This window comes from Aythya marila (genome assembly GCF_965140915.1).
Source record: "Aythya marila genome assembly, chromosome: 25".
Classification (NCBI taxonomy): Eukaryota; Metazoa; Chordata; class Aves; order Anseriformes; family Anatidae; genus Aythya; species Aythya marila.
The window spans coordinates 2,641,832-2,784,961 of NC_139066.1; the positions used below are offsets into that span (position 1 = coordinate 2,641,832).

The 143,130-nt window shown below is 46.7% G+C and overlaps 6 protein-coding genes and 1 pseudogene across 8 annotated transcripts in view; 2 read left to right on the top strand and 5 right to left on the bottom strand.

The window, feature by feature from the left end:
- SDR39U1 (short chain dehydrogenase/reductase family 39U member 1) overlaps positions 1-1,462 on the bottom strand; it is a 3,914-nt gene extending 2,452 nt beyond the window's left edge. The window contains exons 1-3 of one of the 2 annotated variants that reach the window (XM_082779115.1): positions 1,443-1,462; positions 460-566; positions 40-122 (exon numbers count right to left, since the gene is read on the bottom strand). In XM_082779115.1, the coding sequence (XP_082635241.1) occupies positions 40-122; positions 460-566; positions 1,443-1,458 (206 nt within the window). In that variant the 5' untranslated portion in view covers positions 1,459-1,462. Of the gene's footprint in view, positions 1-39; positions 123-459; positions 567-1,078; positions 1,139-1,442 lie in introns of those variants that run through there. The other variant, XM_082779114.1, reaches the window with a different exon arrangement.
- Positions 1,463-7,939: 6,477 nt separating this feature from the next.
- Positions 7,940-8,896, bottom strand: LOC309887353 (olfactory receptor 6A2-like; the record flags this gene model as incomplete). The annotated part of the gene is made up of 1 exon (XM_082778976.1): positions 7,940-8,896. The coding sequence occupies one exon, from the start codon at positions 8,894-8,896 to the stop codon at positions 7,940-7,942; it is 957 nt and encodes a 318-aa protein (XP_082635102.1).
- Positions 8,897-17,137: 8,241 nt separating this feature from the next.
- On the bottom strand, positions 17,138-18,073 carry LOC309887354 (olfactory receptor 6B1-like; the record flags this gene model as incomplete). The annotated part of the gene is made up of 1 exon (XM_082778977.1): positions 17,138-18,073. The coding sequence occupies one exon, from the start codon at positions 18,071-18,073 to the stop codon at positions 17,138-17,140; it is 936 nt and encodes a 311-aa protein (XP_082635103.1).
- Positions 18,074-26,429: 8,356 nt separating this feature from the next.
- Positions 26,430-36,282, bottom strand: LOC309887355 (uncharacterized protein; the record flags this gene model as incomplete). The annotated part of the gene is made up of 2 exons (XM_082778978.1): positions 35,335-36,282; positions 26,430-27,365 (listed from the first exon to the last, which is right to left on the bottom strand). Exons 1-2 carry the CDS (start codon positions 36,271-36,273, stop codon positions 26,430-26,432), a joined length of 1,875 nt encoding a protein of 624 aa, XP_082635104.1. The 5' UTR covers positions 36,274-36,282.
- Positions 36,283-46,069: 9,787 nt separating this feature from the next.
- On the bottom strand, positions 46,070-46,996 carry LOC309887357 (olfactory receptor 14C36-like; the record flags this gene model as incomplete). The annotated part of the gene is made up of 1 exon (XM_082778980.1): positions 46,070-46,996. The coding sequence occupies one exon, from the start codon at positions 46,994-46,996 to the stop codon at positions 46,070-46,072; it is 927 nt and encodes a 308-aa protein (XP_082635106.1).
- Positions 46,997-53,554: 6,558 nt separating this feature from the next.
- On the top strand, positions 53,555-110,931 carry LOC309887358 (olfactory receptor 14C36-like; annotated as a pseudogene). The gene is made up of 5 exons: positions 53,555-54,484; positions 100,547-100,611; positions 109,010-109,129; positions 110,617-110,702; positions 110,896-110,931. The product of its transcript is annotated as an olfactory receptor 14C36-like (transcript).
- An 882-nt stretch (positions 110,932-111,813) lies between these two features.
- On the top strand, positions 111,814-119,329 carry LOC309887459 (corticotropin-releasing factor receptor 1). Its single transcript, XM_082779179.1, has 9 exons — positions 111,814-111,915; positions 112,180-112,300; positions 112,657-112,810; positions 113,030-113,090; positions 113,961-114,033; positions 115,101-115,186; positions 116,939-117,074; positions 117,259-117,300; positions 119,106-119,329. The coding sequence occupies exons 1-9, from the start codon at positions 111,905-111,907 to the stop codon at positions 119,244-119,246; spliced, it is 825 nt and encodes a 274-aa protein (XP_082635305.1). The 5' UTR covers positions 111,814-111,904; the 3' UTR covers positions 119,247-119,329.
- The last annotated feature ends 23,801 nt before the right edge of the window (positions 119,330-143,130 follow it).

Sequence of the window (143,130 nt, forward strand, 5' to 3'; positions counted from 1 at the left end):
CACAACACTATGGAACACTAAGTTACAACACTACATTACCTGCGGAAAGGGTTGAGGACATTCTCACCAGCCAAGTTCACCACTGCATCGCACTGGGGCAGTCCAACGCGGGACAACTCTTCCTAGGCAGCAGTAACAGAGACATCACACACCCAGCCTTCCCTCTTCTCAAGCCTTCCCAACAACCAAGCAGGATGAGCTCCCAAGACATCCAGCCAGTTACTTCCTGACCTTTGTAAAACACTGCCTGTCGCACAAGCATGAATGGAGAACATTTTGCTCCTTGGAGCTGCAGCAGTACCCACCCCAACTGACCACAACCAGTACAGCACCTAGGAGATGCAGGGTACATCAGTGGGAAACAGTTTCCCCACTGCAAATTCCCTGCATGCCATGCCAGGTAGGCTAGCTCCTCAGCCTTGACATGGTCTCCCTTCTGTAATCACTCTTATTTCGTACCCAGCTGATGCGATTCTTGCCCCCTTGTCGAGAGACATGGGTCACCTCATGACCATGGCTCTGAAGCAAATGGGTCAGGGCTCTGCCCACAAATCCAGTCCCACCACCTGTGAAAAAGACAGGATATTACAGACCAGAAGCAGCTTGCAAAGCTACCGCAGGAGTTCCTGTTACCATGGCCATCCTCCTAGGGTACACCACTGGGCCCTGATCACCCTCTCCCCAGCCCTCCCACTGCAGGCCTCCACCACTCCCTATACCCTGGCTCCACGCACTGCATCCTACCCCTCAGGGTGCCTGGATCCCAACTGCTACCCACATTATGCTGAATCACACAGGACATTGAGATGCTCGAGCGTGTCCAGAAAAAGCCATTGAAGCTGGTGAGGGGTCTGGAGGGCAAGTCTTATGAGGAGCGGCTGAGGGAGCTGGGCTTGTTCAGCCTGGAGAAGAGGAGGCTCAGGGGTGACCTTATCGCTCTCTACAGATACCTTAAAGGAGGCTGTAGTGAGGTGGGGGTTGGTCTGTTCTCCCACGTGCCTGGTGACAGGACGAGGGGGAATGGGCTTAAGTTGAGCCAGGGGAGTTTTAGGTTGGGTAGTAGGAAAAACTTGTTTACCGACACGGTTGTTAGGCATTGGAACGGGCTGCCCAGGGAAGTGGTGGAGTCACCATTTCCTGGAGGTCTTTAAAAGACATTTAAATGTAGAGCTTAGTGATATGGTTTAGTGGAGGACTGTTAGTGTTAGGTCAGAAGTCGGACTGGGTGATCTTGGAGATCTCTTCCAACCTAAACGATTCTGTGATTCCGTGAATCCAGGCCCAGCCCCTCCCCCCCCCAATTCCCAAACCACATCTCCCTCAGAGCTCCTAGAGCCCCCCCTGCGCCCTACGGCTCCCCGGGGAACCCCACTCCGCAGCAGCCGCCCCCCCCCCTCACAGATCCCCTCACAGCTCCCCGCGCAGCCGCGCCCCGCACTCACCCACCAGCACCCGCATTGCTGCCGGCTGCGCATGCGCAACCGCTCCCGCCCGCCGAGCGCAGTCGGTCTCCCTCCCGCCCTTGGTGTCCCGGCGCGTGCAGTTCCCCACCCCCCTGGGGGATCCTTAAAGGGCCCGCGTGCTGCGGGCGCTGACGGGAGGGGCTGAGGCAGGAACGCCAAGGGCGGCAGGCGGCCGCCATGGGTGACGGGTCCCGTGGTGGGAAGGTGGCGACGGAGAAACGGCTGCCGTGAGCCCGGCAGGCGCTGGGGAACGTGCGGCTCCCCAGGTCAAAGCGAGGGGAACGGGGGTGTAGCGTGACACAGGTGACGCCTATTGGAAGAATGTGATGAAATGGGAGTGTGGCCATCTATTAATTTAAACAGTGAGTGAGGCAGGAATTATGGCTGTTGCATGGAGAGGTAAGAAAGGAACCTGGGTAACAACAGCGAATCGGCTTTGGAGATGGAGAAACTCTGAATTTGGCTTTGGGGTGATGTGACCTGTGAAACAGTTGGGAGCTCATGTTGAATGTCTACGTTAGAACGCAGTACATAGTGAAAGCAGTAACCCGGGGGAGAAATTCACCCACCAACTGCCTGCACTGTCAACAGGACTGTCATAGAATCATAGAAACACAAGATTGGAAAGGACCTACAAAATCACCTAGTCCAAACATCCTATCATCAATACTACCCACTAAGCTACTCATATCTCAACATCATGTCCTGAAGGTGGAACTGCTGTATTGAAATTGCTGCTTGCCAGCCACGTCTTGTCACCTCAAACAGCTGCAGTGTGTGTCTCGCTCTCCTGAGGAGGGATCTCGGACCTTGACTCATGTCAGAGCTCTGCCCAGATTTATGTGTTTGTGAATAGAAGTTGCCATCTACTGCCATAGACATCAACTTGGTAAATGGAACCTACAGTGTATGCCACTGAGTAGTGGTGTTCTGTGCCTGCAATTGCCCAGTCCCCAGCTTCCCTGGGACAGCTGTTACAGACGGAGTCTCTTGGGCTGGAAACAAGCCCATTTCCAAAGCCTTTATGAGCCAGGCATGAAACTGGATTTACCCAACAAGAAACAGGTACCTGCTGCAAGTACTTTGCCTGGCATTGTGACTTGCTAAGTATTACCTCACCTTGATCACTTAAGTATGTGGCCTAAATTTCAGCATGCTTCACTACAATGTATTTGTCTAGCTGAGTTGCTGTATCATAGCCTTGCTTTGTATAAGCAATACATATGCATACAGTAGCTGGAAGTGGTGAGCCATGACAAACAGGACAATGTGAACAGGATGTGAACAACCTTGGATTAGTGTGTGACAGGAGAACATCTGAAACTGCTGCAATGACATCATCATGAACTGATCTGATTTGTGGCCTGGACAGACATCTGGAAATAAAATAAAATGAAATAAAATAAAATAAAATGAAATAAAATAAAATAAAATGAAATAAAATAAAATTAAAATAAAATAAAATAAAATAAAAATGGGAGGGTAACATTTCTACTTGGATGACTGACAGTGCTCTAGTTCTCCCTGTGTCCCCTGTGTCTGTGAGGGCACCATGTCACAACTCAGAGCTGAAGTCAGGCTCTTTCTGCTCTACACTTCCTCTTGCTATTCAGTCTCATTCCAGAAGTCCTGCACTGTAGCCCCTGGCCATTTCTCTTTTTGTCTTGAGGAACTCAGTGTGCCCAACCATTTGGATACTTCATTTCTTCATTTGTATACTTCATTTTCCAAGCTCATTACCAACCCATCAGAAAGCTGAAGTTCTTTGTTCTCTTCACTGTGTGAATATGGTTCTGTATTGGAAGGAAGGCCTTGCAAAAGCAAAGAGTGAAAACAAATATTCAACTGGTACCACAGACTTGTCAAGAAAACTCAAGGAAATAGTGGATAGCTACTGACCAGAGATTTCATAGGGTTGGGAAATTATGTTTCTCTATGCCAAAAAATCTTTTATTTAATCAACACTTTATCTACAATGTCTGATTTTTTTTCCCTCATTACATGAAAAATAAACAAGAAAAGAATAAGAATAAGAATAAGGATAAGAATGAGAGTGAGAAAAAGGAGAGTAAATCCAAATCCTTTATGCTTTAGCAGCAGCTTAAAAAATAACGAGTAACAATGTTATGTTTTAATTTGTTCAATTTTTTAGGCAACCAAAACTTTAAAAGTTTTTGGATTCAAGAACCATGAAACTTAAATGTAAAATATTCCCAGATTCCATCAAAGGTATATATAATCCTTTACTGAAAAATGACGTAAAACTAATGAAAAATAATAATATTTTTGAAGGAAAGTTAGCTGAAAAATGATACTGCCCAAGCATGATTCTGTAACCCAAATTCGAATATATCAATCTGGAAAAACAACAACAACAACAACAAAAACAAAAACACCTACCAAGAGCTAGAAAGAAAACAATTAACAATCTAACCATTTTCTTTTACCTTTTCTACTTCCTTTTGTTGTGAAAAAATAATAATAATAATAATAAAAATAATGAATAAGAAGACCTCATGAAGCCCATATGTTGGGTTGTGTCTCTACTTATCTAGCAGGGGAGACACCATGATCAGGCAGGTGGTTTTCCCAGGGCAAGACTCATCCCCTGCACTCCGGGTGTGCTGACTCCTGCAATTTCCCCAAATGCAGGAAACTCGACTGCATAATTTGTGGTAGAGGGGGGCTGCATTCATGTATTTTTCCTACACCTGGGATGGGGCAACCCTGGCTATATGTGCAGACTGTGCGATGAGACACTGTAAGGCAGCCCCACAGAGAGGGATCTGGGGGTTGTGGTTGATAGCAAGTTGAATATGAGCCAGCAGTGTGCCCCAGCAGACATGAAGGCCAACCGTATCCTGGGGTGCATCAAGCACAGCATTGCTAGTCGGTCGAGGGAGGTGATTGTCCCGCTCTACTCTGCGCTGGTGTGGCCTCACCTCGAGTACTGTGTGCAGTTCTGGGCACCACAGAACAAGAAGGACATTAAACTGTTGGAGATTGTCCAGAGGAGGGCAATGAAGATGGTGAAGGGCCTAGAGGGGAAGACGTATGAGGAGCGGCTGAGGGCACTGGGCCTGTTCTGCCTGGAGAAGAGGAGGCTGAGGGGACATCATCGTGGTCTACAGCTTCCTCTCGAAGGGGAGTGGAGAGGCAGGTGACCTATTCTCTGTAAACACCAGTGATAGGACCTGCAGGAATGGTGTTAAGCTGAGGCAGGGGAAGTTTAGGCTTGACGTCAGGAGGGGGTTCTTCACCGAGAGGGTGGTTGCACACTGGAACAGGCTCCCCAGGGACGTAGTCACTGCACCAAGCCTGTCTGAATTTAAAAAGCGATTGGACTGTGCACTTAGTCACATGGTCTAAACTTTTGGGCAGACCTGTGCGGTGCCAGGAGTTGGACTTAATGATCCTTATGGGTCCCTTCCACCTTGGGATATTCTGTGATTCTATGAAAAAAAAAAAAAAAAAAAAAAAGAATAAGAAAACCTCATGAAGCCCCTATGTTGGGTTGTGTCTCATATTTTTCAGAAATAAGATATATTTATTGAAAAACAAAATTTCAGTGGCTAAGTTTTTAAAGGAAATTTTCAATCAGTTGTTGATGTAATTTCAGATTTTAAACTTGTTATCAAACAAGCAGAGATGCATTTAAAGTGTGTTCAGTAAACATTTAATAAAAAATAGCTAATACTGCCATCATCTGTTCTAAAGAGTTACTGGCTCAGAATTAGATATACGTACTGTAGAAACTACGTTTGGGTGATAAATCTTACCATTTTTGTCTACAAGAAGTTTAGGATTACATTCGGGTGTCTTGACATTACACATTTACAATATAGTTGTTACAAACTGAGCTAGCTGCCTAGAAAAGCTTTACAGGCAAAGGAGAGAAGGTGCATCAGCAGAAAACTTTTTTTTTTCTTTTTTTTTTTTAACCTTAAATGTGTGCCTCTGGCAGGGATGCTACGCACTAGATCAGGTTCCCAAGGGCCTCATCCAGCCTGGTCTTGAACACCTCCAGGGACAGGGAATCCACAACCTCTCTGGGCAACCTGTTCCAATGCCTCACTACCCTCTGCGTAAAGAATTTCCTCCTAACATCTAATCTAAATCTCCCTTCTTTTATCATAGAATCACAGAATGGCCTGGGTTGAAAAGGACCTTAAAGATCACCTAGTTTCAACCCCCCTGCTCTGGGCAGGGTTGCCAACTACTAGAGCAGGCTGCCTAGAGCCGCATCAGGACCCCCAAGTCCTTCTCTGCATGGCTACTCTCACATTCTTCGCCCAGTCTATGTAAATACCTGGGATTGCCCCAGCCCAAGTGCAACACCTTGCATTAGGTGATGCATTAGGTGATGCCTCTGGATGGCATCCCTTCCCTATATTGCATCGACTGCACTGCTCAGCTTGGTGTCATCTGCAAACTTGCTAAGGGTACACTTGATTCCGTCATCTATGTCATTGATAAAGATGTTGAAGAGCACTGGTCCTAAGACCAACCCCTGAGGGACACCATTTGTGACTGGTCTCCACAGAGACATAGAACCATTGACCACAACCTTTTGGCTTTATGGTGCAAGCTACCACCAGAAGGTTTGAAACACACTCAGTGCTTCATGCCACTATCGGAAACACCGTCCTGGGCCTTGAAAAGAAAGATTTATGGCAAGGTGACACTCCAGAAAGAACTGAATCGGAAAACAGGACTCATTTCTGAAACAACCTCATAGACACCTGAAACAAAGAATATGGCTTTGAGTAGGTGTATAAGATTCCCTGTCATGCACCAGCCCCTGGGAAGACAATAATATGGTGGACTTTTAAAAACTGAGAGCAATGGATGATGGAACATTCAAGCACGGAGATACAGATTTAGCAAAAGCCACTTGGTTAGTTAATACTCAATTATTTGCTAATTGATATGGTCCTCCCAATTGAAACCTGCATGTGCTTTAAAAGGGGATAAAGTCCCTGAAGAGCACGTACAAAAAACATGCTGGGGAAGACAGTCTGGGTTATTGCTGCCTCAGGCAAAGGCAAACACATCTGTGGGATTACTTTTGCTGAAGATCTGGGACTACTTGTTGAAAAATGCATAGGGTTTGGCAAGTCTGATATGTATCTTGAGGGGATTTGATTTTATCAAAGAATAGCCAATGATTTTAATTGTAAGATGTTAGTTGCTATATGATGCCATCATTGCTATGGTTGCTATATGTCATGTCAATGTTATTACAGTAAGAATCATCCAAACTAATGAAGAAAAGATTTTGGTGGAACCAAGCGAAGTGAAGCGGAGATGGAATCAGAGCTGACCTCATCATGCAACTATCCAACACCATACACCATCTCTCTTGCCCTCAGAAATGCCCCATTAAGACAGGTGGAGCCCAAAATTATAAACTAAATGAACTCAATGGACATTTTAGTGGGAAGGCTTATAGACTAAGGGTATGATATCTGTGTTTATATGTCAAAAGACAAGAAGTGTGGTGGTGATTAACTGGCATGTATTGGAAAGTGTGGGACGTGAGCATGATGCACATAGACTAAGAGGTAGATATTGTCCTCGTTTTGGCTGGGATAGGATTAATTTTCTTCCTTGTAGCTGTTATGGTACTGTGTTTTGGATTTAGCAGAAAAATAATGCTGATAACACACTGATATTTTAGTTGTAGAACATTGCTTACACCAAGTCAAGGAATTTTCAGCTTCTCATCCTGGCCAGGTAGAGAGGAGCTGGGGGACTGGAGATGCACCAGAAGTTGTGGGGGACACAACCAGCACAGCAGACCCAAACTGGCCAAAGTGGTATTCCATACAATATGACATCATGCTGAACAATAAAACTTGGGGAAGGTGGCCAGTGAGGAGCTCCCATTACTTGGGGGTTGGTTGGGCATCAATTAGTTGGTGGCGAGTAATTGTGTTGTGCAGCACTTGTTTTGTTTACTCTTTTCTCTGTATTGTTTTTTGTTTGTTTGTTTGTTTGCTTTTATTTTTATTTTTTTTATTCTTTTCTTATTAAACTGTTCTTATTTCAACCCATGAGTTCTGACACTTTTACATTTTCTTATTCTTTCCCCTGTCCCAGTACAGGGGAGTAAGTGAATGGATGTGTGGTACTTAGCTGCATGACAGGTTAAATCACAAGAATTGATTATACAGGAGAATGAACTGCAAAAGCGGGAGTTTTCCCCTGACCTTAACACCACATTTACCTTTGACTGTTACTATTATTTCTCCTTAAAAGGACCTACGGGGACGTTCATAGTGACATAAGACCATGAGTATGACTGTGTATCATTCAGTTCCCTGCAATTCCAAAATTTAAAGAAAAAAAAAAAAAATTTTTTTTTTGGACCAGCTTGCTTCAGCTTCTGAAGTACAAACCAGAGATTTTCATAACTTGATTTAATTATAAAATCCTATGTTTTTATATGGTTTTCTTATCTTTCCAATCTCTCATTAAACCTGCTGATGCTTCTGCAAGGAAACTGTTTTGTTGAAGAAAACCTTTTTGACAGCATCCTTGATTTCCTGGTTCCTTAGGCTGTAAATTATGGGGTTGAAGAGAGGAACAACAATAGAATAGAAAGCAGACACAATTTTGTGTGAGTCATGAACTGCAAGTGTTTTGGGCCTCACATAGATGAAAATGCTTGTTGCATAGAAGACAATAACCACTATAAGGTGGGAGGCACAGGTGGAAAAGGCTTTTTGGCAACCTTGTACAGATGAAATGTGAAGAACAGTGAAGATAATATAGGCATAGGATAGCATTACTATGGAGAGAGGCATCAGGAGAATAAATAAGGCAGCCACAAAATCCATAAGAACAGCTCTTTCCATATCTGTGCAGGCTAAGTTCAAGAGAGGCGAAACATCACAGAAGAAATGGTTAATTATATTGGGTCCACAGTAAGTTAACTGAGAGATAAAAAATACTTTACATCCAGAAATTAAGAAACCAGTCAACCAGGATCCCATAGTAAGGTAGACACAGACAATATGTCTCATAATGGTGGAGTAATGGAAAGGCTTACAGATGGCGACATAGCGGTCATATGCCATGACTGCTAGGAGGAGGCACTCAGTGTTTCCCAGGCTGAGGAAGAAGTACAGCTGTGTCATGCATCCCATGAAGGAGATTTCCTTTGCCTCTGATACAAAGCTCAGCATTGTCTTGGGAAGTGTGACTGTCACATACCAGATTTCCAGGAAGGACAAGTTAATTAGAAAGAAATACATGGGGCAGTGGAGGTTATAGTTTGTCCAGACAGCCAGAATGATGATTACATTTTCTGCTAAAACTAAGATATATGCTATGAGAAATATTGCAAAGAAGAGAATCTGCAAGTGAGGAGCAATGGGAAATCCAAGAAGGATGAACTCTTTGACTGTGGTGTGATTGCCAACTTCCATGTCTCCCATCTACCTCTGTAAAGACAATGACATCAATGACTTACTATTAGTGAATATAATTCACTTGTCTCTCTGTATCTCTCTCACATTTTACAGTTGTTTTACATTTCTTTCACACTACGTTAGAGTTGATAGTGCTATACTTACTAGTACCGTTAATCATTAAGATAGTCAAAGACATGCTAGTTAGAAGAAAATTACCGTAACTCAAGAGGATTATGAATTCTCTGAGCTACATAATGCCTAACTCCTATTTGACCTTCTACAGAGAATAATCTGTTACTCTGTCTTGTCCTTTTCTAAATTTTACAGTGCACTAATCTGTGGGTTTGTGAACAGAGTTGCCAGAAAATCAATCCCCATAGATACTTGTGAAAATCACAGTTATCAACATCATTAGCAGCATCTACGTAGTCACTACCAATGCATTATTACTTTGTAAAGCGGAAATTTTTATAAAAGTCAGAACTTAAGCTGCAACTATAATGAAATTAAAATAGCTATCATAAATAAAGTTTTTCTGCTCTGTAGACCACACATCCAGAAATTGTGGTCTTAATCCACAACCCAATTTGAAAATTTTCTATATTGTGTCACATTTTCAAAGAATTTTGAAAAATTTGTGTGTTCCCATTTTGCATAATATGGTCCAGTTCTTGTATAGAAAGGGTACAAACTTGAATAACTACTGAGTTTTGGGATCCTCTTTCCTCAAGGACAAATTCAGTTGGATACATATAGCTATGTAGTACTACTTAAGAAACTTCAAGATATCTGAGATTTCCAAATGTGTGTATCAGCTGAGATACAATGAGGTACTGTAATTATCAATTACTTTTAGCTAGATATAACACAGGACCTAAAAAGGACCTCTGACCTGGTGAAATGGCAGCTGGGAGCTGAGCAGAACATTTCTGAGCACCTCAATGGTGGACAATTTATTCAAATCTTTTTTGTTAAGTTAAATTGGTATCTTGACTTTCTTGTCTTTACTGATGTAAGTCTGTTAGCTAACATGCAACCATAGAATATCCTCAGTTGGAAGGGACTCAAAAGGGTCATCTAGTCCAACTCCTGATTCCACACAGGACAACCTAAGAGTTAAACCATATGCCTAAGTGTATTGTCCAAACACTTTTTGAACACTGACATGCTACTACAAGAGAAGTTTTGACACATACAGACTGATTAAGTTATCTAAATAGTTACTTACTATTATTCAAGATAGCCTAAGCTATCCAATATACACCCATGAGTTGTTACATGCCCATCATTAATTGGAGGTTATCATCTAGTATATCTCAAGGGGTATTAGACAGCTTTAGACACTTTGACAATTGAATCTTAACTCTTATCTCACATGAGGACACCTACATATAGACCCCAAAATTAAGAATTCTTATTCTGAGAGCTGAATCACATCACTGCTGTCCAATTATTGGGGAGAAAAAGAAACAATAAAATTGAAATCCAGATAACATATGTATCTGAATGAAAAACATTGAGTTTTTTTCTCATTTTTCTTTGTTAAGAGAGCCAATGTTGGCTTTCACAAACTTATATGTCTAAATTCAAAAGGCTTCAAAGTACATATTTTTGTTATTAAAAGCAAATCATATGGATTATACCTTGAAGAACTTCTTGAAAAAGGTTTCAAAACTCTTGCAATCTATTACATTAACATTCATAATGTGCTTAGTTCTTAAGTGCTTAAATATAGAGGTCTTCATAGTGTCTTTTTGTAACAATAGTCCTTTTTCTCAAAGTTATTTGAATGAATCGGGAAGGGAAGGGAAGGGAAGGGAAGGGAAGGGAAGGGAAGGGAAGGGAAGGGAAGGGAAGGGAAGGGAAGGGAAGGGAAGGGAAGGGAAGGGAAGGGAAGGGAAGGGAAGGGAAGGGAAGGGAAGGGAAGGGAAGGGAAGGGAAGGGAAGGGAAAAGATTGACAAAAGGTATCTTCGATTGAAAGATATCGTGTGTGTTATTTTTCTTCTTTGCATGAAAATTCATGTTGTATGAGAAATAAGATTTATTTTGTGGTTTCTCACTAAAAATATTTAGTTAAAAATGTATACATTTTGTCATATTTTTACCATCTTCCTTAACCAATATAATACATGAAAGACACAAAGTGTTATTTTTATTTACAGTAAGAAATATTTAAATAGCAAATACTACAATTTCATTTACAAATTTGAATCCTTCTCCCAATGTTGAATGGATTGCTTGATGTTCAAAGAGAAGGTGAGAAGTTCGGAGAGAATGTGCTCTGATATCCATTTATGATTTCTTTACTTTCCTGAAGACTTCATTTGTGCATTTGGTTAGTTCTTCCAAAGGGACCAATCAAAGAAACAAATAATTGCTTCTCTTCCCCAGCCTGGCAGTAGTATTTGTCATTGAACTTAAAGACATGTATCTGTTGTAGTTTAAACCAGCAGGCAGCTAGACAACATACAGCCTTTTGTTCATTTCCCCTACTCTACAGTGGGATGGGGAAGAAAATTGGAAAGAAAAGTGGAAGAAGTCATGGGATAAGATAAGGAAAGTTTTATGTTAAAGAAAAAAAAAAAAAAAAAAAGCAACTAAAAGAATAACAAAAGAAGTGATGCAGAACACAATTGCTCACCATCACCCAAACAATGCCCAGCCAGTTCCCAAACAAAGGCATCCCCCTTGCCAATACCCCTCTCCCCTTCAGCCCCCCCTTACACACACACACAGTTTTATGTTTTAACACAGTTACGTTTTTTAACACAGTACTCGAGGTGTGGCCTCACCAGAGCTGAGTACAGGGGGACAATCACTTCCCTAGACCTGCTGGCCACGCTGTTTCTCATACAAGCCAGGATGCTGTTAGCCTTCTTGGCCACCTGAGGACACTGCTGGCTCATATTCAGCCCACTATCAACCAATACTCCCAGGTCCTTCTCTCCCAGGCAGCTTTCCAGCCACTCATCTCCCAGCCTGTAGCGTTCCTTGGGCTTGTTGTGACCCAAGTGCAGGACCCGGCACTTGGCCTTGTTGAACTTCATACGGTTGGCCTCAGCCTATCAGTCCAGCCTATCCAGATCCTCCTGCAGAGACTTCCTACCCTCAAGCAGATTGACACACGCACCTAATTTGGTGTCATCTGCAAATTTACTGGGAGGACACTCGATGCCCTCTTCCAGATCATCGATAAAGATATTAAAGAGAACTGGCCCTAGTACTGAGCCCTGGGGAACACCACTAGTGACTAGCCTCCAGCTGGATTTGACTCCATTCACCACAACTCTTTGGGCCCGGCTACCCAACCAGTTTTTAACCCAATGAAGTGTACGCCAGTCCAAGCCATGAACAGCCAGTTTCTTGAGGAGAATGCTGTAGGAAACGGTGTCAAAAACCTTATTGAAGTCAAGATAGAGCACATACACTGCCTTTCCCTCATTCACTACGTGTGTCACTTTGTCATAGAAGGAGATCAGGTTCATCAAGCAAGACCTGCCTTTCATAAACCCATGTTGACTGGATCTGATCGCCTGGTTGCCCTGTAAGTGCCGCATGATGACACGTAAGATAATCTGTTCCATGAGCTTCCCCAGCACCGAAGTCAGACTGACAGGCCTATAGTTTCCCAGGTCCACGCTCTGCCTCCTTTTGCAGATGCACATCACATTTGCAACTGGGACCTCCCCTGATAGCCAAGCTGCTGATAAATGATGGAAAATGGCTTGGTCAGCTCTTCCACCAGTTCTCTCAGTACCCTTGGGTGGATCCCATCCAACCCCATCGACTTGCATACATTTAAGTGCTGTAGCAGGTTGCCAACCATTTCCTCATAGAGTATGAGGGCCACATTTTGCTCCCTGTCCCCTTCCACCAGCTCAGGGGACTGGGTATCCAGACAGCAACTGGTCTCACTGCTAAAGACAGAAGCAAAGAAGGCATTAAGCACCTCAGCCTCATTTTGTCACGAAGTTTCCCCCCGCATTCAGAAGAGGATGGAGATTCTCCTTAGCCCTGCTTTTTGTGTTGATGTATTTATAATTTTTTTTTTTTTTGTCATCTTTAACATCAGTAGCCAGATTGAGCTCCAGATGAGCTTTGCCCTTTCTAATTTTGTCCCTGCACAGCCTCGGAGCATCCTTGTAGTCCTCCTGAGTGGTCTGCCTTCTTTTCCAAAGGTCATAAACCCTCTTTTTCTTCCTGAGCTCTAGCCACAACTCTCTGTTCAGCCAGGCTGGTCTTCTTCCACACCGGCTTTTCTTTGGGTATGTGGGGACAGACTGCTCCTGAGCCTTTAAGAGTTCCTTCTTGAAGAGTGCTCAGCCTTCCTGGACTTCTCTGCCCTTCAGAGCTGCCTCCCAATGGACTCTGCCAACCAGTGTCCTGAACAGCTCAAAGTCTGCCCTCCAGAAGTCTAAGACAGCAGTTTTACTGGTCCCCTTCCTCACTTCACCAAGAATAGAGAACTCTACCATTTCATGGTCACTCTGCCCAAGACAGCTCCCACCAGTCCTGGATAGTCTCTGTTTGTGAACAGCAGGTCTAGCGGGGCACCTCCCCTGGTAGGCTCACTAACCAGTTGAGTCAGGAAGCTATTTTCCACACACTCCAGGAACCTCCTAGACTGCTTTCTCTGGGCTGTGTTGTGCTTCCAGGATATGTCTGGGAAGTTGTAGTCTCCCCCCTTGTCACTTTGTATGTGTTGAGGAGGTCCAAGTTGATGAATGAGTTGCTCCAATGCTTCAATTATGCTATGTTGATTAGCATGTTTGGTGGGTTTAGTAAACAGTAATCCTGACACTGTATCAACAGTAGTGAATACATATTGCCACACCCTCAGTGGAGGCAGGGGGTCAATGTAATCAACCTGACAGGTATTTAAAGACTACTGACACCATTTTATTTTCCCCTGGGGTCTATATCATGCTCTTAAAGGTAGCTGTCTACAAATAGCACAATTATGTGCACATGCCTTTTACATATGTAATTGTAAAGGGGGTTGATTGTGAGCAATGCACAGGCAGTATGAGATGATCAATGTCCGCAAGCTATATGTGCAATTTATAGCTTGACCATATACCTTGGCAGAGGTTGTATCATCTACTTCCCTGTTGTTTTGCGACTCAGACAAATTGTCTTTTTGGTGGGGTGAGACACACTTTACTTTTAAGAGATACTTAAAGGATATTTTGCCAAATTTGTTGCCATATGTCTGCCCTCATACAGGGTATTTCTGTATATGCCAATTTTCTTGGTCCCATCACAGTAACCGCATTGTGAGGCTTTTGTATACAACCCAGCTGTCAGTGTACAAATAATGTGCCTTTCCTTCAAGGATAGCCAAGGATGCTGCAATCAATTCAGCCTACTGACTGGATGCCTGTACACCTGTTTGCTGCAATATAATCCCTGAAACTGGAACATATGCAACTGCTCTCCATTGTCTTCATCCAGCTGAAGTGTATGTTGCACTCCCATCGGTGAACCAGGCATCTTTTTTGTGCTCTTCTGTTAACTCATTGTAAGGGTGTGCTTCACCCACAAGAGATTTGGGGAGGTACGTGGGGTGGGAGGTATGGGGCATGGAGCTTCCCATAGTGCGGGCCCACAGTTAAAGGATACACTTCCTACAAGCGTGGTTTCTGGAGTGATTACATGTGGTTTTCCTGGCAGGAATCATTGCTGTAAATGTGTGGCTGCCCGGCCTATCCCTGTGTGGGCCCTAAAACAATTACCTGTAACCCACCTATGAATAGTAAAGGGTGGATGTACAGTTACATTGTCTTGGTCTGCAATTCTTTCAGTTTCTTTCACTACCCAAACTACCTCTAAGATTTGTTTCTCCATCAGGGTATGACAGAGAAACATATGCATGGCAGATCTTTGGACCCAAATACTATAGGTTCTTTCTGACTTTTCAGCCCAGTCATTTGCCATAATCCCCATGAAACTATATCATTTAGAATTGTTATTTCTAATTAAAAAGTGTATCACTGCCTTGGAGTATATAATTGTATGTGCTCAGAGCATTTTTGTAGGCATCATAGTCTTCTTGTTGTTGTTTGGTCCATTGCCAAACAGCTTTTTTTTTCTAGTCATTTTTTGCAGAGGGTGCATTAATACTGCCAGATGTGGAATAAAGGTTCTCCAATACCCTAAAAGTCCCAGGAAAGTCTGCAGTTGTTTCACTGTGGTTGGTACAGGGAATTGCTGGACTGTTTGCTGTATCTTTTCTGGTATTTCTTTAGTCTGTCCATACCAGACTGTTTCTAGAAATTGCACAGTAGTACTAGGGTCTTGTATTTTCTTTGGACTAATTGCCCAGCCTTGGTCTTGTAGGTGTGGTTTCAGTGATTTGATAGCTACTTCGATTTTTTGTTTTGACTCTGCCATAATCAGTAGATCATCAATATAATGATAAATGGTGATGGTACCTGACCATACTGCTAGTCAGCTGCTATCATTTGGTGGCTAACAGAGGGACCGTGTACATCCCTGAGGCAGAACATGAAATGTATATAGCTTTTATTGCCAGGTAAAGGCAAATTGGTCCTGGCTTTCTAAAGGAACATCTATCAAAAAGAAAGCATTAGCAAGATGCATCATTCCTAGTATAAAGCTCTCCATACTAGGTGTTTTATACCAGAAAGTGCTGGGTCCTTATGATCCTCACGAAAAAAGCACTCAGTCTATAACATATTCCTTCAAATGTCATTTATTGGAGCTAGCACTGTAAAGAAATGGATAGCATAGATAATCAAGTCACTTCAGATGCTTGGAACACCTGCCATTTTTACTTTTTTGTGTGCGTATTATTCTCAGTGACACTGAAGACCTAAATCTATGACTGTACCCTGGGTCTCATGCTAGTTCTGGCCCTTATGAGTTAAATGGCCTTCCTAGCAGTGGTAAGAATGGAATTGCCTCAAGCCCTGTGTTTTGCAGCAGGAGTTGATGGCTTATTATGAAACCAGTAAGAAAGGAACTCAGATTTTGTAAAGTATTGCTCAAAATGTAATTTATAGGTGCTACCAGTATAAAGAAAAGAAAAGGGTACTAATAACCATAGAATGGCTTGGGTTGTGGGTTGTAAGGGATCATAAAGGTCATCTAGTTCCAACCCACCTGTCATGGGCAGGGATGCCACCCACTAGATCGGGTTGGCCAAGGCCCCATCCAACGTGGCCTTGAATACCTCCATGGATGGGGCATCCACAACTTCTCCGGGAAATCTGTTCCAGTGCCTCACTACCCTTACAGTGAAGCATTTCTTCCTAATAATCTTACATCCTTTTTCAGGTGCTGGCAATCCTGAATTGTATAGCATCAAACAGACCTCAAATCAGGTTATAGCATGCTGTGCATACCCCTTCTGCCAAAATGTTATCTTTTTGGCCAGTTGAACCAGTATAGTATTTTCTTGGATAGAATTGTTTTCTTCTACTGTTTCAACCAAACAGAACACATGTTCACATGTGAAGTTCTTGCTGCACTTTTAGATAAAGGCAAGGATACAAGTGGCATGATCACAAATACTGAAGGCTCTACTGTTAAAAATCAAATGGCAAAGTTTACCCTGTTGCCAATGGATGCACACATCACAATACAGGCCTGAACACTGAGCTGTATGTGCAGCATGGCACAAACTTATGCCAGCTCAGGTTAAAAATTACATTAATTAGGATTACTAACTCGTCCATGTACAATTGCCTTTCAGTCAGGATTACTATAAGCCAAACATGAAGTCATGTGAAGGTATGGCTAACACAAATAGTATACATACAGCAAGAGTGACATTTCCTGTATACAGCAAGATTGTGATAGTATAAGAAAATCAGACAATTTCTTTGACATGTACTTAGCTCTCTGTATCTCTGTCCATAGGGATTTGGCTAACTGATTTTCATTGATATCCATCTTCCTACATGGTTTTGAAAACAATAGATCTTATTATTAGGTTTTCTAAAAGAATTTTTTCTATTACCGAGAACGTGGTAGGAATTATTACATTATTATTGTAGCAGAATAATTTACAGCCAGGTGAGTTTAGTCATATAAGCATCCTCACAAATAGGAAGGAGATATTTCCACATAGAAAAATGATACAAGTTCTTCCTTACCAGACTTCAGTGCAACAAGTCATTGATGACTGAAGCAACCATGAAGGAGTAAGTAGTAGAGGTCTACTCATATGCATTTCAAGAGGGAAGCTTCTCAGTAGTGTCCTTGCTCATCAGTATCCTCATCCTAGGCACTTAGCAATGTGCAGAGCAGCTTGTGACTATGATCTTTCTCAGAACCTCTTTCACTTCCTTGTTCCTGAGACAGTAGATTAGAGGGTTTAGCGCTGGAGTGAATACAGCATAAAAGATGGACACTATCTTGTTGAGGTTGAATGGATGGATCCTTCTGGGCCTGGCATACATAAAGAGAGTGGCTGAAAAGAAGATGATGACAACAGTGAAATGGGATGTGCAAGTGGAAAAAGCTTTTCTCCTTCCCTGGGTTGAAGGCATACTCAAGATGGTTGACAAGATGCAGCAATAGGAGAAAATAATGATCAGGAGAGGTACCAGAAGGATCACCAAAGCCAGTGCAAAGTCCACTGTTTCTGCAAGGGACATGTCAGTGCACGAAAGGTTCAAGACTGGAGAAATGTCACAAAAGAAGTGGTTTATGACTTGTGGGCCACAGAATGTGAGGCGTGAAATAAAAGATACCTTGACCAAGGAAATAGAAAAGCCTCCTGTCCATGAAAGAATTGACAGCTGAAAGCACAACTTGTGGGTCATGATGGCTGGGTAGCGCAGGGGATGACAGACAGCCAAGTAGCGGTCATAGGCCATTACAGCCAGGAGGACGCATTCAGTGCACATGAGGGAGATAAAGAAGTATAACTGGGTCATGCAGCTGGAGAATGAGATGGTCTTGTTCTGTGACCAGAACCCAAACAAAAGCTTGGGCAATGTTACTGACACATACCAAATCTCCAGGAAGGACAAGTTTCCCAAGAAATAATACATGGGCTTCTGTAGATGATGGTTCCTTTTCACCACAAAGATAATGATTGCATTCTCAGTGATTGTCACCATGTAGGTGACAAGAAAGACCAGATAAAGTAAGGTCTGGATCTGCATCCCATAGGAAAATCCCAGAAGAATGAACTCATCGATAGTGGTTTGGTTCTTCATAACATATTGGGTGCACACAGCTATCCCTGCAGATGTCAAAGCAGAAGAAATAGAAAAATGTTAAGAGTTCCACAAAAGGAAGACTGTGTGAAGAATTAGGTCACTTAGTAAACTGTTTCCCATGGAAACTGTTTTTCACTAAGTAGAACCAAAATTTATGACCAGAATGAAGTGAGAGGTCCACCCATCATTGTTTCCCTTGATTTGTTATCTCGCTTTTAATAGCAACACTGGAAAAAGCAAAACAAACCAAAAATGAACGAAAAAGCACCAGAAGACCTTCTTAAAGTTATCTGTTTTCTTGTAGTATAGAGAAGAAAAAAAAAAAAAGAAAACAGAAAGAAAAAAAAAAGACTAACATTCACACTGCTGAAAACAGCACCACAAAAGCTCAGAGAGTATGTAGACAAAAATGTTTAAGAAAAATAATATAAATTGAACAGATAATTTTCAAAATATTACAGATTTTAGTAGTTTATGTTTAAGCAAGTCAAATGAGATTTTCAGTGAGTGGCAAGACTGGCTCCTTCAGCCCACAATTCATCTAACTGAAACACATCTTAGAAAGAGAAGAGTAATTCTCTCTTCCACTTTGATATCTTCATCTTAGCTCTAGACATCTATCTAGTGGATGTTTTAATTTCAATAACTTAAAGTAGACATTACATGTTTCTGTTAACTGTTGTGCTCTAGATTCCTTTTCAGATATTCCATCAATGGATACCTGGACAATAGGCATTAATTGAGCATTCATAACCTAGAGTATAACAGAGTCTTCAGATGTAACATGCTAAAATATATAATGTATTTGCACTCTAGAAATGCCTATTTCTAGAGATTTCGGTGACCCTTGATTAACCTTTAAGTAGATGCCATTGTTTATAGTAGAACTGTAGATGATTTAAAATAGAGGATTTAAAATAAGGTTTGTTCTTACTGCTTTTAAGGGAAACGAACATATAATTAACACACAAACATACCTCATCCCAATCTACTTGCTTGTAGATTTTACAGCTCATTAATACAAGCAAGTTTGTGGAAAGCTAAGAAAGAAAGATGTCAACACAAGAGATGTACTTATTTACTGAGAACAGAAACATACTCTTTAGCTATTTTCTTTCATTACCTACCTGAATAAGTATGGTCCTTTGATTAAGGGATGACAAAAGAACTGGAGACAAGGAGTTCTAGCATTCAGCAGTTTCAAACTCTTGCACTTTCAATTAAGAGGGAAAATCTGATGAAAAGACTTAATACATTTTGCTATTACTCTTAATTTACAGCTATTTTCCCATATCATACAACTGTCAGTTTACATGAAGTACATGGCATAACAAAGAATAAATTGTTTTTGAAGCATTCAGATCAATAACTTACACCAGAATGGATCTGTGATTTCTTGTGTCATCTGTTACTACAAGAAAACATTAAGACTTGCTTACCAATTCAGGATTCCCAAGTATGCATTTGGCCATTAAACTCTTGCAACAAGCAGAGGTATCAGATAGAGTTTTTCTGAACTATCTGAAGGGTTGTCCTTTAAAGGAGTCCGTGATTTTTTTTTTATTTTTTTTTTTTGGTTGGTTGGTTGTTTTTCTTCTCTTTCTCTTTGTCTATTTTTTTCCCCTTCTTTTATGGGAAAGCTTCCCTTGCAGCAAAAAGGTCTGAGCTAGTAAAGTCTTTTACCAATTAAAGTAATGGAGGGTGTAGAAGCTTATTATCTCTAATTATCTCCAATAATTATCTCCAGAATACTCTGCTTTGCTGTGGCACACCATGGGCTGCAGGGAGATAACCTGCTCTACCATGGGCCTCTCCACAGGCCACAGGGGAACTTCTGCTCCAGTGTCCAATCACCTTCTCCTCCTTTTTCACTGCTCTTAGTGTCTGCATGGTGGGTTCTCACTTCTCTCTCCTCTAGCTGCTATTGCACAGTGGGGTTTTTTATGTTTCTTAAAATGCTCTCAGAGGTGCAACCAATGTCACTCATTGGCTCAGCTCTGGCCAGTGGTGGGCCCCTTTTGGAGCTGTCTGGAGCTGGCTTTTAACTATCATGGGGGAATTCTGGACTCTTCTGACAGAGGCCACCACTGCAGCGTCCCTGCTAATTAACTTTTGCCATGTAAACTCAATACAAAATTGCACGTCCTGGGGGTCTGCGTGAAGGCATATAAGTATGTTTAATGGACCAAACAAACAGCCTTGAATTGATTCAAGAAATCTATGTGTTGAAATATTTCAGTTAAGCTAAGAATTTTTATCTCTAAAAGAACTTGTTTATGGTAACTTTGAACTTTAGCTGTTATTCAAAACAAAACAAAACTCCAGCTTACCTAGGCTTTGCAGTCTGATTCCTAGCAGACACAAACTCCCAGAGATGAAAATTTGACAACCTTATCTTCAGTGTTTTCCAGATGCATACAACTGAAGTGAATGTGTACACAAACATGGATGGCTGTAACTAATTTGCTTTACTGTAGCCATTGAAAAATTAGGTGATTCAGTTTGAAGATAAAAACAACAATATTTAATATTTAAGAGTATCATTCATTCAGGCACCTAAAAATGTTTGTAGGCACTGACCACCCAAACTTTCTATATGGCAAAGATGAATTGGACAAAAATGTGTGTAGAATCTAGACATCAATTCAGTTAATCAAACGCAGGGCCAACAATCAAATGTAACTCTGTCCAACAACCTGAAGTAGCAAGAACACCTACCTGGGACTGGCTGACAGTGCATCATCTGAAGGCTGAAAAGAAAGCTATTTATCAGGGCCAGCCCAGGAAAAAAAGATGAAAATACAGAAAGCTTGATGGAGCTGAGCTTTTGTACTGGGTCTGGATGGAATGGAGTTAACTTTCCCTGCAGCAGCCCTTATAGTGTTGTGCTCTGCACTTGTAGCTAGAACAGCATTGGTGTCACACCAGTGTTGTGACTATTGCCAAGCAATACTGGCACAGCATCAGGACTTGCTCCAACCCCCACCTCCCCCAAGAGCCAGCAGGCTGGAAGTGGGCAAGAGGTGAGCAGGGGACATCCCCAGGGCAGCTGACATAAACCAACCAAACAAATGACCATATGATGTCACACTCTGCAATGAAAGATGGGAAAGGGGAAGGAGGGATGAGGAGGGGTCCTCATTATGAAAATGTCTGTCCTTCCAAACAACGGCTACATGTACTGAGGCCTGACTTCAGGAACATTGTCAAGTACAGCTTATTGATGGGAAGTAGAGAATCATTTCTTTCCTCTTTGTACTTCCACATGGCTTTTGCTTGTTTTCTTTGCTCCCCAGGGAAGTGGTTACTGCACCGAGCCTGTCTGAATTTAAGAAGAGATTGGACTGTGAACTTAGGCACATGGTCTGAACTTTTGGGTAGACCTGTGCGGTGTCAAGAGTTGGACTTGATGATCCTTAAGGGTCCCTTCCAACTCAGGATATTCTATGATTCTATTCTATATTCTATGATTCTGTTTGTTTGCTTTTCCCCTCTTCCTTTTCCCTTTAAGGAAATTATCCTTATCTCAATTCCTGAGTTGTTGTTTTTGTTGTGTGTTTTTTGTTTGTTTGTTTGTTTGTTTTCCTTTCCAGCATACTATCTTCTTCCCCTCTTCTTGTAAGGAAGGGGAGTGAGAGAGCAGTTGTGGTGGATTTCAGATGAGTAGCAAGGTAAAGCCACCACAGCTTTATTTCCTGAGCAGTTTCATTACTTCTCCCAACAACGGCAACTATGTCTGGTGAAAACATAATATTTACAGAATATTTTCTCCTTTGGTAGTATAAAACTAACAGGATTCCACATCAAGTCATCCAATGAGTGTCCTCACACCCTGCAGTTGCCCTGGTTTAGGAGGATAAAAGGCATGAAAAGCCCAAGCCTCAGCCAGAGCATGGACTTCTGCCACAGGCTCCATGAGTAACTGTCCAATTGTTGTGTTTTATCCCAGCAGACAGCTAAATGCCGTGTAGCCATTCACTCACTCCTCCACCCCCTCAGTGGAATGGGGGAGAAAATCGAAAAGAAGTGTGAAAGAAGGCATGGGTTGAGATGTGGGAAGTTTAATTAAAGAAGAAAAAAAAAAAAAGAACAAAAAAAAAAAAAGAATGGAACAGAAAGGAAAGAAAAGAATCACACAGAATCATTTAGGTTGGAAGAGACCTCCAAGATCAACTAGTCCAAACCTCTGACCTAACACTAACAAGTCCTCCACTAAACCATATCACTAGCCTCTACATCTAAATGTCTTTTAAAGACCTCCAGGGATGGTGACTCCACCACTTCCCGGGGCAGCCCATTCCAATGCCTAACAACCCTTTCGGTAAAGAAGTTCTTCCTAATATCCAGCCTAAAACACCCCTGGCACAACTTTAGCCCATTATCCCTCGTCCTGTCACCAGGCATATGGGAGAACAGACCAACCCCCACCTCGCTACAGCCTCCTTTAAGGTACCTATAGAGTGCGATAAGGTCACCCCTGAGCCTCCTTTTCTCCAGGCTGAACAAACCCAGCTCCCTCATCTGCTCCTCGTAAGACTTGTCCTCCAGACCCCTCACCTATTCGTTGCCCTTCTCTGGACTCTCTTGAGCACCTCCATGTCCTTCTTGCACATGTTTTTCATTCATGGATCACCTGTACAATAGTGTCCAAGATCAAGTCCACCTCTTGATCACAAGTCCATTTATATGTTGCATCTCTTCCTTGATATTCTCAGGTGTCATGGACCCACTGAGCTATAAATAACTTCCCCTTAAATTGCCAGTCCAGATCCACCTGAGCTTCTTCAATCTTAGCAGCCTGATTCACCTGCTGGTTGTTTTGGTGTTCTTCAGTGGCACTACTCTTGGGTATATTAGCATTTAGAAGGCATACTTCTACAACCAGCTTTTCTACCTGGGCAGCAATATCTTGCCACAATGTGGCAGCCCAGATGGGTTTGCCTTAGCACTGACAGTTACTCTACTTCCATTGCTGTAACCATTCCCAAAGGGCATTTGCCACCATACATGAGTATTGCAGAATTAAATTTATGCAACTCTAATGCAGCAGCAAGTAAGGATTTATTCTATATCTTTATAGCAGATAACAAAATTATATGATTTTAACAGCACTTAATCAGTATCTATTAGTCAATTAACAGAATGATCTAAAGAAAATTGCTACAATAGAAACAACAATTTATTTAAAGACTCATGAATGACAAGGTTCACCTGAGACCAGGGGTAAGGGGAATGGAAGTCACGTGCTTCCAAAATACCTGCTAGTGTGAATTACTCACACTACTCCTTTGTTGGTAGATGAGCTTGTTCCTCAGTTAGCCGTGAGATGTACATCCCCTGACAAGCAGCCCAGCTCAGGGGGAGATCAAGGGTGCAGCCCGCTGCAGACCCTGGAGAGCTCAAAGAGTTCTTGTTTGGGATCACTGTTTATAGGATTGCGTGACCACTGTCTTTTGGTCTCTAATTTTCCAGGATTTAGATCTTTGCCAATATAAAAAGGAATCAGGTTGCGCAGTCTTCCTCCCCTTAGCACTTGTGTTAAATAGTCACACCATAGGGCACAGATACAACCAAAGGGCAGATTGATCAATCTGGATAGGCTGGACTGATGGGCTGAGGTCAACTGCATGAAGTTCAATAAGGCCAAGTGCCAGGTCCTGCACTTGGGGCGCAATAACCCCAAGCAGAGCTACAGACTGGGAGATGAGTAGTTGGAAAGCTGCCTGGCAGAGAAGGACCTGGGAGTATTGTTTCACAGTTGGCTGAATATGAGCCAGCAGTGTGCTCAGGTGGCCAAGAAGGCCAACAGCATCCTGGCTTGTATAAGAAGCAGTGTAGCCAGCAGGTCTAGGGAAGTGATTGTCTCCCTGTACTCGGTTCTGGTGAGGCTGCACCTCCAGTACTGTGTTCAGTTTTGGACCCCTTGCTACAAGAAGGACATGGAGTGAGTCCAGGGAAGGGTGACAAAGTTGGTGGGAGGTCTGGAGAACAAGTCCTATGAGGAGCAGATGAGGGAGCTGGGTTTGTTCAGCCTGGAGAAAAGGAGTGTCAGGGGTGACCTTATTGCTCTTTATATGTACATTAAAGGAGGTAGTGAGGTAGGGGTCAGTCTATTCTCCCATGTGCCTGGCAACAGGATGAGGGGTAATGGGCTAAAGTTGTGCCAGGGGTGTTTTAGGCTGGATATTAGGAAGAACTTCTTTACCGAAAGGGTTGTTAGGCATTGGAATGGGCTGCCCCGGGAAGTGGTGGAGTCACCATCCCTGGAGGTCTTTAAAAGACATTTAGATGTAGAGGCTAGTGATATGGTTTAGTGGAGGACTTGTTAGTGTTAGGTCAGAGGTTTGGACTAGTTGATCTTGGAGGTCTCTTCCAACCTAGACAATTCTGTGATTCTGTGATTGTACGGGACTTTGAGCAACCTGGTCTAGTGGAATGTGTCTCTGCCTGTTGCAGGGGGTTGGAATTAGATGATCTTTATGGTCCCTTCTAACCCAAACCATTCTATGATGCTGTGATTCTATGTTTCTTTTTGACTACAGGGACAACTGAGCATCAATGGCTGGCTCTCTGATTTAGCCACAATGTCTGTATCCAGAGTTGGATTATCAACAGAACATGTTTTGGAGGTGGGATGAGATCCAGAGACCTTCTCTTCCCATTAAGGGTGCTGAATAGTGTTGACTAGTGTTGGGGTGGTTCCTTCTGACTGGAAGATAGTCAATGTTACACCCATTTTCAAAAAGAGCATGAGAGAAGACCTAGAAAACTACAGACGTGTCAGTCCAACCTCAGTACCTAGCAGATAAATTGAGAAGATTCTAATGGGGTATACAGAAAGGCAGTTAATGAACAAAGCAATTACCAGGCATAGTCAACGTGGATTTATGAAAGGAAAGTCCTGCCTTAATAACTTGATCTCCTTGTATGATAAGGTCACTTTCTTTGTGAGTGGAGTGAAGGGAAGACAATGGATATAATATTTCTGGGTTTTAGTAAGGCCTTAAATACCATCCCTCACAGGATCCTTGTCGTGGTTTAACCCGGCTGGCAGCTAAACACCACGCAGCCGTTCGCTCACCCTCCCCCCTCCCTCTCTGGGACGGGGGAGAGAAATGGAAAGTGAAGCCCGTGAGTTGAGATAAAGACAGTTTAATAAGACAGGAAAATAATAATAATAATAATAATAATAATAATAATAATAATATAATAATAATAATACAATGATGATAATAGTACTACTAATAATAATATGTACAAACAAGTGATGCACAATGCAATTGCTCACCACCCGCTGACCGATGCCCAGCTTAACCCTGAGCAGTCCGGCCCCCTCCCCCCGGCTAGCCACCCCTATATATTGTTTAGCATGACGTCAGATGGTATGGAATACCCCTTTGGCTAGTTCGGGTCACCTGTCCTGGGTCTGTCCCCTCCCAGCTCTTACTGCACCCCCAGCCTGCCTGTTGGCAGGACAGAGCAAAAGTCTGAGGTGTCCTTGGCTTGGTATAAGCACTGCTCTGCAACAATTAAAACATCGGGGTGTTATCAGCACTCTTCTCATCCTAAGCCAAAACACAGCATTCCACCAGCTACTAGGAAGAAAATTAATTCTGTTCTAACTGAAACCAGGACAATCCTTCTGGACAAATTGTCCAAATGTGTGTTGAAGAGGTTCAGTCTACACTGGATAATGAACTGGCTCATCAGTAGATGACCATTCACTATGACCTCAAAGGGTCATAGTGAATGGGGGCTACATCTGGCTGGTGGGCAGTCATTAACAGTGTTCCTCAGGGCTCAGTTCTAGGGCCTGTCCTGTTCAACATTGTTATCAATGATCAGGATGCAGGAGTTGAATTTATCCTTAGCAAGTTTGCTGAGAAATCTATTCTACTATCTTTGTCTTCCAAATGGGGGTGGGGGATGGGGTGCAGAGAATAAAAATGCCTATGAATATACCCAGTAGACCTGTCTTACACTGTCTATAGTTGCAGAGGTCACAACATGAGATCAGATGTAAGGCACTACTATGTTACAGAGCCTATTGCTATTGAAATAGTGACTGTCACCATCTGAAAAGTTAGTTCCTTCAGACTACTCAGTGACACATCCCTCAGGGAGGGGGAGGGAGGGGGGGTTAGGAGGGTGTAAATAAGAAGCCCTGCAATGGCAAAGGGGGGCTGCCTACTCTCTCACATCATGCAGGTATGGCAAAAAAATGTCTAAGGTACTATTCCCGTTTCCTTTCTCTTTGTCAGACAGGAACCAAACTATTGCATATTTAATTATTCTGTTTTGACAGTTCTCAGGTTCTCTCACTCCCACTTGGACTCCTGAATCTCTGTAGTACTCACAGAGAGCAATATAGACTTGTTACTGTTCTTCGAAGGGCTTCTTTGACCTCCTTGTTCCTCAAGCTGTAAATTACAGGGTTCAGCATGGGTATTGCCAGGGTATAAAACACAGAGATGATCTTGTCATACTCCATAGAGTATTTTGAACTGGGCCGTAAGTACATGAAGGAGCCTGTCCCATAGAAGATGGCAACAACAGTCAGATGGGAAGCACACGTGGAGAAGGCTTTGCATCTGCCTTTGGCAGATTTCAACTTGTAGATTGTAATCCCAATGCAGATATAGGAGATGAGAATAAGAAGGATGGTTGAGATGATAAGCACGGTAGCACAGGTGAAATGTACCAAGTCAGTGATGTAAGTATCAGAGCAGGAGAGCTTCAGGATGGGGGGCACATCACAGAAGAAATGATCGATGATGGAATTGCAGAAGGACAGGTGGAATATAAATAAAGTCTGAATGGTTGCATTCACACAACTCATGAAGTAGGACATGCACACGAGGAGGATGCAGAACCTCCTAGACATAATGACAGGGTAGAGCAAGGGGTTGCAGATGGCTATAAATCGGTCATATGCCATCACCGCCAGGAGGTAGCACTCGCCTGTCACTGCGATGCAGAACAGGAAGAGCTGAGCTGTGCATGTTGTGTATGATATGACTTTTGTCTCAGCCACAAGGGTCATGAGTGTACTGGGTATAATGATGGTGGAGTAGCTGACATCTAAGAAAGAAAGGTTGCTGATGAAGAAGTACATGGGGGTGTGGAGCTTGGAGTTGATTTGGATGAGCACAATCAGCCCCAGATTTCCCACTACGGTCAACAGATAGATAAGTAGAAACACTGTGAAGAGAAGAACCTGTAACTTCAGGTTGTCGGTGAATCCCAATAAGATGAACTTAGTCACCACGGTGTGATTCCCTTCTGCCATCTATCATTGATAGGAAAAGACAGAGTTATGCTGAAAAAAAAAAAAAAAAGGTAAATGCCCATCAATACATCAAACTGGCTGGAGTCAGGCGCTGATGTAAGGTAAAGATATAACTTTGCCAGTCTTCCTATTTACATTTTTTAAGTTCTGAACTCAAATTATCTCATTTTCATTTCCTGCATTTCAAAGCCTTGTATTATTTCAGTGTACTCTGAATGAGCACAGGTTAACAAATCACACTTACTACTGCAGATCTCACTACCTCTTCCTCCACAAATGCTTAATTTAATGTGTAAATGAGTAATCTGCACAGCTAACATTAACCCCATAGTATATGTTTCACCTCACATAATTTAGATGTTTACTCAAACATGATTTGCAGGATGCTCTTTAAATACTCATTTTTCCCATATGGATAATTAACTTTGTACATAACAATGTACAAAGTTATATATAAATAACTTTTATAACATGATATATAATATATAAAAGTCAAACACATGCTAAACTAGGAAAATCTATCAAAAGAAATGGGGTCAGACATATACACCTTATAATTATGTCAAAATTTCAGGTCAATTATGGTAAGCAGAAAGCCAAAGCTAAGGGTTTGGAATAGCTCACCTATAAATATTAATGGCATTTCAGCTTGAAAGGGAGCAGAACTTCTGCTCTGCTATTATTTTCAAAAACTCAAGAATAACATGAGAATTATAATCATTTGACTTCTTGAGCACATTCGCTTTCTGAAGGCTAGAAATAAGCCCAGGAATAAAAAATTAAGTAGAGACCTTGGAAGAACTGATCTTGTCCATTTCACTTTTCCAAGGAAGAATGAACTCTGTTGATGTAACTTATGAAAATATTTGTCTGATTTGTTCTTTAAACTCTCCAATAGATTGCCCATGATCCCTACTAATTTTGCTTCTTTATAGAATGTTATCATAGAACGGCTTGACTTGGAAGAGATCTTAAAGATCATCCAGTTCCCATCCCCTTGCCATGGCAGGGATGCCACCCACTAGATCAGGTTGCCCAGAGTTGCCATCCGACCTGGTCTTGAACACCTCCATCCACAACCTCTTTGGTAACCTGTTCTAGTGTCTCATCACCCTCTGAGTGGAGCTATTCCACCTAACATCTAATATAAATCTCCCCTCTTCTTGTTCAAAACCATTTCCCTTTGTCCTCTTATTGTCTGCCTGAGCAAAAAGTTCTCTCCACCTTTTTATAAACCCTATTGAAGTATTGAAAAGCTGCAATAAGGTCACCCCACAGTCTTCTCTTTTTCAGGCTGAACATCCTCTGCTCTCTCGGCCTTTCTTCTCAAAAACATAAGCATGATCTCATAAACATGATAGTTAGTATTCTCCGTGAGATTAACCTAAATTTTCCCATTGCAATTAAAATGAAAATGACTTGCTCTGTCTTACCCCCTGCCCCCAAATTGTTGTCTTGAATTAAAGAGTGTGTTCTCATGTCAAAGAGAAACTCATCAAAATGAGAAAGCTAGTAAACTCAGCTCCCACAATTTGAAAAAATAAATAAATTTAAAATATATATATAGTTTTTTTCAAGAATACTCATATTGCTATACTGTAAGGAATGGATATGGGGGAATCAACCCACAAAAAAAATAATAATAATAATAAAAAAGTATAAAATATGTTTAGGCATTTGTGTTCATCACAAAACTCTTATTTCCAAGCCTGTTCTTACCTTGCTACAAACACTGTAGCATGCTTGGGTGTACTGGTGTTTCTTCTCATGTCAGTGGACTGTCCTGTAAAAGAAAAAGGAAATTCAGCTAATGCAGATTTGAATGCAAGATGCATAGTCTTTATTGACTCCTGACACTATGGGATTTACATTCTCTCAAACTAGAATGAAAAATATACTGTATCTGTATAGATACAAAGAGAAAGTGTACCTGCAGGAGAAGAAAATCTCTTGTTCCTTATCAAAAAGGAGGTATTTTAGCAGCTTACATGCACATTCATATACTTGTGCTCTGTTTGGTTGTTGAATTTCTGGTTGGCCACAGAGTCTCTGAATCCAAGACACAGTAGACTAGGCACAACGGGACCATTAAAATGTTCTGTGGGCTCCCCGTGGAGCCACCTTTCCTGCAATTAGACATATGCACTTTATTCGCATAAGTTTTAAGGAGAATAATTTTCTTTTTCCTTTTTTTTTTTTTCAGAATCACAGAATGTTAGGGATTGGAAGTGACCTTGAAAGATCATCTAGTCCAACCCGCCTACTAGAGCAGGAACACCTAGATCAAGTCACAGAAGAACACATCCAGGCAGGTTTTGAATGTCTCTAGAGGAGATTCCACAACCCACGCTGGGCAGCCTGTTCCAGTGGTCTGTCACCCTCACCATCAAAAAGTTTCTTCTCATATTTTAAGCTTCCTATATTCCAGCTTGCATCCATTGCTCCTTGTTATATCGTTAGGTGTTACTGAGAAGAGCCTTGCTCTATCCTCCTGACACTCATCCATTACTTATTTATAAACATTAATAAGGTCACCCCTCAGTCTTCTCTTCTCCAAGCTAAAGAGACCCAGCTCCCTCAGCCTTTCCTCATAAGGGAGATGCTCCACTCCCTTAATCATCCTTGTGGCTCTGTGCTGGACTCTCAAGCAGTTCTCTTGTCCTTCCCTGTCCTACTTGAGTTCCTTTCCTATATGATTCCTTACTGGGTCTGGCTGAGATGGAGTTAACTCTCCCTGCAGCGGCCCATATAGTGCTGTGCTCTGCACTTGGAGCTAGAACAGCCCTCTTATCACACCAATGTTTTGTCTGTTGTGGAGCAATGTTGGCACATCAGCAAGACTCCCTCTGACTCCCCCAGAAGCCAGTAGGCTAGGGGTGGGCAAAGGTGAAGAGGGGACATCGCCAGGGCAACTGACCTAAACCGACCAAAGAGATATTACTATATCTGTACTGTACTGTACTCTACTCTACTCTACTCCACATGATATATATACTACATACTGTACATACTATACATACTATATACCATATACCATACATGATATACATACTATATTATGACACACTCAGCAATAAAAGGTGGAAAAAGGGAAAGAGGAAAGGCAGGGGGAAAAGGGGAAGTCAGTTTGTAAATGATATCAGGAATGGTATATCCTTCTTTCCCTTTGGGGTAATTAAAGCACCTTTTGAGTTTTTCTAGCATCTATGGGTAACCAAAATACTCCTATTGCTAGGTTTCAGGAATGCGTTTCTCTCTTTTTTTTCTTTTCTTTTTTTTGTTTTTTTTTCCTAAGATTAAACAATCACTTAAGAATGCCATGCTGGAATCTGCCCCAAAAAAAGTGTGGTGGTGGGCAGCAAGGTGTGTGGGAGGATATGGGCAAGTACCTGTCATGGTTGTCTCTTCTGATGATTTTGAACTTTACCCCTGAACAAGTGCGAAATCCTGAAAAACTGACAGAATGCTTGAAAGATGTGTCCTGATCCTGGCAATGCCAGAGAACTCCAGCTTGCTGCACTGTGCTGGGGCCTAGCCTATACCTGTCAAAGAGTAATAGGACAATAGGTAAGAGGAAAGTGACAACTAGATTTACTGGACTGAGTGGATCTGAACACAGCACTTCAGATGGGATCTCAAGAGAACAGAGTAGAGGCAGAGAATTGCCTACCACCCACCTTCTGGCCATGCTTCTTTTGATGCAGCCCAGGATATGGTTGGCTTTTTGTGCTACAAGTGTGCATTGCCAGCTCATGTAAAGCTTCCTGTCAGCCAGTACCCACACGTCCTTCTCATCAGGGCTGCCTTCAGTCCATTTTCCACCCATCCTGTATTTGTGCTTGGGATTGCTCTGGCCAAGATGTAGGACCTTGCATTTGGCCTTGTTGAACCTCACAAGAGCATCAGAATAACAGACAGGTGGACCGAGCTTTGACAATTGAATTGCCTCAGGTGGACCTGGACTGCGGACATAAGGGTGAGCTGTTTGTAGCTTGATGGGCCTATGAAATATCAGGACATCTGGGGAGGGAAGCCACATACAGATGGGCTTGTGATTGAGGGGTGGACCTGACCATTGAGGCCATCACACAGGTCACCCATAAATGTGAAACCTGTGCTGTGATCAAGAGAGCCATGTCTCCCTGGAATAGGGGGCGGTGGCTAGGAGTTCGATATGGTGATGCCTGGTAAACTCTCACCATGGTAGAAGCAACTACTGGAGCAAGTCCAGAGGAGGACTACAAAGATGATTAGAGGACTGGAGCACCTGTTGTACAAGGACAGGCAGAGAGAACTGGACCTGTTTAGCCTGGAAAAGAGAAGACTGAGGGGAGATCTCATTGATGCATATAAATATGTGAAAGGAGGGTGTCAAGACAATGGAACCAGGCTCTTTTCAGTTGTGACCAGCAACAGGACGAGAGGCAATGGGCACAAACTGAAGCACAGGAAGTTTCAGCTGAATATGAGAGGGCACTTTACTGTGAGGATGACAGAGCACTGGAACAGGTTGCCCAGAGAGGTTGTGGAGTCTCCCTCTCAGGGGATATACAAAACTCACCTGGATGCCATTCTGTGCAACATCCTCTAGGTGATGCTGTACAGCAGAGGGGTGGATGATCTTCAGTGGTCCCTTCCAACCTTGGCCATTTTGGGGTTCTGTCATTTCATAACTACTGGGTGGCTGGAAACAAACCCAGTAGACCATGCCACTGTCTGAAACACTATCTTTGACCTGGAAAGGAAAGTTCTGTGGCATCATGGTACACAAGAGAGAATTGAATCAGACAGTGGGAGTCACTTCCAAAACAATCTTGTCACCTCCTGGGCCAAGAGGCATAGCACTGAGTGGGTGTATCACATCCCCTATCACCCACAAGCCTCTGGAAAGGTTGAGACATACAATGGGCCGTTAAAGATCATGTAATAAGCATTAGGAGCTGAGACATGGAAACACTGAAACATTAATTTACCAGAAGCCACTGGGCTAGTGAACACCAGGGGATCTGACAACCATCCTGGTCCTGCTGAAACAAAACCCCTACATGCTGTGGGAGGAGCTAAAGTAGTGCACATAGTGCATGTAGGGAAGTGACTGGGGACGTCAGTGTGGGTTGCTCCCAAGGGAAGAGGCAAATCCACTTGTGGGATTGTCTTCACCCCAAAAATGGACTACTTGTGGTGGGTGATGCAAAAGGATGGGAGTATCAAGTGTGTGACTCAAGGAGATTTAAGCTTGGGAAAAAAAAAATAATAAAAAAAAATAATAATCTGTAATCTAAATTACGTGTTGTAGGAAGACACTGCAGAACCAATGACAGGTCAACTTCACGAGGAACTGGGCAAGTGCAGCGACTGAAGCTAAGCTGCTGCTGGTGTCCAGAAATCCTACTCTGCCTGTCTTGAGTGACCACTTTCACAGATGAAACCTAAATCATCAACAGTTCTTATGAACATTTTGGGAGAGGCCTATCAAATGAAAAGAAGTACCTGTATATATATCTGTTAAAGGACAGGGAACGGTGGTGATGAGAATACTGAAATACATGGAACCTGAGTGTGACACAAATGCTATGGAATAAGGGTTTGTACAGGGTCTGGCTGGGATGGAATTAACTTTCCCTGCAGCAGCCCATATAGTGTTGTGCTCTGCACTTATAGCTAGAACAGCATTGGTATCACGCCAGTGTTTTGTTTGTTGCTGAGCAAGGCTGGCACAGCATCAGGACTCCCTCCAAAACCCCCCGAGAGCCAGCAGACTGGGGATGGGCAAGAGGTGAGGAGGGGACATAGGGAGGGCAGGTGACTTCAACCAACCAAAGGGATATTCCATACCATGTGAGGTCACACTCAGCAAAAAAAAAGTGGGAAAGGGTAAGGTGGGTGGGAGGGGGGAGGAGGGGCTCTGAAGATGTTGTAGTGGTTTTACTCAGCTGGGCAACCAAGCCCCACCACAACTACTTTCTCACTCCCCTTTCTCAAAGGGAAAGGGGGAAAAAATACAATGAAAAGGGCTCAAGGGTTGAGGACAGGAAGATCACTTAATAATTTCCATGACGGGTAAAACAGGTTCAACATAGGGAAATTAAGGAAATTTATTACCTATTACTAACTAGCTAGAGAAGTGAGAAATAAATAAATAAATAAATTTAATTAATTAATTAATTAATTAAAAAAACCTACACACATTCAACCCCCCCATCCACCTTCTTCCACCTCCTCCCCCTGAGTGGCACAAGGGAACAGGGGAATGGGGTTTGTGGTCAGTCTATAGAACCTGGTCTCCGCTGCTCCTTCTCAGTCCCTCTCTTCCCCTGCTCCAACATGGGGTCCCTCCCACAGGATGCCGTCCTTCCCGAACTGATCCTGCACGGCCTTCCCACAGGCAGCAGGTCTTAAACAACCACTCCAAATATGGGTCCGTACCACAGGGTCCATCCGTCAGGAACACACTGCTCCAGCCTGGGTCCACCACAGGCAGCAGCTTCTGACAGATCACCTGCTCCTGCATGGACTCCTCTCCATGGGCCACAGGTCTGGTCCAGAACCTGCTCGAGCAGGGGTTCTCCACAGGCCGCAGCCTCCTTCAGATCAGAGTCACCTGCTCCAGAAAGGGCTCCTCCACAGGCTGCAGAGTGGAAACCTGCTCCACTGTGATACGCTATGGGCTGCAGGGGGACAGCCTGCTCCACCATCGTCCTTTCCACAAGCTACAGGGGAACTTCAGCTGCAGTGCCTAGAGCACCTCCTGCCCCTCCTTCTTCACTGACCTTGGTGCCTGCAGGGCTGTTTCTCACTCCTCACTCTCCCGGCTGCTGTTGCACAGCAGGTTTTTCCCTTTCTTGCTATCACAGAGACACAATCAACATCACTTACTGGTTCAGCTCTGGGCAGTGGCAGGTCCCTTTGGAGCTTGTTGAAACCGGCCCTTATCTAACATGTGGCAGGTTCTGGATTCTTCTCACAGAAGCCACCCCTGCAGCCCTTTGCTACCAAAACCTTGCCACGTAAACCCACTACAGACATGTGTCCTCCCAGATTACCTCTACGTATATTGTGGCCTTGCTTTATGGGTCATGGGCAAACATTGCTAATTGATGGGAAATAGAGAGCGATATTTTTAAAAAATATATTAAAAAAAAAAAAAAAAATCAGCATGGCCTGTGCTTGCTTTTTTCCTCTTCCTTTTTCCTTTAATTAAATTATCCTTACCTCAACCTATGAGCCTAGCCTTTTTTTTTTTTTCTTTTTTTTTTCTTTCCAGCATAATTTCTTCTTCCCCTCTTCTTCTGAGGAGAGGGAGTGAGAAAGCGGTTTGCTTTTCAGCTGCCCTCTCAAGGTAAAACCACCACAGGATAGTGTCAATGACACCTGAAATACTGCAAGAAGGACTTGATGCCTTTGAATTGGAAGGGAGAAGATTCTCCTCCTGTTACCTGCATCAGAAAATAACATAACTAGCACCTAATATCAGGTTTTTAATTGCTAATATATGGATTCAAAATAACAGAATGTTGTTCTCAGGAAAAGGAATTTACAGCTAGCAGAAAGGGGCCTACTTTGATGTGATTGCTACCAGCAGCAGGTTAGGGTAGTCTTCTCTTCCCAGGGTTACAGAGCAGATGAAGTTTATCTGAAAGTTTATATATGGGAGAATTCCAAGTAATGGTCTAGATGACATTTTTGATACTTTTGATAGTATTTATTTATTTGCTAGTGTTTCGGTAGTGCTCAGGAACGCTAGGCCTGGGTCTGTGACAGTATAAGAGAACAGAAAAGGGATCCTTTCTTGTTACAGTTTATATTGTTCTTCAAATCAGAAGATACACCTTCAGATCTTCCTAATTACAATAGGAGCTAAAATACAGCTTGTCTTTCAGAGGGAGTTCTTGGGAAATTTTCAGAAGAGGAACTATCGTGAGTGATACTTGATCTCTGACACTTTTGAAAAGTTACTGTTGTTCTACACCTCTCCCTTTTCATGTCCTGCTTCTTTACTCCACAGTTTTTTTATGGCACTCTTCACTTCCTCATTTCTCAATGTATAGATGAGTGGGTTCAGCATGGGTGTGATGACAGTGTAAAACACTGCCACACTCTTGTCCTCTGACAGATTGCTGGAAGGGCGTATGTAGGAGAATGTGCATGGCCCGAAGAACAGAATCACTACAGTGATGTGGGACCCACAAGTAGAGAGGGCCTTGTGTCGCCCTTCGGATGTTTGTCTTCTCAAGGAAACCAGGATGACAATGTAGGACACGACCAGGATGAAGAAACAGCTCAGAGCTATCATTCCGCTGTTGGCAACAACAAGGATGCCCACAGCATAGGTGTCAGTACAAGCCAGTTGTAGTAGGGGGTGGACATCACAGAAGAAGTGGTCAATTTTGTTGGGGCCACAAAAGGGGAGAAAAGAGGTTAGGAGCGTTTGCACCATGGAATGCACAAAACCTGCCACCCATGAGCAGATCAACATCCGGTCACAAGTACGCCTGGTCATGAGAGTGGTGTAGTGGAGAGGTCTGCAGATGGCAGTGTAACGATCATAGGCCATCACTGTGAGGATGAAGATCTCGGTGCAGCCAAAGAAATGTACCCCGAACAGCTGCATTATGCAACCCACGAAGGAGATGGTTTTATTTTCAATGAGGAAGTCAGCAATCATTTTGGGAGCTGTGACAGAAGAGTAACAGATATCTACAAAGGATAGGTAGGAAAGGAAGAAATACATGGGCGATTTCAGATGTTGACTGCTCATTACAGTGACAACAATGAGCAGATTTCCTGACATGATAATCATATAGAAGAACAAAAACATAACAAAGCATATTTTCTGAATTACTTGATTTTCTGAAAGTCCAAGAAGAATGAATTCCTTCACACTGCTTGCATTCTCCATGTTAATCATTTGGTTGGCAATATACAATATACAGTCTATACACCTGGAAAGAAAAGGACATTATTCTTCACTTTTTTCATTATTAATAATGAATTAGTATCAGAAGTATATACAGACTAAAAATATACAGGATTAATATTAAGTTTACAAGTTGGTTTAAATTATCTGGTCACAATTTAAAACTACTTGAAATTTTCTGGTCACAATTTAAACTTACATCACAAACTCTGCTGCAAGCAAAAGCTGATCAATCATACAACAGAAACAGAAATGGAGAAATCCCATGATTAATCTCAAACCCACAAAGTAAAGTCTAGAGAAGAAGTGGAGATAGTTAGTGACTTTTCCTGTGTTTGCATTATGTGAAAGATATTCTTCTTCTGATATCTCTCCAAGAAAATAAAATAAAATAAAATAAAATAAAATAAAATAAAATAAAATAAAATAAAATAAAATAAAATAAAATAAAATAAAATAAAATAAAATAAAATAAAAATAAGGATCAATAAGAACAACAGGATATCAATTTCTACCTGTTAAAACAAAGCTTTGCTCCTTTCCATCCCTCCTTTCATTTAGCAATAGCGCAAATTTCTCCAGAAAATAGCATAAAATATTACATAATCACACCTTTATGGCAGTACAGTTACCTAGGGGAAAATAAATATCTGGGCTCAAACCAGGCAATAGCAGAACTGGAAGCAAACAGCACTAGTCCTTGTATCATGTTTAGGTAATCAGCTGTTCAGAAAAGAATGATCAAGAGATAAGTGATCAAGGAAAACTGAATTCTGGAACAATGGCAGATAGGAAATTCCTAAGCTAAAAAATAAAGGTGTATGTTTTTTTGAAAGGATTGTGAAGATACAACCTGTTAACAATACAGCTTTACTGCATATCCCTCTTGGTAAGGTCCCTGCCACAACCACCAAATTCCTTTTACAAAATATATATCTGACTGATGGAAGGGAAGGGAAGGGAAGGGAAGGGAAGGGAAGGGAAGGGAAGGGAAGGGAAGGGAAGGGAAGGGAAGGGAAGGGAAGGGAAGGGAAGGGAAGGGAAGGGAAGGGAAGGGAAGGGAAGGGAAGGGAAAAAAAAAAAAAAAAAAGGAAAAAAAAAAAAACAGACAAACTGGAAAACTTACCTTTTCTGTATTTAGAGATCTAAGTTTTTCTGAAAGTGCTATACAATTTTATCTCCTCGGTGTCTGCCGTCCCTGGTATGAATGTGTCAGAACACAGACTCTTTAAAGAACATAGAATTGAATCTTAAAAGCTTCCAAAAATTGCTTAGAATGTGTCTTTTATTGCATAATACCATCTAGTTTATTTTCTTGCTTTCCTGTATCACAAGTGTTTCTTGACATTTCCTGCTTTTGTGACAACAGTGTTCATGGTCTGTCTCAATTATGTTGCCTGTGTGCACTGAATGATGTTTTTATAACCCAGCAACAGCAAGTAGGGTGGAGAACAAAACCGATGAAGTACCACTCTTTAAAACCTCTCCCAGGGAATCCACCACATGAAGATCTCTTGAGGATTTAGCTGGGAGTCATGGAGATGTAGTGAAGGAAAGGCCTGAAAGGAAGGGGCAAAGGAGGAGGAATGAATTCTGTTTTAACTGAAAAGTTTAAGCAAATGTATTTTAAATTAGTAGTCATTGAGCCGTAGCTTTATACTATGATCCACCATAAGCAAATGGAGAAATTTCAGGATTTTTGGAAATTTTGTTTAGAAACTTTGTATGTGTAAATGATGAACCAGGCCTGGAGGATGTGTCTGAAAAGATTAGTAGAGGAATTCATGGTCTTTCTGGCCCAAACCATGGTCCTCGTGGTCCAAGCTCATATGTCCTTGGACGTGTAAATGACTTAGCTTAGTATGCATGCCTAAGTTGACTATGGAAGAACATTGGAAGAACCCGAAAACCAACCAGCATTAAAAAAAAAAAAAAAAAAAAAAAGATTCTGTGGAGGTGGGATACCAATTTCCTGGGGCCTATTTCCTTATGTCAGGGATATTTACATACTTTAATGAGTTCTGGGAAAAAGTGTGGATATGTTAGCTATTTCTTTGAAATCAAATGAATATGTATGTTTTAATTGTATATAACCCCTGTACCTTGAACAATTCAGCACCAACACTAGGTAAAGTACTTTCCACTGCAATTGTGTTCATTTTTTTTTTGCTGTGCTTGATCCAGTGTTGGATCCTCAGATCAAATGTTTAAATAACAACAAGGTGAAAGAGGGTTGAGGAACAAGCTGTTTTGTATACTGTTAGGTCAGTCGGTAGGTTGAGGAGATGCAGGTTAGAGTGTAATGGGGAAAAACACACTTCCTCCTGGCAGTATAGATGAGTAAGACCACTAAGACAGTTTTGTTTGCTGGCTCAGTCATCACCTGACTGCTCATGGTCTGCCAGTTTATTGTTTTTCAAGGAATAATCTACTACAGGGTTGCTTTTGTGTGTGAATGGATCCTTCCTATACATGGGAGCGCTTTGATGACTAAACCCAACACATCAGAAAACTATTCTGCTCTGATACAAGGATCTTGGTGGAGGAATACATATTTTTGTTTAAATCAAAATAATGTGGTTTTGTGATTTGTTTGTGTGTATGTGTGGTGTTTGTTTTTTTGTGTGTGTGTGTGTGTGTTTTTTTGTTTTTTTGGTTTTTTTTCAAAATAATATTAGAATATTGGCTATTACTAAAAAAGAGTCATCCAAACCTTTACAGAACCAATTATTCATAAGTTCAACAAGGCCAAGTGCCGGGTCCTGCACCTGGGGCGCAATAACCCCAAGCAGAGCTACAGGCTGGGAGAGGAATGGTTGGAGATCTGCCAGGCAGAGAAGGACCTGGGAGTGATGGTGGATAGTCGGCTGAATATGAGCCAGCAGTGTGCTCAGGTGGCCAAGAAGGCCAACGGCATCCTGGCTTGTATCAGGAACGGTGTGACCAGCAGGGCTAGGGAGGTGATCGTCCCCCTGTACTCAGCTCTGGTGAGGCCGCACCTCGAGTACTGTGTTCAGTTTTGGGCCCCTCGCTACAAGAAGGACATCGAGGTGCTTGAGCGGGTGCAGAGAAGGGCGACAAAGCTGGTGAGGGGCCTGGAGAACAAGTCCTACGAGGAGCGGCTGAGGGAGCTGGGCTTGTTCAGCCTGGAGAAGAGGAGGCTCAGGGGCGACCTTATCGCTCTCTATAGGTACCTCAAGGGAGGCTGTAGCGAGGTGGGGGTTGGCCTGTTCTCCCACGTGCCTGGTGACAGGACGAGGGGGAATGGGCTTAAGTTGAGCCAGGGGAGTTTTAGGTTAGATGTTAGGAAGAACTTCTTCACTGAAAGGGTTGTGAGGCACTGGAACAGGCTGCCCAGGGAAGTGGTGGAGTCACCATCCCTGGAAGTCTTCAAAAGACGTTTAGATGTAGAGCTTAGGGAAATGGTTTAGTGGGGACTGTTAGCGTTAGGTCAGAGGTTAGACTCAATGACCTTGAGGTCTCTTCCAACCTAGAAAAATTCTGTGATTCTGTGATAACTGACTGAAGTTGTATGTGAAAGAACTGCAACTTCCAACAATACTTGCTGTAACAATACTGTGTCTGTTAGCCCTACATTGACATAATCTTATGTTTCATATAACAGGGTTGAAAACAAGTAAGACAAGTAACTTTAAATTCTCTAAAGTTATATGGAAGTACAAAACATCTGTTCCTTTAACAGTATGTGGTCAAGGGCCTTTTCAATGAAAACAAAATGAATGATGAGAAAAGGAGGAAGCAATAAACACAACCATAGAGAGATATACCTGATCAACAAATGACAAGGGCAGTTGCAAGAGATTGAAAAGCCAAAAAAAAAAAAAAACAAAAACAAACCTCAAACACTTGTCAACTTGTCAGAGCAAAGGTGTTATAAGGCTAACAAAGGGTAAGATACTGTCAGAAAAGAGGATCCTGTGGCGGCGGGATACCACTTTCCTGGGGCCTATTTCCTTTTCTAGGATAAGCATCAGAGATACCTTGGCATGAGTGGTCTGTAGCTGGGGGAGAAAGGCATTAGCAATGCCCTACCACCACACCAACACCCTCTCAAGAAGGTCTTGGGACACAGTCTTGGAATAATTAGCATACAAAGCAAGAGCTGGAGGTGGGGACTAATTCATAAATAGCACAACTCAGAGGGGCTACATGTGCCCCCACCATCATCACAGACACAATGACTGGAGCAGAGATGTTGCTGGAACCCGGGCTGGTTATCTGGACCTTTCCTCTACTTCTGCCTTTTTAACTCTCTTTCTCTCTCTCAATGTTATGGGCTGTTCAGGTGTTTGTTTGTTTGTTTTTTCTTGTTGTTTTTGTTTGTTTGTTTGGTTGGTTAGTTTGGTTTGTTTTGTTTTTTAAATAACAAGGTTTAAATAGCTCCTGTTAAATACAAGATTTAATCAGTTTCTGCCAGAATAGTTTCTGTCATCAATAAAGTTTTTCAATAGATTGTTTGGTGTTATGTCACCTTAATGCAGCCCAAGGGTACTTTGAACATCAACCTCTAAGTGGGTCATCCAGGACTGTCCTCTCTGGGCCCTCACAGCAGTAACAAGAAACAAGCCGGTCAGCAATCCTAATTGATAAGTGGGGATGGAATATCAGAATGGAATGTCAGAATGTTTATTTCAGTAAGATTATCCCCACCAACCATCCTGAGATGGGAATGGTGTGAGTCCCAAAAAACAGATACTAGGGTGAGTGTTGGTATGTGTGTGCGAGATGGCTGCAATGTCTAGAGGCTAGTGATACTGAATCAGGACATACGTTTCTCTCCATGATAGAATAATAGAGCCAAATCCAAAGTGTTTCATGAACAGATAGGCCAAACCTTTACTATGTTTAGTTAGATAGGAGGAAGTTTAGAAACTTTGTATCTCTGGTGATACCTTACTCACTAATTAGTCATCCCTACCCATAAGACTGTACAGAATTGTATCCCAGGACAGGTCAGGGGGGCAACATAACCTAGGCCTGGAGGATGTGCCTGAAAAGAATAGGTTAGGAACTCAAAGTATGCCCGTGTCTTTGGATGTGTAAATGACTTAGCTTAGTATGCATGCCTAAGTTAAAACAAGAAGATAAAAAAAGAAAGTTATGGTCTGAGCATGCACAAGAACTGGTTTCAAGCAGCAAACATAGTGAGGAAAACTATTGACAGCCACCAGAGACCCCCGAAAAACCAGTAGAAACAATTGCGCATATATCAGGGACATTTGAATATTTTAATGAGATATGGGAAATAGTATGAGTATGTTGATTATTTCTAGGAAATCTAATGACTATGTATGTTTTGACTGTATGCAACTCCTGTAGCTTGAACAATTCAGCACGCACAGTAGGTGGATTGATGCCCTGTGTGTTTGGCACACAATCAAAGAATGCCCACTTTCTAAATCTCCAAATTGAGTCTTAGAGAGTTTCTTTGACCAGTTTTTATGCTAATAGTAGCTACTGCTTCACCAGTGTGAATGGATTAGGGAACAGACTGGGGGTTTAAATTCCCCTGGCCTGTAGTGGCAGGTACTAGAGCAAATGGGAGTGTCATACAGCTACCAGATATTGGGCAGGAAATGGTGTGTGTTCCCAGAACCAGTGTATTGCAGGCCTTACCAAATGCCATACAAAGGAGAAGATCTAACACAAGTAGGATTCCAGTATTTATGACAACATATTATAGTTTTGGGCAAGCAACTAGAACAAATCAATAAGAACGTTTTAGGCACTAGATCTTTTATTAGCCTCCCAAGGGGGAGTATGCACATTAATAAATATTAGTTGCTGTATGCATATAAATAAGGCAGGGCGAGTTGAGACTGATCTCAAAAATATTTGGGAAAAGACCAAGATCTTACAAAAGGTAGTTCAAGATGACACCTTGTGGGGCTTTTGAGAATTACAGAACAAATTGAAGGTTATCCAACTTTTCTTGGCTTAAGCAATTGGTTATAGGAATATGGATCTTGCTTTTACTAGTATTCTTAACCTGTGTTTTAGTACAGTGTGCATTTTGGTGCTGTATAAAAGCACTAGATGAATATGAAACCTGGAAGCGTAACCAAATCAAGCACCAAATAAAAACTGGTAAGAATTGTATGAAAACTTTGAATGAAGAAGGAGTGTTGTATGCAAAGAATTTGCTTAGAATAAAGAAAAGAAAACATCAGACAGGGAACAAGGGAAAGCATGTTGATTTTGCAGGTTTTAGCTAACACACAGAGTATGTTGTAAATCAACCACAAGGACAGGACTGAGGCAGGTGCCCCTCCTTACCAGGGGCCAACTGTAACACTGCACTTGTGATGCTTACCTCTCACCTGGCCCAGGGCAAAGGCTGAGGTCATGGGTTTGAGCCCAGACCCAGGACGCTAAGCCAGTGTCCTTTTTTCCACCCACCCAACTGAGATGCCTGACCCCTTGACCCCCTTTTTTGCACCCACCTGAACCTGACATGCCCAACATGCCTTGCATACCTCCCACACACCCCACACCATACCAACTCTTTTTTTTTTTTTTCTTCACTGCCACCAACACCACCATGCTTTCACACACGCTCTGCACCTCACAATGCTACACTCACTAACCCCCTACACCCACCCATGCCCACACCACTGCAGGGGGGAGGCCAGCGCCCAGCACAACCACCCCAGTATGCCTGCCCCACTGCGCTGCTTTCACCTACCACACACTTCCCCTTCACTGCTAACATGACCTGATGGCCATCGCTCAGCTGTTGGCAAGCAACTGCCTTGTGTGTCGCTTGCTAGGCAGATTCTACTAACAGGTGTGCTACTTTCGCCTACCGTATGCTTCCCCTTCACCGTCCCTGGGGTGTTAAAGGAAAGTTTGGTTGTGGTATGTGAGAACATGATCTAGTATATAATATTGGTGGCAGGGGGGCAGTTGAAGCAGATGATCTTCGAGGTCTTTTCAAACCTTAATGATTATACGATTATTTAATTATAAACCACACTTCTAAAATCTGTCTTTCCTGCTCAGAGAGGAGCAGTTGGTGAAGATTTCAGTCTGCTTTCAAAAACCAGACCCCAGGAGAGTCTGTCAGCCCTGAGGCCTTGGGGACACTTCAAGGGAGCCCAATGGGACAGAGCAAGTGATATTATAGAATTACAACAAGATTAGTTCCAGCAAAGTCCTGTGATGCATTTAACCATAGGATCAAAAAGCTCCCACTGACTCCAAGTGTGAGAGATCAGAGACTGATTATGGTCAGGTGCTGTGCTGCTAAGTGGGGCCAGGCTCCTGGGACAGATAAAGCTCCTGGGAAGAGGGCCATTGAGCAGAGAGACAGCTAGAGACAGGAGAGTCAATCAGGATGAAGTTATTTTTCACCTTGGCTATGGGTGATGTCTCTGCCACTGAGGCCTATGAGAAGACACATTGTCCTCATGACATTGAGGCCTTGCTGCCTCTTGCCACCCCGCAGACAGGTCCTGTGGTGTCATACCTTTGTCCTGCACTCAGCATCACACAGCCCACATCCCACTTCCGCATAGATGAGGGACAGGATCTCTCTTTCCAGGGCTGGGCTCAGGGCTTGGCCTTTCTGCTTCATAAAAGCTAAGGCTTTTCTCAGCATCAGAGCCATCTGCACAATTCTCTTAGCCAATCTAAAATCATGGTCTCCAATTATCTGGTCAGATATGTCCATTCGGAAACTTTGTCAATTTTGACCCTAAGTGGGGCCAGTGTGTTTCTCCAAGAATCTTTGTTATTTGCTCTGTCTTTAGCTTCTGGAGAGGGTTCTTCAGTCTCCTCACAGTACCTGAGCACCAAATACACCATAGGGGTCATTAAAATGCCGAACACCCTAACAAGCCATGTCTGTTCTGGCAACTTCCTTAAGTCTTCAAGACTTGCAAAACTGATCAGTGAAGTTTCAGAAATGTAGTTAAAGAGGAAGACTGCAATGAGCACTTGATAAAGAATGATTTTTTTCATGTTTACGGATATTTTTCATTGCTCTTGAGATTAGGCAAAAAGTGATAGCAACATTCCCCCACTGATGTTGATCCATAGTGTCTTCTTAGGAGGTCTGGGCAAGTAGGAAAAGCAATATACTGAAGCAGGACACTGTCTGGACAAACCTCTTCACCTGCCCAGCTCAGCCAATTCTCTCTGACTACCTGGGACTTGTACTGCTTTTCCTTACACCAGACTTCCCCACTGAAATCATCAGATGAATGTCACTTCACCTTTGCCCCAACTCCTACCTGCTTTCCTTAGAGGTCCGGCTGCACATAAGCACAGAAGGGTTTTTCTTATTTTGACCCAAACAAAAGTAAACCATAATACAATTTACCAAAACAGGGAACAAGTTCCTCAGCTGCGTGTCAAGTCCAGGCTGCCTCATTTTTCACATGAGATAAATGTATCAGGAGTGTAGATGTAGATGTATTGTATTTTTTTCAATAATTTTTTTCAAACAGCTAGATTACAAAGATAAATATAAAGGCATTTGAGGAGCTGGCTAAGGATACAGTTGGACAGGCTATTTAAAAACAGGTAAGTCTAAACTCCCTGAAGCTCAAAGCAATAACTGGTTAGAGAGGGGAATGAATGTTCCAAGAGTATGTGGTGGGCAAATCTGGAGAACAATGGGATGTGCATAGGTCCAGATAGGCAGCTGGAAAGGGGACTTCCAGGATGGTTACCAGGACAGGTGGAAGTACCTGGAAGATGAGGGAAACTAAATGCACATAATAATCGACAGTGTAGTGGCGCTGCAACTAGAGGGGAAGATCACTTTCTTCTAATATAGTGAATACACATCCTACAAATTCATGTTTTGTCTTAGCAGAAATTAAATTCATCCTGCGATACTTTATGGAAAGGATTGAACCATTTCAGTTGATGAGTAGGTGCTCATTTTTAAAAATACTGAAGAAATTTCTCAGGTATTCAGATAGAGCTTCACTGTCTGACCATAAGCAACCAGTGACACCTGCAGAGCTCTGTTATATGAGTATTTTCCTGTGTCTGGCAGCTGTCAGAAAGGACCTGAAGGAGAACAGAGTTCTTGGGGGAAATTCAGATAGAGCCAAGTGGAGTTCCCAAGGCACTTCTACTGCCAGCAGTAGTCTTTGTCTCTGTAACTGCAGCCTAGACCAGCACATGAAACTCCTTCAAAGAGAAGTGAGAGGGTTCTTGGGACTCATAGATGAAATTGTCATTTGGAATATGAGAAACTCTGGCTGATTCTTTGTAGACACCTGAACATCCATGAACCATCTGGGTCATCTGTGGCAAATTTAGGCTGAAAGACTCAAAGGCAGGTCCCTTCAAGTGGCCGTGGTGGTACCCATCAGCTTGCCCCAGTTTGGAAAATTGCCCCCTTCCAGCCAGGGAAAAGCCTAACTGGCACTGAGGGGCAGCCCAAAGGGCTACTGGTGCTGCTCCTCCATGTGGAAGCTGGGCTATTGGTCCTGAGCCCCTCCTACATGCTGGGGCTTCTCCCCCAGCTGCAGAGGAGAAGGGAAGAAATGGCAGCTGAGACTGTTTGAGTTCTCAGGGCTTCTTTATTGTCTTTATTTACACAGGAAGCCACTGCTATATGTACATGAGATGACTGGGAAAAGTAAATAAATGTATTAAGAGAGAAGATGCTAAGAATAACATAAAATCAAAATCACATCTTTTAGGAAATAATGATATAAAATAATTACAAGATATTGTATTGAGTGTTTTGTTTTGTTTTTCCCAATAACCTGTGTGTCCCATTAGCATTATAGGCACATTACTGATGCTAAAGAATCAGGTATCCAAAGAATTTCCTCACTGCATCCTTGAGCTCCTGGTTCCTCATGCTGTAGATGAGAGGGTTCACTGCTGGAGGCACAACCGAGTACAGAACTGCCATGACCACATTTAGGAATGAAGAGGAAATGAAATGGGGCTTTAGGTAGGCAAACATGATGGTGCTTAGAAACAGGGAAACTACGGACAGGTGAGGGAGACACACGGAAAAGGCTTTATGGCGGCCTTGCTCAGAGGGCATCCTCAGCACAGCCCTGAAGACCTGCACATAGGATAACACAATGAAAACAAAACAACCAACACCTAAACAGACAGAAAACATGATGAGTGCCATCTCTGTGAGGTAAGAATCTGAGCAGGTGAGCCTGAGGATCTGAGGAAGTTCACAGAAGAACTGGTCCACAGCATTGCCTTGGCATAGGGGCAGTGAAAATGTGTTGGCAGTGTGCAGGACAGCATGGACAAAGCCACTGCCCCAGGCAGCTGCTGCCATCTGGGCACAAGCTCTGCTGCCAAGGAGGCTCCCGTAGTGCAGGGGCTTGCAGATAGCAACGTAGCGGTCATAGGCCATGACAGTGAGAAGGGAATACTCTGCTCCAAACAAGAAGACTAAAAAGAAGACCTGGGCAGCACATCCTTCATAGGAGATGGCCCTGGTGTCCCAGAGGGTATTGGCCATGGCTTTGGGGAGAGTGGTGGAGATGCAGCCCAGGTCGAGGATGGCGAGGTTGAGGAGGAAGAAGTACATGGGGGTGTGGAGGCGGTGGTTGCAGGCTACAGTGGTGAGGATGATGCCATTGCCCAGGAGGGCAGCCAGGTAGATGCCCAGGAAGAGCCCGAAGTGCAGGAGCTGCAGCTCGCGTGTGTCTGCGAATGCCAGCAGGAGGAACTCGCTCACAGAGCTGCTGTTGGGCATTTGCTGGTTCTGGGCATGGGGCCCTGCCCAAGGAATAGAAAGATGGTAATAATTTACCACAGAGTTATCAAAGAATAAACTATTTCAATTTCCTATTAAAACCCCCTAACACGTTTGCCCACTTCCAGGCAGACCTTTGGCAGGTCACTTTCAAGAGTTCTGATTAATGCTGCCTGAAAATGTCCTTGGGAGCAGGGGGCTCTGTTGTGGGCAATGCAGGAGTCAGTTCTGCCTTACAGCAAGAGGTGAAGAGGAACATGGGGTAATCCCAGATTTAATTCTCTCCTGATATCTGGAGATTGTGCACATTGTTGCTCCCAGTTCACCCAACTGCAGAGCAGGGCTGTGGGGCTTTCCTTTGTTGTTGTTGTTGTTTTGTTCCAGCTGCCGCACTGCATCTGAGGAGTGTTTCTAAGGCAGAAATCCTCGGCATTTCTGCTGCATTCCAAGTGAAAGCCTGTGGATCATCAGAGGCAAAGGGAAAGTCCCTTAAGTGCAGATTATCCTGCAGAGAGGACAACCTGGCTGTCAGTCAGTCCTAGTCTCAGCTGCCCTGTGCTGGCATCTCTTTGAGCTTCAGGACAATTGCACTCAGCGGTTCACCTGAAAAGAACCTGAACACTGTTGAGATCAGAAGAATCAAGGCTCAAAGAGCACATCTCCAGCCCCTTCACCCCGTCCCTGTACTCCACTTCCAGCTGAGCACACTGAGGGCTCACTCCATGTATATCTGAAACCCCCATTCCTAGCCAGCCTGGAAACAAGAACAGCAGCAATACACCCAGATGGAGAAGCCAGAAGGAATGTCACCATGCTGCTGCCATGGGAGGCAAGGCCAGGGAGGGACATACAGACACTCAGGAGCCCCTCCTCTGCTGCAGCTCCATCTGCAGGGAAGGCAGCTCATGCTTATTGCAAATACTGTGTGCTCAGCTCTGCAGACACCTCCCAAAGACAGGGCACTGCCCATAGGCATCACAAGGGTTGCAGCGCCTAAAGACCAGCTGGAGTTAGCCCTGAGCAGGCCACAAATGTAATGTTGCAGTCTTTAAGCTGTGGTGGCTAGAGGGACTTTATGAAGTTCATCTCTACCATATTGATGTCTTAGTACAGTACTCTAGGAGCCTCAGTCTCCTGTACAATCCCAACAAACAATTACCATGAAATCTGCCTCCCTGACACTACAGGAATCTGAAAGCACAGACTCCAGAAAAAGTCTTACCCTTCACGTAGATGCTGTCTTGGTCTTCTTCTTGAAAAGCCCAGTCATAAATGTGATTCTCTAAAACATCTTCTACTCTGTGCTGGAGAAACAGAGAGAGGCATCCTGACACATGCTATCAGCCATCAGATGTGCTAGTTGTAGAAGAACCATTTGGCAACTGAATCTACATTGCTTTGCAACTGGAGACTCAGTGTCAAGAATCTGCAGAACTGTCCTGCCTCACACTGTCCTCTGTTGTTGTGCTCCTCCAGCCCTTCTGTGCTGTGCAGAGGAGCTGCTCATGGGCAGAGCTGTCTCTCTGCACCAGGCCCGTCTTGCCAGGATATCTCTCTGTCCCAGGAGCCTGGCCCAGCTCAGCAGCAGAGGCCCAGCCCAAGGCATTGTAATGACCCCTCTGGTGGGTTTGGTGATGAGCCCATGAAACGCTAGCATTAAGAGGAAACTGAAGAAATCTCTCAAGAAGTCCAAGTCAGATGCAACTTTCCTGGCATGCCCCCCTGTGGGCCGGTACTGACATAGCCTCCCTTGGAGCTCGTTAGAGCATAATATTGGAGGTAGTGAAGACAAGTAGACAAAGGCAATGTCAAAGTGACACTGATGCATAGAAAACTACTGCTTGTGTTTCACCAAGCACAAGGGCCAGGCCCCTGGGAAGGGAGTAGGAGATGGGGTTGGGCACTGCCAAGTGCAGGAGAATGGTCTGACCCCTGCCTGGTTCATGGGTGGAGGCAACGAGGCACTGAGGCTGCAGACCTTTGTCCATTTGGTGTCACACCAGATCTGAGCTAATTATGATAATGCAGATTTTCCTGGTGGCCATGCTCCTCGTAAGGCAGCTCTGAATGAAGCTGGCCTTGCTTCTGGTGAGCAGGCACCACTGCTCATATGGCATCCCTCTTAGTGCCCAGACACTTCTCCTGGGCACTGCTCAGTCAGCAGGGTCCCAGTCAACCCTGGTGTAGGAGGTTACTCTTCTGATGGTGCAGGTCTAGGCTCTTCTCCTTGTAAATGTCAAGATGTTTCTCTAGGCAAAATCCTGGAGTCTCTCAAGGTTCCCTTTTATAGATGCTCCAGTCTGTCAGCTGTTAATGTCTGCAGGCAAATGGCTCACCCTGATTGTGCTGTCTCTGAGAAGATAGTGGTATTTCTGCCCTGGTCAGGCCTCACCTGGACTACTGTATCCAGTTATGGGCTCCCCAGTACAAAAAAAAAAAAAAAAAAAAAAAAAGACAGGGATCTCCTAGAAAGAGTCCAGCGGAGGGCCACAAAGATGATACAGGGCCTGGAGCATGTCCCCTGTGAGGAAAAGCTGAGAGACCTGAGTCTGTTCAGCCTTGAGAAAATAAGACTGAGAGGGGATTTTATTAATGTTTATAAATAAAATAAATGCTTATAAATACAAATAAATGTTTATGAAGTGTGGGAGACAAAGGGATATGGTCAACCTCCTTTCAGTAATAAGATGGATAAACCCATCATGTGTTAATTCTGTGTTGTCACTTAGGTATTGATACTCAACTGTCAGGCAGCATCTCCCACCTGGCTTTCAGACTGTCCAAACTGGTGAATGGTATGTGGAGTGGGGTCTAGTTATAATGTGCCATTTTTCTGACTCTGCTGTTAAATCAGAAATTACATTTTGAGGTGCAACAGTAATCAGACACTGGGGTAATTTTCAAATCAGGGAGTGCAGGGGCAGTTCAGAGTACATGTATTGTAAATTCCCAATTTCTACAGGTGTTGGCATTGGAGCTGAAGGACCACACACTTTCTGGGAGGTGCCAGTTTGTCCCATCAAAACACCAAAATCCAAACTACTTTCATGGTGATTATTAACCAAAAAGCAAGAAGACAACATGTGCTTCTCACACAGGAGCCATATATGTTAATTTTCATGGTCAGACATGACTAAACTTACTCCATTCACTATCAGAGTGACCATCTAATAAACACCACACGAGGGTACAAAAAGGAAAGCCACTGTGCAGTAGGGAATGTATTAACAGAGCAGACCGTTATTTCTGAGAGGTATGAGACCAGTGAAAGAGACGGGGAAGAAAAAGGCAGATGATAGGAAAAGCCAAGGATGAAATCAGTGGCTATCTGTGGTAACAGGGAAGACCCCCTGCACCTGGTGTGATTCCTCCGTGGTCAGGAAGAACCTGAGTGCTTTTCTCAACCAAGCCATATGGAAGAGAAGGCACAACAGTGTCACCAGGCTAGGAGGGACCTCAATAGGCAACCTCCCGCTCCAAGCAGGATCACAGCAACTTACTCAAGGCTTTATGAAGATGGCTCTTGAAAATTTCCAGGTGTGGAGCTGGCTCACATTTTCTGAGACATAGCTTCCAGAGCTGTTCTCTTGTTGGAAAAGTTTCTGTACACATGTATCATGAATGTCTCTTGTTTCAGCCCTCTGCCTGTACTGATGTCCTGCATGGTAGTGATGATCCTGAATCTGTCCTCTTGGAAACCTCTGCACAGGCAGTGCAAAGCTGCTATGTGTTCCCTTCAAATCCATTCTTTCCCCATGCTGAACAAGGCCAGGGTTCTCATCCTCCAGCCCCAACCATCTCGGTGGCCTCCACTGAACTGGCTTCAGTCTGTTAAGGACTGCCTTGCATGATGGTAGACATGCATGGTGTGCTTCAATGCTGCTTTAAATCATGTTGGAGAATCATGTCATGTCATATAGAACTACAGGCCTGTAACTGACTGTTAAAGGGAGCAGCTGCCCTGAATTAGATTGCGCAGTGTGTGGATGCCCATGGGACAACTTCTGATTATAAAATCAGCAGACGTTGTTGGAAATAGAACAGATGGAGAAGAGAAGAAGAGAAGCTTGGCTGTTCCTGTGGTTCATGACCCCTTTTGATCACCCTACACTTCTAGGGATTACCTTGAACCCAATGAGTAAGAAAAGGCTCAAGTGTCATACATGTGCATATTTGTTGCCATTTCAGTTGGTCACAGGAGTTCCCCACCAGCCTCCCAGGTGGTGACTCTAGTCACTGCTCTTTCTCCAAAAATTGCTCCATTACATATTGCAGATACACACATGTATCGTGGCCTGTGTCTGCCACTTGAAATGGAGCCAGGAGTTTGCATCTGAACACCTCACCCATGACCACCTCCTCCATTGCCTAGCACAGGAGTTAGAAAGGGAGCTCATATGCGGGTGCCTGTTTGGTGCATGCCTGAATCAAAGCAAGAGGAAGTCCACCTCCAACAGGTTTGTGTTGTGCATGGGAGGAGGCTGAGTTCCCTTCCAGCCACAGGACTGCAAAACCCCCAAAAAGATGCCTTGATTGCCTTGGCTGCATCCCTTCCCTCAGCAGGGGGAAAGGATCTCACTGCCTGTCCTGGTCTAGCTCTCCTGCCTAATGTTGGGACAAGGCAGGGTGGTTCTCCCACCCAACTGTGCCTCTGGGAGCACAGAGAACAGTGTTGGAAAGAAATGTTGCTGTCAGCTAAGCAAGGGAACGTCAGTGCCTTCTCTTTCAAGGAGGTACCAGGGGAGCCCCAGGGACATCTCCAGGGAGCCCAGTGTGAGGTGGGGAGAGCAGATGCCTTGGGCTCGGCCTGTGCTGCTAATCTGGGCCAGGCTCCTGGGAGAGAGGGAAGGAGGGAGGGAACTCCTGGGCAGTGCTGAAGGGGGACAGAAAACACGGGAACTGTAAGGCAGCCTGCAGCAGGTGGGCAGAGGAGACCTGACTGAAGCAGGAACCTTCACAGCTCCTGGCATGGTAAGGGCAATGAGTGCAGGGCAATGCAGCTGTGGTTCCTGCAGGGATCTCCTCAATTAAGCACATCCCACAGCTTGTGGGACTTACAAGAATGACTTTTGTGGTGTAAGTCTCTGGCGCAGAGGAGGGGGATATGCTGCAGAGAAGGGCTTCCCTGCCTCATGTCCAGAGGCCAGGGCCCCAGAGTTGCCTTCTGACAGGGCCGGCTGCAGCTGGGGTACAGAAAGGGGTGCTGCCCAGGGGCTACAGGGAGAAGCTGCAGGTGGAATGAGCCCCCCCGGCAAGGCAGGGCAGGGTCCGGCTGCTGCCTGGGGCAGGCTGCTCACAGCTATACAGCACCCCCAGGGCATTTCCCCGGGGGCTTGGGCAGTGGAAGGGCAGGGCAGGGGCTGCCTTCAAGTGAAGGCACTTTCTGCAGTCTCTGCCTTCATTTTCCTGCTGTGATGAAAAAGCAGGCTGTGTGATAATAGAATGATTAGATTTCTAAAGGGACTGAGGCTCCTACAGCATTACTCTGAGGTATAAGTAAGTTGCTGATGAACCTTTGAAAGTCCCTTCATTCATCTCTGCTTACACACTTTGCCAGCATCTACTTTTTTTCTTTTCCTTTTTTTCGCTCAGGGAATATCCAGGATATTCTTTAGGACCTGCAGACAGGTAGATGTCCCCAGAGCTGTCCCTATGACTGGGAGGTGTCTGCAGGGCAAAGCTGCACACACAGCGGTTGGGAAGGGGTCTGTGAGCATGGACAGGATGAGATGCGGGGATAGAGAAACAGCTGCTGGCAGGCACAGCTGCAGGCAGCAGTGGCAGGGACAGGCAGTGAGAGGGAGCTACTCCCTCCCTACCGTCCCCTGCCTTCATTGCAGCAGCCCCTGGTCTCCTATCCCCCTCACAAGCACAGCTTGTGTCATGGCACAGATAATCTGGGAGAATCTCTGTCCTCAGTCTTCAACTCTATATTGTCGAGGGCAAGACCTGCCTCCTGTGCCGCCAAAGCTCCTGCAGAAAAAAAAAAAAAAAAGAAAGAAAAAAAAAGAAAAAGATCTTTGCATTGTCCAAGTTCCCTTGCTTACTCTTCTGAATCAGAATCCTTGTAAAGTCTTCTTACTTGCATTCTGCACAGCTGTGCTGAAAGAGTGTCTTTTCCACCTGCACTTGGAGCTGGTGCCGTTTTCTCCCAGCACAGCCCAGATGATTTTTCAGCATCACCTCTGAGAGCAGCCATCCCCAAGCTGAGACTGCTGCAGGCACTGATCCACACAACCAAATACCCTCATTGAACACAGGGATCCCCTTCCCAGGTGCCCTCCCTCCAAAACCACAGTGCTGTATACACCTCCGTGTACCATGGCTGTGCAGTAAATATGGTCCATCAGGAATTTCTGGGCAGAGCCAGCTGCTGTGTATATGACATCAGCCAGCACAAGGCAGGACTACAGCAAGGGCGATGCACTAAGGACTTGTAAGAAAAAAAGGTAACATGAAATCTTTAATAAAGAATGAATTGAGTTTTGCTGTAAGAAACCTACCCTATCTTTGAATGTTTTTTTCTCCTTTGGCAGTGTCCATATCCAGAACGAGCAAATGCCCAACAGCAGCTCTGTGAGCGAGTTCCTCCTGCTGGCATTCGCAGACACACGCGAGCTGCAGCTCCTGCACTTCGGGCTCTTCCTGGGCATCTACCTGGCTGCCCTCCTGGGCAACGGCCTCATCCTCACCGCTGTGGCCTGCGACCACCGCCTCCACACCCCCATGTACTTCTTCCTCCTCAACCTCGCCATCCTCGACCTGGGCTGCATCTCCACCACTCTCCCCAAAGCCATGGCCAATACCCTCTGGGACACCAGGGCCATCTCCTATGAAGGATGTGCTGCCCAGGTCCTCTTTGTATTCTTCTTGGCTGGAGCAGAGTATTCCCTTCTCACCGTCATGGCCTATGACCGCTACGTTGCCATCTGCAAGCCCCTGCACTACGGGAGCCTCCTTGGCAGCAGAGCTTGTGCCCAGATGGCAGCAGCTGCCTGGGGCAGTGGCTTTGTCCATGCTGTCCTGCACACTGCCAACACATTTTCACTGCCTCTCTGCCAAGGCAATGCTGTGGACCAGTTCTTCTGTGAAATCCCCCAGATCCTCAAGCTCTCATGCTCAAATTCCTACCTCAGGGAAGCTGGTGTACTTGTGGTTAGTGTTTCATTAGTATTTGGTTGTTTTGTCTTCATTGTGCTGTCCTACGTGCAGGTCTTCAGGGCTGTGCTGAGGATGCCCTCTGAGCAAGGCCGCCACAAAGCCTTTTCCATGTGCCTCCCTCACATGGTTGTGGTCTCTCTGTTTGTCAGCACTGTTATGTTTGCCTACCTGAAACGCCCTTCCATTTCTTTCCCATCGCTAGACCTGATGGCGGCTGTTCTGTACTCGGTGGTGCCTCCAGCAGTGAACCCCCTCATCTACAGCATGAGAAATCAAGAGCTCAAGGATGCCTTATGGAAATTGATGACTAGGTGTGTTTCAGATGCAGCAAATTTCCAATCTGCTTCTGCAGATGACTCATAATATCAATAATTACAGGAATAGCCAATATTCTATTTTTGCGTGTGTCTTTGTGCTTATTTTTTTTTTTGGAGGATTTTCTTTGTTTTAATTCAGCTAATGTATCCAATTAAAATGAGATGATTCATCCCATTTGCATTTCAGTATGTACCTGTTGAATATAGGTCAGAAACTCTGTGCATGAGAAGCCAGGCTCTCTGTGAAGTTGAACAAAATAACAAAACCCTACACTGCCTTCTTTGTCTGATATCCTTCCTGTGAGACCTGTTCTGAGCCCCCAGAATGTAAGCCTGGTGGACTGACCAGAGCTAAAGTGCTAAATCTGGGGTAAACAGGCAGAGGAGAGCTCTGCAGCCCTAGGGCTTGCAGCAGCCTCGGCCAAGGAGTCTAGCAAGTGATTCGTTGCAGCCCTGGGGCAATGGAAGTGACCCCATGAACTGGGTCTGCCTCCCAGACTGCCCAGCATGGCCCTGCAGAGTGCCCCCATGCCCCAGGCACCACAGACCCCTCACTCTGCAGAGCAGCACTGCCAGCTGGGGCTGGGAGTGGAGCTGGGTGGGGCGCTTCCCCTGAGTGTCTTCTAGGACAGCTTGAGGCACATGGCTTGTGGAAGTGAGTGTGACCTTCACTGTGCACCAGAAGCTGAGAAACCACCAGCCTGCATGGGACTTGAACATTGACTGTAAGGGCATTCCTGCCCTAGCACCTCACAGGACTGGCACGTAACTGGTTCTTGTGTGTCACAGAGCCTGGAGTCCAGCAGCAGTGCCATGGGCTTGAAGGAACACAACCAGCTCACTTCTACCTTTGCTTGTCCAGGGTCTAATACAGGGTGTTTTGCAGGTATGGTATGATGATGTCAGTGGTGCCTCAGAAATTCGTAATCAACTCCTAAAAGAAGTTCTGTAAAGTCAATTGTGAGCTGACTTTTTTTCTGAAGTAGCTGACAGGTCATCCCTTGACTCCTGGTTGAGGTCTGTGCCTTCGGGTCACAGCTGCAAGTGTCCCTGATAGGCCAGCAGAAGGCACATGGTTTGCAAATAGTCGAAGTATCTGGTAGGCTCCATAGAGGAAAAGTTCTTAGATAATGTTTGTCAGGTCAGAGGTTTCAACTTTTGACTGAACTCATCCTTTAGGGCTGCTTTTTTGTTTTCTACACAGAGGTGGCCACTGCCTCCATGATGCCCTGGGGGAGAGGAAGCCTGCATGACAGGCTGTATAAAGTTACCCTGGATCCACAGGAGTCATTCTGGAACCAAACCTTGTAGGCAGGAAGCACCTTTTTGTGGTGGTGCAGAGCTGCTGGTCACATTGTTCTGGGTGCTCCTATGGAACTTTGTGCCCTTTTCCCTCCTGACTACAACAGCACTTCTGTCTCAGGAATGGAGTAGCCAACAGAGATGAGACAGATACTCCGATATTATGAAAGCCATCAGAAAGCTGCCCCTAAGGAGAAGACTGATATGGGGAGGTCAGGAGAAGCCGGGACGGGAAAGGTGTGTGATTTGGGGGAGGAAGAGGGGCTTGGCAAGCAAAAATGAACAATTTTGCAGAGGTATGAGGGTTCAGGTAGTGTTGGTGCTGCTGTAACACTGACTCTGAAAACATTTCTGTTAGGCTCTTACTGTGTTTCTGAACCCCTAACTGCAACTCCTCACCTTGACTGTAATTCACTACTCTCCCACTTAACCTCAAACCTTCCCTTGAAGCCAAATCCATAAGCCTATTAACTTTTCACTCACCCTAATCTCCGCCTTTATCACTAGGACAGAAATGTTCTACTTAACCCTATCCTTCAGGCCATCCCTAAACAAAACCCTATCCCACAAAACTTGCACATACCCTAAACACTTACCTGACACCCCAAGCTGATCACCAAACCCTCCACCTATGCCTGTGTAATGCCTAATGTGTGAAAACTCTAATCTGGAATACTAAATCCCAGTATCCTGGTTCCTGGGATCTAAAACCCTGACCTTCATCTCCTCTCCTACCTCTAATGTAAGCAGTAGGCCCTCTTGGCAGGAATCATGAAGTTCCTGAGCTTCATACATCGTTCAGAGATGAATATGAGGTAACGTGTATCTGATCAACTTGTAGGCCACAAGGAGGAGATGGGTGGGAATGCTATGATGAGCTCAAATGTGCCTCAAGTTTTCATAGGCCCACAGGAGGAACATAGTTGTGAAGATGACTTTGAAGTCATTTCTGTCTCTGGAGCATCAGCTCCAGAGCAAGTAGCAAGAAAGTGAATTGGAAAGGGATTGTGAACTAGCTGACAGGTTGGTCCTTGTCTCCTGGCTGGGATGTGTACTTTTAGGCTCTCATCTGCCAGTGTCCCTGAGAGGCCAGCAGAAGGTGCCCAGTTGGCATGTTGACTGTGGGATCCCCTCTGCTTAAGTGCCTGGTAGGCCCCATCCAGGAAGAAGGCCTGGAGATGGGGTTGTTCTGTCCCTTCTTCAAGAGGGTAGGAATAGAAAGTAGGAGGCCCATGACTTGGTCATGTCTAGCTAAGGAGTTTGAAATAAGCAGCAAGCCTATGGCTTGAGAGATGATGGTGAGGCAGCTTGTGTCTGGTCAGCTGAGAGACCGCAGGAAGTCTGTTGGGTTGGGAGTCCTGCCTGAGGAGTGGTTTCTGAGATGACAAAACTTTGCTTGTTAGCAGGAAATAACAGGGAAAAGATCAGCTGTCAGAAAATGCAACTTGGAAGGTGTGCAATGAGCTTGAGGAGGAAGAAATGTCCCTCAAAGGATAATACTGTGGTGCCAGTGGTCACCTAGATGAAGTCTGTCATCAGAGCATGTCAACGTGTTTCAAGGAACTCCCATGTGAGGGTGGAGAGACATCCATGGAAATGCCCTTTTGAGAGCAAGAAGAAGGGAGAGGAGTGTCTGCAGCCTGCAGGGAGACAGGGACAGGTGTGGGACAGTGCAGGACAGCCTGCAGAGGAGATGGCTGAGGGCCCTGCCAAGGCTGAAGGGCCCAGCAAGATGGAGGTCTTTGTCCCCTCGGCTATGGGTGATGTCTCTGCAGCTGAGGCCTATGAGGAGACACATTGTCCTCATGACACCTGGGGCCTTGCTGCCTTCTTGCCACCCTGCAGAGAGGTCCTGTGGTGTCATACCTTTGTCCTGCACTCAGCATCACATGGTCCACATCCCACTGTTCCATATGTGAGGGACTGGACCTCTCTTCCCAGGGCTGAGCTCAGGGCTTGGCCTTTCTGCTTCATCAAAACCATGGCTTTTCTTAGCATCAGAGCCACCTGCACAATGCCCTTGACTATGTGCAATCATGGCCTGCAGTTAATCTACTCTAACAAGTCCTTTGGGAGGCTTTGGTAGTAAAGGCCCTCCATGGGGCCAATTAAATGCTCCAAGAAACTTTGGTGTTTGCCTCTGACTTTAGGTCCTTGAGAGATTTATTCTATCTCCTTGTTGTACCTGAGGTACCTGAGCATCAAATACACCATGGGGGTCATTAAAATGAAGAAAGCCTTAACAAGATATGTCTATTTTGACAATATAGTTCAATTGTTCAAAACTTCTACAGCTAATTGGTCAAGTTTAAGGAGTGCAGTAAAAGGAAGACTTGAATGAGGCCTTTATAAAGAAAGATTTTTCATATTTACTGATAGTTTTCATTGCTCTTGAGTTGAGGCAAATAGTGATAACAACATTCCCCAGCTGATGTTGATCCAAGTCTTCTCCTAAGTCTCTCAGTCTATTGAGGCTGGACACCGTATAGAAAACCTTGCTCCTCACCTTCCAGCTCTGCCATTTCTCTCACTGACCACCTGAGCTTTGCATTGATTTTCCTTACACCAGAATTCTCCACTGAAATCAGCAGCTGGATGTCACTGCCCCCTTGCACCAGCTCCCACCTTAGGCTGCACAGAGGCACAGTGTTTTTCCTTATTTTGAAGCAAACAACAGTAAACCATGATACAATTCACTGAAATATAGAACAAACACCTCAGCTGTGTGCCAAGTCCAGGCTGCCTCTAGACAGTTTCACTTTTCACAAGGGATAAGTGTAGTAGAAGTTAGATTGATAAGAAGTGAGAAAGATTTTTTAGATAAAATATTTTAGACAGCTAGACACAAACAGAGTTGAGGAGCTAGATAAGGGCAAGATTGGACAGAGAGATGTAAGATGGGCAAGCTTGAACTCCCTGATGGGGTTTAACTCAGCAGGCAGCTAAGCACCACATGGGCGTTCACTCACCTTCCCCCCTCCCTCTCTGGGATGGGGGAGAGAATCAGGAAAATGAAGCCTGGGGGTTAAGATAGAGACAGTTTATTAGGACAGAAAAGAAAACAAACAAAAAATAATAATAATGATATTAGTACTACTAATAATAATGTGTGCAAAGCAAGTGATGCACAATGCAATTGCTCACCACCTGCTGACTGATGCCCAGCCTATCCCCAAGCAGCCAGTCCCCCCCCACCCAGGCCAGCCACCCCTATATATTATTCAGCATGACGTCAGATGGTATGGAATGCCCCTGTGGCAAGGTTGGGTCAGCTGTCCTGGGTCTGTCCCATCCCAGCTCCTGCTGCACCCCCAGCCTGCCCACTGGCAGGACAGAGCAAGAAGCTGAAAAGTCCTTGGCTTGGTATAAGCACTGCTCTGCAACAATTAAAACATCAAGCATGTTATCAACACTCTTCTCATCCTAATCCAAAACATAGCACCCTACCAGCTACTAGGAGGAAAATTAACTCTATCCTAGCTTAAACCAGAACATATATCCACCCCTTATTCCATACAATTTATGTGATGCTCAGATTACACCCTTTCCAATACATTCAAATTAATCATTATTTTCATTTATGTATATATGTCCACTGAGTTTGCACAGTCCATGACTGACTTTGGGCTCCATCTGTCACAGCAGTCTTTCAGGGCAGAAGAGATGGTGTGAGATGTTGGATCATCACACGTTGAAGCCGGTTCTCATTCCATCACACCAACACATACAGGTGTTGGGTGAGGGTCATATTTATATTTAGCATTAGGGTTAAGGTTAGTGTTTTGGCTTGGACAGTGCAGAAGCGTAGAGTCAAAGATCTTTACTTAGATATGGTCCACGGGGTCCATTCCAGCCACAGCCCTTTGTTTCCCTCCATGAATTTTGTATGAGCAGTAAAATATGCTTCAATTCTCACTTCTTTGTCTTTACAAAATCAGTCCATTTTGTGACACATTCTCGCTTCTTTAAATCCATACTTTCAGCTGAAAAACTGAGCCTGTGGTGGACTTTTGGCCAGGAGTATAAATTAAGAAGAAACTCCTTTAGAAAGCAGAAGGCGGCTGTCTTTTTCATACCTGGCAAGTTTGGAAATGTCTCACTCAACCAAACTGCACAGGTTCACTGTTCCCTGGCTGGTTCACAGCAATATTCATGTCCAACATTTGTGCATTTTGTCCCAATTTTTCCTAAGAACATTGATTATCAGTTGTCCCTAGACCATCTTTTTTTCTCATCAAGGGAGAGAAATATTGCATATTCTTCTTCTTTTTCTTTTCCTTTTTTTCAGGTCTCTAACTTTCAATCTTTATTACTTTTATTTCCTGTGTTCATGCATGTGTTTATCTTCCTGAAGCACCTTTTCCCCCAAATCCGACAAGTTGCAAACACTGAATGTGTGTATGTTGTTTCCAGCCCTTTGTGCAGCTGCTAACTGAAATGCAGTCACCCAGAGAGAGATTTTAAAACAAATCAAGTAAATAAGTAAGTAATGGCCATTAGCCTGATAGTGATGCACATAGTCCATGGAAGTTAATCACAGGGAGCAAGAGTCTGCTGAGGTAGAGAGCCTTTATTGGGGGAAGGGGGGTTGATGGTGTTTTCAAAAGCTTTTGTCAAGGGCAATGAAGGAATCTGGCAGTGAACACTCACATTAACCCTTCCTTCATGTCATTAGAAAGTGGGGTATTTCCACTTCCCCCATCCCTCCAGCTGTGAAAGAAAGAAAGAAAGAAAGAAAGAAAGAAAGAAAGAAAGAAAGAAAGAAAGAAAGAAAGAAAGAAAGAAAGAAAGAAAGAAAGAAAGAAAGAAAGAAAGAAAGAAAGAAAGAAAGAAAGAAAGAAAGAAAGAAAGAAAGAAAGAAAAAGCAAGCTTCGTTAATCATACTCTAGTTATTAACTTTTCCAGTTTTCTTCTGGCTTGGAGTTTAATAAATTAAAGGCTTTTAAAATACACCCCTCCACATTTTTGTCTCTAGATAGCATTGCTTCGTTTAAAGAACATATTCAAGAGCAGATATAATCAGCTGTCAAAACAGGGAATAGATTTTTGATTGAAAATGAAGCAAAACTGTATCAGAAACTTTATAGCATGGCAGTGTGGGCATCACCTGCTGTGTTTGTTTCCCCACAGCCTAAAAAAAGACAAGGGGAAGAAAAGGGTAATTCTTACCTCTGAGACATTGTGCCCATTATTACACAGATGTTGATGGGCATGCAGATGAGACAATTCACAATGTAGAAAAGTCTTTTAATTATGTTTAATATTCAAATAGGGACTTAATGTGGATTTCTCTAGCTGTACTTACAATAATTGCCATGAAAATAATGGGTCCTTTCAGGGATAAATTAAAAAAAAAAAAAAAAAAAAGATGATGAAAGAAGAAATACACTTTGGGCAGGTCCAGTGCCAAACCCTTGTTCAGTTCACAAGAAGGGAACAAAAAATTGTTTACTTGGGGCTGATTAAAGCATGAGCTGGTGTGAAACATTTTCTCCTCATTTTCAGGCTCATCGTTTATTTTAATTCACCCAGGGGAAAATAAATAAATAAATAAATAAAATTATTTCCAAATAAGCTTTTTTTTTTTTTCCTTTTTCCAGAAATAACAAAATAAATGCTCCAACTGCTTCCATGCAGATCCAGAGAGAGGCTGCAGATACATGTGCATGAACATCCTACTTTCCTCCTTTGTTATTAACAAAAGTGATTTTGCTTCAAGTGGTATAGCTAAGACAGAGGGTGTGACTTTCCCATTCCTGACTGCAGTATTTACCTACTGTATCTTCCTAATGAGCCAGTATCATAATTATTGTTTGTACTGAACCGTGCAGGCACACAAAAAGAAAATGAATCTTCAACTTGTTCTGCCCTTCCCTTTCATCTATTGCCATATTTTTTTTCTCCCTGTTCTCCTGCAATGCTCTTCGGCATAATTAGTAGCATTCAAATAGCTGTAAACACTTTTAATTTGGTTTATTTTATCTTCTCTCATTAAGTCAATGAGCTTAATGCATTCACAGATTGTGAGGCAAAGAATCATTCACCTATGCCTCGCACTTTTTGCACAAAACACAAGCTCAGACCAAGCAATCACTTTCAAGAAAGTGAACTGACTTCAACAAACTGCTGTCTATCAAGGTAGAGTGGAAACCTTTTAAACGAGATGGAGAAAATGCCAGAGAAGAAAACTTTTCCTCTCCATCCTCTAATTAAAAAATAATTTTCTGAGTGAAAGCAACATTTTCTTTGGAACATTCTTCTTTTATCAGAAACTATTGGGGAAAAGACTAGAAGAGAGGCCAGAAGAATTGTCTGAAATGAGGTCCAAAAAACACTTGTGGAAGCCAAAGTAAAGTCTCATTAGAACTTCATCAACAAGTAGGTTTGAATTATTCCTTCTAGGCAAAATGTAAATGAAAATAAAGATGATGACAGTAGTGTCATAACCATCACTCCAGTGAGGCCATTGGTCTCAACCCAGCTCTATTCTTGCTCCAGTACCATAGCTCTATTTTAATCCCTGCAAGTGATTTTCCAGCTCTATAGCTCTTGCTGGCCCTGCTACTGCTGCTGGTTCTTCCCTGCTTAAAAAAGCCAAAAAAGGGATCTATTCCCCCTTGGGTTCCCAAGGAACCCATTGGGATCAGGCCATCACTGCCCTACAGAAGGCTGTGCTCAAAGCCTGGTCTTTTCAGTGTTCAGTGGGTCCTTTAATGAAAACTATACACTCGTTGCACTGCTGTTGTCTTGGCCTGATGTTTTGATGACTAAATTTCATTCAGTTTAATTCCATTTCAGTGACTTAGACTGCAAGAGAGTCATGTACTTTTTAATGCATGAATAATTCCATACAAAATACTTTAAAATTAGCCACTTTGCAAATCCCAGGCACTCGATGGTTTAGGGGATAGCAGACCTCAGTGTTCATTAAATATTAATCTGCCTGGATCATGCGTATCCATTCTGATACAGTCTCATTATACCACCCCACTGTATTTTTCCAGAGCCCCTGCCTGGAATTGCTGTTCCCAAAGAACAGCCCTGAAAGGCATTAGGTCTGCCAAGAAACTGCTCATGATATTTCATTTTCATACAAAATGTATTGTAATGCCGCTTCCTAATCCAGTCCTTTAAATCTGTCTGGACAATAACATGGTTTGTTTTACAGAAAATAAATCTTTTTGTGCCCTTAATAATAATGGCAGTAAAAACAAACTAATAATCCTAGGAGACAGGAGAAAAAGCTGCTGCAGCAGTTTTGTCAGCTAACTTGCGTAAATAGAAAATGGTGGGGAATAGAAGAAATGCAGATGTACACTTGTCTGCTCCACAAAAAGCTCTTCTAAGTGCATCTCCGCTGATGGAGGGAGCAGCCCCGGGTGTGCCTTGTGCCTTTCTCCTGCACTGCTTGCTGCAGAAGTGCTGTTTTGATGACAGTAATTGAGAAAGGGTTCAGGTAGGAAAGCGATTCTTGAGACTCTGAGAGTTCCTTGGCAATATGTGCAAAGTCAGACTGTGTCTCCCAAAAGTGCACTGCAGAAAGGCTTGCTAAAATTGCATGATGCTTGTATTTTGATCCATTTGCAGTTTGAAAACAACAACAACAACAAAAAAGGGAAAATAGTATAATTCAGTTTTAGCTTGAAAGACCTAAGTTCTAGAAGGTCTTCTTGGACACTGAGAGTTGTATTTATCTTCCTTGAGCTTCCCATATAATCACCCAGCCATGGTTTTTAAGCCCCACACTGTCCTGCTTTTAGGTCTAACATCCAGCTACACCCATGGTGCTGGAGCTGATGATAGGAAGTATTTCCAAGGCCACACAGCCAGCTCTGGCAGGACCAGGGATGCCACCACATCCAGTGGGGGCCAGCATGGTGCACACAGCCTGGGTCTGGGCAGGGAGCTCAGCCCCCAGGCATCTCCTGCAAACACCACACTCTTCAGCCTCAATCTAGTAATACACAGAGCAGAAAGCCTTGATGATATTCAGTTCCTTTAAAAGGATTTAGCCATTCTGCACAGAAGCAGCCACATTCGGGTCTTCAGACCCACAGCAAGTGCACTATGGGCTGTATCCTGCAAGCTGAAAGCCCTCCTGGGCAGGCTTGAACAGCTCTCCTCCAAGCAGCAGCTGTGAGCTGTGTGGCCACATCCCTTTTCTAGGATAATTCAAATACAAAAGGGCAAAACAAGCAAGGCAGCCACAATGAAGCTGGATAATTTGGCATCCCCTCCACACACCCATCAGAAACGGCTTGGGCTTTTTTCAGGCAGGTGAGAAAGAGCTAACCTGCCTCCACCATGAAGGGTTGTGGGGAGCAAGAGACAAAACTTTCCAGTGTCAGGTGAAGAAGCTCATTTCAAGGGGCTCTCTTCCAAAAATCAATTCACAGGTGCCAAACCGCTTCCTTCGTAACCTAGGCTTGAGATAATTAGATAACATTTAAAGTAGTGCCTCTGACACTCCTGAGCTCATGTGGCACTCTGAGCCAGGACATCCCAGGGATAATTCTGCAGTTTCTGAAGGTAGATATTTGCTTGGAGGCTAATGAAGTCCAGGCGGTGTTATTGAAACCACAGGGCATTAGTTACAGGCTAAGGAAACAAATCTCATGGCATAATCCTGAGGCGTCTTTCATGTTCTAATTAAACCTATATATAGCAGCTGCAGGCAGGAACAATTGCCTGAAAAACTTTCTCATCTGCTGAGTATTTTTCCATCCACCCCCCGCCACTACCCCCACCTCCCCTAACCTGGAGAGGGTCTGAAAAAGATCCCTCGCATTGATTTGGAAGGAGAAAGAGAGAGAAATGCCAGGCAGATAGAGATCAGTAGCATTTCCAATCCCTGAATCCTGTCTGAAAGGCACAGTGCTGCTGACACTCCCTGATAAGACCCACTTGTGCTGTGATAAGGCAAGGCCAGCCCAAGCCACTCACTAGGGGTCGAGCACAGTATTGTAGGCACCAGCTTTTTCTCTTTCTCTAATTGCAAAGCCAGGCTGGAGATAGGACAATAAACCTGAGGTCCTGGGGAAATCACAAAGGCTGTCCATGAGAATTAGTGTTCAGCAAAGGTCGGGAGGGGATGGGGCAAACTTCTCAGCCTTTTAATCTAGGAAGGGTCACAGGAGACAGAAGAAGGAGGGCAAAAGCCTGCCGTATATTTCAATGCTTAGCAGAGCCATCAAAGTGATGGATGATGAGTTTGGGAGACAGAAGGCACTGGCAGAAGCTATTTCATTGGGACAGTGAGGTCAGAAGACGGTTTACAGGAGGCACTGAGCACAAACTGGAGCACACTCTCTGAACACCAGGAAGTGTTTCTTCACTGTGCAGCTGACAGCCCTGGCACAGGCCGCCCAGAGAGGTTGTGGAGTCTTCTCCTGGGAATTCTTCAAAAGCCTCCTGGATGTGGATTTGAGTAAACAGCTCTATTCTGTGATTCTGCAATTCTGTCAGACTGGGATCCTGGTGTTCACAAGGGCTTGATGTTGCTCAATCTCTTAATTTTTTTCCACCTTGCACAAGTGGTCTTTTATCAGTTAATTTAGCATCCACGTTATGAGTTTTTCTCCCCAGCATGGCATGCACAGAGTTCTTGATGCTCGTGGAGTAGAAGTCAGACTTTCCCAGGATCTTGTGGGGGGAGCAGTGGGGCATGCGGTGAGGTTGCACTTCCAACCGTATCAGACATGAGGAGGCTGGAGTTAGTTTAATGTGCAAATCCTGAACCACAGCACTGGCTGAAACCTCTTCTAGCCATGTCAAATACTACCCAGAGACTGGTTTTACCCCAGGGAGAACACTTGTAAGAAATGTATCTGCTTTAGCAGACCTTTCACTAAGAGTAATAGAGTGATAGTCTGGGGTACAGATTCCCATGGGAGCTCCCTGGGTTGTCCATGCTGTGACAGACATGGAAATGAGATCCTCTATCATCATACCAGGGGTATCTGAAACCCCGTAACTCTAATTTCCCTTCACAGGGTCTGCTTCAGAACTAACACTGAGGGTATCTTTAGCCTCAAGGCAGCAGATGAAGGGCTGAGCCTGCCGACAAGGAGGCGTACTGAGATGTTCATTACCACCCTCTCCATGCCAAAGGAGCCCCTCCCACAGCAGGGATTATTCTATAATTAGCTTAAAGAATAAAGAACTTTTAATTAAGGACTGAAATTCAGCAGGCCATCTGCCTGGTTTTATTTGCAAGCAATAGGCATATTCTGCTGGCAGCAACATTTTTCCTGGTTCTTTTCTCTAACCTTCCAAGGCTCTCTCCTGGGCTGACACCAGGACTGAGCACATGAGCCAGTGTCAGCACTTCACAACTATGCTGCCCAAGACACTGCATTGTAATTTGTTGGTTATTACATTTCAAAGCCACTCTCAGAGACAGGCACGACAGCAGGGAGGGCATCTCAATCTCCTCACAGTCTTCCTGCCACCGCTTCTCAACTCCATGACAGCATCTGCTGCAAGAAACCCACCCAGAAAATCTCAGCAGACGCTCTTGCCATTAGTTCATGGATAAGCACTTTAGGCTGCTCTGCAAATACTAAATGAGCTTCAGGACGACCAGAGGCACAATTCCTGAAGCCTGCCTGTCTTGCACAATTGTGGGAGGTAAAATAATTTGGATAGGTGCTGATCTGGATGCCACTTTGACCAACCTGTGAAAAGATGCAGGATCCAAAAGGCTCCTACAATTGCATGATTATTTTAACAACTCATTACATTCCCCTATTATAATCCATGTGCTTTCTGAATCCCATGGAATAAGCCATTTCTTCTTTAATATCCTTTCTGGACCTGTCATCTCATAGTTCTTACTCATTTAAACCAAGGTGAGACAACATTTCATGGTCTTGCAATGAAAACAGAAGTTTCCATTTTGACAACACAGACATATTTCATGTCAATCAAAAGCTGTTAAAATATTTTGACATCTCCAAAATTACTTTTTTTTTTTTTTTTTTTTTTCTGTCCCTCAAAATCTTCTGTTCCCTTAATCACACTTGTAGAAATAAGCTGCATTCAGAGTGGCTCTGCAGGAAAAAAGAGAGATGCTAGGGTAAAGCCTCAGTTTGTGGCTTGGTTCCCACAGGAATGCCCATGGGCATCTTATGTCCAGGAAAGGCCTCACTGACAGATGTTCCCCTGGTCCTGCCCATCCACCCTGACACAACTTCAGTCCCTGCAACTCTGCATTGAATGTATTTTGGGGGAGTAGAAAAGAAAAAGACTAACTAGTTCATCTCCCCATGCCATCCCTCTCTGCCTTTTCATCCCATCTCCAGGAGAGTAAGGGCTGAGGCTTAGGCAGGGGAATAGCCTTTCACAAGGGCTGACTTAGGCTGAATTCAGACGTTACCATCCATCAGCAGAGCCAGGGTGCTTGATGGTGTGCAGTCATGAAAATGGGTTAAATGGACTTACCCTATTTCTTTTCTGGGTGGGCCAAGAGGGGGGAAATAGTTGATTGCTATAGCTTAACAAAAGGAAGAAAGCTGCTAATTTATCAAACTGAGACTGTAACTATTCCCAAAATGAAAACCAGCTCATTTTGTAGCACACATTGGATCAAGTCCACAGGACACAAGCTGTTAAATGGGGCACCCAAGACATCTCTGATATTCATTCATTCATTTTCTTGTGAGTTTCTCCAGCTCCATTCAACAGCTACAGCCACACAGACAAGAAATCAGCACCATGTCATACTGCCAAGCCACACCACTCAGTCTCACCCCTCCTCTTTGCTCTGCTCCTCACTTTTGTATTCAAAGGCTGTTGTTCTGGGCTTGAAGTGAAGCACCGCAGATCAGAACCATCTCTGGAACTCTTCATAATATCTGTTGCTCAGACTTTGAGGCATCAGGCAGCTTTTCAGAGCCAAAAGATAAAAACAAGGTGTAGTCTGCCAGTAATGCCTGAACTGAAATTGGTTCATAAATATATTTACCCAGTTGCAGATGGCTAACTGATGCATAGGAAACACACTCTGCTATTGTGTGAAGACAGAGGTACGGAGCAAATCCATCTAATAAATTATCTCCACAGTCCACACAAGCAGCTCACAAGAACATCTATCTCACCAGGCAGGCTTTCAGGCAGACACTAGTAAGGTGTGTGTTTCAGTAGCACAGCTGCAAGTCTTCATTCATTTATTTATTTTTCTTTGCAAAGGAGGACAATTAATTTCTAACCAGCACATTACTAGCTTTCAGCACCTAATCCTCAGGTCGAAAACTGCTTCAAGAGTAATATGAGGGAGACATTATGAAAGGCACAACAATGAAAAAATCGGGCAGTCGGTGACTTCGGCTTAAAGTAAATGATCATCCTTCCCCTACTCCCCTTTAATTGAAAAAGTGGTACTGAAAAAAAAAAAAAACTTTGAAGGTATGAAAATGAAAATTAAACACAAAATTAAACAGCAGTTGAAAGCTTTCTCTGTGGAGAGGGGTGTTTGCAGAGCACTTTCCACAGTCTGTCACAGTGACAGCTTGCAGAATCAATAGGAGAAAGGAGAGAATAGCATATCAGGGTATTTTTGGAAACTCATGAAGGCTTACAGGGAAATTCCTTTGCAGGCAAAGAACAAATATTTATTGCCCTTGCTTTATTTCTTTGGCCCACTACAAGACACGAAGGGCTCTTTCTCAGATCTCAATAAACAAAAGCTGACATGCATCCTCTGATCTTTTGGTCAGGTTTTGATTAATGCTGAAAGACATGAGGAGCATAAAGAACTAGTCTGATATTTGTCTGGGGGGCACCAGTTGGAAATACCAGAGATAGAATCCAGAGGAGAAATTACCTGGTTTGGGTTTTGTCACTAAGTTTACTGAGAATCCCAGCCAGAAATCTTGAATGCCTAAGATGCAAGTACAAGCCCAGCCTGAACTGAACGTCCAGCCCAAGGATATGCTCCAAACCAAGACATGGGGAGATGCTATGCAGATCCGACCCAGTCTGAAGGTTGTTGTTCTGACAGCCCAAGAAGTTGTTCTCCCTCTACAGTAGAAAACCCGGCAAAGTTTAGCAGCCAAATAGACTTTACCTGTATTTAAATCTACAGGCACAGACCTGTGGGCAGGAGCTCAGCCCTATGGCAGCTGTTTTTTGAACTTCTTGATAAAATGCAAATCCTGAGTACCACCTAGGCACACACGTGTAACCTGCCATCTCAGTACAGGCAAATCTCTCCATGCTTGAAATGTTTATGGTTTCCTCTTTTTGCTTTAGAAGAGCAAATATTTATGATGAGAAAATGTCCTGGTCTGACAAGCAGGGTTTCTTTTCTATTTCTTTCACTTGCAGATGCCTGATTTAGGAGAGGAGATGAGGCAACAGATATTTTCCTGTGGTGGGGAGTACCATTGCCAAATGTTTGGAGCTCATCAGATGAAAAGTGCTATCTGTTCTCCAACCACAGACTACCTCAGGCCTTTGCTCCAGACCTCAATTTCAGGCACAATCCTAACAGAACAGCCTTTCCCCACTCACACCTTGCTAATTTGCACAATTCCTATCACCTCCCCCAGCTGCCAGACTGCCGCCACCACCAGCACGGCTTAAACAATACATCAGCGGAGGAAAGTACCCCCATCCCAATTAGTCTGGCAAAGACTTGTGACAGCCCTGATGAGGAGCTGCTGTTGAAGTAGTATTTATTCTACCTGAAAACCCACCCTCGCTTTCATGGCACATTCAACAGCTTTCAGAAGGAGAGCTCTGCAGCATTAAGACCTGCCTCCATGTATTGGAATAAATATGAGAACACTCAGGAACAGGACCTGAATCCCATCGTGTTTTGCTGCATTTGCTTGTGTCACAAATTCAGGCACTTGAAAGACTGAGTCATCCTCCTCCTCCTGACTCAAGCCGAGGGATTTTGTCCAGTTGTTTCTCCTATAAGCTCCTGGTGATGTTTTCTTCTCTGGCAGCCTTCTTAGGGGGTGATTTCACTGCAGGTTCAATGCTGACAGCTGGCAGAACGTGCCTGCTGGTGTGCCAGCCCATGGGGCTGGTGTTGCAGCTTCAGCTGCAAGACAGTGAATGGAGCAAAAGGAATAAGGCAGCTCACCAGACCTAAGGGCTTGTGGTTGAGTAAATGGAGATATCTAGCCCCATGTTGGATGCAACAAGGTGGTCCTCAGCCTTTGGCCATCTCTTTTGATGAGTCTATTATTTCCCACTGTCCCATGTCATATTTTCCAGCCTCAGGGATCTCCAGATAGCTTGCAGCAACTCAGCAATAGGTATAAGTGTTTGGACAGCTGAACTGCTCAAGGTGTCTATTTTAGGCAACATCTATTGAAACCATGTGGGACCAAGACAGCATTCCTGACCCAAAATGGTTGGAGCTCTTGCTGAAATACTTCTATTTTCTGCCAGATGCTCTAATTCTACAACTGGCACTCTCCCAACATCAAAATGTGGCATCGGAAAACCTATTGCTCTGGCTCTGGGTGCATATTCCTGCTTTCCAGCAATGCCCTGACTTCATGCTCATCTCCTCTGTGCCTCAGGTGAGATGCCAGCAGAAGGGAGCATTGACTTCTTGGTTTGTGCTCCCCGGTTTCTGATCTGCTGAACTCGGTGCTTGTCATGCAAGCAACATCGTCTTGCTCCATGGCTGGTGGGTGGCTGTCTGGAAGTGGAGTGGAAGTTGTTTGTGGAATATGTAATGAGGACTTTGCATGTATGCAGATCACTTGGAGATTGGCTGAGCTCAGCGTCTCACAATGATGCAACCTCCTACTTGTCTCTTTTTGGTTTTCTTAAACACAGGAGAACCCTTCCCTTCCCCCATCCAACTGAAAAATCAGGATTCTTCCTTCCCCTCTCCACCTGTTCCATCAAATTGAGGTGACTGATTTAAGTCACAATATTTTAGAAACGATAATTGACTCTGGGTGTCTTCAAGCTACTACTTGATTTTCTGAGCCTGGAAAAGTAAAGATTTCAAACTAAATTGCAAGCACTAATCCTAGACCCATGTTTTAAATGGTAACTGGATTTCCAGCACCATCCCGGATTATTTTTTCTGATGGGATCATTGAGAATTGTGAAAGGAAGTAACATGGATTTCATTTTATTGTCTGTTCCCAGTGCTGCAGTCTGAAGTGTCAGAGCAGTCTTACAAGAAAGACAGCAATAGTTGAGGCTGGGGGCTCACAGCTCCGGACCAACAGGGGTAGGGTATTCCTGCGCCCCTCATCCAGGGTTTCTAAAGAGCACCTTGCTTCCTGTGGCAGCATTTGCAGATAGTGGACAGGGAGAGAAAAGTCCTTTTTTGTTCAAACCTGGAAATCAATCTGAACTTCTAGAGCTGGAAGGGGACACCTTGTCCATCCTGCCACTAAACTTCACTTTTTGGGGAGTAAAATTATATTTTACTTTGAAGCTGTTTTGTTCCTGTGCCAAGGTGTGTGTTTGTTTTATGTCTCTGCCCTCCCTCTCTCTGTGTACCAGAACCCATGCTCTGTGCAAGGTGCCCTGCTCCATCCTGTCTCCCACTCTGTTTTTCACATCCTGCATCCCTCCTTCCTTGAACTGTGCTTCAAGGCAAGTGCTTGCTACAGAAACACTGGCTCAGGTTGGAGAGGTGGGGAGAGCGAGGAGGGCAGAGGGATGGGATGTCAGCAATTGCAGTGGAAGGGAGAAAAAGACAACAGAAGGGCAAGGGAGGAGGAAAAGTATTTGCACCTTCTCCTGCAAGACTGTTTTGTTGATTATGAAGACACTGTCAGTAGAAAGATAAGAGAATGTGTTTTTTGTCAGTAAATCAGCTGCATAGCTTCTACAGTGCAGAAGTCCAAGCTCCTGTTCACACAGCTCTGCTGACTCTCAGCAAAACACTTCCACCAAGAGACACTGAGATGCCCAGGAGCACCAGCAGTGTTGCTGTACTCACTCTCTTAGCCCTGATATTTGGCTCAAGTTCACAGTGGAGGCAGAGAGAAAGCCTTGGAGGTGTCTGGGGAAGCTCAGATTCATATTTCAAACAGCATTGTTGGCTGAAAAGTGTTTGAAAGATGAAGTGAGAGCCACAACCCAGGGCACAGGAATTATTTTGGCAGCCTTGGATGTGAGGAATGCTCACTCTATCCACCTATACAACTGCTTGCTGCTAGTAGGTGTCTGAGATGTGCAGTGTCTCTGAACAGAAACGAGTGAGCAGTGGGACGCTTACTTCATCACTTCTGCTTCCTTCTTCTTCCTTCTTCCTTTTCATTTAGCTTTTCCTAGAGGCTTCAGTTTCTCACATCATGTGCTATAAATGATCACTCGGGCTTTAATGTGCTTTGTATAATTGTATTATTTCCAGAACAGAAGTCAGAGGTTGCCTTTGGTTTTTCTTTTGAAGTCTTTTAAGAAATAGCTTCCTCTGTTATGAAAACAGTGGTCATTTCTTTCCCCTAAGAACATTAACTGGGTTATTTCCAGGCTTGTTCTTTGATGAGGTTTCATTCCTCTGTATGTCTACATCGCCGAGGAACAGATACTGGCAGCCTTGAAAAGATCTCCAATAATATTTGGGGAGGGGTGGAGGGTAGGATGACTGTGGGTTTTTGGTTTTGGTTTTGGTTTTGGTTTTGGTTTGGTTTGGTTTTGTTAATATTAGTAAAGAAACAGAAAAATATGCTTGTATGACATGAGAAAAATAAAATACTTTCCAGTCCATTAGGAACTAAGGAGATTGTTAACCAGCATCTAATAGGAACAAAACTATATTTATATAATTTCAAATAGATAATCCCAGATAATTTTCATTCAGAAGCCTTCCAAAAGCTTCCAAGGAGCTCTCAAGCATGCTGATATTAAATGTTAATGAGTGATGAGTCCTTCTCCTTATGGGGGAGCTTGCAGAAGTTAATGGAGCATTGTGCAGAGAGAACAAGCAAGATGTCACAGACCACAACACATTCATAAAGCAGACGTCACTCAAGGACATGATGGGGAAGTTGATCATGGGATTCAGTTAATTGGGAGCAAAAGGCTGGGAATGTCTTGCCATGGGTTGTCTGAGGCTGTCTCTGGTCAAGTAAATTTTCAGTCTTACACTTATGGTTGATAAAAGTACCTGCTCTTGTGTGATTGATTTCAGCTTCTGAAAGGCTGTTGGCTTAGCACTGATTAAAAGGTTAGCATTAAGCCCAGAGATGGCTTGGTCTGCCCAGCTGGACTGAGAAAAGGTATCACCTCTTGGGCCAGAGCCTGGCTTGCCAGTGTTAATGAAGCACATGAATAAAGAGCTGCTGGGGAAATCACCTTTGGATGGGATGCTTCTGGGGGAGTGATGCAGAACTGCTTCCAGATGCTTCCCTCCCATTTCATCACCACCATGCAATAAAGGCATGTGCAAAGCTATGTAAATTGGTGAATAGCAAAGCAGTGAAGACAGAACAATATCACAACTCTCCCTTACAACAAGCCTGCTCTAATCCATGCATTTGTGCAGCTTTCTTCCCTTCAGCTCTCCCCAGAAACAAAACTCGGCATTGAAGAACAAGCCAGGCTTTCCCACAGCAGGCTGTATCCTGGAATTTGACAGAAGATGAACCAGGCTACATAAGCACTGAACACCAGTCTGGCTCAAAGGGCCAGAGGCAGTGCATGCCTGCATTGCAACCAGAAATGGTCAGCTAATAAACGTGTGCTACCCTGGCTCTGCCAGACAGCCTACATGAGCAGCCTGGGTGCTGTTTGTGTCTCCCATCTGTAAGAGAAGGTGAAAAATCAGAAGGGACTGAGAGCAGGAGTCAGGTGTGAGTGGAGACAGGAAAAATGCAATAGTATGGGAGATTTAAAAAGCTCCGTCTGGTTAGCTGTTCAAAAAGGGGGGGGGGGGGGGGGGGGAACAGAGGTGATTTGATGACAAGGAGTAAGTGTCTCCCTGCAGAGAAAATAGAAGCTACTCAAGCGCTCTTGAATACAGAAGAGAAAGAATCAGTGGTGAGGATCTGAACCAAGGCAGCTTTGCATTGGAAATGAGGCAGAAGATTTTTCTGCAATGAGCATGACTAATGCATGCAACGAGGCATTAGCCATCCTTCTGTCATTCCAACCATGAATCTAGATGCAATCTAGATGAATCTAGCAGCCTGACCATGTCCAGTGGAAATGATCAGGCTCAAGAGCAAATGATGTGAAAATTGAATAGTGACTTTACAGTCCAGTCCAGGCTCTGCAGGAGCAGAGAGGCTGGAAATCATGGGCTTAGCTATGTGTATGAGCCCATCCATGGCTGGAGCAGCCCAGAGCAAGGGTTTGTCCAGCAGAAAGGCAGGGTCCTCAACACATGCTTTTTATCCAAATCTGGGATTTCTGCAGAAAATTGAAAATATTTAAACACTAAAAGTCTGCTTTTTATTTTTTGCTCTGGTGGGACACATCAGGCCTTTGACCTGAGCTGCAATGATCCAGATATCGGGGACAGGACATAGAAGTGCACACCTGCTCCAAAAACTGCTGAGAAACTGCCTTTGCAGAGAGTAGAAGGAGTCTTTAGCTTCCTCTCATCTGAAGCACTGCGTTATCCCCAGATTTACCCTCAAATAATGCACATGCCAGGTTAACTCCTGATGAGTGAGTGCCATCCTGGTGGGGAATACAGCGCAGTGTCAGTGACTCAGCCTGAGTGGGAGAATGTGCTGAGTACGAGGCATGGGGGGGGATGACTCACAGCACAGGAACAGGGGTTTGCAGGTCCAAAGGCAGCTAAGGAATGTGAAGTCCCTGGCGCTGGAGGATGATATGAATCAGGCACAACTTTACACCTTTCTCATCCGTTAATGAAAAGGAAAAGTAGGCCAGATTGGAAATAGCTGGAAATGGAAACCCTCTCTGGGCAGGGCTGACTCCACTTCTTTGCAAATGGCATCTATGGTGATGGGGAAATTCCAGCAGCCTCCAATCAGGACAGCCTGGGCAGCAACAGCCTCCCGCAGTTTTAGGGAACCATCGCTCCCCTAGCACTGCCCCTGAACACCAGGGACCACCCATCAATCCTGCCTCATCCTGAGGACTCCTAAGGAAAGATTGCCCCTCCTGCAGTGAAAGAAAGTTCATCAGATTCATGCTAGCAGCAGCATAAACCTTCACAAAGGAGCTAATATACCCCCTTCTGGAGTGCCGTGTAGTTTAAATGAAAGCTTGCCGACTAATTAAAATCCCTTCATCCATCTCATAAACATCCTGGAATCGTTTTTCTCTCTGACTGAATTATTTAAGAGTCCTCAGGATTCCAGATGATTGTTTTAGTGTTGCATTGCTGCAAGTTCAGTGTGGTGAGAAACCCTTTGGCCTCTAAGGAACTTCATTTGTATAATAAACCAATACTGAGATATTGTGGCTCTGCATTTAGACATTTTCCTTCAGTGAAACCTGCCACTGGTGCAGGAAACCAATAACGCAAAGCTTTCAAGGACACCTCTGCTGCCCTCGTGCTTGCAGAAGCATGGGAAAGGGTGAGAGAAGGGGGCAACTCAAGGCTTCGATCAGTTCCCAACTCACTTGGCAGAGCAGCCCCAGAAATTGCACCTCCAGCACAACCAAGAGGTTCACATGGGATTGGGCTGGAGGAAGAGGAGGAGGAGGAGGCAGGAGCTGCTTAATTAGGCCCTGCCACCATGGAAAACAACTGTGGCATCATGGCTAAATGGTTCAGGGGACTTGTGGGATATAACTACACAGCTGAACAGAGGGGCTTCTGCTAAACTGCCCCAGCAGACTCCCAAGTTGTTCTCTTCTACAGCTCCGGCTGAATTTCAGCCATCTGTAGGTGGCAGCCAGACACAGCAGGACAGCAAGCACTGTCAGGGCTGGCTGAAGTCCCCGTCAGGCCTGGTTGGGAGGCCCAGAGTCCAAGCAGACCTGCTGATGTTGGTTCCTTTGCTTCCACTGGTACCTCGCAGCGTGCTTTGCTGGGCAGAGATGCCACAGGGGAAAGGAGCTTCTATAGCTACAGTCTATGCCATATCTTTACCTGCAGCTAAAGTTCCTGCTAGCCCAGTCTTTCAAAATCTGCTTCAAAATCCACCGCTATTCCTTTTTGTGACCCCTTTGGTAGGTCTTGACCCACCAACAGATGGGCCAAGGCCTTCAAATCAGGCAAAGCTCCTCACCCGTGGCAAGGGACAGACACACTCCAGAGCCTGGCATTTCCCATCTGCTTAGCTTCTTGACCCATGAAAGATGCCTTTGGGATCCCTCTTTCTTGGGCCAGGCATGTACGTGGCAAGGAATGATGCCTCCAAATGACTTTAATAATGTGGAGAAGTGATTGATCGAGGCATTTCACATGAGCGCTATCACTTTGCCTCCCTCACAGTCACTCTGGAATTGCTAATCATGGTACATCAAATCCAATTTAATTTCAATTACAATCTCTCTGAGAAAGCTTGTGGCTTCTCTCCCCATCCCCCTTCATGTGCTGCATGCATCCTGCTCTCACAGATACACAGAGCACTCTCAGAAAGGAAAAGAGCCGATACATTTCTGTTGCATTAACAAAAGTTTTCACTGGCTTTTTGCTCTTCCACACATATAGGCATAATGAGAAAGTAGGAATATTATTAACAAAATGTTACTTGCAATATTAGGAGTTAATAGATTCCCATGGGAAAGAGACACAGTTCTGACTTCAGCCTGACACTTTGGAAGAAGCAGAAGAAAGAACTTTTTTTATTATTTGAATGACATGCGGCTTGGAAAGCTGATGAAAATTGTATTGATTTCAACGAGGTTGTGGAATCATTATGAAGGATCTGGCTAGAACATAGAATAGCTGTTTATCTATTCTGCAAATGACATCTGCAAGCCTTTGTATGTTCAACAGGAGCTGTGAGATTCAGGGAAAGACAGAAGTGATCTGTGTCTGCACAGCTCCATGGGAGACGAGGGAGGGGGGACATGCTGCAAGCAGGAGGGAGCACTTGGGGAGTGAGGGGAGGGAATGGGCAGAGAACAGAGGGACACAACCCAGGCTGGGACCTATCTTCACCGCTGGAAAAAAAAAAAGGGGGGGGGGGGGGGTAAGGCCATGGCCAGTGGCAATAAGATGTGCTTTGTTCTTGGCTGTGGTGTGCATGGCCCAAAACATGTGTTTTTATGGTCAAACTTCCAGATGTACTCATCCAGCTCAGCAGTGCCCTTCTGCTTCATCTCAGGCCTGACACATACATACACATATATATCTGTGGATTTTATAATTAATTCCTACAAGTAGGCCAGTGGGGCTTTGACAGTGCTGAGATTGCCTCTAGCATTTTCATTTTTCCCTTTATTATTTTTTTTAACTTTGCAGCTGCTCCTGCCTGCTCTACAAACCTAGTTCGCTTTGGAAAAGAACATGAAAAGTGGAGAAGACAAAAGCAGCAATTAGCTATGTGGCCCTGCACACAGTCATTAGAGCACAGGAGATCAGAGCCTCCCTCTGAAGAGCAAATTACAGCTGGCAGCTTTGTGGGGGCAAAGAGACTTCCAAGGAATGTCACAACCAGGGTTATTTTCATTTCTGTTCCTTTCCAGTTTATTGCAATTGACTCTGATTTGGAAAATGTCGTTTAAAAGAATAATAAATTGGAAGCTCTCAGAAGCAGCTCTTCACCGCTACTCTGGAACGTGTGGGGTTCACCCTGATTGCAATATGGCTGGACCCAACCCCATGCAAAAGCATGGGATTTTGAAGAGGTTATTGGTTATTTTATTGCATGCCAGCACAGTACAAGAGCCTAGAGAGTCTTCAAACACACCCCAGGCCCGCCACAGGTGAACGCTTGGAGGACAACCTTATAATTTGTCTCTCTTCCCTCCTGTATAGAGATAGCAGGGAGAGAGCTGTGTGCTGCAGTCCCCCTCTTCCCTTCCATCTCTTACAAGAGAAATACAAATCTATATGGTCCCCCATCCCCCTCTCAGTTATTATTTTTTTCTCTATTTCCCCTTCCCAGAACACTTTTTTCTTTCTTCCTTCCCACAGCACACGTGCTCCCAACTTTCAGGAGTTAGCTCTAATGAGTTGCAGCCCTTTGGCACTTCTCCCTGAAAATAAGCCTTTTTTATTTCATATCCAAATACTTTTCAAATTTCAGCAAAGCCAAGAATCTGCCTCCAATTGAAAGAGCTTTTCAGAAATATGTCTCAAGCTGAAGCATGAGCCTCACCGGAGCTCTATACCCGTGCAAGTGAAAATGGAAGTTGTCAGGAGACAATGAGATTAAATCTTCACAAAGTGTGAATAGCAAATGACCAGACTGCTATGAAAAAGAGAGGGTTGGAGATACAAAATGCTTCTAAATACAATTTCTAAAGATTTTGAAGATGAAATATAATATAATAAGGAAAGAAAAGAAGAAGGAAATCAAAGGCAACAGGAGAAGCATTGACCCTTTGGATGGAGAAGACAGCCAGAGCCAAAGGTCATTCAGGGCTGTCTTTGGCTGGGGACCAGGTGGTTGCAGGTGGGGTGGCTCTTCCACAAGGGACATCGGGGCCACCTCCTCCTTGCTCAAGTCCCCAGTGACATGATATGCACTGTGCTGGTGCAGCCAAACCTAACTGTGTCTGAATTGAGGAGGGGGCAGCACAGGTGTCCCCAGGCACTACCTTGGATACTCCTGTGGGCGTCCTTTTTCCTTTCTGAGGCTCCAACCCTAGGACAAGATGAAATGTGCCCTAGAAGCCCCCAGACTTCCTTTATGGCTTGAAGCGTGATACCCCTTGCTTAATACTTTTATCCAGTTTCTTACAGGAGTGACTTATTAAGCAGCTGAGTGTTTTACCAGCTCACCCTTGCCCAGAAGTGAGTATGCCAGTGCTGGAGGAGAACTTCAGTGTGAATAAACCTTGACCCTTCACTTTGTAGGGGTCTGCTCTGAATAAAAGCAACGCTATGAATAAAAGCAACGCTTCCCACTGCACCTGTAATGAGAGCTGGGTTATGAACCTGCTCCATTGGCTTCCACAAGATCCCTTGTTTTCAGCAGAGAGCATCCTAAATCAGAGTGGTGATGCCTGACCAGTCCATGGATAGTGGTGCCAGTAGGGTGCAGCGAACAGGACTTTGCTTCTCTCCCCACACACTTGAACACATTGGACTCAGCTCTGGAACTGAACTAACCCACATACTCAAAAACATAATGAGAGTATTGGAAAGAGACCATGTGAGAACTGATTGACCGTGCATACGCTGATATCAGAAATTACTTAGCTGAAAAGGCACTGGAACAGGCTGCCCAGGGAAGTGGTGGAGTCACCATCCCTGGAGGTCTTTAAAAGACGTTTAGATGTAGAGCTTAGGGAAATGGTTTAGTGGGGACTGTTAGCGTTAGGTCAGAGGTTGGACTCGATGACCTTGAGGTCTCTTCCAACCTAGAAATTCTGTGATTCTGTGATTCTGTGATTCTGTGAAAATGCCACCCAGAGCCAGGGGGGCTGGGGCAGCCTCAGCAGCCAGGACACGGGCGATGGCACTCGCTCTGCCCACACCTGGGACTTCCTCATGTCCTCTGGCACTACGTGTTTTTGTCAAGGCAATTAAGTGCAAAAACGCTCCACTTTCTGACCTAGCAAAGGTTCCCCCAGGCAGTCCCCGGTGGAGCAGAGCATTTATCAGAGCCACAGACAGGCAAAGCTCTCTGTGGATCTGCCTCCCCCAGGCACTGTCGCTGGACCAGGCGCCCTGCCTGCAGCCTGGCACTGCTCACTGTTTCCCAGCTGATCCTTTAGATTTGCTCTTTGCCTCCGGCAAATCCCTCTGCATGGCTGCTGTGCTGTCAGCCTGGCTGAGATGAAAATGCTGTTGAGCACCTGCCTGGTCCTCACTCCGTGCACCAGCAGTGCTTCTAGTGTGGAGTAGTAGAGGACAAACAGCCTTGTCCATCTCTGTTTTCAGAGGTGAGCTGGACTCTGCTTGCAGGTGATCATTGTCATGACTGGAGCCACCTTCAGTCATTCCTTGGGCCCTCTGAATTATTTCAGCAGAATCCAGCCAGGTGGATGAACAATGTCCACTCCTTGCCCTGTTGGCTCCAAGGAGTGTTCTTCTCTCTGAGCACACCATGGTCCTTCAAACCCTCACAAATACAAACAGCAAACCTCTACAAATCACGGTGGAGCACAAGCCTGCTTTTTTCCAGTTAATGCATCACGCTGTGCAATTTGTGAGCCTTTTTTCTCCCGCTGGTACCAACACTTACGTCCCCTGGGAACAGCCGTTATTGAAATAGAGGAGCTGGGGAAATAACTGCATCCACACCAAGATATATACAGACAGAGAGAGAGACATCTAATTACTCCACTTTTTTAGGACCGGCTCTTTTCCTTGTAGGATGTAACTTTATTGGCTTACAGGTTATACCAAGGAGCTCACGATGTGCTGCAGCTCACCAGCATCCCCCAGTCCAGAGTCTGATTTACTTCATCTCCAGTGTTAGTGAAACATCAAAGCTTGAACCCCTCCAGTCCGATCCAAAGTATTTGTTAACAGAGCCTCGGGTCAATGTCAGCAACTCTGGTTGGTTTTATTCCTTCTCTGAGGTTTCTTGGCATCACAGCTGAACACAGGGAACCTCTCTCTAGCTCTCACTCATTCAGCTCTCTCTGTGCCACTACATTTAAGTGGAGACCTAATGCATTGCAGCAGGTAGCTTTTCACAACATATTAGCGGGGTATCTCTGGATAATTCCCTTCCATCAGCTGAACTACATCTCACTTTCTGGGAAGATTTTAAGATTATTTTTTTTATGTGTTGTACAAGGCTCAGGAAATAGCTGTGACTTGCTTTTCAGGGCTACAGCACAGCCTGGATGGTCCTTCACCTGCTGATTTTGATGTATGCCTTGAACTGATTTTTTCCCCATATCTGATGACTTTCCTCCCCTTCTACCTTTGTCTTGCTGAAGCCTTCATTCATCTGACTTGTCATGATGATGTCTCCTATGGGGTGGGAAGAAAGGAGCTTAAGGTGAGCAGCCCCTGTGCGGAGACCTCCACAGAGACAGATGACCACCTTCACCCAGCTAGAAAGATAAAAGTTGGAATGAAATGAACAGAAAGGACAGAGGTGAAATAAGTGGTTTTGCTTTACCAAATGTTTTAGTGCCTTAAAAAAATCTCCCAAGCCTGACACCAGGATGCACTTAGGCCTTTTCCCACTGAACATCATTTCCCAGCCGCCAACTCATTTAGCATTAAATAATCCCAGTTGCCATCACGGGGTTGGTTAAATGGCAGGCAAATGGATACAGATCAGCCTGCCTCATCCTACAGCACAGTGATTACATGGAAGATGTATTGGCTGGGTAAGGTTCGCAGCGCAGCTATTAAGCTGACTGGGGGCTGATCCAGGTCCTTTGGCTGGAATAACAAGGTTAATCACACAAACTTGTTTCATGACAATTATTTTTGTGGCTCAAGCTCCCCACGCATCTTCATCATAGCAGTATGAACACAGCATAGAGACCATGGGAATGGCACTGAGGAACAGAAATCATCTGTAATTCACTGCTGTCTTCCTGGGGTTTGGGATGAAGCTGCATCCCCTCTTCAAAGGGAGCCCCCTGAGAGGGGATCCAGGCTCTGGGCTCACCGCAGTGTTAGGAAACAAGACCACAAGTATCTGGGGATGATCTCAGCTTCCAGACACTGGATTTAGGGATGGAAACATGGCTGAGCCACTGCCAGAGTCCCAGCACCCCACGACCAGACCCTGGGGCACAGCAGCAGGGTTTTCCTTCCCCTGATCGGACCTGCAGCCCTACAAAGCTTGTGTTAGAATAAAACCTATGGCACAAATAAGCTCTTGCAAAATGTACATTAATTTCAAGGGACCAGAGCAAGCCCAGAATCTGATGGGATCACTGGGAAGAAGGGCTGGTCCCAGACAAGATGCACAGGTTCCTTCTTTTCCACCAAGCTAAGCCAAGCACTTCTGGTCCCTGGCCAGCTGAGCATGCTAAATGATGACAACAGAGTGAGAAAAGGGACAGAAAGACATTAAAGGCTAGGAAAAAAGGGGAAAAAAATTCATCAAGATCTCTCTGACCTGGGCAATGTTTAAATCTCAGGAAGAATTTGAGCATTTTAACATTTTTCTGTGCATCCAAGGGCCCTGGCAGAGGTCAGGCGAAAGGTTTTTTGGTTTGCAGTAGTGGACCTTTGCTCTGAGAACAAACCTCCACCCTGGTGTCTGCCACCAAGGAGCAATTTGCCTCTGCAACCTCCTGAGCTTATAAAAGCTGACAAAGGTCCTGGGTCACCTCAGGACAGACAGGATTGTATTGATGGTGATACCTCAGCCTGGCATGAACATAATGGCTGTGTGCATTAGTTATATTTATGCATGTTTTTCTTCTTTCCTTACAAAAAACAAAAACAAAAACAAAACAAAAAAAAACAACAACAAAAAAAAAACAGTCTCTCGGTGCTCCTCCACCCTTTGACTGCAGCAGGACATCTCTGGCACTGTAGAATCGCAGAATTGGCCAGTCTTGCCAGCTACAGTAAAACTGAGCCCTGATGAAACTGCTCAGCAGCAGGTATAGTCTGAAATACAAAAAAGTATCAAAAGACATAGCTCTTGTCCACCAGCCAAGCACTGGGGCAGTGGCAGGTGAAGACTGCTGGTTGTTTCTGCTCCCCCTTATTTTGGGGCATCTGTGATTTTGTTTGCAGTTCTCGTGGAAACCAGGAGGCAGTGGAGTCTAGTCTTGCTTGTGTCCCCTAGGTGGCATCTACAGACTATGCCATGACTTCCCAGCGCTTTCTCGGGGGTAGCCTGCTTTCTGAAACTCGGCGCAGCTCTTCCCATCGGGCTCGATGTTGACTGCTTGTGTTTGCAGCAAAGGGGCTGAAAAGCCACCAACCCTCCCTGGCCACATCTTCTGGGTTAGTAACATCTCCACCAGCTCCAGCTGAATTTCACCCCTCCCCTGATGCTTGTATCTCCTGATGGATTCACCCTGTAAAATTCCTGCTTGAATACCACATTGGGATCCTGCTCTGCAATTCACCCTGTTAAAAGCATTTATATATGTTATAGAGGCTCTGCTTTGCCTCTATAATGTTCTTCACAAGCTGGGAGTTAAGCTTAGTTTGCAATATGGGAAATGAAAGCACAGAGGAGCCCTAATATGCCCAAAACGGTGGAGCCAAGCAGATTTCTCATAAGAATGAAAAATACTGGGGAAAAAAAAAAAAAAAAAAAAAAAAAAAAAAAAGCCTGATTTCCCTCACTGCCCCTGATCTACAGCATATGTGGAGGAAATTGCATGGGGTCATGCTGGTCCAGGTCCCTCTTGTGATGTAGGGATTGGCCTTTGGGCATCCAGTTTGCTTTAGCCCAATTTTCAGGCTTACCTCTGAAAAGGTTCCCATCTGCCTGGGGTCTGGTCTTCTGCAGCTGTCACCACTTCTCTCCTTCCCAGCACACCTCCAGGGACCGTCACACCTCAGTGCAGCCAGGCTGGAGGCAACTGCCCCTGTGTGCTCTGCCCAAATGGGGAACGAGAAAAGGAAACTGCTGGGAAATCCCAGCTCTGAAATGCAGGAGCTAAGGAAACAACAAGCAAGGACAGGCCCCTTCAAACAAACATCTGCTGGATTAAGCTCACAAATAACACATTGTAGGACCCTTGAAATAATCCTGGTCTTTGACATCTTCCCCCTGGAGGATAGTGGGTGGTGAGCAGTGGTTTGGGGTCACAGTCCGGAATAACAGCAGCCACTGCGCTTCTGTGCACCTGTGTCTGGGAGCAAACTCCAACAAGGCAGCTCATCCTTCCCTGGTCAAAAGGAAGAAGGTGCCTCAGAGAAGCTGCACTGTGACCTACATGTACTTACAGAAGGGCAGGAGGTTGTACTGGACATCCTACTTATCGAGCACACATGTGAATTTGCTGGGGAAGCATGCTGCTCGCAAAGGGATGGGGTGCAGCAGGCTGCAGTGCTGGCTCAGCATCTTGGAGCATGACATAAATCACCACCACTGCTCCGTCCAGTGAGTGTGGGGGATGCATGTTCCCTATAGGTGCTCCGCACAAGATAATAAATGTCTGATCTCTGCCAGGAGGCAGTGACAAATCAGCAACACATTTAGCTCTGACCTCCTTGCACATGGCACTGCTCAGGAGCTGGGGATTCAGCCACAGCAGAATCCACTGGGACATGAATCGGCCAAGGACGAGGACACATCCTTGATCTTTTAGAAATTTTATCTTAATAAGGCATTTCTTATTCCTTGATATGGGGTTTCTAAGGGCACCAAGACTTGAGAGCATCTCTCTGGGGCTGGACCAGGCTCCCATCTTCTTGCAGAGCTTTGGCTGCTGTGTGCTCCCCATCTGAAATCCCAGCAGCCCAGAGAGGTCCCTGAGGGTCCCTGTGACCATGGCCATATCCATAGGAGAAAAACGAGTCTGTGGAGGATACCCTGACCTGCACTACTTGCCCGTGAGGAGGAGAGGATACCTCTTGGCAACACCACCACACAATAAATTACCAGTCCTGTGACCAGGTTGAGGAGACAGAGCAGGTGACGCTGAGAGAGCCTGTGCATTTCTGGTCTGGGATTAGATGTAAGAAAGAATAACCAGTGCTAGAAATCACAGGAATGGAGAATAACCACACTGGAGGCCTGGGTGAGCAGCCCAGGCAGCCACTGCCTCCATGTCCTGACCTGCTTCTCCCTGCCACCCCCTGCCTGCTGCTCCTTGGCTAATTTTAGGTTAAAGGAACTTTATCAGCTGCCGAGCCTCCAGCATGCTCCAGGCACTCTGTAAGAACCCAGACTGCTCCCTGTGGCTTTCCAGAGGGAAAAATATTCAAGAGGTTTTGAGGGCGGCAGAAGTGACAGCTTGCTGCGAAGCAGCCACAGCTCCTGCCTTGGAAGAGCCTGGGAAAAATATCTCCTGGACTGGAATTTCTTGAGGACCATTTCTTGGCATCACTGTGCTTGTTTTGGCACCTTCATCTTAGGGGAGACTCTCATTTAATGCTGGAGGAGGCATCCCAACTTCCTAGAAGGCCCCAGCTGTTAAACGGCCTAAATTTCCAGATGCTTTATACAGAAAAGATCCACTCTGGGCTTCTTATCCTCACAGGTTTGGTGCCTTTGGATCATGTTTCTTTGCTTTCATTTTCTGTTTTTCCTATCTGAACAGAAGAAGACAATTCCTGAAGGTTCAGGAGCTGGAGCCTGAACACAGACCAATATGCTGGGGCTCCCAATAAACCTGAGCAACATGAACAGCTCTGCCTTGAAAGCAAATGAAACTTGTTCCCTCCCACGGCCTTGCTCCTAGCCTTGAACGTGGCAAAAATTGCATCTTGCACCTTACTAGGCTCACCTTCCAGCAGGAAGTAGCTTTGAGCAGACCAGCGCACTGAATTGCCGAGATGGAGCCAAAACTTGCAAAAATGTGTTAATTCCGATGCATATGCTCAAGCTAATGGGAATGCAGAGACTTGTGTTGAGTCATCCTGTGGTGCAGCAAAACCACTAGTAGAAAAAGACCCAGGAGACCACATCCCTGCCCAGAGTGGGTGTGATTGCCCTTCTGTAAAGTGGATGAAGCCCATGAGTGGGGAAGATGGACTGTGTCTGGTGGAGCTGAGCACGGTTTTCTTCTGCTCGTAGATCATAGTGATGCCAGCACACCTTCTGCTGGCACACGAACAGAAGCAGCTCCAGCTGCTGTCCATTTCCTTCCTGCACTGAAGATCTAAACCTGCTGCTCTCTGTGCTGCCATCACAGCTGGTTTCTGAGCTGCTTCTCTTGATAATTGGCAAAGCACAAGCAGCAAGATTGATCGGAGAGTGGAATTAGATTCTGAGGCTGGTAGCTGCATGTCCCAGCACCCTGGAGACTGTAATCGCCTCAGTGAGCATCAGAAAGTAGGGAAGATGGACAGGGAGAGAGGAACAAGCTGTAGCAGGTATCTGCTAATGCCTCCATGGGGCTCTGCTGATGGATTCAGCCCTGTGGAATTGCAACGTGGAGAGGTTAGGGGACAGTGTCCTTTCTCAGGGCAGCACACCCAGTGTCAAGCAGCTGGGGGTGAGGATGTGGCAAGGGAGGACTTGTTCTCCTCTCCTCTCCTCTCCTCTCCTCTCCTCTCCTCTCCTCTCCTCTCCTCTCCTCTCCTCTCCTCTCCTCTCCTCTCCTCTCCTCTCCTCATTTTTTCTTTTTCAACCAGAAAATAGCAATGCACTTCTCCAAAGGCAGCTCTGACCTGTTATTAACTCTGGAGTTAATACAGTTTCTACAGTGATGCTCTCCGTGTGCATGGAGGGAGGAGTGGGCTGCCACACACAGCTTTCCCACTCACATGCAAAGTCCACCAAAATGACATTCAAAAGCATATGCCAAAGAGGGAAACACATCCCCCATCCAAACTGGATTCCTTTCTACAGACCAGCTTTGTGATTTCCTTCCCCTTTAATAAACTTTGGTTGACCCTCACTCAGCAGTTAATTTTACTTAATGAAAGCAAACTCCTGCTTGAATAACGATGGAGTAAAACATTCACAAGGAACACAGTTAACAAACTGCCAAGTTTTTAAACTCTATGGAATTGAGCATTAGTCCTTTCTATGCACCTGATGGTTTCCATAAAGAAGAGCAGACCAAAAGAAACACCCAGTAAATGGTTGGCCTTTCTTATATTTCCCAAGCTGAAGCAGCAAAAATCTACAGGATCACAGTTACCACACTCCTGGAGAAAAACATTTGATAGAAGTAGGATTTTTACCTACATGGCCAAACCATTTTATCACAACTAGTAGGCAAGATAGTTATCCCATCACTTCTCAGATCATCCACCTCATCCACATTCAAGCCACAGCTGGAGAAGAAGAGGATGTGGAAACCTGGGGTTCATCAAGTGTCAGGAAATTGCCTGTGACATTATTATAAGGAAAAAAATGTGCCAACATTCCCAAAGACACACACACACAAAAAAAAATAAAGGCAGAGAGGATATAGAACTGCTCAACACTTTGTCAGACTTCTTTTGTGGCTGCCCTGGCAAACTGTGTTGTACCAGTATCAACCACATTAGCCATGAATATTTTCCAGAAGCCACGGTATTGGGCTCAGAAGGATGGAGGAGAATGGCTTTGGGGGATGTAGCCTTGCAGAACACCTCAGAACATCAGTGGAGTTCAGCTTGGGGTTGCAATACCCTAAAAACAGATGGAGATGAGGCCTCATACTGGCCTTGGGTGTTGAAAAGAGACCTCTCATTAAGGAATCATCCACCCTCTCATTAAGAAATAAGGGAAGGAAGAGGAAACCTTCAGCAAAATCCCAGCAAGAGCATAAGATCTGCCCGAGCAGGCAATGATCTTGGTCCCCCTATCCTCCCATACCATTCCTGGCAGGCTCTTGCTTAGCCTCCCAAGCCCATCGACCCCAAGGGCACTGGGCCATCTGGTCTCTGCTCTTCATGCTACCATAATGATGCTTTTTATAGAATTTTCCATTATGTTTGTTTTTACTTTACTTTTATTTCGCTGCTTTTTTGCTCTCTGCATAGAGGCCCCGTGCGTCATTCCTTCTGGGTTTTATTTGATTGCCTTTTGGAGATGAGAAGATTAATATTTCATCAAATGTACAGGGAATAAATAACCAGATTTGAAAGACATCCACAGTCTCTCCTGCCTTGACTGGCATTTACGGGGCTGAAAAAAGGGGAGGTATTTTTACAATGAGACATTTCTGAGGAAGCCACAATCCTTGCCATGATCTCTGCAGAACATTTCCATTGCTTGTGGCACATCCATACCCACAATGTGGTCATGCTCAAAGTGTGCATTAGCTGTAACATTCAGCACACTGTGGCTGTGGCTTTTCACCCCACCTTGCCAGTGGCAGGTCCCCTGGGGGCATAGGTATGTCCTCATGTCATCAGAGCTGCTCTGGCTACAGTCCATGCAACAGTATCATCTACACCTATGCTACACTGCCACGTACATCAGCACAACAAAACTTTCCTAAGAGAGATGCAGCCACAAGCAGGCTGGCTGGATGCTGGCAGGTTCATGCATCTTTGTCACACAGCTCATGAAAGCAGAGCACTTTGGGCTGCTGGCTCACTGGGATGAGTCTCCAGCGTAAATCTGGGGAGTTTTTCCGGATCACAGACTGTGGCATTTTGTCTGATAGGGAACACGAACATGGCAATTGGCAAATTTGGGTTGACTTAGCTAAAAGCTTTTTGATTGAGGAAAATAATAATTATGACTATTATTGTGATTAGTTTAGCATCCTGCCTTGAGGTTTAATTAGCTGTAAAACAAAAGCTTTTCTCTTCCCATTCTATTCAAAACTGACACTTCCCTCCAACAGAAATCTGAAAAATATGACAAGCTATTTTAAGAAGCTCAGAAATCAAATTAGATGTTCAGTGAGATCCCAGATCTTTGTGGGTTTCCCAGCTTCCTTGAGTTGCTCGCTTTTATTTGCAGATGCTGTCTCAGCGTTTCTGTTGACATGATGTACTGATGCACACAATCTGGGAGAGGGAAAAGAAAGCATGGGAGGGAATTATCCGTGCACTGAAGGAATCGGTCGCTTGCTGCATGGAGCAGTGAGTCAGAGCAAGACTCAGCGCACCGTGTGTCCTGGCTGGCTTTTCCTTCTCCTGGGAGTATGCTGTTTTCTGTCCCTGCATGACTGCATCAACAACTCCAGCCTCTCTGGTAGAGTTTGATGGGATGAGCAAGGGCCCAAAGTGTCTGGAGGCCACCCAAGCCTTTCTCAGGGTCTTCAAGGCCAACAAACCTTTCTGCCAGCACAGCTCTAAGGCATTAACCATTACAAGTAGTTGCTGGTTGAGCAAGTAGCCAACCTCCCAACAATGTATTCAGCAGGTCTTTGGGTTAAGCTTTGCCCTGTAAGGCTTGCAGGGACAAAGCAGGCTATATGGAACTGTTAAATCCAACAAGACTGCCCAAAATTTGGAGCACAGTTGTACAATGTCTTGGCATGTGGAACACCTGGGCCCAGCAAACGCTTTTTTTGGGCAGATAGAATTAGAGAACATCTTCTTCCCTTCACTGCAGGTCCAGAAGGAGAAAAAATGGTCAAAGCTTGGAGACAGAGCCTGAAACTGGATTTTAAAGCAGGTCCTCACTGTGACAGCACTTCCTGCACTGAACACCACACGAAAACCCATCCTCTGCTTTCCTCAGTTGTCACAGAAAAGGAACAGCCCCAACCAACCAGAAGGGAAACTGAGGCCCATTGCCAATCTTGGCTGCATTTTCAGCTGAAAAGCCAAATTCCACTCTTCTACCAGCTTGACCTCTATGTCCATGACACTGGGGATTGCTTTTTGCCTGCAGACATCCCCGTTGGAAGCACCAAGTACCCGTGGCCATCACTGCTACCAGTGCCCCAAGGGGGAAGTGGGGACGTGTGCCAGGTTCCCCAAGGGCAGGGACTGGCTCTGGTCTTGTCCCTGTTGGCCATGTCATGCTGGATGGGTGCACAGAGCAGTCCCAAGGGGGCTGGGAGGATGGCTGCAGGGTGACAGGAGACAACGGAGGAATGCTGCGGTGGCATAACTCACACAAACAGCCCCAAAAATCCAAACATCCTGGAGCTGCTTGGAAACAAAAGCATCAAACCATGTGCAGTTACATAAAATAATAATATATCAAAAGCAGATAAAGTCAGGCTAAATCACTCCTCTCCCTCCTTCCTGGAGATCCAATATTTCTCTTCATTTTCCCCATCCCTAATACCCATCTCCTACGTTTGTCTCTGCACCGCACCAAGGAGTTTGAGATTAACCATGACGAATGGACTGATTTCCTTGTCTCAGGGACTGTTTTATTTTTCCTTTGCTACATCTGACAAGTTGCATTTTGCTATAAATCCCCTCAATTAGGCCTTTAAAACAGCACTGCAGTCATTTCCCTGATATATGGGGAAGGAATTATCTTCACGTCCCTGGCAACCAATTCCTTAACTAAAAATAGTTGGTGCTCTCTTTGGCTTTCACCCCACACGCCAGGCACCTGAGATGACAGTGGCTATTATTGCATGTGTCCTGGCCTGGACATGCTGGGATGGGTAAGGACTAGCCCCAGGAGGGTGAAAATGGTGTTTTCTCCTGGCATTTCTGACCAGCACATGCCACAAAGCCTCACTCGTGGCGTGGGAGTGAGGTGAGTCTCAGCACTGCTGGGGACCAGGCCAGACCTGTGGCTATCTGCAGAGGAGTGAATGCTCACCCAAGCCTGATCCTGCAAGGATGTGGGAGCAACACCCACTTAGGCAGTGTCAATCCTACAGCTCATAAGTTCAATACCAAAAAAAAATAGCCATTACCAGAGAGCTGAGCTGAATTTGGGGCATGGTGTGGAAACAGGGTCCCCAGTGCTCCTGGCTGTAAGGTGTCACCTGTGCCTCATAGATGTCCCCAAAACCAGAGCGTGGAGCCATGCCCCAGCCCCATGACACTCTTGGGGAAGGGGCTGAATTTTTCTGCCCATGGGGAAATGCCAGCAAAAATTCTGCCTTGCCCCAGAAGACTCAATCCCTGCCTCCTCACCACCGAAGAGGGATTTTTCCCTTAGAAAGTTTTGAAGAGAAAGGAAATGCAGAGGTAACTCTGGAGCATGTCTTGTCCTGTCACTTCTGGGGGGTAGGGATACTAGGAGATTTAAGAAACAAAGAGTTTCCTCAATTTATCAGAGCTTTACATATTTTCAAACTTATTTTCCAAAGCAGTGACACAGTTTGTTAAATCCAGCTAATGCTGAAAGATTTAGGTCTGGGTTGTTTATTCCCTTTAATGACTGGGCTGGGAGCTTTTACCCTTTGGGGTTTGGGGTGTGCCATTGGTTGCAGCCCTGGCCAGCCACTCACACCTTGGTCCAGCAGATGCAGGAAGGACCTCATTCACCTTGTTCATGCTCTCTCCCGTGCTTCACAGGCAGAAAGTGGCTCAGCAAAGATGGATGGAGGCATAGGTTGGGAATCCATCAATGGACACTGCCCTCTTATTGATCTGTCTGCCACGTGTTGTGGTCAGAGGCTGTGACTGGGACAAAGAGGGGTGCATAGTGCTACACCCTGCAAGGGGCTGGCAGCAGGTGCACCAGAATCAGGAAGGGGAAATGTCTTTTTTACCCCCCAGAATGGTGACACTGAAGGTTATGTCTGCCATTGTCCCCTTCCCAGCAGCGTACCTGGACTCTCCTTATTTTCTCAAGGAAAATGGAACCATAACTTGCTGCCTGGCTTTCTGCTGCCAGGTCATTGATCCAGGCTGCCTGGGGCAGGTGAATGAACCATGGCTGGAACAAACACCCCAAGCCCCAGGTGGGTGCAGAAGGGATGCCCAGAAACCGCTCTAGCTTCACACAGAGATTCATCCAGCCCAGAGGTGGACCCAAGAGATGTGGGACACCACCCCAGAAGCTCAAGCTGGAGGCTTCCAGGTGATTGCACAGAACAGAGACCCCTTAACATCCAAGTTTTAGGCAGGAGGGCATCTGTTAGCCCCAGAAGCACAGTCCAGGCCCCCAATGCTCTCCCCCTCCCCAGAACATGTGTCCCCCAGACCACTGCCCCCCGCTGTCAGTTCAAGTCCCACTGCTCCCGCCCCATTGCTTCTGACCCTTCTTCCACTCATCCTATGTGAAAAACAGCCCTCAAGCAGCACCCCCTCCATGCCTCAGTTTGCCCTGTTAAGATCATTGTCTCCAGCACATCCCTGCTGCATGCAAGGACCCACGTCCCCCCCTTGTCCCTACAGTATCTCGAGGAGGGGCTGAAGCCCTTTCTCCCCCATCCCTTTGGGAAGTGGAAGGGGGCTCCCACCTCCCTCTGATTCACCAGCCGGTTTGCAAGGCGCTGCCAACTGCAGCAGGGACGGGAGGGGAAGCTTCCCCTTCCCCTGACCCTGTGCCAGAACAAAATCTGTGAATGCATCAATCCCCCTGCAAACTGCAGCCCAAATCCCGCTGCATGCAGGCACAGGTGCCCGCAGCCTCTGCATGAGAGCCCGCAGCGCCAGCAGCAAAATGCCGGCTTTTGCGGGCAGAGAGAGGAGAGGTCCGGGTCCTGGGGGGAGGAACGGGGGGGATGCGGGACCTTTCCGCTGCCGAAGATGCTGAGGGAGAGGAGAAAGGGAAAGAAAGAAAAAAAAAAATAGTTGGAAGGCGCCAGGGAGGTGGAGGAAGGAAAAGGGGAGGAGGAAGAGGAGGAGGTGGGAAGGGGGGAGTGGGAGGCTGATGGGGAGGGATGTAGCCCATCGGCAGGCGAGCTGCAGGGTGGGCAGCCGGAGGGGCGGCTTCCAGGGAGGTTATAAAGGCAGGAGAGGGTCTCTGAGCGAAGCGGGGGGAGTGAAGGCACCTACCCACCTCCGTGCGGCCCCGGTACGAAGCCCCGAGGATTTTGCAGCCCCGACGGCAGAAGGAGCCCAGCAGAAGCGGGGAGTGCTGCCGGCCATGCCCCGGGGAGCTGGGCGCAGAGAGAGTTAAGGATGGTGCCCAGCCTGCGTCCTGCCCTCCTCCTCCTCCTCTTCCTCCTACAGGTAAGGTGCTCGCCAGCCCTCTGCTCCCCCGGGGACCCTCCTGCCTCCCTCCCCTCGGCACCCTGCCCCGCTCGGTGTCTCCGCGACGACTTTTCCCTTTCTTTTCAGGAAGGGAAAAGTCAAAGGAGACACAAAGAGCCCCCGGGAAGGCTCCTCCACCTGAGCATGGGGTCTTGGCAAGAGCTCACAGCGCCCAAAAACTAGCGGGGAGGGGGCTAGAGCCAGGGACTCACCACCAGGTCCCCTCGAGAGCAGCCCGGCTTTCCCAGCAGCTCCCCACCTCACACCTCCCAGTGAAACCAGCTGCCACCAGTAGCCCTTAGCTGCCCCCTCCCAGCAGCCTACTCTGGGGGGTGTGATGGATGGGGACAGCACAAATGTAAAGCTGAATTATTCCCCCGCCTTTGACTGATTTCCTAAAGAAACCTCTCCTTTTTCTTCCCCCACCCGCAAAGCTCAAGACTTTCCTCTCTGAATTGCTCACGGTGGAACTGGAGCCACTGCTAATTTTGCAGCTCTGCACAAAATGCAAATGCTTTGTCAGAAGCAATATTTTTCCTCCCTGAGGGCTCATCAAGAAAGCAAATGCTCCCAGCCCAAAGCATGTTCAGATCCCAGACCCCAGGGAATGAGGCGAGGAAGATGTTTCCTGAGCATTATTGTAACAGACCTAGGTGGGCAGTTAAACAAAATGACCAAGTTTTTGATTAAATCTCTGTGTTGAGAGTGTTAAAAAATAAATAAATTTGCCTGGCTCTCTGCAAAATGCTGTCTCAGTGGCCCAGTTGTGACTGCAGAATTAAAAGGACGGAAAACACAGAGGGTCAGCCCTCACCGTTAGCACCTTTGTGGTTCGTACATGCAGGCTGGTTTCTTACCACCCAAATTTAGCTACATCTTTGGATAAAAAGTTCTCACCTGGGTGAGAAGAGCTGATGAGCACCCAGTGACTGCCCTGCCAAGTTGGTGCTGCCTTTTAAAGCTTCTTTGACTTTTAACTGCACAGCCCCGTCCTGTTTTATAAGAGCTTTGGTTTTTTGTTTTGTTTTGTTTCTGGGGGGGAGGGAGGGTTGTATTCACTAGCTCAGGTTTTGCTCGGCTCCAATGTAAGCAATGAAGGTGAGATAGAGCAGGAGCTCTTTCCCCTACCCAGGTGCCCCTTGGCTGGTACGTAGGGACACCGTGGGCAAAGCCACCACTCTGCTGCAATAGGGTTGGGATCCAGGATAAGGACAGCCAAGAGAGAATGACAGATCCCTGTAGCTACCGTGGGAGCAAAAAGTAGTCAGAAAAACAGTGCAAAGGTACTGAGACACAGCTCCCATGCTCTGCTAGACCCCACCAGGTTTGGGGGCTTCCTTAGCTGCTTCCACCTGTTCCCCAAGGGTGGTCTTCCTGTGAGGATGGGGGCTGAGTCCTCAAAACCCTTCAAGAGTTTGAGATAGAAACTACCCAGCGCTGGGGCTGGGGCCAGAAAGAGGGTCACAAAAAGCAGCCCAGGCAAAGAGGAGTTTCCCCCAGCCAGCCCTGAGCAGAGTACCCAAGCTGCAAAACACTCCTTCACAACCCACCCATCTATTTTTGTCTTAAAAATATGTACAGTGAGTATTTAGATCCTTTTCTAGCATTATCCTACACTCTCAAAGAATGCAATGCCCTGGCTCCATGATTTTCCCAGTGGTGTTGGGACTGTCCCCAGAGTCTGGCGGCGCAACCCAAGCTGTGGGCAAGGCCAAGCCTCTTTTGGGGACAGCATTAGCTAAAAGAAACAGGAAAACTTCAGCCTCGAGCAAGCCCATCCCTGCAGCCTGCAAGCACAGAGACCTGCAGCAGCTTGGCTCCAACAGAGCCAAGGGACAGGTCTCTCCTGCTTGGGCAGGCTTTGCATCCTGCAGATCCTTGGGCTGGCACAGCTAAGGTGTTCCCTGTGCATCAGCTCTAGTTCAGCATTGGTTTGGCCACCTTGCCATGCAGAGCAGACATCCCTTGAGAGGGTCAGACAGACAGACAAGGAGGCAGGCAGCTAACTCTGGGATATTGCTCTCTGGCATCCTGCACATCATTTAAACAAACTAAACACGTGGTTGAAAAGAACAAGTTCGCATGCAGTGATGTCAGGAACTGATGACATTTTGAGGGCTGATAATACTGTAGAAATGTCTTACAGAGCCAAGGTCTGACAGTGGGGGATGGTTTCCCTTCTTTCTTGATCCACTCCAGCAGCAATAAGCCCCAAAACCAGCTCCCCACCCCTTTGCTGCTTTGTAGGACACGGAGACACAGACACTGGGGATCTCCTCCAGTCTTTGCATTCCTTAAAAGCTGGAGTAGATGCAGTGTGTATGAGCTCACCCCCGTGATTTCACATCTTCAATGAAAAAGTGAATGGAAATGGCACAGCTTGTTCCCAGAATAGCTGCTCTCTCGCCATAGGATGAATATATAGAAATGCAATCAGAATAGCCTGCACAGAAGGCTCGATCCTGCCCTGAAATACAGCCCTGCTCTCCAGAAATCCCACACAGAGCTGGCTCAGAAGTTAGTTGGGAGCAACCAGTTCAAGCTGAGGTCCGAGGCTGCAGCACTTGGAGAGGTTACATCTGTGTTTTTAACAGTTGGGGTTGGAGAAGGATATCCAGACCCAAAGCCAAGCACAAATCTTTAGTGGATGTCCCCAAGTAAACAACCCAAAATGCCTTTCTCCCGTGCTTGAGAGTAGTTGCTCAGGAGCGGTTGGCTCTTTCTGAAGATGGGAGAACATGCCCAGAGGCCCATCTGTTGTATTTTTTTTTTCCTCAACTGTATTTTTCCTAGCAATACCCTGGGTTGTCAATGAGTCACCCACGGAGAAGAAATTGCCTCCATTCAGACAGCAGTGGGCAAAGGGTGTTGGCCTTTTGCAGACAACAGTCCCCATTCCACCCTGAAATCCTGCACAGCTCAGCCTGAAAACGCAATGGCAAATGCAGCTGATGCTTTGCTGTGCTCAGGGTTTCCCCAGAGGCGAACGCAGATAAACTGAAGGAAAATTATAGGTGAATTGAATGGCAGATGTTCAGCCCAGGGCATGACCCTCAAAAGATGATGGGTGAGGGAGAGTCACGGGGCAGGTAAGATCTGGGTTGTGGGAGGCAGCTGGGGACAACAAATCTCCACCCCCCGAAGTGAAAATATCTGAATGCACAAAGGTCCCATAATTAAAGTCTGCAGAGGACCCATAATTAAATCCTGCAGAAGAATTTAATACAAACGCCTCAGAGAAGCAGTCCTGTGGATGTGCCCATCACTCCACGTCTTCTCTAGCAGCCTTTGCTCTGGCCAACCCAGAAGCCATAGGAGCTGCTTTGATTTACAGCGTCTCCTTCCCCAACTTGCTTGTGTCTTTAGCTTTCAGCACCCAAATTACATTATTCTTTTTTCACCTGTCCCCAAAAATCTGTGTCCCTTTTGATAGATAAATGAAGTCAGAATTATTTATGTGCAGCGAGAGACTGGAGTGTAATCCAGGAAAACCTTTAATTGCCCATAAATCAGGTTTTACAGGCACTCATTTAGCCCTGATTGATATTCTTTTGTTAGGTTCCGCATCCAGCATGCTCAGAGAGAGACTCCAAACAGAATAAATGTTCACACCAAAGCCTCTGTCAGAGGCTGGCCCTCTAACATGGCTAAATTCATATGTTCCCAGATTTTAATGCCAGATGGAAGCATTATCGCAGTCTGCTCCCTGTCTCCTCCCCCCCCCCCCCCCCCCACCTCGGGTAACATTAGCTATAGTACATCCCTCCAGGTTCTTGCTTTGAGCCTTGATCTGCTGCTTTGCCTCGATGCTCGCAGGGCTCTCGTTGTGGATTTGCACAAAAGCAAGAGAAGGAACAGCAGTTCAAAAAGCAGGGGCTCGAAGAAACCGTAAATCGGGGTATGGCAAAGCAAGTGACTGTCAAGGCATGGGGTCATACAGGGGGTTTTCATGGGCCAGGAGCTCCCTGGGGTTATCATTTGTGGCTTAGGACTTTTCCAAGGGATGAAAGCCCTTAAGGTGAGGTGGTAAGAAGCTGAAGTCAAGTAGCTGAGGACAAAGGTGTGAAAACAGGGGACAGGGCAGGCTGGAGGCACGGTGGCCTCCTCCACGTGCAGACGAAGGGCAGCTCTTTGGGTGAAGCTTTGCAAAGGCCACCTCCAGCTTGCAGCTGTGGTGTCGGCGAGTTGGGCTGCCCTGTGCCCTCCCTGCACACCTGCTGGTGTTGTTCTGCAATCCGAGCTTGGCGTCCAGCTCCTGCCATGCTCACTGCATTCAGCACCCCCAGTCTGGTGCCTTTTCCTGCAGGCTCATGTCCAAGAGCAGGATCGGTCCTCAAGGCAGGTCCAGGACAGAGACTGCTCAGCCCTTCCCCAGCCTGTATGTCCTGAGTGTCCCAGGAGGGACTTTCTTCCACGCTTACTTTTGAGCAAGTGTGGAATGGTGTTACAGGGTGCCAGCAAGCCCAGCTGGGCTGGAGGGATGGACCAAGAGGTGTGAAAGGTCCCTGCAGAAAGGACACAGTAGGGTGGCTGGTGTTGCACCCATGTTGTGGAGAGAAACCATGGGCATGTGTCCTTGGGTGAAGGAGCCAGCAGGGCAGAGCTGCTGGAAACCAGGTTTTAAGTGCCTCTGACCAGGAGCAGAGGCCATAAAAAGTGTCTCCAGAGATAGATCCTTCTAGCCCAGGTCCTGTCCCTGCATGGTACACGCAGGAGGACGTGAAACCCCCTTCCAGATGCCTTCATCCTGAGGGATTTGCTGCAGCGACTGAACCACTGGGGCTGCTTTCTGCTGCTCACAAAAGACCCCCCCACAACCCACCTGGAGGGGGTCTCAGATGCTGTCAGCATCCATCAGTCCCACTGACCACTCTGACTCTGAGCAAAGCCACTTGCTCACGTCTTGCTAATCACTCTGCTCTCCAATTACAGCCCTGTTGGCCACGGAAAATCCAAGCCCCATCTTGGCTTGCTAATTAGGCCACGAGCCATCTCTCTCGCTGCTTGGAGCTGTCAGCCCTTCCTGCCATGCAGATCCGATCTTGTTTGAGGCAATGAGATCTCAAGGGGGGGAGGACAAGCCTGTCTCTGGGTAACATGGGATGGGAGGGTGCCGTTTGACTCAGATGTTAATTCATTAATTAATATCTGTGGATTGCTTTGGAGAGAGAAAACACTGCAGGGGAACATTAATTCCTAATTGTTGTTAATTGAATTTTGCTGCTAGGTCAGTGGCAGGTCAGAGAGACAGATGCTCTGTGCACACACATGTGCGTGTGTGTGCGTGCGAGTTTGCTGCTCACACCCAGATCAGCAGTGAGATCCTGAGCATCCTTGTGCTGATGAACTGGAACAGCTCCAAAAAAAAAAAAATCAAGCAGCTCAGGGCATGGCTGGTGGGATGATGGGTACATCCCACCCTATGTGGTGCAGCAAAGCCTGAGTAAGATGCCCTGTGTGCCTCTGTTTCCCTTCTGGCTCAAGCTTGATGGGGGTGGGACACTGACCACAGCTGGTGCTTGCTGTGTACAGCATACAGCAAATGCTGGAGCAGTAGCATGTTGCGGTGTCCCAGTCATGCTCTGCAAGCTCCAGTCTTAATCAAGTGTCCTCAGCATCTGCCGAGATGCCTCCACATGTGAAATGGAGACGTTAGCAGAGCCTGGGAGGGAGATGGGTGGCTGCTGAGACAACAGCGGTGGAGCCATGGGTGGCTCCAGATGGAGGAGAAGCTGCTGCCAGCACGGGGCCATGCAGCTCCTGGCAGAGCATCATCCTTGTGGGAGAATGCCCTGGCTGAGCAGGACCTCTGTGCAAAGTGGTTGCTTCTGCAAAAGCAGACTGCTTGTTTTAGCCTGCACAGCTGAACGCTCAGCTGAAGCTCTCTGGGATTTTGGCAGCCTGGGAGAGGTCACAGAGGCTTTCCTCGCTGCAGAGCATGGTTTTCAGCAGCCTGTGTCAAAACAGGACAGGGAGGGCAGAGGGAAAGAGACGCTGGAGCATGCACGGCTCCATCTCAGCCAGGCTGGGACCTGCTGGGTGCCATGTGGCAGCTTACAGCAGGGATGCTTTGGCAGGCAGAGCTGTGCAAGGACAGAGCTTTGACCTATTCCTTCTGCAAAGCCTGCGGAGGGGTTAAAGCAACCTGCGGGGGACAAAACACACAAGAGAGCCTGGCCATGAGGCTAAGGGGCAGAATGCTTTTGGTTCATGCAAATCCACCTGGAGTCACTACCTTATCCTCTCCAGCTTCACAGCTGACGGGAGCAGGTAAAAAGGCTCTGGTGTGAGCTTTGGCCACATTGCCATGAGACAACATTCAGAGTTTGGTTTAAAAACAAAAACTGATTGTTTCATTTTATTTTGGGGATTATTTTTTTTTTTTTTTGATTTTGCAGTTTTAGCTCACTTACAAAGCCTGCCCAGACCCTGCACTCCCTCTCTCCATCCTCACCCCCTCCAGCAGTAGCTCAGTCCATGCTGAAGCCCGGTGCCAAGACCTCTCCCTGTGTCTGCAAGGAGAACAGGCACTGCCAGGCTGGAGTAGGCTGTGATTAGCACAAAAACGTCCAATTAACACTTGCAGACCTGTTCAGGTAGGCAAACCATCCCAAGCGCTTTGGGGAAGAAACCTTTAACCGCAGCTGCCTGTGCAAAGAGCCACCAGATCTAGCTGACACTGAGCAGAGGGGATCCGGCCCCATCGCACCCTGGTTTTGTCACCTCTGGAATTCGAGCACTCTCATCTCTGGGCTATGCTTCATTCCCACTGATCCCAGAGCATCACTGAATGTGCTCAGATCCCCTTACAGTGCTTGGGGCAGGGATCTGCTGCCGGATCCCCTCTGCCATCTGGAGCAGTCATAACAAGGAAGCTATTCTCAGCTCCGCTTGTGTGTCTGCCTGACATCTCTCTTGCTGTCAAAACCAGCTTCCTAAGGCAGTAAATAGTTGTTTGGAAAAAGAGCAAGTGGGTGCTGAAGCTTGTCTCCCCGTCTGAATAAATTCCGCTAATGCTTTGGTAGGGTGCAGGAGATCTCTGGGTGTGCCAGCAAGAGGAGCCAGTGTTTGTATGGCTCAAGGGTATGGGAAGGACTGTGTCCTTCATGTGCAGGGTGGTTTTGTAGGTAAACGGCACTCGGGAAGGGAGATCAGGCATGGAGGAAGAAGGCTCTGGGTTCAGCCTCGTCCACTGTTGGTGTCCATCCCCTGAGCAGAGGGATCAGCCCGGGTCACCCCTCTCAGGTGGAGCAGGAAGCAGGCAGCTGTGCCTTGCCCTTGCAATCCCTTTCCTCAACTTCAGTTTCCCCAAGCTCCTGCAAAAGCCAAAGGACCAGCAACCTGCAGTCCATGTGGCTGTCTCCAGGTCATCCACCGTGCCTGCCACTGCATCCAGCCACTGCTGGCAGAGTCTCTAGGGTGTTCCTGCCACACAAGACCAAAGGGCTCATTGCAATTGGTACTGGAAACCATCATTCAGGAGCAGCTTTTTCAAAACAGCTCCCCAGGCAGATGGAGTAAATGGTTTTCACTTCCAGAGGAGCTGCAGAGCTGCTCGGGAGCAGTTCTGGAGAAGCTCTTGCTGATGGGATAGTTTCTGGTCAATGCTTGCCAATACAGCAGGAATGGCAGTGCTTGTAGACAAGCCTTTCTGCTAAAAGAAAACTTCATCCAGACCTGATTGACTGGATCAGGTCTCCTTAAGGATGCATATTAGCATCTTCCCACTGACAGCTTACAAGGCTGTGATTTTAATAAGGTATTGCAAATCTGAGCACAGTGTCAGGCTCATCATGTTTCCCCTGCCTGCTCTCAGGATGCAAAGATGCTAAAACTAAAAATGTTGGTTAAAATGCTAAATAGCAGAAGCTCTGAGGCCTGGCGGGGGCTGTGCAGGGCTGCAGCGTGAGTCGCTGGGGAGGATGTTTGGGGCAGAAGATGAATAATGGGTGGGAAACAGAGCAGAGAACAATAGTCCCCCAGCCCCAGGCTGGGAAACCAGTCCCACAGACTGGTGCACATCCACCGTGCAGATTTTGGGGTGACATCCATCAAGACATAGGCAAGCTCAGATCTGACCAACTTGCTGCCACATCCAAGAAGGCACGGGGGAGCTGCATATTGTGTGTATAACCCTGCTACCATCTGATTTCTCCCCACACAGGCATTTCTCCTCTGGGATAGCCCAGTGGCAGCCTCCATCCAAGAGCAGTACTGCGAGAGCCTACCGCCCGCCACCAACCACACAGGTGAGTGTCCTGCATCCCCAGCCTGCCCTTGCCTTGCTCAGAGCACCTGGGGCAGAGGTAGTTGGAGGAGGGGGTGAGGGGGGGGTCTCTGGGCTCATCCAGCTCCTTTTCAGGGGGTGGGGATGTGCTGAGGCTGCATTGCAGCCCTGTGGTGAATGCTGCATCAGCACCTTTCCAGGGTGTCAGTTGAGGCAGGTGGAAGATGCAGAGCTCAGGAGAGCTAAAAATAGAGAAAGTAAATGTGCGTGGGGCTGAGTTGGGGGGGGAGGTAGGCAAAGAGACACCTGCCCTGTGCCTGCTCCAATGCTGCCCCTTCTCTGCATGTCCAAGGACACCAGGAGCCAAAGTGGTCCTTGGTACCAACTGGGGACCTTTGTCCCCTACGTCCACACCTCACTGGGTTACTGACAGATTTAGGGAGAGGAACAGTGGCTGAGGGAGAGGAGAGGAGCTCCCAGGGACCAGGAGAGAAGCCCTCCCTGGCTCAGGGTTGCTACAGAGTTCATTTTCCCACAGTTGAAAGAAGACAAAGCGTGCACCAAGCAATTGCCCTGCTTGCCCCAGTCCCTGCTCAGCAGAGCATCCCTTGCTGTTAGGGTGACAAAAGTCTGATGAGTGGCACCCTGCCACACCGCTCCCATTAGCAGCAGATTAAAAAGTTGTTTTTAAGCAATTCCAGCTTAACATCAGCTGATTCCGTGCCTGGCCCATTGGCAGAGCCCAAGGCATGGTGCTGAGGAGAATCCCCAGCCTGAGACATGGAGGTAGAAAGCTGAGGGTAAAGAAAGGCTGGAGGTGGAAATGGAAATGCCTTCGTGTCTCTGTCCTGGGTGCTGTGCAGGTGGGAAGCCCGGTCATAACTCAGGGACTTTGCTCCCTGAAGGTTTCATTACTCTGCTCAGCAAGGAGTGTGTCCTTGGCCACATTAAGCTGTGATAAATTTTGTATTTTTCTTCTTGTTACTCTCCCCCCTGGTACAACCTGTGTCTGACTCTGATCCATGGCATCGTGGGGTGCAGCAGCCAAGCACCTCCAAATCTTCCCATGATGCAGGATCTGGCCCATGGCACAAGCTAGGGTGGCAGCACCCCCGAGCCTCCTCATGCCCACCTCACGGCCCTCATCATCTGCTGCTGTCACCACCTGAGCCTGGGGCAGAGAGCAGGGAGTGGGGAGCATTTTCAAGCAGCGCGTGCTGCTTTTTGCAAGCACTGGGTTTTGTTCAGTTGGGATTTGCCAGTGCAAAGCCATGCAGGAGTGAGTGCGTCTCAGCCCCCGTCACTCTGGGATGAAGAACACAACAAGCCAGGCTGCAGATTTGCAAAATCTCCACTATCTGACCTGTCATGCCTGGGTAACTCGATCGATTTGGGATGGGAATGGTGCACACGAGAGTTGCTCCCAGCTCGGGGAGGGGGCTTTGAGCAGGAGCTGACACTAATTGGCTTACGTCTGTTGTTTGGTAAGTGGAGCTCAGCGTCAGCCTTCATCCTTGGGGCCCATTTAAAGCCCTGCCTGATTTAGGCAGCAATTCTGAGGGGGAGATATTTACAAAACTGGCAACTTTGTTTCGAGGCTATTTAACATGGAGACTTGTTAGGATGATGCTAATGAGAATTGCAGCAAGGCCGCAAGACTTAATTTGTTAATGTCTGCGTAACCCTCAGGAAATGGCACGTGCTAACAACACAAGCCCACGGATCCTCAGGCACGTGGAGCGGTGGGGCATCAGCTGGATGCAGAGAGGGGCCATGCCACGGCGTTGCTCCTCCAAAAAAAAAAAGCCCAGCCTGGTCTCTGCCCCCTTCTCCCATTGCCAGTCTCTTCATTACTTAATTTCACACTTTTTAATGAGGATGCACAGCTGTGCAGTGCTATTGCTGGGTGCTGGCACTCTCCAAAGCATGCGCATCGAGCTGAAAAGGTCTCTGCTCCCAGCGGGGTGGTGCAGACAGGTCCGGGTGATGCTCACCAGCTTCATGTCCATCATGCTCTAAGCACCCTGTCCACAGCACAGGGTGGTGTCCCTTGGCATTCAGCCTCATCCAGAGCCCTGCACAGATGTGGTGGCTCAACCTGACTGAAAATACCTCTTGGTGGGCCTGAATCTGGCTGGTTGGCAGCTGTGCACGTAGGTTAGCTGCTCCGTCACTGAGGCTGCTTTTCTGTTTACTCCTCCAGGCAGAAATTATATCAGGCTGGACCTGAGATCAACAAGGTGTATTAGAAAAAAACAAGTCAGCTCACACCTCCAAATGTCTGGAAGCCAAAAAATTCCCAGGTTAGGCTTAATTAATCAGAAAGAAATAATGAGGATCAACATCCCTTGTCCAGGGTGGAAAGGTGCTGATCCCAAGGGCTTCATTCCTCCAGATCACTGCAAACAGCAAACTGTCTTCCTGAAGATTTTGACTCCCCAAGGCCTGTGCACAGCTGTTTCTCCCTTTGCCCTGCCACAAAATGGCTCACAGAGGGACGAGGTCATTTCACCCGTGGGGATGAAGCATCCCGCTGTGGTCACAGGACAGTTTCCCACCAGGGTCTTTTCCGGGGAAAGGAATTAAGAACCCGAGCAGATGGGAAAGCCTCTTCCTAATTAATAGATAAGGCTTTTCCAAAGCAGCCCAGCAGAAAGCACTCGAGCAGAGCGGGTGCTCCCAGGGTTATTTTGCTTTTCATAACATTCAAGCTTGCATCAGCCCAAGGAGCTGGCACCCAATTGCTAATAGCTCTGGCTGCTCCCGGCTGCATGATTTACCACTTTAAGCCGTTAAATTGTTATCACAATAAATTGTTATCACAATAAATTGTTATCCTCAATCTCATGTGTGTGCCCAGGAGTGAGCATGGAGCACAGCTGATTTCTTCCCAGGAAAGAAGTGCTTTGGGCCAGTGCATGTTCAACTAAAGCAAAGGAAAATGACACCAAAGGCAGAAATGAATAAAAATGTTTGTTTGTTTTTTTTTTAAATGAGCCTTTTTCAAGGGCAGAAAGAAGCATTTAAATAAAGCAAATTGAGCTGGTCCAGATGCAGCAAAAACTGGTGGCTGAGGGGCATGGGAGAGCAGCAAGCAATGCGAGCATTTCCTTCACATGTGCTTTTCTGGACAGGTCTGGAGACATGTTTTGCAGCAGGTGACATTTTGACCAGGAGCCTTCCCACCCGCTCCAGCCCCACACCACTGACACCACGACAGCCGTCCCTGCCCGAGCCGCGGCTCTTTCATTCACTCTCTGACTCCTCCAGGGAAGAGACTGGAATTTAAATTCATAAAGGTCAAATTAACAACATCACTGCCTCTCTTCCCTTCAGCCTCGTTGGCATCTCTCCCACTGATGCAGAAATACTAATAAAAGGGCTAAAGAGGCAGCAGGGAGTCCTGGCAGGGGCTTAGCACCAAGGGATTGCAGTGATAGGCTCGGGAGCTGAAAATTTTGAACTCACCTACATGAAAAAAATCAGGGTGTTTAAAGTGTATGCTGGTATTGATAAAGCCATTCTGCTCCATCATCTGGGAAACAGGGATGTCAATAGAAACTTGCTTTTATTCATAGGTTTTGTTGTAGTGGAAGAGGGAAGACAGTGATGATTTGAGGTTTTCTGGTAGGAAGCAGCACACTGGCACGTCTCAGCGGCAGCTACACCAGTTAAACTGCACTTTGGACTGAATGCAGTAAAATCCTTGCCAGCTGCTCCATTCCATTTTAGCCAAATCAGAGAGGAAACCTCTATCAGCAAGGGATTGCAATTCTTTGCTCACCCACCAGCAAAGCCCAGGCGAGACCAGGGAATAAACCACTGGCTGCTGCCCTTGGCTATGACACAACCCCAATCACACCATGGGGCGGATCAAAACAAGATCTGCCCCAAACCAACCCACTACATTGCATATTCTGTACAAATATATGACCACAATCCACCACATTATATACACAATACATATATATGATTCACATAAGCTTGATGTGGGTCAGTCTCAGCTGACAGCATCGCACAGATGCATCCTATCGATGGCAGAAGCTAGGCGTGGTGCCTCCTGTTTATCCTTCTCCAGAACAGCAGCAAAGACCTCAGGGGGCAACCAACAATGGTGAATAGCAACAAGCTGAAAATTCATTATGAAGACACTTCGCTATCATAACGCTTAATTAGCCTGTGTAATTATTTTTCTTTGAGGATCATGAAACTTGAATGCTTGGGAAGATTGCTGGAGATTTTTCTAAGGTCTGGGCTCTTACAGAAATAAATAGAAACATCCAACACTGACTAAAGCAGTGCTGGATGTAGGGTGTGAGCAACAATTGGGGTATTTTGAGACAACCACAGTGTTCCCAGACATGCTGGGTATCCATCCTCAACTCAGAGGGAAAGCAAATAGCTCCAGAACCCCAATTTCAGCCCCATATTGATGTAAATTGCCCCTCGGTGCCTCCAAGTGTTCCTCACAAACATTCAGCACCTACCCCTCCTGAGCACATCAGAGCCTTTAAATAAGAGCATCCCCACCAAAGCCTTTATGTAGGGGTAATAAGATATAGAGTGGCTCCTTCTGCTCTACCAGCACGGTAGAGCTGTCTGGGGCATACATTTTTTTCACAGTGTGGGTCTGCCCTCCAGGTGCTGCCTGCAGTGAGTGTATTTTGGTTAGACATGGAGGTTAAGCCCTGATTATTAAATAAAGGCCCTCAGAAGTGATTGCCAAAGCAGAGGATGTCAGCCCGCTTGAGAAGTGGTCACTGAGGCCGTCAGGGTGGGCAGAGATGATTGTGGTTGAGTAAGATCTCCAGACGGGTAGAGATATGAGCTAACGCATCTCAGCTCTTACTCAGCCACCTGGGACACCTGAGATGAATAACTGTATCACTCTCAGCATGGAGTGAGTCTATGATTCAGTTTTCTGTTGTGTCTCCTTGCCCCTTTTGCTTTGTGCGGAGGCAGAGAGGCTTTTCCTCCAAGCAGCTGTAACTTGCTGGGAATGCAGAAACAAACTGTGACGCTGCGTGGCTGCAAAGCTTTGCTGGGGTGTGAGCTGGGGCTGTGTTTATTGACACTGCTGCATCAGCACAACTTTTGCTTTAGCCCTCTTCATGCCATTCTAGTAAGGGTTTGGTGGTGCAATCATGTCCCAGGCCTCCTGGTACCAGCTTGAGGGCACTGCAGCCACGCGTCTGGTGGTGCTGGCACAGGACAGGCTTGCTCTGTCCTCTTTAATTTTGTTCCAAATCTTCTGGTGGATCAGCTGGGGCCAGGGCACTTTGCCCTGCCAGGCTTTGTATGTCTGTGTGGCTTTAGCCTGGAGTCATCTCAGGAGTTTGAGTTGCGGAGGAAGGCTGGGGAAGGCTCTTTTACAGAAACAGAAGGGAATCTGCTGTAGTTATCCTGATGCAGTTATGTTACAGCTGTCTCAGGGTAAGTCCCTGGACAGGCATTTTTATTTTCAGGAGAAAGGAAATGCTTTGCTTTGTTCCAAAGCTGCAAAAGCCTGAGGGAAATAGGGTGAAAAGGGATTTGGATGACTTCCCCTGTGCCACGTTCCCTGTCTCAAAGCAGGACCTGATATGGATGCTGCATTTCTGTGTAGGAGGGAGCAAAGTCTGGGGGATTTGTGTGCACGTAGGAAAGTCCCTGACCTTTCTTGCTGCAAAGACCAAAACTGTGGCTGCACCGCCAACAGTACTGAGAAACCTGGAGCAGGTGTCTGCAGAACCTGGGAGAATAATCCCTCTGCAAATAGGATGGGCCACGAAGCAGATCTGAAAGCATTTAGCACTGATACATAGCATTTCCATGCTAAACAGAGCTCTAAATGCTGGGAGCTGCATGCCTCTGGGGAGCAGCCGGAGCAGACGGTCGTGATGGGCAAAGGGGACATCACAGCCCTCCTGGCACTCTTCTCTTTCACTGGTTTACTTTAACCCTTCCCCAACAAGAGACTTTCCTCCCTACATGCTGGACAACACAATATTTCTATGATTCAGAAAGTGGGTGAAACATTATAGCTATATTATTATATATTATATATAATTATAATACATATAATATAAACTAGATTCAAAACTGTCTGGATGGACCTGCAAATGCCATTTCCAGCAGCACTGGGGCAAAGCCTGCTCTGCATCAGGTGCGGTTCCAGGAGCTTTCCGCAGCCTCACACCACTGCAGCCCCAAGCCCAAATCCCACCCCATGCCGTAACCTTGATCTGTGGTACACAGAGGGGATAAGGTCCTCGTGATGCTGATCCACGTTCTGCTGGCTCTGTCCACCCCGCATCCCCACCGTGGTGGGATGTGAGACCCATCTGCTGTCTTTGTCACCTGGCAGGTGGTTGCAGTGCTCTGATGGGAGTGCCAAGCAGTATTAAATCAAGTGCTTTGGAGAAATATGGAGGTATTATAGCCAATCTTGAGCAGAACTATAACAGCACAATGCCTTTTTGCCTCATCACATCATTTCCACAAACTTATGGTTTTGGTTACTAATGGTATTGCAGTGGTTTTGCTTTACTAATTGGAAGAGTGCTGCTGCCAGCCTCTGGCTCTGCTGACTTTTAATTGCTGAGTCTTGCTGCTTATCCCCCATGAGCAGCCTGCATTTGTGCCCCAGCACAACCTCTGCGAGGCAAGAAGAGAAACTGAGGCAAGGGAGACTGGAATAAAATGGGGGTTGTGCTCAGCCCCCGGGAGGTCACAGGGAGACTTTTTGCCATTAGCATTGTGCAAACCCCATTTTCCCATACCGGGTTACTCCAAATGAGTATTTCCTACTACAGGTATACGGGTGGATTCCCAAGTGGCTAATGGGGAGGGGGAAGTGGGCACTCACACTTTAACTTTGTCCTTAGTAGAAGCAATCACCAGTTCTTTATCTGAATGAGTATTATAAAATTTTAAGCAGGGACTTCATTTCCTATGACCCCCCTATTTCTCTGTCAAGTTTGGGTCAGAACACCTAAGGAGCTCAACAGTTGCTAATAGATGCAGATGAGCACGGACATGCACCCTACATGCGTGATTAAATGCACCTTTTTTCCCAAGAAATACTGGCTTAGAACAGTTAACTTAAAGGTTGCTACAGCAACCATACACATTAGGAAAGCTAAAAGCAAAGGTCACTGTTAAAATTAATTTCTCCCTACAAGCTATGGAAGGCAGAAGATAATGTTCTGCACTCTCGGATGTTTCCCCAGATCACACACTTGGAAGTTTCTTTCTCTTGTAAAGAGATCTGAACCAAACCTTCCTTTTCTTCACACTGAGAATTTGCTCTAAGAGTGTCCCAAGAAACAACGGTATCAATTTTTCAGATAAGCAATGAAAAAAATACTACACTTCCCCACCCCAAGAACTTTCATCATGCTAATAAAGTAATGCTTCGCTTTTCTGTTCTGCTGGTTTTTTAGGCAGCTCTACCCATAAGATGTCTTGGAAAAGGCTTCCAAATAGCGACCTGCTCTGTGCCGAGTCCTAGTGGAGAGGAAACGCTTTGTTCTCACACCCGAGGAGCTGCAAATTGGAGGGAGTTTGCCTTTGGAAATGGCAATGTCTGGCTCTGTGCTGGCAGCACAAACATCTCCATTACCCAGGAGCGGTTTGCACTGAACTCTGCCCCTTCCTGGGCCTGCTGCCTATCATCCATCTGCTGCCTGCTAGGGATCGCATTGTATTGATATCACAGCCGTTGTGCCTCCTACCTCACTTTGAGATGTAGCTAGGACATATTTAGCTACAGTACATGTTGTTCTAAATATACACAAATTATACATAAAAAAGCCTGCAATCTGGCCTACCTAATGTCTACATTAACACACTTGTGTAGCTGGGAAAAGCACACAAGTCCTGCTTGAAATCTGAAATAGCAGCGGCAGACTTGGAGCTTTCTTCTTGGGAAAGGCAGGAATAGACCAGCAGGGATGGGCAGGAAGGAGATATTGGAGCCAGGAGATGTGAGAGGCTTGAAGGAGCTCTGAAGAGTGTCCCACCAGCACCAGGATGGAGTTATCACAGGGACAGTAAAAATATGGCTGTAGCAGGGCCAGATGCCTAAGTCATGGCTGAAGAAAGGAGAAGGGCTGGAGGATCGGAGCAGGGGACCTCAGGTGGAAATCTGAGTCAGAACAGCAGCCTTGTGCAGAACCAGGCTTAACTTGGATGCTTAGGCAGGACCCAGGCAATAGATACGGAAAAGATGGATCAGTCAGTCCCTGGGGAGCCTCAGCACAGACAGCATTTGGCGTCTGCCTTGAAGCTTCCCTCAGAGCTGAGCTTGCAGCAACCCATCAGCTCAACTGGGACCAAAGCCCCAGTTCCCTGGGCAAACCCTGAAACCTTCAATGGCCTGGAGATGGTCCTCAGTGGCCTGGAGACCTCCACTAACCTTCAACCCTTCTCCCCACCAGGGCCCCAGTGCAACGCCTCCGTAGACCTGATCGGCACATGCTGGCCCCGGAGCGCAGTGGGACAGGTGGTGGCTCGTCCTTGCCCCGAATATTTCTACGGTGTGCGGTACAACACCACAAGTAAGCTGGGCAGCACTGGTGGGGACAGGGTGGGTAAGGGATGGGGGGTAGAGACACGGAGACACAAGTGACAAAATGTCCCTGGGTGCAGAGGCTGTTGAGGTGATCTGTGGTATGTGTCAGCCAAAAAGGGAAGAATCCTTCATCTCAAATTTCGGAGAGCAAGATTGTATAAGGAGATGCTCCTGGGCATGCACTCATGAAGGAGAAGAGGGCTGATGTCCCCATCTTGGGGACAGGGAGTGAAGAGGAAGCCTGCCCTGCTATTGGAGGTGCAACACAGGTCTACAGCCCACAGCTGAGCAAGGACACGAGGACCTTGCAACTCATCTCCCAGCATGGATGACTGAGCTGTCACTGCCAACGACGTGCTGGGAACAGGGGATGAAGTGAAGGCACTTGGAAAGCCCCCAGAGCCATTTCTAGCAAGCAGATGAGTTTCTGTCCACCCAGATACTACTTCTGGTGAAAGAAACATCTTGCTTCATGCAGAAAACATCACATTTTCTGTCCCACACCCTTTCACCGCTGCAGAAGATCACACGCATACGGCTCCTGCTTGGCAACACTGTTCATGCAGCTGCAGGAGTCTCCTTGCATTAATCTGCACTTATGCCTGCCTAAGAGCCATCCCTGTCCCATCATATCGCCCTGATGAGGCTCGTGGTCTCTCCTTTTAATAGCAGAAGCCCAATATCGCCCTGGTGCTGATGTTAATTGGAGGCAGCTCTGGGGCCATCAGAGCTGTGCCTTCCCAATTAGCCTTGCCTCCTCTTGCCATCCTTGCTGGGAGGGGAAGAAAGCTCCTAACACAGGGAGGGGAGAGCAAACTTCATGCTGCCTCTGCAGCAGCACTCGCTGGACGGTCGGTGATTGCTGGAACAAACGGAGGAGTTGGTTTTGTGCTGCTCCTGCTGCATCTCAGTGGTGGAAGGCATCGGGGTATCCCAGCACTGAGGGACAGTGCTGGTGCAGACCCAAAGCCCTTGAGTGGGACTGAAATGTTCCCATTTTGTTGTAACTGCCTCTGATTTCCAGGTTGCATAGGGAGTAAAAAGAAGCTTTTCCAAAAGCAATTCTGTCCAGGTCTGGAAACACCAGGATGGGCTTTCAGATCTTAATGCACCATATTTTCAGACCACAAGTGCTTTGGAAGGCTTGGGGAATCATCCCAAGGGACAGATCTTCTTGAAAGCACTTCCCCAGGCCTTGCTACTTTCTAGGAGAAAAAAAAAAAAAAAGAAAAAAAAAACACCTCTTTGCTTTCCTCTCTGTAAAGCTTTATAGAGCAGTGGTAGCAGCTGGGGAGTTTGATCCTCTGGTCTCAACTGAGGCAGCATCTGAGCTGGCTTCAAAGGAAAAGACACCACAGGCTTGATAACAGAGACCCTACATTAGTGATGACAATCAGGTCACATCTATCACATTTTGGGGTTTGTGCCCATCTCCAGGTGCTGTTACCCCCCTCTGTGCACCCTCTCTTTCAGACAATGGCTACAGGGAGTGCCTCGCTAACGGGAGCTGGGCCGCACGGGTTAACTACTCCCAGTGCCAGGAGATCCTCAGTGAGGAGGTAGGAGCTTGGTGGTCCCTTATGCTCTGGACAGGAGGGTGAGGGATGGATGTTGGAATTTTGAAGGGCACCAGCACCCAGGTCAGGAATGGCCCAAGGGATTTGTGGAGCTGGCTGTACACCAGCAGCCAAGTGTACAAGTTTGCATGCAGCATATATGACCCTGTCCTTGGTGTGCATTTTCATTCCCTAGGGAAAATTTTACCATTCCTGGTTCCTTTCATGTTAAGCCAAGAGGGTTTGCAGTGTGGGGTGTCCTCGTCCTGGGCTGCTCGGTGCAGATTGGCATGTCCTCCAGCCCCATTTCCCTCCTCTGCTTCTCCAGCTCCTTCCCAGTACAAGAACACAGCACAAACCTCATCCCTCCCTGCTGGCAATGTAATAAAGGAGATATTTAGGAAACTGAGAGGGATGAAAAATGGGTACCATGAATTACAAGCCCCTGAGTAGGTCAAGGCACCCCTCAGAGCAGAGGAGAAGAGATACAGGCTGTTCATTTGCAGCTGATAAGCACCTCTGGTATTTGGGATGCTGATATCTCTTGCCAGGAATGGTTTTCTCACTCAGTTAATTGCTAATTCACAGGTTGGATGAGTGCCTAACAGCAGGAGCAATCAATTAATTTAATTATCACTCATGCCTTCCTGTGATCCCTTGCTCCCTTTGCCCACATTCAGCCCAGCCTCTCAGCTGCCCCAAGGGCTAAGGGGAATGAACTGAGACATCAGATGTCATGTTGCCGGAGAGCTCAGATGAATTACAGCAGGATTTCCCCAGATGATGGCTCAGGGATGCCCCAGTGCTGAGCAGGGCTGCTATAGGAGCAGCAATCCTGAGCTGCCCCAGTGTGGGTAGGATGTGAAATGCCTGAGCCCATTGCGTGGCCAGGTTTGTGCATTTCTGGTCCAAATTAGCCCCATCTGACCAACCCTGGTGCCTTCCAGCCTCTTCTCCTCCATCCTGTACTAGGTGGGCTCCAGTGGGCTTCTGAAAGGGGTCCCCACGTCTGCAGAGCAGCTCTGGGAGGTGACATGGTGGAGGAAGGAGGGTTGTGGGGTGCTGGGGTTTCTGCTGACCCCTTTCCTGTCTCCTTTCCCCCTCCCCAGAAGAAAAGCAAGCTGCACTATCACGTCGCTGTCATCATCAACTACCTGGGGCACTGCGTCTCCCTTGGGGCCCTCCTTGTGGCCTTCGTCCTCTTCATGCGCCTGCGGTGAGAGACCTGACCTGCTGCCCTGCTCCTGGCAGGGGCATGAGCCCAAAGAGGTCACCCCACAGCCCTCGGGATTGGGATGGACCTGGAACCCCTTTGTTTTGCCATGTCCCCCCCCCCCCCCCAAGGCTATTCCTCTCTCCTCTGGAGAGATCATGCCTATCTTCAGTGCCACATATGGCCCTGTTCTCCCCTGCAGCCCAAACGGGGTCAGTCCCCAGACCCTCACCATATTCTGATGGTGCTTTCTCCCCCTGTCTGCAGGAGCATTCGGTGCCTGAGGAACATCATCCACTGGAACCTGATCACAGCCTTCATCCTACGCAACGCCACATGGTTTGTGGTGCAGTTCACGATGAACCCAGAGGTGCACGAGAGCAATGTGGTAGGTGCAGCCCAGCCCTGGGGTATGTGGGGAGCTCAAGGATCCCAGAGACAAGGCCAAGAAAAGCAGCTTGGGATGTCAGATGGGGTTGCTTGGTGGCTGGAGGACAATGAAAGTCTATGAGAAAGCCAGGTTCAATTGCTGTGCTGGGGTCTGTGTTGTTGTGTGCCTCGGTCTCCCCACTGTAACACACCCATATTCTTGCCTTTTACTGTGGCAGCATGGAAGAAATTGTCATGGTCTGTTTGGGGCACGGCCCTGGTGGGAACAACAATGCTCCATGGGAGGTGACCAGTTTATTGTCTCTGAAGTAGCTCTGCTCTTCACCCTGTGTCACCTCCTAACCCCCTTGGCAGGTCTGGTGCCGCCTGGTCACTGCCGCCTACAATTACTTCCACGTCACCAACTTCTTCTGGATGTTTGGCGAGGGCTGCTACCTGCACACGGCTATTGTGCTCACCTACTCCACCGACAAGCTCCGCAAGTGGATGTTCATCTGCATCGGCTGGTGTAAGTACCAGCGCTTCCCCTTCGCCCAGCGGGTGGTGCCCACCCCCATCCTCTGCTCCTGCTCCTCTTCCACCTAAATAGCTGCGAAAAGGCTTCCAGGAGCAGGAGGATGGGAGTTGCGTGCCTGTATCAGCTCGCTCTCTGCAAGAAAATCACCGTTATAGCATAGCCTGGTTGTGATATCGCACCCCTGAGGCCCATGTGTGTGTTCATCCGCAGGTATTCCTTTTCCCATCATCGTCGCCTGGGCCATTGGGAAGCAATACTACGACAACGAGAAGTGAGCATCACTGCTCCCTACCTGCCCTCTACCCCAATTCCCTGCCTGTCGGTCATGCCAGGAGCTGTGCACCAAGCGGGCACGGATCCCACCTGCAAGGGCTCATAGGAGGCAGGGTACACAGAAAGGGTGGGAGGAAAAATGATATTCTTCCATTCTTTCTTTTATCCCACCTCTAGGCTCTTTGTGACATGAGCCCTGCCTGCTGCTGCATTTTTTCCTTCAAACTGCAAATGAGATTTTTAAAGGGGCAAAAGGCTAGATTAAGACAGAGCTCCTACAAAGTGTTTGCTAAATGGAGCTGGGATTTAATCTACCAGTAGAGACATAAACTACCACCACCTGAGCCATTTTCACAGAGACTTGTTAATGGAGGACTTAACAGGAACCTGATGAGTTCATCATGGGGATGGTGGAACTGAAAGGAGCCCGCACAGATGAGTGGCAGCTCGCCTTGTTTTGCACTGCTGGTTTTGCCCCCTGGCTTCAGCAGCCCTGTTAGACACAGGAGAAGCACCAATTTAAAAGAACCCAACTCTCAGGACACTGATACCTGCATGAGCTCCTGTGGGGTCTGCTGGGGACAGAGCCACCCTAGTCCTGTATGTGTGTCATATTGTCCTTCCATGCCCCAAAATAATGAGTACCCATAAAGACCCCATACATGAGGGGTCTCAGAGAAGCTATTCTATAGCAGCTACTCACTGCTATAGCAACTTAAGTCTTTGTGCCTTCACCCTATGGACAGCGACCTACAGACATAATGTAAGGGCAAGAGTAAATCCAGGTCGCTCATGCTGCAGGCTTGTCCCTAACACCTCTTGTCCCTAACACCACATGTCCCCAACACTGCCTGTCCTTGCCTTGCAGGTGCTGGTTTGGGAAGCGAGCAGGAGTTTACACTGATTACATCTACCAAGGTCCCATGATCCTGGTGCTTCTGGTAAGAGCAAAGTGACCTTGTTTGCAAATATTGGGTCCTCCCACCCGAACTGGACCTTGAGCAAATTTGGACACCTAGCCCAAGATGAGAATCCATGTGTGTAGATCCTGATGACTTAGGATAGGCTAGGAGGGTAGTCTGGAGACCTTGCTCTAACAGGGATGCTCCCATCAGCAAAATTCCACAGGCATCAGTGAGTCTCTGCCTGGGCACTGTTTGGGTGCACGTTGATGCTTTGCCAAGCATCAGGAGCTGCCTGGAGACCTCATCCTCATGCCTTGATCTACATCGATTTGCTGCTGGCTGAGCAGCAATGCTTGAACCAGAGGTCATATAACCCCCTCGGGCTTCCCTTTTCCTGGAAGGGACAAAAAGGAGCAGGGCTGGCAGGTCACAAGCAACAGTGCAAGGCATTTGACTAACAGGTCCAGAACCAAGCACAGCTTTTTTTTTTTTTTTTTTTTCCCTCCCTGCCCAATGCTGAGAAAACCTGAGAGGCCATTAATCACCGACACCAAGCAGCCTCCCCTCCACATCCCTGAATAATCAAGACTGCTTCTCATTTCCCAGCCCGTCAGGTAGCTGGGCCACCTGTAATCTGTGCCAATTGCGCTCAGCCCCCAGCTCTGCCAGCCCTGCTCTCATTAGTGGATCAGCAGCCAGGAGATCTGCTCCCTGCTGTGATGGCAGCCAGCCTCCCCAAATCTTTTTGTCAGCCTTATCATCTTCGTCCCCACTTTCCTTTTTCTCCCACCCTTCCCTCACCCATCTTCTGGAGTGCCCTTCTGCCCCTGCTCCTATGAGTAAACTCCTAAATCTTATTGGAAACATGCTTTAAACATGTTAAATGCAGATGTCCTGCCCCTGTGCAAGGAAGGCAGTGCAGGTCATAGTGAGAAGCAGGTCCACATGTACCATACCAACTGCTGCTTGCTTTTTTAGCTGCCCAGGCTTGGTTCAGGCTCAAGAGATGTTCCCAGTTCCCCTGGCACAGCTCGTTTCCTCTGCTGTGGAAATAGAAGAGAACAGGGGGAGCCGACACTAACCAGCTTCCCTCTTCCTTCCAGATCAACTTCATCTTTCTGTTCAACATCGTCCGGATTCTCATGACGAAGCTCCGAGCCTCAACCACATCAGAGACAATCCAGTACAGGTAAGAGCATGGAGGGAGAGAAGGCAACTAAGCAGAAAGAAGAACTAGAAACCGTATTGGCAGGACTGAGGGGGGACAGGAACAGCCCCAGTAGCCATGCAGCAAGGGACTATGGAGACATGTAATGTCTCCTCAGATGCTTTCTGAAGACACATGGCCATTGCCATTTGAGAATCCTGGTGGAGGACAGCTGGATCAGCCTTTGGAGGGAGCTGAGCCCTTTTGCAAAAGCATCTTCTGGGGGGACCCAATCAGCTTGTTGGGGTCAGGGCTGCAAATCCTGGCATGGAAGTGAGAATTGCATTGCCACGAAGCAAAGGGTGATGAAGGAGCAATGAATTGAGGCCACCCCAAAATCTGCTCATGGAGCTGCAAGAAGGCAGCACACAGCAGGAAGATTTAACCATTCCCTGCTGCAGAACATGTCACAGGCAGCTTGGAGGCACGCAGTCAGAGAAGCTCTGGAGCACCTGGAAGAGGAGAAGAAACAAACCTTGGACTTTGACCGTGCTTCACCAGATTGTTTTCTGAGCAGGGATCAGTGAATCTCACTGAGTTCAGAGAAGTAGGTTTGGAGTCGAGGGTGGCTTTTTTCAGCTAAAAATGGAAAAAATTCACATGCTGTCACTAGAAGATGCCAGCTTTCCTTGTCGCAGAGTATTGAGCTCTGGGGTGAACAAAGTTGAAGACTATTGAAATAGGCTGGTTTGCCTCAGGCAGCAATTCTGAGAGAATTTTTTTTTCCAGCATTTTCCTGCTTTTGGCAGGGAAGATTTTTCACCCTGGGGCAGAGGAACATCTCCATTTCCCAGAAACATTTTGTGGGACAGGAGAACTTGGACAGCTTGAGTGGGTATAAACTGTGCAGTCCTGCTTAAACCAGAGCCTGGAGGGCTCCTGCTCACGTTATACGATGGCTTTTGGTAAAAGCAGATGGATACTCCACTGCTGTGACTGTTGCCCTGGGAAAGCTATATCAGAGCAGGTTATGTCCTTTATTTTTAATCTCAAATTCCTGTTTCTTTTTTTGTTATACTCCAGTTTGCCAGCTGAAGCCCCCTCTGTCCTCAGTTATTGCCAGCTCTTCTGTGCCATCTGCCAGTTTGCATCGGTGGCTGGGGCTCTGCTGTAGGTCCCAGCCTACCCAGACCCATCAGGGATGACATTTTGTGCATTAAGCTGCTGTTGGAATCTGTCTGTTAACAGAATTTTTAAGAAAGAAAAAAAAAAATGTCAGCTTGGCACTGTTGTCATTCCCTAATCAAAATGAATGAGATACTGAGCCCCTACCCTTCCTGTGCTCTCTTGCATCAGCACAATCACTTTTCACAAACAGCACTTGTAATCTCATCAAGAAAAGATATCAAATTAATTAGCTGAGATAAGTTTTTCATAAACCCGTCTTGATAGGTTTGAATTATCTTACCCTCCTTAATTCCCTTTTAACCGAGCCCTAGATCAGCCAGGCAGTCATGTCACAGCAGCTGAAGGTCGGGTCTCATTTATCCACCTGCTATCCACCACCCATCCGGGATGGAGAAACCAAAGAAGGTGCCTGCTGCGCAAACCAGCCCAATAATTTGGGGATTACATTAGGAAACAGCCCAACTCTCCTCTCTCCTCCCCTTGCCACTGGTTGGTCCAGACCTAGACCCACCAGTCCCAGTGATGCTGGTGCTGGGAGCAGGCTGGGGCCAGTCCCCGTGCCCAGGGCCATGTGCTGGTGGCTCAGCTTGGTGGTTTCTCCCCCAGAAAAGCTGTCAAAGCCACGCTGGTGCTGCTGCCCTTGCTGGGAATCACCTACATGCTGTTCTTCGTCAACCCAGGGGAGGATGAGATCTCCAGGATTGTCTTCATCTACTTCAACTCCTTCCTGGAGTCCTTCCAGGTAAGGTCCTCAGCTTTGGCTCCCATCCCAGGCCCCCACCAAGGGCTGTGGAGGAGCACAAGGTGTGACTTATGTCTCACCCTGCTCCATCAGAAACACTGACCTCCCCAAACCTTGGGGTTGCTCCAAAGCCACTCAGCCTCGGGGTAGCTCTGCTGTGACTCTAACGTTTGTCTCCTTCCAGGGTTTCTTTGTCTCCGTCTTCTACTGCTTCCTGAACAGCGAGGTGAGCACTGGGGGTGCTTGGGGTGTTTGTGCCCATCCTTATGAGAGGATGTAGGCTCAGCCTGAGGCTCTGCCCCTGCACAGGCACCCAGGTCCCCAACTGAAGGTGTTTGCAGAGTCAGGCCAGTACCTGCAGCTACAGGCACAAGCACAGGTTGTACCTAGATGGGAAACTGGTTGTTGCCTGGCTCTGTTTTTTATCCTGCCAGTGGGATCCGGCATGAAATGGGAGTTGTTTTTCATAGGAAATTGAATATATGGTTCCAGCTCCTTTTTTTTTTTTTTTTTTTTTTTTTTTTTTGTGAGAATAGCCCATGAGTGCCCCATCCAAATCAAACACAGCTGACAGCTTCCAGGGCTTGGCAGTGTGGACAACTGTCCCCAGCCTTTAAAAATTATTCCCCGCAGGCTTCATATTTATTGTGGCTTGTTTGGTCACTGGACTGGGTTTAGTAGGGATGCTCCGCCTCCAAAAATGTGAGAAACTGAGAAATTTTGTTGCTTCTTTCACATGCAGCAAGAAAGGCAAGGCTCTTGGGGAGAAGTCTCAGCCCAAATGGACCGTATCTCAGAAAAATATTAGTTTCCCATTGTTTCCTCCTATTCGGAGGAGGAAAATCCACCCCTGAGAATAAATGTTCTGGGGGTGCATCTGTGCAATTTGATGGATCAGAAGGGTCCAGAGCCCCCATCCCTGTGTACACACCCATGACACCTCTCAGGTTCTGACCCAAAACACACCAGCAAGCAAAGGAGGTGAGAGCAAGGGCTGATCCTGGGACTGATCCATTCCTCCTCCTCCTAAATGCTCTCACACCTTTGCTGGCTGTGATACAGCAGCTGAGCAGAAAGGCAACCAGCAAATCCCCAGGGACTGGCAACATAAAAAGCATTTTAAATCTCCAGAGATGATGCAGACCCCTTTCTTTTTCAAATTTGTTTTCAGGAATAAAAGGCAGCTGACAGCATCCTGACATAACAGGCTCAGCTGTGCTAAGTAACACACTAATGCAATACAATAGCAGTATTAATATACAATATACATATATATGTACCATAGGAATTGTTGATGTAGGAGGAAAAGAAACTATGCCAGAGCTTTCTGGTGGATCAGGAGCACCTCGTGCCATACAGCTCATGGTCCTTCAATGATCTCCATCCCTCAGTCCCAGCTGGGCTGGCTGGGGATTTTGGTGTTTGTCTCAGCCGCTGTCGATGAAAAGGCATTTCTTCAATATTCATTTGCCATGCAAATCACTTGGGCAGCTGTCAGCCAGGATTGATGCTGAAGAAATGCCACCGGTGCAGACCAGAGAAGCCATAAACATCCCCAGCTGTCACTCACATCCCTCCTGGCCTGTCACAGCAACCATGAGGATAGCTGGTGCCTCGGAACAGCTTTGGAGCCCAGTTTGATGCTGGACCTGAGTAGTGAGACCAGAAAAGAGGAGGGGGAATGGGATGTCTGGGTGCCAGCAGGACCAGGCTCTGTGCCCTGGGCTCACCTTTGCCATGGGGGGAAGACCACCCTGCTCTTTCATGGTTTGACAGAGGAAGGGGTTAAACTGCTCTTGGGATCTGACCTCCAACACAGCCTAACTTAAAGACAGGATTTGCTTCCTGCACCTACTACTTGTTAGGATGAGACATTTCTGTGCCTCAGTTTTCCCACAGGGAAAAATAGCACAACACCCCCTATTTCCACTGCTTTTTGCAAGTGGGGGCACAGATAACCCCTTCACAGTGCCCATAGCTCAGTGTTTGCAGGCCTTTGGTTCCTAAATGTCCCCTCTGTGTCACCTCCAGGTGCGATCGGCGGTGCGGAAGCGGTGGCACCGATGGCAGGACAAGCACTCCATCCGCGCCCGCGTGGCTCGTGCCATGTCCATCCCCACCTCCCCGACCCGTGTCAGCTTCCACAGCATCAAGCAGTCCACGGCCATCTGATGAGCCGGGAGCCAGCTGCCCAACGCGACAGCGTCCCCATGTCCCCCCCTGCGTGGGTCCCCCGGCACGACGTGGGAGCAGGGTCCTGCCCGCAGAGGGTGCACGAACTCGCTGCAGCTGTGGGAAACCCTACGGAAGCTCCTGTCCTGCTTGCCAGGATGAAGCTGTAGGATGGGACAGCCAAGATGCTGCTTTGTCATCACCACAGCTGCAGTGCAACCTGCCGGGGTGGCAGGAGGAGTCCAGAGGGGTTGCACGGCCGTCCTGCCTGCATCCATCCCAGGCAAGATGCTGCCTGTCCCATTTCTGCCTCGTGTTTGTCACTGAGGTGTCAGGACACAGGGACCCCCTAGGGACAGCTGATGGGGTTAACCCCTTGGCTTGGGATGCTGCTCAGGGGAGGCAAAAGCCTCTGGGTCGTTGGAGAGGATGGAGAGCCCAGGGCTGATTGCAGACTTTGCTATATGCAGCTGTGTTTTTAAACCACTGGGGTTATTGGAGTCCCCCGAGTCCCTCACCAAGTCCCAGCCAGGTTGTTGCTCGTCTTGACGCTGAGGATGCAAGGCAGAACCTGGGTAGGAGAGGGCAGAGAGGCAGGAGATGGACTTAATCCTGTGCTCCACCTTGGTGGGTCTCCAGGGCTTTGCTCCTGGACCTCAGCGCAGTCACCGAGCAGTGGCTCAGGTCCCCTCTGGCAGCCCCCCCAGGGACGTGCATGTCTCTGCCCTGCTCTCCTCCTCCCTGCCTCACTTCCACCCTCACCGTCAGCTCTGTGCCAAAGCTGCTCCCTGACCTCATGCAGGGCCCAGGGCCGAATCCTTCCCGTGCTGGGGTTAAGTGCCTTGGAGGAGCGGCTGCCTCCATCCCCATGCCGGCTCCTGGGCCCTGCCACGTCCTTGATCCATCCCTAGTGCCCTGTGTGGTGTGGTCACACCAACCAGCTCTGTGTGCAGTGGGAGGTTTTGGCTCTGAGCTCCTCAGAGCTGTTTTCCCTCTCCGTGCAGGGCCAGGGATAATCAGACAGAGGGATGCTTCTGGGGGGGTTGAGGCTGCTTGCTGCACCCCAGGGATTTTGCATCCAAGGTCCTGCAGGGTCTGCCAGAAACACATCACGCATTTGTGCCTCAGTTTCCCCATTATAAAGAAGAGGCATAAGTGTTTTCCTTCCTGGAAAGGTTTAAGTAATTTTGGCATTGCAGTATTCTGGTTTCCTCAGGGTGCACCATCAAAAGGAATAAAATCTCTTTTTTTTTTTCTCTGAAGTCAGGCACAGGCTAAAACCTCCAGGTTCTTTCTTTAAACATTTGCAAAATTCAGCTGTTTGAAGCAAATCCCTCCCATTTCTGTCTGAGATTTCCCACCTGCATGTCTACTGTGCAGCCAGAACCAGAAATGTCTCCGCTAGCATGCTGGGAGCAGCAGCAGCTCCCTGTATGACCCAGTGACCACATCACGGACCATTCCCGGCACGTGGGGCAGGTTCTGGTCCTTGCACATTCCTCCATCACCAGCAGCCCCAGAGACTGCCCCTTATCCCATGTATGGATGAGAAAAAAACCCTGGAGCAATCAATGGGAAAAACAGCAGGTCCCAGCTTTATTCCCATATGGGGAGATTTGCAGAATGGTGCAAATCCCAAGGAAAGAGCGGAGGTAAGCCCTCCTTAAGGCATACCTAGAGCCGAGCCCAGGCTTCTGTCCAGTGACGGAGGCACAGAGGCAGACATCCTGCAAGGAAGGGACTTGCTCTGGCCCCCTGGGTTGCTTTGAGCTCTGTTGGGTGCTTTGGTGGGCACTGATGGAGATCTGCTGGCTGTGGAGAAGGGGGAACCCTCCCCAGGGAGCTTTTCCATTGTACATACAAGAGGTGTTACCAGAAAGCGATGAGCTACTGGTGCAGTTTGGATGTTTCTAAAGCAGAGTCACTTTTGGTGGGAAAGAAGCTGTAAATTGAAAAAAAAAAAAAAAAAAAAAAAAAAGAGGGGGGAAAAAAAGGAAATAAATTAAAAAAAAAAAAAAAAAAAGGAAAGGAAAGAAACCCAAACAAAAACATCTGTGTTTGTATCGCTGTTTTTTCCCTTCTCTTGGTGGTCGGCTCTGACTGATGTGACTTTGCTTTCCATTGTTGGAGAGGTGTGTGTGTGCTCAGCCTTGTCTGATTAAAATGACTTTGATTCCTCTCTCAAGGGCTTTTGGGGCATCTTTATTTTGGGGAGAAGGCACCCCCAGCGTGGCCCCTCCTCACTTCCCAGCTGCTTCTTGTGGCCTCCCTGCCTCAGGGCCCCCTGCCCAGAGGGTGGAAGGGGGATATAGGTTCTCCATGAAGGTACCAGCCCCATCTCACTGAGGAAGATGAGAAGCACCCCTGTGGGTCTCCCACCACACAAATACCACCAAGGCTAGAAAAAACAGTTTCCCCTCCAATTTTTCCACATGGAATCTGGTGCTCTCTCTCGCAGCAGAGCTAAGACAGAATTAAAAAAAAAATCCTGTGCAATTAAACCTGAATTTCATTTCATACATCAATGTTTACTAGGGAAATTCAGACACAAACATCTCTTTCTGGTCAAGCTCTTCCACTGCAGAATTAATTCCCTCATCACACTGAGCCTTGGAGAGCGCTGTAATTTGGTAAGCACCATGCACATAAATAATAATTACAGGTTCCTGCTGATTACATGATTGTGTTTGAAAGTATCGAGTAGTTCTGAGATTAATGACCTGCCAATCGCTGTCTCCTGTGCTCTTGACAAGGTTGTAGCCTCTAGAGGTAATCCTGCATTAACCCTTGATGTCAGCCAGGCATCTATTGGAGAAAATTGAGGCAGAGCCTGTCTGGAGCCCAAATGGAGGGAGGGAGAGGAAAGCTCAGTGTCGTGGCCCTCCTGGGAGGAACTCAGCTTTCAGCCCACATTCATTCAGGCCACCCTGGGCAAACATCCCAGTTCCTCCTCCAGTGCCACAGGCACCATGCACTGCCCATCAGTCAGAGGGTTTATGGCTTGAATTTAAAGCCAGGCTGGGAGCATCATTCCCATCCCTCCATCCTGGCTCAGACACTGCATTTCTGGCTGGTTGTCCACAGCTTTGGGCCAGGGCTGGAGTTTCAACCTTCTCTGATGATCCTGGAAGGGGTGGGAGGTAGGGAGGGAGAGGAAATCACATTTCATTTTATAGCCCAGTGGGTGAATTTGTGGCCGTCCACCCAAGATGCCTCTCATATGCGATGTGTCATCCTCCCAGAACTGCCAAACCCCCAATAAATAATTCATCCTTTAATTCCAACGCCTTCTTGCTCACTGCCCTTCCCCAGCTCGCATCTTCTGCTGACATTTTTCACCACAGCCACAGTTAAATAGCTTTCAAAAGCATGTGGCAGTGCGAGACAGGCAGCCCTCCACCACCCTCATGAAATTTTCAGGGGGTTGTATTTTTCCAGTTTAGAGGAGATCTAAAGATGTGCAAGCAGAGCACCCTCGGATCCCATTGGGCAGCCTGTCTGCTCAGCAATTGAGATAAGTGGGGCTTGGGGACATTTTTGCCATTGGAAACTGTTGCTTTCAGGCTGCTGAGCCTCCTACCAATAGGGGAAACTGAGGCATGGATTTGGGCCGTGCTGTAGAACCAAATGCTGGGCTCTCCCTGTTGAGTACCCTCCTGCAGACACTGCTGCAGAGCATTCTCCATCCCCAGCCTTCCAGACCTGGACCAGCCTCAGGACCTGGAAAGGGAGACCCTAAATTTGGATGCAGCAGAAGAAGGGTCACAGTTCCCTGAGCTCAGCACCATGCCCATGGGGACCAATGTCCTTGCAGGTTCCTCCAGCAGCAGTTTGAGATCCAGAGCCCCCTCTTCTCTCGTGGTCTCTGGCTGCTTCTTTTGCTGCCATGGGAGCTGGATGAGGTCCTTCTTGCAGGAGAACCACTTGAGAAGGGCAGCTGGAAAGTCCCAGCAAGCTGGTGGCTCCTTCAGAGCTGCACGTGAAATACGGGACAGAAAACCTGGATCAAGCATTTATAGCATTCCTACTGGCAAAAGTGTCAGCACAGCAAGAGCTGGAGACCTTGGAGGAATACAAGCAAGGGAAGCGTCAGCCTGAGAAGCACACGTGAATGAAAAACACTGCAAGAGCAGTGTCAGAAGCTCAGTACAGGCCAGGAGAAAGCAACGTGACTTTGTCCACTGGGTAGAAAGGAAAATAAGATGAGATATTCAAGAGAAGTGTTGGATTATAGGCTAGAATGATTACATCTCTATTGAAGTTTGACCAGCATCACAAACCCAAAGCCATGACAATAGAAATGCTTATGATTCTGATGGAAATGATTTGGGTGGTTAATGGGAGCTATATTTTAATGCATTGATGTGGTTAAGATGTGCTCAGAAACCACAGATTGGCTAAGCAGATAAAAGAGCCCTTCTTTGTGCTGGGGGGACAGGGTGTGCTGCAGAGCTGTGCACGCAGGGATGTTTCTGGCTCCCTCCTTTGTGCCAGGCAATGCTGAGGGAAGCTCAGCAATAAAAAATGGCAAGGCAAAACCAAGAAATATCACAGATGGTGGCAGGGAGACGAGCTAGGCTACCGTGGCTTGTCACCAGCATGCCCCACCAGCACAATGTCAGGGACTTCTCCATGTCACGGCAGGTTTTCAGCATTTCATTCTCATGTATTTCTATTTATTTTTCCCAAAAGCACTGCCCCAACACACTGTATGATAGCAAGGAGGAAAAAACAAAAACAAAACAAAACAAAAAAAATCTCCAGAGGTTTTCTCCTACAGAACCTGTGTCTTGGGCATGTTCTGCCTAAATTGCATGGAGAGATTTCAAAGCCCCAAAGCATCACAAATCCCAGCCTGGCCAAACAACAGGCGAGTCAAGCACCACAGCCTTGCTGGAGAGGATGAAGTGCAGAGACAGCGCCATGGCAATTGTGGGAAATCTATGCAAAACGGGCAGCAATTAAATGAGAATCAACTGGGTTGCAAGAGGAGAAAATTGCTTCTTTCGAACCCTCTTGATTATAAAGCTGAAGCGGCCCAGAGCTCCTGTGGCTTATCGCTGGCATGAACAGATGAAGAGGCTGTTAATCAAGATTGTCAGAAGCTTTCCCTGAGCCAAACGCCTTCGCTGGAGCTCCGGAGGGTCCCTTCACTCTGCTCCGCCGTTAACCACTGGTGCGCTGGCTGGAGCAGGCAAGTAGCTCGCCCATGCTTCCAGAAATTAGGATTTACAGCGGTAGCCAGGAAGCCAAAGCCTCCAGCAAGGTGGAATGCACACGGAGCCTTCACCCTCCTTTATCCTGTGCGGCCCTTCTCCGTCCTTGACATCCCGAAAGGCCAACTGTGTCCGCCGTCTGTGCCGCCACGCAGCCGAGGACGTGTCAGCCCTTCTCATGGCAAGAAGCACGGTCTGATAGCCTGCCAAGGGGGCTGGCTGCCAGGACTGGCAAAGGGAGGAGGAAAGTGTTATTTCTCCCCCCTCATCCACCCTCACTCCCTGGCAGGGCAGCCAGATGGGCCATAGCCTCTGACATCCACATAGCCCCAGGGAGGACCAGCAGGAGTGACACCAGTTTCAGGGCAGGACCTGCCTCCAGACAAGGTCAGACCAGGCTCTCTGACAGCCCTTTAGGCCAGACACCAGTTCCTCCAGTCCTGCAGCACTGAGAAGGGGCTAGGGTGCACCTCCTCAGCTCCCTTAAGTCTTTCTGGGGGTTTATAGCAAGGAGGGAGGGTGGAAAATCACTTCACTTTGCAGCTGAAGCAAGCAAGGAGCACACGTGGGTGCACGACCTGGCTCACCCACTGCAGGGGGCTGCACAAAAACCAACCTGTCTTTGGCTTAGGGAGGTGACCACCACCCATCCCTCCTCACTAGCTTTGGGGAAAAAAAAGAAAAACAACACAAAATAGGTGCCATGTGGCGCTCAGCAGCTGAGCTGCAGCTGCCTTCTGTGCCAATTACATACTTAAACTAACGCCGCGGTGTTAATTGTGTTAATAGTAGACTAATGGCACACCTAACAGATACAAACCAGAGCTAATTACCCAGCAGATCGGCGCAGAGCTGCCCGTCTCAGCGAAGCACATCACAGCTGGGAGCACCCCTGTGGTACATTACAGCACGGAAAGGACACGTCTGCTCTTGGCCCCAGCAGGAATTGCTCCCTGGTTCTCCCTGGGGCAAATTAAGCCTTTTAGCATGGGCTAGGAGACACATTTAGCTGTTACCTCCCTCCTGGGAACACCTATTTGGGAGCTCTCTGACTATGTGTGCAAGAGCACCCTGGGTATGGCCAGAGGCAGTGGTACTGCTCCAGGGACACCCAAAAAAAAAGGTCAAGGAATGGGTTATGCCTAAGGAGTAAAGAGGACTGGGGGAAGGCACTAACCCTGCAGAGGGGATGCAGAGGAGCCACGGGGCCACCCCAACCTCAAGTTTTGCTCCATGTTCCCCTTCCTGACGTCTGGCCCCATGCTTCGCGGCACCTCGCTAATACCCTTCCCTCAGCTCCTCCAGCTCCGGTGTATGAAAACTGAGCTGGAAACGTCACACAACCCCAGCCACACATCCTCTTCCCAGGAGCATCACAGCCCAGTGCTAAGCAGGCAGTGAGCAGGGCAGTCACGCAGGCTCCTTCCCAAGGGCTCTGTGCCCTTCTCCCTCTCACTGGAGGGTAATTAGTGCCTCTCAGCTTGGTGATGCTGATGAACCAGCAGCAGTGGTGGGAAATAAAAGGGGAGCGGGGAGCAGTCGGGTGATGGGATGCCAGACGTCAAACCTAGCCTTCAGCAAATGAGTAGACCTGTCAGGGTCTGACCGAGTTTAAGCCTGTCCAGCCTCCATTAGCAGTCTGCTAATGAAGGGCAGGATGCTCGGGGAGTGTTTGTGGCATGGCTGGGCACTGTCATCAGCCAGCCAAAACAGCACCGTCTGCCAAATACCCTTAGCTCTGCCCCTGTGATGCTGTGCAGGAAGCAAAGTGTCCGAGAAATTGAAATATGCTTGGGATGGAGGGAAAATAGGATGTAGAGGTAGTGATTTCAGATAACTGGAGAGCCTGAAATCCATTGATGCTCTTCGGTCAAGGCAAAGATGCATTGAGGAAGAGATTGAATGAGGCTAAAGGAGGACCTGAGCCAGTCGCAGGGTCCATGACAGCATTTCACCTCCAGCCCAAAATCCCACTTCTAAACACAATGTGGGCACTGAGGCACCCTGGGTGCAACAGTAAGGCTGGGGTGTACCCTGGCAAGCCCCAGGCCAGGGAAGCATCATCACCAACCCCATTACACACTACACACACAGGAGATGGCTTCTCCATTAAACAGACATTGGTCTTTGCAGCTTTCCCAGCACTGGCTTTTGGGGGGATTAGGAAAAAAAAAAAATGTTTTGGAAGCAATTTTCCACCCAAATCTGTATCCTGGGAGAGATCCTCAACATATATTTCTGAAATATCACAGCAAAACATTTTAAGCTTGAAGGAGAAAAAAGTCACTCTGGATTTGAGGGGAGTTTGACAAATTCCACCAGAAGCCCTACGCGCCCTGCTCTGTGACAGCACTGCTCATAACACAAAATACTTTTCTCTGAATTCTTATTTCCAGCCCCAGACATTTCCAAGCAGGTACAGGCTGGGCTGAGTGGCTGTGGTTCCCTCTCGGCAGAACATTTTTCATTTTCCCTCCCAATTGCAACCTTTGCGGTGATGCTGTGCTGCCGACCTTGCTCTGAAGAAGGGGCTGCATTTCATTAGCCAGGGCAAAGTATGCAGCTTGCAAAGGAAAATCGATAGCTGACATCTGTATTTATGTATGAGCTTTTATTAATGGAGATTTTGGAGCTGGGCTGATGTTCTCTGTGGCTGTCCCTAACACTCACAGCTCCCTGTGCTCTTCCCTCTACAGTCAATAGCCATGCCTGTTTCCAAAGAGATGCACTTTAAAAAATCTCTGCACTGCTTACTTTACCCAGTGGAGTGGGGGGGGGTTGTTTGTTTTTTGTATTTTTTCAGCAGCTCAATAATATTCATGTACAATATAAATTAATACAATGTCCTTTGATGCCCTGGCCAGATCGATGATGTTTCTCTCTTTTCTTCCCCATCTCTTCCCTACAGTAAAAGGACAAGAATTCCCAGGGCTTATGGTTCTCAGTCAAAAATACTGTTTTCTTGAGAAACATTTTGGGATTGATTACTGTTTTCTTCTTTTACAAAGTACCTATTTCTTTCTTGTTTTTCTTTCCCACTGGAAGATCAAAACCCCAAATGTTATTTTATTGGCAAAGCTTTCAGGTTTCAGTTGCCGAAAACCTAAGATGCTTTGGCCTGGAACCAAAATCACAGAATCCTTTCCAAAGAACATTTTAAAACCTCAGAACTGCTCGTAGTTATGTAGGTTTTCAGTTAAAATTTACGAAGTGGCAAAGCCCTATTTTTAACAAGCCCTGTGACAGATGTGGTCTGGGCGGAATGCTGCGCATCCATCACCTCTGTCTGCAGGTCACATCGTCCATCGTGCTCACAGCCACGGCAGGGACAAGGATGAGAATGCTCCAGCAGCTTCCTCCCCATTCTAGTTCCTCCTGCACAGTCACTTCTGGGGTAATTCAGTGTCTGGGCTGCTTTCACCTCCCCTGAGACCAAGCAGGGAGCACAGGGTGGGACCTATTTGCAAGGCATTCGTTTTGGGTAGCAACAAAGTACTGGTGGAAGCGGCTTTCTAACTGGTCTTCTCTCCGCAATATCAGCGAAAAATAATCCCCAAAAATGGAAAAGGAAAAAAGAAATGCAGACTTGAGGACCTTCTGCCTGCATATGCCTTTTGCCTGGCTCCTCAGGATGCTTTGAAGTGCTGGACTCTGCCAGGCTGTGGCCACGTCTGGATCCTCTTTCCTCTTTCTCTCTTTCTTCACCTCATTCACTGCCTGAGAATGAATTTAACCTGTGGAGCTGCTGCTTTCCCTTTGAAGAGAGATGCGATTTAAATGCCTTCTCCCCCTGATCACCATCCCTCCAGTTCTCCCGCAAAAAGAAAATGAGGGCTGGAAATCACATTTGTGGCAATGCTGGCACCAGCCTCGGCATGCACGGCACCGCGCCAAGGCAGCGCTGCGAAGCTTGATTGCGCTCAAATTGAAAACTAATGACCGCACATCAGTGTCTATGTGCTGGAGCGGTTTTCTCCTCATTTAGTGAAAATGAAAAGGAGAGGCAAGGTGAGCTTAGCTTGCACAGGTTCTTGATGAACCTGGGTTTAACAATCTTCCAGTAGTGTTGCTCCCCATTAAAGAGGTTTCTCCAGAAAATACCAAATGCTGTAGGGTGGTGTCGGTGTGACCCCATTCCTTTTTTTTCCTATTAAATTCCACCAACTATTTTCTTTGTAATTCACCTCCCAATGCACTTCTACACAAATTGATTTCTAACTCATCTGGAAATCTCCTTTCTGCTCCTTTTCAGGGAAGACAAAGAGCCGACACCCTCTGGGTGTCAAAACCCCGTGGAGCAGGTGAGGGGCTCAAGGTGACAACCAAGAGACTGAGCAGCTGGACACAAGTAAGTGGGCTCCTGCCAACCCAGAGCAGCTCATTTCTTTAATCTCAGTCAGCTCAGACAGCTCCTGGATCCTCTCCCTGTGCTTCAGGGAGGGAAGAGCAGTGGGGAAGCAGGCTTTCCCCACGTGGCGATTTCACCCATGGATGGGATGAGCATTGATCAGAGGGCAGTGAACACCCAGCGTATTTAATGCTGCCTGAGCCAGATGTGTTCAGTGGAGTATCTCCTGCACAGCGCTCTGAAATGCCTGGCTGGTTTATGGAGTAAACAGAGAGAGGGAGGCCGGGAGATGGGATCCAGACTTGGGAGGGGTGTCAGTGGAGCCGCCAGATAGCAGTGGTTGACAGGAGCTGCGTACGAAAAGGAGCTAAAAAGGAGATCTGCGGAGAGATGGAGGTGGCATCAGATGGAAATTCCCTCTGGGACTGCAACCAGCAGTAGTTTTATCCTAGTAACTCATTAACTCCATGTGGAATAATCAGGTTTTCTAGTTTCATTAACATGCAAAGATGATCTCCATGAACTCTCTCCCGCTCTGCAGCATGCTCCTGGGGGAGCTGTGCTTGCACACCTGCAAAATTAAAGGCATGGTGTTAATTCAGCATCCCAAGTGCTGGGGGGGATGTGGATGCTTGCATCCATGAGCAGCCTAATGCAGTGTAAAATCCTCCACATAGCACAGCGGCATCAGTGCAGGCAGCAGAGCTTGCTCTTACTCATGGCCCTTGGAGGACACAGATGGCTCTGAAGACCCTGGCGTTGTCCCAGACAGGATGGGGTGGGGGGCATAGAGGGGGTTCCACCACCGCAGGTACATCTGTAACCAGCAGGGGTGTCAAGGTTATATCAGACCACCTCCCCCCTCAAGAAAAGCAGGGCTTTGGCAGGCAGGGTTCCTCACCCTCCCAGGCTGAAGCTGCTGCATCATGTCTCCAATCCATGGGAAGAGCCCTGCAACTCTTCCACCCAACTGGGATCAATCAAGGGTGCCAGATCCAAACCACTGAGCATGAACTTGCCCCTCTCTGCCGAGCCAGGGGGCTGCTAAATGTTGCTGTGTCAAAACTGCGAGCACTTGCAGTACCATCTGTACCCCCACTGTATTGCCAGGCGGTTGGGGATGCTCCGGGATGCAGGGCTGCAAGCAAAGAGCTGGAGAGAGAAATTACCTCGTCTCTCTGCCAGTGATGGGGTCGGCAGGGGAAACGGAGACAACTTTGCTGACAGCTGGGAGAAATCACTGCTGCAGTCAGCCGTCCTGTTGTTTACAGAGGGATAGCTCAGTGTTTATTGCTGGGCTGGTTCTTGGTGGTTTCTTCCCTTCCTAACAGCAGCTAATGTAACAAAATGCAGGGATCTTCAAATCCAGCCATGCCACGGCTCGAAACCAGAGAAAATCCACTTAGAAATCTGTGATATATGGGCGGAGGATTTCTTGGACTGCGTGGCTACATGGTGAGTGTGACAGAGCACTAAAACACCTTTCGGACAGGTGATAAATAGGAGCTGGGGTGGAAAGCCAGACTCAGCATGTGTAACATCATCCTAAGGACATTTTACTGCTACCTCTAGCTTCCTCTTGTAATTACCGAACGTATTAACTTATGGCCCCTGCCCATTTTTGATTCCCCATTCTCCACCTCTTACAGGTGAAATTTATCTTTAAAACATCCTACACTGGTCTGCACAGGCAACCTTTAACACAGAAAAGAGAAGGAACAGCAGCCACCACAGGGTGGTTCCCCTTTTTCTCCCTGGGAAACCAATGATTTAGACCCAAACATGACTTTTTTTTTTTCTTTGTGAAATGATCTTCCGTGTGTATTTTGCTACCCTGGGGTTCTTTGTCACAGCTTTAAGCCTAGAAAAAAATCTGCTGCAACATCCCAAAATGTGCTGAATGCAATGCATTTTTCCACAGGTGATCAACAGCAGCACGTTGCAGAGATTTAATTTAACTTTATTCTGCTATCCGTGTGTTTCACTGGATATACTTTATATGTTAATTACTCTATAGCAATAATGGCTCATACCTAATTTTTGCCCTATTATCCATTTTTCACTGGAGCTAGAAAGAGCCCACCAGCTGCTAACAAATTGGATTAAATTGGAATCGATTCCACAAGTGTAATCAGAGTATGAGAAACTCCCAAAGGTTCAGTGAGGGATCCTTCAGCAGTAAATACCCGCTAGTTCCCAGCATGGGGATACACATCTGTGCTAACACTCTGCAAGGCCTGTGATGCTTCCTAGGTTAAGCTGTCTGATGCCGTCCCACTTTAATCACTATTTTTGCATGGCTAGAGGAAGATGCTGCTTGACGACATCTGCTCCCCATTGCACCTCACTCAGAATAGGTCTAATATTAGGGAAAAAAAAGCCCACAAGGGCTGTTTTGAAGTGATTTCTCCACAATGCCTTCCTGCTCACTAGCTAGGTTGAAAGAGTCCCACAGTCAGGTGTTAGAATCTAAACAGCTGCTTTGCTTATTTACCAATATCTGGGGAATTTCAGTGGCAACTCATTGCAAAGCCATGGGATTTAACTGTGATGTGAGCTCCAGCTCCCAGTGCTCAGCTCCAAAACCTCCTGTCTTCCCCTACTCAGCATGGATTTGCACCAAGACCCCTCTTTGCTCAAAAGCCTCTGCCAGCTGACAGAAGGGTCTGAAACCCAGCTAAATCCCTGCCCAGCCCAGTTTCTACCTGCTTTTACTTTTTTTCAGGCTAATTGACAGCACTTTCTGTTTCAGCAAGAGGATCCTGCTCAGCCACTGTTATGGGTTGCAGAGCAGCCAGAGGGGACCAATGCTGGGCTCGCTGCCTCCAAAAAGGAGAGTTTTCCCAAATATCAACATAGGTGGCCCCCAGGCCATAACCAAGGCTTGCACAGAGGTTAAACCCAGTCTTTGCAACAACATCTGTGTCCCAGAGGTCTCTTGGTGCTGGGAAGGTCAGGAAGGAGCTGGTGTCCCAGAGGGCTTGTGGCAAGGAGCTTCACCTCCTGCAGGAGGGACCTGATAACCACGTGGAAGGGAAATTTAGAGAGGTGTTACATAGAGGAGCTACCTCCATCTCCTAAACTCCCACAGCATGAAGAGCTGGAAGCCACGACCACACCTCCGTGTGCTTGTCCTGCTCTTTCCCTAGCACTTGCTCTTGGCCACCACCGATGTGCTACATGGTGAAAAGGACCTCAAGCGTGACCCATGGGGGTGCTTTTACACCAGGCAGGGGTGCGACTGTGACATGGGGACCTGAGCTTGTGGCTGAGACATCTGCTCCCTCCCAGGGCCAAATGCAGCAGCATGAGCTTGCTGGAGGAATGCCATCCAGGAGCATCTCCAGTGGCCGTGTATAGACTTGCAGATGACAGCAGCATCCTTCTCCTGGTCTTAACAGGTCTTCAGGCATCAGGGTGATAACTCAGACAGACAGGATCAATCTTCTCTGGCTGGAAATGGTAGAGAGCAGGAACAGGAACATCCTGAGTCTGCGTTTGACATCAATCAACTATGCGGGGAAATAGTCCGGTGGTGGTAACAAAGCCGCAGGGAGGAGGAGAGCCAGGGAGATGCTTGTGAATCACAAACCAGGCAATTCAGCTGCGTGATTGAAAGAAGCAGCCTGAAACCCACTGCCCACTCATCCCTGGAGGTGAGGGATATTGGAGACCCACGGAGCCCAAGCATCCCACCCAGCACTGCTGCAGCAGCCCAAACCTGCGAGCTGCCCAAGCACAGGGAGTTGCCTGGAGGGAGGAACCATGATAATGAGCAGTAACGAGCTTCTCCTCCTGGCTGCCTAATGGGCTGTATGAGCCATGCCGGACACCCTGAGGGAGTGAGCAGACGCCCTGGATAAAGTGAGCAAATGCACCTGATTTAATGCTGAAAGTCTCTGGGGACACTGAACAGAGAGAGCTTGGCAGCAGCATCCTCACCTCTGCAGGGCCACATGGCTGACTTCGGGAGCTGCCTGCGGTGACACCATCAACCAAGGCAGAAAAATGTATTTTCTTTATGAAAAGACAGGAGGAAATTGAAATGCTCCAAATCCTCCTGAAATTGCCTGCTGGGCATGTTCCACTCAAAGTGACGGTCTCTAAAAATGGCTTGTCTGGTAAATACGTTATCACAGCCAGGAGATGAACAGCTTGGCTAAAGCAGAGGTTTCCTGAGAGGAGTCAGCAAATCCTGGCAGATGTTTGTCCGAAGCTTTCCCTAGTTGGTGTGTTGTGTGTCCTGGGGTGAGAGAGGCACTAGAGGAGCCCATTGGTGGCTCAGGAGAGATTGCAGCTGGTTTTGCCTTAAGTTGTGTTTTATCTTTCCCCTGCAGGGAGCCACGAGGAGAATAGGTCTTAAAACAGAGCCATCAAACTCATAATAGGTGAAGTGACAGGACTTCCCATGCAGTATGTTATCAGCCACCTCTTTGCACTTCCAAAACCTCCCCCTGTGTTGCACCAGAGTCCCCAGGTGATGCGTGTGTTTAAGGATACCTCTAAGCATCCTCCCCTTGCTGCCATCATTGCAGGCCACTCTCTGGCCCCATCAGCTTCCAGGAAATGCACATGCAAGAATCTCTTGCAAGTGGAGATGGCCCTGCAGAGGAAACGTGGGAAGGTACTTCCCATAAGTGTCCTGAAAATAGCTCAGTGTAGTCAGGAAGGGCTGAAAGCAGGGTTGAGGTTGTTGCCAGGATTTTAAAAGAAGCACACCTACACTGCCTTAACTCACCTGAAGGCAGCCTGTGATGCTATGGGGCAGATCTCTGACCTCCTAGAAGTCTCCCCCTATGCTTATTCTCAGAGAGTTTCAGTCCTCTGCAGCAGTACCTAGGTGCTGGTAGCACAACAGCAGGGATAGGAACAAGAGCTGCTGGGAGGCAATGCTGGGTCCCTCCATCAGGTTGTTCCCCTGCTAATGCTGGCACCCACAGCTCTGCTGCAGTTCAGCTGCAATCCCGCTGCTTAAAGTGAATGCTTTCCTTCTGATTTAACAGGAGAAAAAGCTGCAAGGGTTCACTGAAATCCTGCAGTTTCAGAATCTTCAATCTCCATCTAACAGTCATTTAGATGTAAACACCCTCCTGTGGACCCAGAGCTGCTTACAGCAGACAGATGATCGGGATTGAGCTCTTTATGCCATAAGGCTGTGTTTTATTTACCTGCCCTGGCAATAAAGTCTAGAGGTTGTTCAGCAGCAACAGTTCAGCAGCAGTTTCTCATTAAAACTGCAGCATTCGCCTTTCTTTCTTTTTTGTTGTTTTTTTTTTCTTTTTTCTTTTTCTTTTTTTTGTGTGTGTGTGTGTGTGTGTGTGTTTTCTTCCCTGCAATCCTGTAAATTCACCAGGTCAGGGGCAATAAATCAGTGTTTCCCAGGTGATGTCAATGAAATGGTGCAAGGCTGGTTCACATCAGTTATGGATCTGTTCTGCCCCACATATTTGGATTCACTGCAGAAAAAAATAATAAATGTACACCTACTTAAGGAAGCAATTATCCAATCAGGGCAGAATTTTCTGTGAAAGAAGATGTTTTCTGCGGTGCAGATCGAAACTACCTTCTCCTACTTCTTATCTAAAGGATATTGTCAGGATGACCAAATGAAACCCACATCAGGGAGCTCTCCTCTTTATGTTTGATTGCAGAGGTCTCTGCAGCCTCATGCAGCCAGGGAGCTTCATCTCTCAGGAATATTTCAGTTCATCACTTCCCATTAAAACACACACACACACACAGGGAGACAAAGTACCTCTTCACTAACAAATGCGCTGAGGCAATCAACTCCTAAGTAATGCTGCGATCATAAACCTTCATCTGGATTTCGCTGCTCCTGCACTGCCAGAAAATAACCAAGATGAGTGGCCAAACACCCCCGGGCACAAAGAGCCACTGCATGCAGTTTGTGCTCCCCAGCCTCCGACAGTATCTGCAAATCAGCGTTTGTTAGGAACGCTGCAGCACAAAGAAAGGGTTCGAGGTGACCCTGTGCAGCCAGAGAGGGGGAAAGGGGCAGAGAAATGGGGAAGTACCTCCAACCACTTATGTTCAGGGATCTTAAGTACAAAAACCATTGAGAATGCAGGATCTCTGTGCACCTATAGGCACAAGGATGGATCACTTGTATGTACAAGGATGGTTTTATGCTCTTTGTCATCCAGTCTTCTGGTTTTTTTCCTTTGGTGTTTGTATCTTTTTCTCTCACTGATGACTTCTTGAACATTTCCAGTTGTTGCATAGCAGATCTGAGCCTACAGACCCATTCCCCACCCTACAGCTTGGACTCAAGGGCAGAAATTGTCACCAACAAGCACAAGGATCCCACACCTGCATTCAAGGTGGCTCAGAGGCTTGCAACAGACTCCGGTCCCAACCATGCACCCCTGACACTCGCGATGTTCCCAGCTCCAAGCCAGTTTTAAGGCAGACCTCAATCCTGAAATCACGTTACAAAACTGGTGTTCTTGTCGATTTAGTGCCTCATAGGACAGCAAAGCATGAATGCACGTCCCTCCTCCTCGCTGCCCCTGATATCACCTAAGATGCAGTCAGGTTTTCAACAGTACAAGCAGGTTGTCTGGGGATAACCCTTCCCTGCCTCCTGAGCTGAAGATGATTCAATTACTGCAGGAAGAGGTTACAAAAATGTACTGAAAATGAGTTGATATTAGGTGAGGGTTTCTTCAATAACAGGAGCTCTCTTTCTATGCCTCTATTGATTCCACAGTTGAAAAACATAAACACAAAGTTTAAGACAAGTTTTCAGCTGTATTATTTCTTGAGCTTCTGAAAATCTCAGTTTCGTGGAGGCAAGAGAAGTGAACCATGGGTTGAAAAACATGCAGTGTGAGTAGGGCTGAGCATGGGTGCCAGCCAAACTACACAATGATGCCCCATGGTCCCCAAGGAGACCTCCCACCAGGCCCTCAACCACAACTTCCCAAGCAGCTCTGCCGGGCTGGACTGGGACAGTGACCTGGTCCAGCCCTTATGGAGAGGATAGTGGTCCTCCGTAGCTCATCTTCTCATCAACAGCAGGATTTTAGAGGATTTTGTTTTCTATATTGCCTGCTGGCATTGGGGATGACCTAGTCATCAGACTACTTGTCGAGCAGAGCACCCAGGAGCCCTGCTCCTCCACCAGCAACAAGTGCAGCTTGGGGATGTGATTTTCAACATACACTTTCAGCTGAAAATTATTTAACCTCTCTTTTTTTCTTTCTTTTTTTTTTTTTTTTTCCTCCAAGGAGGTTTTTGTTTCTTTTTTTTCTGCCGCTGTTCTCCAGGGCAAAAATATCCCCAGGGGGTTTTGCTTCCCCATCCCATTGGAATTGCTTCAGCTGCCAGTCTTGCCATCTTCAGGGTGTCTTCAAGCTAAAAATACCTGGTGCACTTCCAACCTGACACCCATTAGCCCCCAGCAATGGGACTGACAGGTGCTCACGAGCTGCCGCCATTTAAATGAGAACTCCACAAACAAAATGAATGTGATTTCAGATTTCTCACTGTGTGGCACTTGAAACTCCCCACGGTGGGCAGGGAAATGCTTTCAAAGCAACTGGGAAGTCAATGCCAAGAGAACAAATGTCCCGCAGGGTGGGGTGTGCTGCTGGATGGATGGTGCTGGGCTGTCCTCCAATGCAGGGCTTTGATTTATTGGTGTTTCCTAACTCTGACAGCTGGCTCCGTTCTGTGCACAGGAGTCTCTGGACCATCACAGTGAGCAAAAAGCATTGCACGATAGTCTCCCAGTAGCAAAATGAGGGTGATTCGGGGAAATGTCATGTCCCCAGTCCTCAAAGTTGTCATTGCAGTGTCCTCACACCCCAAGGAACCTGTTACAACAGGTCCATTGCACTTTTGTGCTGGAAGAGACTCCTCTGACACTGCTTAGGTGGCTGCTGGGGGAGGTAAAATCCTGGGGAATAAGTGTGGTCCATTAATTGAACCTGCTCCATCTGCAGAAGGCTTGGGGACACCAGGCTGTCTGTAGTGGCTGGTGTGGGTGAGACAAATCCATTCTACCCAGAGCACTGGCAGCCACCCACCAGAATTTTTCCTGAAAAATAGGAGTCTTTAAAATCCGTGCTGCCAGACAGAGGAGCAGGCTGTAGAAAGCAGCAAGTGCAGTATAGCTCACTGTGAAATGATGTTTCCACCAGTTTCCTTTTCATGGTCATTCCTGTTGTCACACACTTAATACGGTAACAACTGCTGACAACGAGAGAATGCTCTGCGTTCACAAAATACTGTATTTTGCTTGGCTTTTACCTTATTAGCAGATAGATATCTTATAAATTGCCCAGAGTAGCTGTAAATGCCCTGAGGGTTCATTTGCCCCAGTTCTGGCCAGCTCTGCCTGGGCTAATAGACCTCCTAGACCCCAGCCGAGGAATACCATGAGCCCAGGACTGGGGAATAAGCTACAGATGAGACTCAGCAAATCATGAATCTGCCGTCATGCACTTGCCCCTGTGAGAGCTCCACAGGACCGGGAGAGTGATGGATCCATAACCGGTGTGAACAGAGGCACTTTGGTTCCAGGCATTGTAATTTAGACAACTCAGTTGTCACCATAGATAACAAGGAGGATGGCATACAGTGGATGAGCATCTGCAAAGGTGAAATTACCAGATTCTGAAAAGCTTTTTCATCCTGTAGAGAAAAGACATAGCATGACATCAAATGTTTTGAAGGCAGGCCTTTTAGTAGAGTTTGAAGGCATTACCCGTTATCACCAGTGACTTTGCCAGGTCTCACAGCAACCTGTAAAGAAACCTGCTGACCCCAGAGAGCCCCAGGAGTTTTGCTGGACTGTTGTAGGGGCCTGGGTGAGGACTCTCTGACTGCAGTCGTGCGGTCTCACCCCCTTTTGCTGTTGTCTAGCAGAAGCTAGCAGTGGTCTTGGCAGCAGTTTCATGCCATGCACTATGGGTTTGTAGTGGGGGCAAGCTTCCACTCCCTTCTCCATGGTCATCACAAGGTCAATTAAAAGAACTAATGATCCCTTGTAAGGTCGAGCATCCAGGAGTACCTCAGTGGGATGAACATTTTGCCAGACTTGAGGTAAGTGACCTGAAAACTATTGCCAAAAAATTTATGTCACCCTCAGCCAGATAGAAGTTGCTGCACACTCTGCATCAGAAGCAACACGTGTTACCTGGTCCCAAATGTCACCACAGAGGGAGGTAAGAAAAGCCCCAAGGTCCAGACTGCTGCTGCCACCTGGATGCCCAGTTGTCAGTCCATCCCTTGAGGTGAACGCCATAGTCACCAAGATGGGCAGAGATGACTTGAAGTTTGAGTAGGGAAACTGGAACGGGTGGGACCAGGTATCTTGACTTGGTTTTCTTCTCTGCTTTGCTTTGACTCACTGAGAAACCCCATCTGGCTTTTCTGAACTGCAGCGTTACTCACCTTACACTTTATGCTTTCCTGGGGATCAGTAATAAACATCTCTTCAGTCGATAATGAAACAGCAAGGAAAATTAGCAATGCTGCTATGACAGGCTTAAAGCCAGTAAATCTCAGAGAAATGTCATGGCACTCACATAGGGTTCAGATAACTGCTGGGACTGATGCCCACCTCTCCTTTCTTCACCCTTACTTCAACCTGTTTTCCCTGTGAGTGATGTTTCTCCCTCTAAATTCAAGGTTTTCACAGGGGTGGATGGCTCCTCCATCTATTTCTCACCCTAAGGAGACATTTGGCGAAGTTTTAAAATCATCCAAGTATTTGGTTTCAGCTGCTTTGAGGTGAAACCTCAGCTGCTTTGAGGTGATTTTCTGTTTCAACAGATATTTCAGTGCCAATAGATAATGAAGTTAAAATAAAACAATTATTTAGATGTAAAAATGGTCCAAGGCAAATCAACAAAAGGGATGGAGCTTAAAGCTTAAAACTGAGAGCAGGAGAAATCTCTGGGAGGTGGAGGGAGCCACAGCAAGGCAGACCCAGCTGGCTTTGGGATGACTCAGCTTCGGGGAGATAATTGCACTCCCCAAATATCGAAGGATGTTGGTGCCAAGGAAAGAAGTATTTATGGTGGAAGAGAGTTCAAAGGAAGCAGGGTTGAGCCGGGTGGGTGAAAACAGAGGTGGGATGATCCAGGCTGAGCACTAAGAGAAAGGATCAGCCTATGAAATTAGCCCACTGCTTGCAGAAGAGATAGAAACGCCATCATTTGGGATGCTCAGAATTACACCGAACAAGGTCTGAATGAATTTCCTCCAGGGAGCAATCATGCACCAGAGACAGATCTCTCCTGCCTCCCCACCTCTGCCTTTCACTACGTTTTCTCATATAACTGCAGGTGTCAGTACAGAAATTATTAGACCCATTTCCCCAGTGGCTGTGTGCTGCCTCCCCTCCATCAGAGATGAAATGGCCCTGCCAGATGGGGGGATTTGTTTTCCCAGTGCTGTTTGACCTCTAGCAGAAGGGAAATGCAATGTTCAACCCCTACATTGCAGCAGGGCCCAGGGGCACCATTGCCACCATGCTGTCACTGACCGCAACCAACCCTAACCCCAAGTGCTTGAGGACAAATAAACATCCTTCCCCCAGCACCAGGGGTAATATCAGGGGAATGGAGAACAAAAGAGAAGGAGAGTAAAGGGAGAGCCAGAGCTCCCACAGCAAGATGCCTCTCAAGAGCCAGAAAGCAAATCCAAAGGCTTTTCCCAGAACAGCTTGAGGATTAAATCATCCATCCTGGGGTGGGCAGCGTGAAGGCTGGCAGCAGCTGGGCACCACCAGGTGTGAAAAATCTTTGTAGAGGGAAAGCCTCAGCATCCAAAGAGAGCCTGAGCTCTTGACTGATGTGTCTGCAGCAGAGGAGAAGGTGCCCTTTGTGTTCACTGCCAGCTTTCCTCCAGGAAGGGCAGCAGAAGGGAGAAAATCTTCACCACAATGCTGCTGAGACGGACAGAGGTCAGACTGCTCCCACGTCAATCTGGGGCCACAGTCCCTCTCCCCACTCTGGCTAGGGATTGCTACTGGTATGTGTCCTGGGGAGAAGACACCGTCCTCATCCCTGTCATATAGAGGAGGAATGGAGATGTAGGAGAAGGGACTTGGCTGCACTCATCCAGCTCTTCTCGAGCAGAGATGTAAAACCAGGCTTTCCAGCTCTGAGCAAATAACTACAGACCCAACATCCCACTCTGTTTGCCAACTACTATGGTTTTGTTTGCTTTCGCTTTCAGAGAAAAGCTAAATTACCCCTAATTACAATTCAGATTAGAGGAATTATGGGTTCTTCAGCCATCAGCATGGGGAAAATCAGCTGGAAAGGAAAAGGTGTTATCAGCTATGTCCAGGGCTTCAGATCGATTTTCTCACCATGTTCCAGAATACTCTGACTTCAGGGTGAGACCAAGTGAGGAGAAATCCTCATCCCAGAAGAGTAATTGTTTTCTTTAAAAAGGTATAAAGCTGCTGGAAAAGAGACTTAAATTTAAAGTGACCATTTAGCCATAACTGCAACTTTGCTAGCAATTTGCTGTGATGTGGAATGACTCAGAAACACAAAACTAAGGGGAAAATTTCTTCCTTTGTTCAAGGGGAAAGAGAGATGTATCCTTCTCTAAAATAGAACTGAAAGCTCTGCAGTATTGGGTTGTATTCAGAACAAAAGCCGCAGAGAAAATAATCCTTAGTACCTGGTCCCAATCCTATCATTGCCTCCCTGTAACTGGTAATACTTAGCCCCGTTATTCGGAACAGAGGGGTGTAAAATGCAATGTGTAAATCAATAAAACAGACAAATTTTCAGACAAATCAAGACTGAAAGTCACCTGCATGCTGTTATTTTCCTGCATCTACTAATGTTTCAAGCCACCGCTTTCACAGCTGGGCAGAAGGTGCTGCACCCCATAGCAAGGAGAGCATGTGGGGCCTGTGGGGTCCGTGTGAGGAGGGCAGAAGGGTAAATCTCAAGACTAGATGGGGCCCTTGGAGACAATGGGACTCAAAAAGCATCTCCCAGCCGCTCTTCTGTCTGTTCCTTCTCTCCTGCTCCCCGAGCCCCACACGCCAGACCCTGTAGCCATGGGCTGAAATTTCAGCAGAGCCTTGTAGTCATGCATAAGATAAGAGGTTTCCTCCCAAATGTTCCTCTACTCTCTGTAACCCAGTTACTCTGGTAAAGACTCATCAGAGCAATAAGTAGTGAAGATCTCATTAAGTACCACCTATGAACACTGGGGACACTGCTCCTGCACCTCCACAAGAGCCTCTTTTGGCAGCCGGCACGCGTCTGAAACCTGATTTCACCAGCTAAGTATGCCCCAAGGAGAATGCTCCACTCATTTGTACTTGGCAGACAGCGACATTCATGGTCATCATAAAAAAATAAAAATAAAAAATAAATCACTGAGGAGTTAAAAGATTTTCTGTGAAGAGCAGGAATGAGACAACTCTGCCCTGGGATACCCAGGGGCCACCACAGCAGGATTGGCTGCTGTGGCTGTCCCCTCCCAGCAGTGAATAAGACTCATATCTTATAAGATGTGTTCTTATAGGGGATCTTATAAGATCCCACATCTGCAGGCAAGGAGGGAGACAGGTTGCCCAGCTAATTAGCCGTGGGGTGCTAATGACACTTAGAGCATTTACAAGCAGCCCCTGCAGCATGCTAGGGCAGCAGGAGACCCTGACATGCTGGAGGCGATATCTCTGGGCTGGTTTGCACTGGTAGGAGTGAGAGCAGGACTCAGGCACAGGGAATTGCTTTGGGTCTTCCAGTATGAGGTCTGTGCTTTTGATTCGTATTTGGCTGGCTGTGTCCATGAAGAAAACCTGCTGTCATTCTCAACCAGTGAGAGCAGATGTGGCCTTGGGTGGACACGCAGGGGTGGAAATTGGGGATCTCCATCCTTGCAACCCACTAGCACAACACCAGGGCAAAGCTGGGCAAAGCTCAGAGCTGAAAACTCAGGAAGAATCTGCCCCAAAAGAAACGGAAATGCAAAGTTGCTGCCGCTCCTGGGATGTGAGATCCCCACACAGAGAAATTTCTTTTCATTTGGTCAAAACCTTCCACTTTGACTGTTATCAAAGCATCTCATTCTGCCTCGCCTTCTCCCTAGCAGTGATGGGTCACCCTGGATATCTCAGCAGGAAATTTCTAAAGGAAACGTCTTTCAGAGTAAGCCTTTGTGATAAGAACATATCCACCTTATCTAAACGCCTCATTCCCTCTTATATTCTTAAACAAAATCTGCCCAGATGTGCACTGTGGATCTGTACCAAGCTCACTGCCTCACCGTTCACTGGTTCACCCCAGCCCTGCGAGGCCAGGAGAGGAAGCCAGGTATTTGCTACCCTCTGCTGTCCTCCTCCTGCTATTTCACCTCCCTCTGGCAGAGGCCGATGCAACTTTCCTTTATGTCCCTATGTCACCTGCCAGGGAGAAACCTCCATCCTTCCCATCAGAAGTCACTGAGCCTTTCCAGGTACCTTTGGGCTGAACCCGCTGCCCACCCCAGCCACCTGCTCCCCAGACCACGCAGACCTTTTTACCTAAACACTCTACACACACAGTAGCTGCATTTCACTCCATCTCCCAGCCTTTGCACCCTGCCCTTTCTGCTTTCCAGACGGTCCCTCTTCTCCTAACACTGTGCATTGCTCACCAATTGGAAAAAGCTCACGGCAGAGCCGTGCCAAGCACCGAAAACCCTCCTGCAGGTCTCAGAGAACAGTCTGGCACCACCAGGGTTAATTCCGAGGTGGTATCAGTGCAGCTCCTGCCTTTAATAACAACCCTTGACCCTTCACAGAAGAAAACAAGCTAAGAGAGGAATGCCAGCCTTGTTGCTTTGGTGCCCACGTTGAATATTTATCACCACAAACCTCATTTATCACAGGAAGAGAGACGGGGGCATAATTCCTGCCTAACGAGCCATGTTCAGCTGACTCCAGCTAGGATCTGAAGTGTGGGGTTCCTTTCTCAGGACCTGGCTGTCCACCACAGCTGCCAGGCTGTGCCAGTCTCCTCCTTAAAGATGAGCACCACTGCCTGTCCCAGGGGCTTGGGACTTCACAGGGAGGTAAATGTGACCCTGTAATGAGGACACTACTTGTTGCCTATGATAATGAGTGTCACTGTTTTTAGCAGAGAGCATTCCTGGAGCAGAAGACTCACCAAGTCATCAGGTCTGGTCTGAAATCAAGTCACAGAGCAGCTGTGGTGCTGTCTAGGTGGTGCTCCAGGACATTGGGATCCCAAACCACCACTTTAGGATGCATCCCGAAAGTTCCACCTCTGACTTCCATAGACACTCAAGGGCTGCAGAAAGCATCCTTCATGCT

Excerpts from the sequence above, each read along its gene's own strand:
- LOC309887459 (XM_082779179.1), top strand. Across the intron at positions 114,034-115,100 it reads CCATGATCCTGGTGCTTCTG|ATCAACTTCATCTTTCTGTT; the intron begins GTAAGAGCAAAG and ends TCTTCCTTCCAG. Across the intron at positions 117,075-117,258 it reads CCTTCCTGGAGTCCTTCCAG|GGTTTCTTTGTCTCCGTCTT; the intron begins GTAAGGTCCTCA and ends GTCTCCTTCCAG.